At 35.5% G+C, this 124,129-nt stretch overlaps 12 protein-coding genes and 1 non-coding gene across 13 annotated transcripts; 5 read left to right on the forward strand and 8 right to left on the reverse strand.

Annotated features, from left to right (window-relative positions):
• Nucleotides 1–6,846: 6,846 nt before the first annotated feature.
• Nucleotides 6,847–19,711, reverse strand: LOC136806761 (uncharacterized). Its single transcript, XM_067063345.1, has 6 exons — nt 19,576–19,711; nt 18,988–19,060; nt 18,782–18,856; nt 17,747–17,819; nt 16,519–16,656; nt 6,847–6,922 (listed from the first exon to the last, which is right to left on the reverse strand). The coding sequence occupies exons 1-5, from the start codon at nt 19,709–19,711 to the stop codon at nt 16,555–16,557; spliced, it is 459 nt and encodes a 152-aa protein (XP_066919446.1). The 3' UTR covers nt 6,847–6,922; nt 16,519–16,554.
• On the forward strand, nt 7,122–11,221 carry LOC136806737 (metabotropic glutamate receptor 3-like). Its single transcript, XM_067063325.1, has 2 exons — nt 7,122–8,274; nt 9,451–11,221. The coding sequence occupies exons 1-2, from the start codon at nt 7,211–7,213 to the stop codon at nt 10,853–10,855; spliced, it is 2,469 nt and encodes an 822-aa protein (XP_066919426.1). The 5' UTR covers nt 7,122–7,210; the 3' UTR covers nt 10,856–11,221.
• Nucleotides 19,712–19,737: 26 nt separating the features above from the next.
• Nucleotides 19,738–37,033, reverse strand: LOC136806738 (protein FAM227A-like). The gene is made up of 13 exons (XM_067063326.1): nt 36,832–37,033; nt 35,156–35,320; nt 34,185–34,244; nt 33,247–33,293; nt 32,260–32,412; nt 30,962–31,024; nt 30,313–30,348; nt 29,424–29,528; nt 28,408–28,534; nt 28,004–28,105; nt 27,271–27,437; nt 26,632–26,760; nt 19,738–19,943 (listed from the first exon to the last, which is right to left on the reverse strand). The coding sequence occupies exons 1-13, from the start codon at nt 36,962–36,964 to the stop codon at nt 19,770–19,772; spliced, it is 1,461 nt and encodes a 486-aa protein (XP_066919427.1). The 5' UTR covers nt 36,965–37,033; the 3' UTR covers nt 19,738–19,769.
• Nucleotides 20,979–22,182, reverse strand: LOC136806757 (probable caffeoyl-CoA O-methyltransferase 1). Its single transcript, XM_067063344.1, has one exon. It carries the CDS (start codon nt 21,910–21,912, stop codon nt 21,229–21,231), a length of 684 nt encoding a protein of 227 aa, XP_066919445.1. The 5' UTR covers nt 21,913–22,182; the 3' UTR covers nt 20,979–21,228.
• A 4,506-nt stretch (nt 37,034–41,539) lies between the features above and the next one.
• LOC136806763 (cilia- and flagella-associated protein 184-like) lies at nt 41,540–54,834 on the forward strand (the record flags this gene model as incomplete). The annotated part of the gene is made up of 14 exons (XM_067063346.1): nt 41,540–41,641; nt 41,888–42,038; nt 42,601–42,710; nt 44,451–44,534; nt 45,487–45,556; nt 46,819–46,933; nt 47,395–47,473; nt 47,948–48,001; nt 49,505–49,570; nt 50,189–50,281; nt 51,292–51,372; nt 51,751–51,807; nt 52,628–52,759; nt 53,686–54,834. Coding segments are annotated over 14 exons (1,311 nt in total), but the record flags the coding sequence as incomplete, so codon positions are not given.
• Nucleotides 54,835–55,183: 349 nt separating this feature from the next.
• LOC136806764 (uncharacterized) lies at nt 55,184–82,146 on the forward strand. The gene is made up of 4 exons (XM_067063347.1): nt 55,184–55,237; nt 80,331–80,645; nt 81,539–81,735; nt 82,139–82,146. The coding sequence occupies exons 1-4, from the start codon at nt 55,203–55,205 to the stop codon at nt 82,144–82,146; spliced, it is 555 nt and encodes a 184-aa protein (XP_066919448.1). The 5' UTR covers nt 55,184–55,202.
• Nucleotides 55,947–59,626, reverse strand: LOC136806765 (mucin-21-like). Its single transcript, XM_067063348.1, has 5 exons — nt 59,581–59,626; nt 58,995–59,106; nt 58,057–58,232; nt 57,798–57,888; nt 55,947–57,519 (listed from the first exon to the last, which is right to left on the reverse strand). The coding sequence occupies exons 1-5, from the start codon at nt 59,624–59,626 to the stop codon at nt 55,947–55,949; spliced, it is 1,998 nt and encodes a 665-aa protein (XP_066919449.1).
• On the reverse strand, nt 63,999–69,197 carry LOC136806766 (zinc metalloproteinase nas-14-like). Its single transcript, XM_067063350.1, has 7 exons — nt 69,155–69,197; nt 68,394–68,495; nt 67,851–68,018; nt 66,907–67,018; nt 66,129–66,319; nt 65,222–65,315; nt 63,999–64,830 (listed from the first exon to the last, which is right to left on the reverse strand). Exons 1-7 carry the CDS (start codon nt 69,195–69,197, stop codon nt 63,999–64,001), a joined length of 1,542 nt encoding a protein of 513 aa, XP_066919451.1.
• Trnai-aau (transfer RNA isoleucine (anticodon AAU)) lies at nt 71,614–71,687 on the reverse strand. Its single transcript has one exon. It is a non-coding gene; the product is annotated as a tRNA-Ile (tRNA).
• On the forward strand, nt 82,145–84,102 carry LOC136806739 (uncharacterized). The gene is made up of 2 exons (XM_067063327.1): nt 82,145–82,232; nt 82,638–84,102. The coding sequence occupies exons 1-2, from the start codon at nt 82,151–82,153 to the stop codon at nt 84,050–84,052; spliced, it is 1,497 nt and encodes a 498-aa protein (XP_066919428.1). The 5' UTR covers nt 82,145–82,150; the 3' UTR covers nt 84,053–84,102.
• A 2,419-nt stretch (nt 84,103–86,521) lies between these two features.
• Nucleotides 86,522–87,862, reverse strand: LOC136806740 (NADP-dependent oxidoreductase domain-containing protein 1-like). Its single transcript, XM_067063328.1, has one exon. The coding sequence runs from the start codon at nt 87,851–87,853 to the stop codon at nt 86,645–86,647; it is 1,209 nt and encodes a 402-aa protein (XP_066919429.1). The 5' UTR covers nt 87,854–87,862; the 3' UTR covers nt 86,522–86,644.
• A 3,086-nt stretch (nt 87,863–90,948) lies between these two features.
• LOC136806741 (syntaxin-8-like) lies at nt 90,949–104,939 on the forward strand. Its single transcript, XM_067063329.1, has 10 exons — nt 90,949–91,025; nt 95,739–95,841; nt 96,678–96,766; nt 97,153–97,206; nt 97,751–97,816; nt 98,403–98,542; nt 99,435–99,527; nt 100,136–100,237; nt 100,872–101,575; nt 104,730–104,939. The coding sequence occupies exons 1-9, from the start codon at nt 91,009–91,011 to the stop codon at nt 100,934–100,936; spliced, it is 729 nt and encodes a 242-aa protein (XP_066919430.1). The 5' UTR covers nt 90,949–91,008; the 3' UTR covers nt 100,937–101,575; nt 104,730–104,939.
• A 7,731-nt stretch (nt 104,940–112,670) lies between these two features.
• Nucleotides 112,671–116,430, reverse strand: LOC136806752 (uncharacterized protein DDB_G0286299-like). Its single transcript, XM_067063342.1, has 4 exons — nt 116,326–116,430; nt 115,588–115,651; nt 114,830–115,278; nt 112,671–114,244 (listed from the first exon to the last, which is right to left on the reverse strand). The coding sequence occupies exon 4, from the start codon at nt 114,060–114,062 to the stop codon at nt 113,097–113,099; it is 966 nt and encodes a 321-aa protein (XP_066919443.1). The 5' UTR covers nt 114,063–114,244; nt 114,830–115,278; nt 115,588–115,651; nt 116,326–116,430; the 3' UTR covers nt 112,671–113,096.
• Nucleotides 116,431–124,129: the final 7,699 nt, after the last annotated feature.

The raw sequence follows: 124,129 nt of genomic DNA on the forward strand, positions 1-124,129 counted from the left end.
TCCTCCAGTACACTATCTTTTCATAGCATTGTTTCAGTTCGTGAGTTGCTTGATCGCCGTTGAGTTGGCCCCACATGAAATGATGTTGTACCATGGGTTCTTGAGGTGGAGGATCCGGTGGTCTGGGTGGTGGTGGAACTGGAAGTGGTTGAACGGGTCCATTGCAAAATGGAAGATGTTGTAAGACGCCGCGTTGTGAACGAAATCTTTGCTGTCCACACCTTTCGCACGCCACTAAATTGTTCACGTTTGTTCGATTGATTCGGTTTTCAGCATTTTCGGTCGGATCAGCTTCGTTTGGCATTTTGATACATTAAAACCGGCTGCGAAAGAATCTTTACAGAAGACAATCACCTTTTGTTGCAAATTTGGTCTGCTTTTTGTATCTGTTTATCTTCTTTTTTGCTCGGTTTTCTTCAATATTACCGGAGCGCTAAACTTAACGACCGTCCGCCATCTTTTCTTAACGATTAGATTATTCATCTTTGTGCGTGAGTCCATCTTTAGAATATTCTAGAATGTTCTAGAAGAACATGTGAAGCACTATGAACACGAAGAACGAGTGCTGAGTGTTGATTTTTAGCACTACGACCGCAGAAAACCGATTGTAATACTTTCGCTATGCGAAATTAATAAGTGAGCCTAACCTACAAAAGAAATCAAATTCAAAACACAATAAGAATAAACGAGTCCCAACACCAATAACAATCACTATTAAGTGAGCCTAAATTAACAAAGAAAATACACACTTAGCACCCATCCCATAACCCACAAAATTAAAACTGAAAATACCCAACTCATCCCCAACCCCCAACATATCAAAACCGAAAAACCATGAGGAAAATTTCTTTCCGCAACCTGACAAGATTGAACACAGACATGGCAAACATGAACCTTGATATTGGATTTATCGGTAAGAGAGACATCTACACGTTTTTTTTTTAATAAGAACAAACTATATAAGAACATAAGGCTTCGAGGCCCAAAAATTTAAGAACATTCTAAGAACATTCTAAGGCTTTGGAGACTTAAAAACCTGCATTTTCTTAAGAAATTACATCAAAATGCTCAAAAAATGCTGAAAATAAGAACATTTTAAGAACATTTTTAGGCTTCAAATCCAAAAAACTAAGAACATCCGAAGGCTTCGAAAATTTTTGACGTTCTTATAAAAAAAAAAACGTGTACACATTTCTAATGATATATCTAATAAGATTGCCACCAAAACGAGTTATATACCATTGATATCTTAATGTACCAATTGGATAGTGGTTGAGGCACGGAGAATAGACAAAAGCACGTCTATTCTACAGGGTGTCCCTAATAAAAGTATCGAGTTTGAACATGCGATTGAGTAGAAAGTTTTAAGTGTGTATTCACAAAATTGTATTTTAAGCTCTCCCTCTTTTTTCTTTGTCATTACGATTAATTTAACTACCTTTTGTAATAAGCCTGTGTGATGGAGAACGTTCTTATATTTTAGCTATAACACACACAAACTTTTCTACTCAATCGCATGTTCAAACTCGATACTTTAATTAGGGACACCCTGTACAGTAACACAATCCAAAGTACAACACTCGTTAAAACACTAATTACATATAAATCACGATTTAGACTTTTCAACAAGCTACACACCTTTTCAAAATAATACCTTTCTGTGGATCTCAACTAAGACCTACAGAGAATTTTTTAGGAAGTACTCTACCTAAGGTACTAGCCTTTGCAGGACCTTAACCCTAAGAATCATAAATTTTTTTGCCTGATCTTTAAAATCTAACTTTCAAGTCGTGTGACCAAGTAAGGATACATCTTTTTGACTTATCTGCAAAATCTAACTTTCAAGTCATGTGACCATGTAATGAAAATTTATTTGACTAATATGTAAAATCTAACTTTTAAATCACGTGACCCAGCGTGACCATGTAGTGGGAATATAAATGTTTGCAAAATTTTTAAAGAACTCTTACGCAATGCATCATGACCAAGTAAGGATAAATATTTTTGCCTGATCTGCAAAATCTAATTTTCAAGTCATGTGACCATGTAATAAAATTTTTTGAATTAATCTGCAAAGTCTAACTTTTAAATCACGTGACAGTGTCGTGGGAATATAAATTTTTGCGAAATTTTTGAAGAACGCTCCTACAATTCCCCGTGACCAAGTAAGGATAATTTTTTTGACCACACATCAACATTGCACTTTAGAATTTCAATCACGGTTTTTCATCGTGCACTCACTCAACTTCTTAGCTCGCATAATAGCATATGTTACGTCATGTTTAAATGATTAACAATGATCTAGTAGAAACCATGTATATTTAGCTGTTTAATTTTTAAGCATAAATTATGACGTAGAAAAGAAAATAACAATAGGAGACGAAGTAAGGATATGTGACGAAGTAGTGCTATGCACACCCTTTCACTGCTATGTATACCTGATCGGTCCAAAGTCAAAACTTACAATTTTTTAAGAGAAATAATTTGAAACAGTCTGAACGGCAACTTTGCAAAAAGGTCAATTTTCAGCAAAGTATTGAATTCACTTTCATTCTGAAAAATGTTGCCAAATGGCTTTTTCAAATGCACGTTCTTTTGAGTTTCTTAGACTTGGTTCCTCCGAGCTGGGTATGCCCTAATGTGGGGTATTTATAGCTATGGCTAATTGCTAGAGTCTTACAAAATCTTTATACCCCAATAGAAAGATCATCTTTCAAAAAACTTTAGAAACCTGTTTGAAGATGAACTTCTCCAGCATCTTTCGAAAATGACACCCCTGTATTACAGCCCCGGTGAAACTTTTTACCTCAGTGAGGATAAAAATTCCTATTGAAATCCTAATGGGGATAGAAATTCTATTGTTCCAAGGTTAAAAAATCCAGTGAGGATGGTTTTGGAGTGCAATTTTTAAACATTTAATTTCAAGTGGGGATGAAATATAAGTCAATTTCCCAGTGGGGCTACAATTCTAGGGTATTTTACTATCGGGGACGGAATCTTTGCCAGATTTTCCAGTGTGACTGGGGGGTCCCAGCGGGTCTGTAACACAGGGGTGTAAAATGAGAAGATGTGATTTCACCCAGCCCAGTGCAAACCTAAGAGGACGAATGCACTAAATTTTTCATGATGGATAATCTCGGATGTTTTGAAGAAAAAAGAACTAGCAGGAAGGCATCTGGTGGGCATTGAAAGAAAAATCAATAATTCAATAAATCAAATAATTCAAATTGATGTTTTAAATAAGCCACATGTTCAAGTTTACTGAGCTGTTTTTGATAATTTGTTGGTTTTTAATCTTCGAGTAAGCAACTTTAATAAATATTGAAAGGTACATATTGACTATGGTATGCCATGGTGTTTTTCATTTTCAAAATGTAAATAAATAATACAACAAAGATATTTTTTTGATATTTTCATTGCATCAGGAATGGTTTATTTCGGGGTTATTTCATAACTAGTAAGGTATCTGAACGATATAGCGCCGCCTGCTCAAGGTGTTTTAACTGAAATCAGTTATCAAATTTAAAGCTTTAGAAACTTCTTTTTTATTTAAGGTTAATATATATTGATTTCCCAAGCAGTATCAATACGAAACTTTTAGAGAGATTGAATTAATTTTCTGAAACATCTTGAAATACCTGCTAAATGTAATTTTAATTGGAGTATATAAATGCCTTAACTCTTATATGTGAAGATATTTTCTTTTCCATAGCAAGGTGGCACGTTCATTATTACACCCCTGTCTCACAGCCCTGGTGGAACTTCTTTTCACAGTGGGGATGAAAATTTAAAATGAAATCTCAATGTAGATAGAATTTCTATAGTTCATAACTCGAAAAACTCAATGGGTTTGGTATCAGAATGCAATTTATTTTCTTTGAATTTCGAATAGGAATGAAAAGAAAATCAATTTTCTAGTTTTGTTGGCATTGTAGGGTATTTTTCCCCAACGGGGATCAGCCTTTAGCCTCAGGGGTGACACAGGGATGTGTTTATTAAGTACGAATTAAACACCCTCTACAGGATATAAAAATGATTTTGAATTACAGTATTATAAATCTTTTCTTTGGGGGAAAAAGGGGAACAGAAGCCGACGAATCATAAAAATAGACCTCAATTTCTTTATTTTCTTTGTAATGCAATACTAAGGAATATGCAAATTTGTGCTAAGAATCATCTCAAGGCCTCTGGAGGGAACCAAATCTTTATAGGTCAAATTACTACCCCAGTTTTTATTTTCGAGATTTCAAGATTTGAAAACAATATTTTATATTTATATCCCTTATGGATTTTATTTCATCCCACTTGCTAAAAATATTTAAAGAGTCGTCAAGAAAGATGCCCTTTTAGATGGAAGGAAAAAAAACTGCAAAGGAGAGCATGATCTCCACCTAGGACGTTTTCAAGCAAGCCTATCCAAATTTACCAATACTTAAAAAATCTCCATGGAAACAATCGCATCTTATTTGTTTTGTATTCGAATACCTGGCAATAAGGTTTATTTTTTGCTGAAGAACTACTGAAATTAAGATTTAGTTTTTAAGGCTCCGTTACTTGGTCAGGAGGTTGTCTTAAAAAATCTGAAAAATTGTGAAAATTCATAACTTTTCGAGAAAAAGGTAGGCTAATTTATTTATTTATATATGCCTGTAATTTTTACCTAGCTCGCAGAAAACGTTGCCACTGTTTATCTAATGTTCAAGGTCTTTAGACGAATGCTAAAACAACGTTGTGATGGTGTTGAAGTTTGGCGAAGATTAGGGCGGAATTTCGGGAATTAGGTCCACTTTCGGAGACAAAACATCAAACTTCTCATTTCGAAAAGAAAAACAGAATTTTAGCTAATTTTCAGAATTTCAGAATTCACGAAAAATAAAATTCCGGAAGTTTTGACAAAGCCCAGGCCTTGAATTTTAAAGACTTTTCAGTGATGGGATTTAGGTTTTCGTTTAACCCTTTAAGTGCCAATGTCGAGTTTATTGGACATGCCCAGTTTGAGTTAGAAATCATCATTTTTGGTCTAACTCGTAGGAATTGGATTGGGCTTCATGGTCAAGCAAAAAAAAGAAAAATCAGAAGTGAGTCATTCCAGCGAGAAAGCAGTCAAAAAAATACAAAAATTTAACAAAAATCCACTTTTTAAAGATTTTGACCGTTTTTTACCATTTTACGTCAAAGACTGATCTAAAAACTTCCAAATTTGGCCCTGCTTTACTTGATTCTGTCCTCTAGTGAATTAATTTGTAGTTTTACTACTGGGAACCTTTCCATCATTCAGGCAGGTTTTCTTTAAAAACTTAGAAAAAAGGACCGTGGCACTTACTCTTGTCTCCCGAAGAAACTTTAACAAATGAACACGTAAAATAAGAACCAATACTAACCAATACTAACAAAAAGAAAAATTTTAACAAGTTTAAGGTCTATATACACTGTAATATTGAATTATTCGAATGTAATTAACAATTAGCGAGGGGACGTCTATTCGGGAGACAAAAGTAGATTTTTAAAGTGTTTTTATTTTCAAATGTACAAAAAAATCCTTCATTGACCGAAAAACAATTGAAATTTTCTTGGACCAATTTTTTCACTTCTTTAAAGGGCTCGACAGTGAACGTGAGAACTCTGTCTGAGGTTGGGACGAGATCGAGTTTTTACAATCTTATATTTGATCATTTGATTTGGTTGGTCGTTAACCAGTAATAAAACAGTTTTGTTACTTTAAAAAAAAATGACCAATTATTAAATCATCTTACAAAAACTCTCATCTGCTGAGGTTTGCCAATGAATATTGTACAGTATAAATCAATCCATCATTATTTCCAGTACTACTTGAACGTTGTCAAGATATTTGTATTCAAATTTTCTTAGAAATCATCAGGAAGTCACTATGGCAAAACATTTACTTCCACTGCTCGTTCTTCTGTTCCTGGAAGCGATGCTATGTAACGGTGGAGATGTTTTTGGAAATGAAATTGACCAAAGTCTAAAGAAAAGAGTTATCCGAGGTAAATAATAAAGGCCGGTCTCTACTTGCGCGCGCTGCGATCGCACTTTTTGGCTTAAATCCTTTTTGCTTGGAAAAAAGATTACGTCATAAAAATGTAGCACGCGCTCGAAAAAAAAAATGAACACATTTCAACTTTTTTCAACTGCTCAGATCGTCAGATCGTTGCTTCATTTTTTTTTACCAATAGCGTGGAAGTTTTGCTCGAAAAAGTGCGATCGAAGCGCGCGCAAGTGGATACCGACCTTAAAACCACCTTGCTCTTGGGGCCAAAAATCTCTGATCATAGATGGGGTGTATTATCGAAGGGATTTTAACCTGGGTCTAGATATCCAATGATTGCAATAGCCTCTAGCCATTCAGATTTTTAATTCAAATTTAATGAAATGTGAAAGATCGCTTATATAAAACTTTATTGATAAAATTTCGTTTATAAACAATGCACTATATGATACTATATGAAAGAATTTTAGAAGGCACGTACAGTCTATCCATTTCTATGAACGGAATGCTATTGGACTATAATTTGAATAGTTTGAAATTCCAAAATGGACTTTTCCAGGAAAAACCGTATACCCCCTGTTAAGGATGTCCATTTTAAGTTCCAAGATCCTTTCCTTTCCCTGGATTTCTACACTTTCTCTTGGTCGGTCTCTTTAGTTGCTAGGTACCAAGCAAAGAGGCGTCAAGTACCCATTATGAGTCTTTGGTATAACACTCGCCGGTTCGGGGTCGAACCCACAACCTTGAGCTGGAAAACATGCGTTTTTATAAGCATTGGACTTATAAGCAAAGCAAAGCTTAGATATATGGCAAATATTTAAGAATATTCTAAGAATTACCTTGAGACTGCGAAAAATGTATCTTCCTGGTTTTAGTTGTTTTTGGCTGAGGTTTTACGGATTTTTCGAAATTTCTCTAAAATTTTGTTTAGAATAGAATCATCCATCAAGGAATTCTCAGTCTTGTCAATTTCTTGATCTAAGCATTGCTGAGCCAGTTTATGGATTTTTGAATGTTTAATATTAAAAAAGAACATGTACTCTATCTTCATGCTCGGACCCCTCACTCACTTTCTTTTTCCTTTGTTCCCAAATTTCTATTTTTTTTTTTCTGTTCACAGGCCAAGGTGGTTTTGAGGTCATTGGTGTCTTCCCTTTCAATGAAATCAACAAAAGAAGCGAAGTTGATCTTCAAAATGGTGTTATGCTTGCTGAAGCAATGAGATTCGCTATCCAACAAGTCAACAAGCTTGATATACTCCACGGTTATAAATTCAATTTGACCAGTATGTTCAATTGTCTAACCGAATTTTGTGTCCGGGAAAAAATTCGTGATACTTTCTTAACAAAAACTCAATTTCTAATTGGCCCTTACTCGTCCGAGACTTCTTATTATGGCTCTATTCTTACTGATACTTTCCAACTGCCGTCAATCAGTTACAGCGCTACATACAGTGATTTCGGACGTTACGGGCTTATGCAACGATACATGTACCGGACAGTTCCCTCGGACGATTATCGTATTTTGGCCGCTTTACAATTTATCCGACAATCCAACTGGACGTACGTTGGCGTCATTAGTTCCCATGGTTACGATGGAGAACGTGACGCTATTCTGTTTATACGGAAACTTTCAAAATATGGTGCTTGTTTGTCAAGCCAAAGAAAAATTCCGAGATATGAAGACACTGAAAAACATTACGAGAATATTATCGAAGAAATGCTCTCAGAAACCAGGTTAAGTGTTCTTGTTTTATTTACAACCAATAAAGATACAAGAAACATTTTCCGAGTCTTAAAAGCGAAAAAATTAGAATCTAGATTCACAATACTGTGTATGTATGGCTGTACTAACTACTTGGATGTCGTAAATGGAAACCAGGATATATCAAACGGTACTTTGAGTATGTATATCCACAATACTGAAGTTGAAGAATTCAAGTCCTGGTTTTTACGCTTGAAACCTGAAAACCATCCTTTCGGAGATCTGTACTTTAACACATTTTGGGAAAACGTATTTCACTGTCATGTTAATGAATCAGAAAATGTTAAATTGTATGACAAAAAATGCACCATGAATGAGCAACTGGATGTCGGTCAAGGATACTACACGTCTACCCCTGTCCATACTGTTCTCGATGCAGTTTATGGTATGGCTTTGGCAACCAAAAATTTCATTGAAAACACATGTAACGAATTTGAATATCGAAAATTGGAGCTCAACAAAAACGTATCCATTGGAACAGCAAAACGAATTTGTTATATCGGGTATGTATTGCCATAGTCCGTATAAAAAACCCTGGAAGCCTTCCATTGTTTCTTACTTGAGCTTGCGTTGAGAAATTAGTTTGTTTTGCTCAATTTTTGATCATGTGATTAAATCTTAAACCAATCCCAAGGGGAGTACTTGGTAACGTGATCAAAAACTGAGTAAACGGATTTTCATCTAATTTCATCTAAAAGATAATAACAAAGGAAAAAGCTAACAAAAAGTTAAAACAAAAAGCTTCCAGACCAGTGTTTTTTATAAGGACTATGCTATTGCAAAAGTTCAGTTATTCATCAAATAAATAATCTAAGCGATCTGTGGTACATATAACATTGAAAGGAAAGGGGTGGTCATTAAGTAGCTAAAAGTACAATCATGGTCGAATTATTTGAGAAAAAGGGAAATTCACCGGGAAGTTTTGAAACCACAATCGATTTGTAAGTGCTCTAAAGTAGCTTGGAAGGCTTAGAGTTTTAACATGAGACTTTAGAGGGGGGGCGTACCAGTTTGTCGGTGTGTCGGTATTGACCTTTTTTTGCGTCGGTATTTCGGTGATTAACAAAAAATATGTCGGTATTTCGGTGTTTGAGATGCTTTTCGGTGACGGAAAATGTTAAATTTTCAATCGGTGATACGGTAATTTTTCTCGAAACGTCAAAGAAACGGTGTTAAAATCAAGGGTTATTTCTCAGAAATCCCTCCTATGTGATATGTCATATTAGAATTAATTTTGAAAAAAAACATGATAATAAGCAAAATCTTGGAAATACTATTCATCTTTTGTCGACAGCTTGAAAAAAATGTCGGTGTCGGTATTTCGTAAAAAATGTGTCGGTATTGCGGTAATTTTGTGAAAAACTGTCGGTATTTCGGTGTCCAGGACCCTCGTACGCCCCCCACTTTAGACTTAGGACCTTAGGATCTGAGGATCCAAAAGTTCAAAAATGGTCCAATAAGGCTCATGATATAGCCTGGAAGTCTTTAAAACCGAGCCAAATTGAAATATGCGATTAAATTTAGGAGATAGCCCAAAATCAACTTTCTTGCCCGAACTCCAAATTTCGAAAAACGAGGAAATAAGCTTAATTCTCAATAGATTTCGACCATGATTGTAGACTAACTAAAAAAGACTCAAATTCATCATAAAGAATCTTTTTTATTTTTTATTTTCAAAGAGCTCAAAGAATCCACAAGAATAGCAAGCATGTCAGAGATGAACTCCTCAAATTGGTTTACAAAGATGGCACCCTCCGTATCTCTGACCCAGGTAACCCTAACGACGGCAGCCGAAAATCAACCATTCAGTATGATATCAGTCGCTATAGTTACGACAAAACAACAGGGCAGAGTAACATTGAACCAGTTTGGACATGGAAAGTACAAAGAGATGAAAATACAACGTCAGCCGAAGTTGAGAAGAAATTTTTAGCAAAATCTGAATGGTTTATGAGGCGCCATTCTGCTCAAAATGTTGGTGTTTGTAGTATGCCGTGCGGAATTGGTCAATATATGGAACATGATCAAAACTACGTTAGAAATAAATGTTGTTGGACTTGCCGTAAATGTCCCACAGATCACATTGTTGTCAACAACACTTGTATCGAATGTAAAAATACGGAATTTCCGGATGAGCAGCATACCCGGTGTTTATCTTTACCGATCAAAGCCATCACTTGGGGATCGAACGTGATTTCAATCATTTTTGTCCTGTTTTCAGTGGTAGGACTATTCCTAACCATCTGTGTGGCCCTGATATTCTCGAAAAACAATGATAATAGAATTGTCAGAGCATCTGGCCGTGATCTCTGCTACACAATTATGTTTGGTATATGTATGATTTTTGTATGTCCGTTCCTCTTCCTTACTGAAACTAATAAAGCTTCTTGTATCATACGTGGCGCTTTACCCGGCTTCGCATTTCTGACGTGTTACGCTCCTTTGTTTTTAAAAACAAACCGTATCTATCGGATCTTTTTCAGCGCACGTGTTTCCGTATCTCGACCATCATTGGTTAGTTCCCAGTCTCAGTTCGCAGCTTTGTTCGGTGTTTTAGCTGTCCAGATTATCTTGAGTATCGTTTGGTTCACGTCACAGATTCCTATCCCCGAATCGCAGGTTTCAAAGTCCGGAAATTACGTCACCATTCATTGTAGCTCTGATGCCAATCCAGTTCTCATGATCCTGAACCTCTCATTAAGTGTCTTGTTTATGATTTGCTGCACCGTATTAGCCTTCAAGACGCGTCGTTTCCCGAAGAATTACAACGAGGCTAAATACATCGGTCTCACTTTGTATATAACCTGCGTCGTATGGTCACTTTTCCTACCAATCTTCTTCCTAACGCGTTCGGTCGATTATGATTTCCTTCGTGAATACCTAATGTGTATCGTATGTATTTTGATCGGTTTTGTCACGCTTTTCGGAATGTTTGGACCAAAGATCATTATGATATATCATGCGCCGCCACAGGGATCGAGCCAAGGAAGCCTCCCGACATGGTATATAACAAATTCAAGAGACGAAACAGAACATGACCGTGAAAATACCGCTTTCACAACCATAACACCTGAGCGATCTTAATGATATCACATATCACCATAAGATGGGGCTTGGTGTAAAGACAATGAAACAATGACACTAATCATTATTCCCTTGGCAACATTTTGTGTACGTCCATTTAACATTACCATGTGGTCGTTGAGTTGATGTGTTATGCAGGCAGGGATAGCTCTGAGTATTCTGTAAAACATTTTCAAGCGTTACAGTGGCATGTCCAAAGTAAAAGTGAAGCAGTTCCATTCACTTTCGGATTATCAAACATAACCGTGAAAGAAGCGCCTTAAAATGTAGATCAACTTGATAGCTGTATGAAGTTTATGACGTCATAAACATCACGTAACATTACATAATAAAACTCAAAATATATTAGTTATGAATAAAGTACATAAATTACCCGAAAAATTAGAAAATGGCAAGGCCAAGACCTGTGAAAGAAACTCAAAATTGGTCGTAAACTAAAAGTCATATAAACATCAAATTCTGACCAGATTATTATAGATATATTGCGTCGTTATGCATAAGATTCCCTTTCCTGCACTAAGATTCCTTTGCCACTTTTCTACCGCAAGAAAACAAGAACTCCGGGTAGTTGAAAAATGAGCTTGCTTCAGAAATTAGGCTGTTTCGTAAGGGAACAGAAGACTTTCCGTACCTTTATAAGAAAACCCACTCCAATCTCATGCTAGCCCGGGGTCACTTATAGCTTTTTGATAGACTGGATGGCGCTAATAAGTTACTTCACTGGACTCAGCGCCATCCAAAATCATCAGAGAGCAAAGTTCAGTCGGAAGCAGACTTGTCTAATCTCATGCCGGCTATCCCAGGAAAAATAGCGGAAAAATTCCGGAAAAGTTAAGAGAATCTTAGTGCGGGAAAGGGATTCTTATGCAAAACGGTGGAACATGTGGGGGCGGGAACGTTATTGTGAGGAATAATTTATTTACATGAGTTTGAAATGAGAATATATGTATATTTTATCTTTTAATTATTACCATTTGTGAATTCATCAAATCAACCTTCTTCAACCCTCTATTCTGACTTTTAGAAAATGGAACTTCTCCAAAAATTTAGTAAATACAGATAAGATTCGTGTTGTTTTCCAGTTTAGTTTTTTTTGAGAAATTTCAGTGGTAAACTTAGCCTGGAAACCTTGTGACGAAAATATTGACTTTCATGACCTAAGGGCTAGACTCGAGACTCCTGGATGGGAAATGAAGCCACTCAAGTGGCCCATCCGCCCCAGAGAAATCTCAGCAAAACAATTTTTGTCCCCATTACGTAACTTTGCGTAACTTTACAATGAAAAAGTTTTCAGCAACTGTTTCTCACTGTTGATGAATTTTTTGAAACATTTTTTGTTTCAGAAATCGATTTGTATATGTTTTCTTTCCTTCATTTGAGGTGGGGCCACCACTAGCAACTTTTTCAAAGTAAAACTTTTTGCGTGTTGCAAATGTTTTTATTTGATGAAAATTATTCAAGTAAATTAACTGTGCCATTTTATAACTTCGCGATAGGAGTGTGTAGGTGTAACCTGACTCTCTCTGCAGTATCTATAGCGTTTATCTAATTATCATAAACAATTATGAACTCCTGAAAATTTATTCAGGAAACAAAAGAGAAATCAAAAAAAAAAGAAACAAAAAAAACATTTTATTTTTCTAGAACACACGGTGTGAAAAATAACTTAGATTCATCGTACAAATTTGCCATGGAAACGAGACAAGAAAATATCACAAGACAACTCCAGAGAATAAAAGACTCGAAGAGCCTATAATATAAATTGTAGAAAAATTAAAAATATATATTCAGATACATTTGATTCAACCAGCTTATTGCAAAAAAAAGCATAACAATTTATCATTGAAATATAATGTGGTGATTTTTTTTATGGACGGAAAATAAATACCTGGAAGAAAGATTTTGAAGCACTTAAAAGGCAAAGGAATAAACGGAAAAAAAGCAAAGTCATTCCTAACTTTAAAGAAAAGAAGATAGAGTATCCTTGAAATTGAAAGGAAAAACGATTCGTGTAAATATCTTGTAATTTATCTCCAATTCCAACTAAGATGCCAATTACTCCTGAAGACTTTATCTGTTATCTAAGTATTCTTAGCGATGAGATTAATCTTAAAGTTGGAATCCCACAACACTTCAAGGGCGGAATCATCACAGGTACATCAGCTACAGTGGGCGGCTTTTGTGGCGGACCTTTGGGAGTCTTAATGGGCGGTGCTTTCGGAGGAACGTTAGCTGCAATCAGTTGTAAGGACCAACAAAAATATGTTAAAGATGTTTTACTAACATTGAAACGAGATGAAAGATATTGTATTTATGAATATTTCAAGACAAACTTACTGGAACACGAATTTGGAAAATGTAAGAGTTATTCCGAATTGAGCTCTCGATTAGAACGAGATTTGGATTTGAAACATGACGTCATTCGAGTTTTAAAAGAGTTTGTTGTTGGTCAATGGAAAGTGCAGATCATCGATGAACGTTTGGGAAATCATAAATAAACAAATCAAAGTGTGTCTCAATACAGGGCCATTCCATTTTATATCCATACAGAAGGATTAAGCTTTTCCTTGGGCTAATCTGAAGAAGAATTTCCAGGGGGGTCTAACAAAAGTTTTTTTTCTTCTAACGGTTAAAACATTATTTTAAAAGTTCCAGGGATAAAAAATGGTTTTAGTTTACCCTATCTCAATTTTAAGGTACGAAAAAGAATTTTTCTAAGGAATTTTCTGTAAATTTTGCCATTTTCCAGGGGGTATATTCACCACCACCCCTGTATGGATTTTAAATGGAACAACCCAATTTACAGCGGAAACACAAAACGGCTGTAAAATTTGATAGACTACGACGACTATTCCACTTCCGAATACCGCTATATTAGTTGAATTATATCATAAGTTACAGTATGATAAGTAATAGATGATTCAATCAAGATCAGAGCTTTCATAAGATGCTCTCGATTCTAAAAATGAAACTTGAAGTCTATCACGATTTAAATTTTGATATTTTCTTACACCCCTTCTCAATCTCACCAGTCCAGTAAGATTTTTTAAAACAACTGACCAAAACTCGATGGGGATTGATATTTTTTATGGCTGGGAACTTAAATTCCATTGTTTTCGAGTCACAAAACTCAGTGGGGATAGAAAAAAAAGCACAATATTTTGCAGTGAGGATTCGCTCTTCTGATTATTTTCTTCAGAGATAAAAGTTAAAAGTATACTTTTCTATCGGACAATATTTTGGTCAATTTTTCAGGGGTCCCAGTGGGTCTGTGAGAAGGGGGTGCAGTTTTCTTGTACACATTTCAAAAGATACAGCATTTTTCTGTCTCCAATTCAGATTTGTTTGAGACCGACTTTAAGTAATCTGTTTGACATTTATGGAACGACCCCCTGATAACCTGGAGTCTTTCCCATAAACATGTTTTTATTGACTGTTTCTTTTACTAACTGGAATTGAATATTGATAAGAGTCAACTTGCTACTTTTTTCTGGACAAACTGAAACCAAGGAAATAAAAGCACGGAGGGCTAGAAGTTAATCTCTTAGACAGGATTTGAAGCCATTGAATCCTACCAAAGTTGCGCGGCCTAGTGGATTTCACACAACTTACGGATTAAAAGTAAAATTTACCGCCAGATTTTCTAAAATGTACCACTCGAAAACAAAGAAATCGCTAGATTCAATCTATCATAAAAAATACGGTGCACATTTTAAAGGCTTCACTTTTTCCTGCCTGAGAAAGGTTAAAGATTCGCTTCTTGTCCTTTGGGCTTCTATTTCATTAACTACAATTATGGTATTTGATGACGAATATACAGTAAAAAGTTTTTGTTTCAATATCATCAATATCACCAGCATCATACTGGAATTGAAATAATTGAACAAAAAACTAAAATGAAAGATTTTATGTCTACGAAGCATTCTGGTTACACGCTTTTATATAAGAACGCCCAAAATCTTGAAGCCTTCAAATGTAACTTTTCGATTTTAGGCCTAAATTTGTACTTAAAATTGTTCTTATTTTTCAACATTTTGTAAGTATTTTTGTGCAATTTCTTAAGAAATTGGGTGTTTTAGAGTCCGCAGTCTTAAAATGTTCTTAACTTGTTCTTAATATTTTGGTCATCGAAGCCTTATGTTCGTATAATCATATCATACCTAGACTCATACTAAAATGAGAGCTTAAGAAGCATGGTGTACCGACTTCAACGTTGGTAAATCAAAGGCTAGACTATAATAATTAAACTTGAGCTTTCCTAGTAAATTTAAAACCCTTGTAAATAGAAATTTTACATTATCTAACCTAGAGACTTTATATCATAGATTATAACTTTCCATTTCTGCTAAAGCAGGTAACATTTCTTCCCACCCTCCATTTCATAACCATACAACAGGGGGGGGGGGTAGACGAACATTTCCAAGGGGGCCAAAGAAACGTTTCTCATTTTTCCAGGGTGTTAAACATAACTTTTAAGAATTCCAGGGGGTAAAAGATTGATTTTAGTTTGTCCACCCTCACTTTACGGCAAGAAAAGAGAATTTTTTCCAAGGATCCTTTTGCAATTTTTCCATTTTGCAGACATTTCCAAGAAATTTGTTTTGACTTGAAAAGGTTGGCCCACCCCCTGTATGGAAATTTTATGGAACAGCCCAATGTACCCTGGACATTAAACCAAACCGTAGAGTTCAGAGTACCTTAATCTAATTAATTTTCGCCTGGGTATTCGTACACTCTTTAATTTTCGGGTATATTTGAGTGTTTTTTTTATGAAAAAATAGGTAAAAGGTAAATAAGACAAAAAAAAGCAAAAAAAACAAAAAATTTACTAGCTCCCATACTAGCATACTAGCTAGATCTTGCGTGCCAGAGGTCTATTTAACCTAATTAAAAAAGTCATTTCTTAAAAAGAGTGGTAAGATGAGATTTCTACACATTTATTACAATTACAAATTCGCGTACGATTGATTTTTTTGCGCAGCCTATTAGTGCACGAAAATTAATGTGATTAATGTATATAGAAATTAACGACGCTATTATCATTTAGTGAGCGCATGGCATTAAATTAATATTTTAAAAAATTGAAATCATATGTACATATTAAACACGCAATTCTATTTACATTATCATTAAACAATATTGTAAAATTGAAATAGAAAAACTGGCATTACGGACAGTTTAAAAGGTTTTGTTTTTGAATAAGAGTAATATCGTTTGATTACTCGTCAATTTTAATTCACAAGCTTTTTCCCATTGGATTGACACGAATGTAGAGCAAGATTGGTCAAAAAGAGGAAAAAATGAACATTTTTTGCTTATATCAGCATAAAATAACAATAAGCAGACACTGTCCTGATATGAAATATGTGTCTGATATGAAATATGTGTCTGATATGAAACGGGAACACTTAGGTAAAAACAAAACCTTCAAAGTAAAGCCAATTATAAATCGTTAGCTCTGATTTTTAACTAAGATGCATCATTTACAAGTGTCTTACCCAGAATGCTTTTAAATTATATCTTAATAAATGAATCACAGATATCTTATATAAAACACTAGAGAGAGCTACTCTGTCCATAATAATAAACTCAGAGCAAACAAGTGAAAATAAAGTAATTTTGTGAAATATAAATCCAATATTCAAAATATAAAAGAAAAATACCTTGGACTTTAGAAATCCCTGATTCAATACTTTTTTTTACGTTTTTGTTTTTGCAGATTCGTCTTCTTCACCAAACGTCTGTGTCATAACATTACGTAATTTTGCTGCTCGAACCGTCGCTTCTTCAGGAGGTTCTCTCTGTTGTGAAAGAAACGAAATGGCTGTGCTGTTACTGTTACCGTATAACTTCGAATAAACGCTTCTCCTGAAAACCAAAAAAATCAATAAAACGCACGGGCCGTTTAATTCGAAGTAATACAGAGTAATACGGTATATTTAGACCATGTTCAGACGTTACGGTTCCGTTCCGAAACGAAAGGAATCAGTTCCGAAACGAAAGGAATCGGTTCTGAAACAAGTATGAACGTCAAAATTCGAAACGTCGAAAAAGAAGACAAAGCAAACTATATCGAAAAGATTTCGCTCCACTTTTTTCATCGGAACGGAACTGCTCCGTTTTCTTACTTCGAAGCGGTCCGAAACCAATATGAACACACTCTATCCGTAACCAAAATCATACCGGAGCGAAACGGAACAGTAACGTGTAAGGTCTTAAACCCGCACTGTGCACAGAACCAGCGGGGTCTGGACAGCGCTATACATTCCTACTTGAAAAATGAGATATCCCTATTTCGTAAGTACTCTTAGGTTCCAAATAAACGGGAGTGGGGGGATTTTCGAGATTTTAATAAGCGGTGGGGGGGGGGACCTAATTGCCAGGGGGGGTTGGAAATTGTACTTCTGAAAACCCAAAATAAGGTTTTAGAGCAAAATAAGGGACCTTCTCTTTGAAAGCTGAAAACATTCTTAAAAATTAATAAACGGGGGGGGGAGGTGGTCCTAATAAGGGCCGGAGGTTGAAAGATTTTCAAAAAAAATTAACAAGCGGGGGACCCGTTTATTTGGAACCTAAGAGTAGTGAGACCCATTCCCCGATGGGGAGGTCTCTCATAATCATCACAAAAAAAGAAGAAGATATACACAAATTTCTTATTAGCAGATCATGAAAAAATATTCACGTTACAGCGTGGAGTAAAGCTCTGATTGGCTGAAAATTGTACACATAAACATTCCTTTTTCGAAATGTTCAAAGTATGACGTAATCTTTTCATGTCTCATCCAATCAAGCTTCAATCGACGTTTTTTCGTGACTTATATGAATCTGCTGATAGGAAATTCGTGTATTTTCATACGGAAAACGTGTAAAAAATTGAAGAATCCAACTTACGTGATCAGGCGGTCTTAATAATTCACTGAGCATTCGAACTTCTTTAGGATTCGATAACAATGCACCAGAACGTCTGAAAATGCAAGATTAATAAAAATTTGAAAATAAACTTTTTCCAGATAATATTGTGTACAGAGGCGTTTTAAAGGACGAAATTTTGGCGGAAAGTAAATTTGGCGGAATACACCTATTTCCTATTAGCAGATTCATGCAAAAGTCACGAAAAAACGTCGAGTAAACAAACTTTTGATTGGCGGAGGCATGCAAAGATTACCTCATACTCAGGACATTTGGAAAAATATGCTTGTATATGCAATATTTCAGCCAATCAGAGACTTTCTCGACGTTTTTCGTGACTTTTTTACATGAATCCGCTAATAGGAAATACGTGTATTAAGTTCACAACAAAATTTATTGTTGCGCCATTCACCAAATTAAATTTCCGCCAAAATTAATTTTTCATAATATTCACAAAATCCTAATATTTAGTTACGATTTTTGGTAAAAAATATCCTGCATCTAGCCGCCCACCCAACCCCCTCCAAAATTTCTTTATTTGGTCATCCACAAAATCAAATTCCCGCCAAAGTTTCTTCCTTTAAGGTATATCATTGTTTTGAAAACTAACTTAGGACATGCAGATTTTTAGTCACTTAGATGACCATTCACCCCAAACAAGCATTATTCAAGACCATTTAGAACTCTACTAGATCAAGCAACTGATCAAAATTCAATTACAACAGATGGTCTTTGCAATAGTGCTTTGTTGAGAAAATGATTTTCTCATAAAATTTCCTAGTTTTTTTGGTGATATGGTTATCGGTGAGAAGTATTTTGCGGTTCTGATCAACTTTTTCAGCTTTCTAGGCGATTTTATATCCTAGATACCAAAAATATCCCAAAAAAGTTTAAAAAGGTATCACATAATGAAGGCTCATTTAAAATTGGAGAAAGTCTTATGTAACATTTTTTCAGGAAAATTCTAGTGAATTCATCAGCATGATCTAGAAGGAAAAAAGATAGAGATTTTCTTACATTTTGTACTTCAACACATCCAGTGCACGTTTTTGTGAAAACTTTCTTCGCTCACAAGCATTTTTTATAAGTTGCCTGTGAAATAGAATAATAAAATGATTCGATTTAGTGCAAAAATACATTCAAGCCGGTTGTTTAATGTCCTACAGTATGCTATCCACACCTCTGTCTCACAGCCCAGACCCCGGTAGAAGTTTTCCACTTACGTGTCAAACTCGTGTCGATCATCATCCCATTTTCGTTTGGCTGCTTCAATGATATCTTCATATGTTTCACTGTCTGGTGTTTATTTGTCAATGCAATAGAATAGTCAAGGAAAGACTGTTTCTCACTGTGGTAGCTTTATTTTGGTGACCCTACTGAGCTTTAGTATAGGCCCTAGAGGCAGTTTCTTAATCCTCGTCAACCAAAATTCTTTGATTGGAGTGTTTTTGAAAGTGGTACCCTAATGGCAGCACTACTCTATAGCGGTGTAAATACATCGACAGCATCACTAGATCAACTTTTTCTCGAATATCTTTGATTCCCAAATTCTAAGGCTTTCTTACCTACCTACTAGCTAAAAACTGGACACTTTTAATTATCGGAGAAGTCTCACACGCCTCGACCTTTACCGTATATACCCTGGACCAATTTTCTCAATCCCGGCAAAGCAAAATCTTTGACCGTAGTTTTTTGAAAAAAGGTATCTAATGGCGGCACTACTCAATAGTGTGTAAATGCATCGAAAGCGCTAGATCTACTTTCCCTTGAAAACTTTTGATGATGTAGCGCCGTTAGACGTTAATTTTAACAGTGCAAAGGCTTCTTTACGGGTACCAATTCAAAAAGAATTTCGATCAAAGATGGCAGATATAGCTTGATCCAGGGATATATAAAGGTCGGTGGCCTGATGGCAGACTGCCTGATGGAGTGCATTGGATCTGCCATGGAGATAAAGTTAGATGATATAAGTGATCAAATCGAATAAGTGAGTTGACTATCTATATCAATGAAAAGGATATGGAGGTAGCTTGTCTATTTCCGTTCGTTGCACCAGTACAGAAGTACCAACATCTTGTAGCAGGTTATTTGAACTCAGGTAATATGATACCAGTGGACTTCGTCCGTTCATGTTGAAGACAACTTTATTGAAACTCGCTCCAGGTCCCACCTCACATGACTGAAAAAAGAGAGAGAGTAGTAGCAAAACATTGATACACAAAGAGCTAATGAAAACATATAGCTGTAAGAATTTCCAAAGGTTTTGCAGACTATAGATATGCGATTTCTTAGGAAACACCAAAATCAAAATAAGAAAGATCATGGTGGCCAACCATACTCTTGTCTCCCGAATAGACGTCCCCCCCCGCTAATTGTTAAGAGCAAAAAAAAGCCACCCCCCTGCTCTTATTAAGACCCCCCTGCTAATTAAATTTGAATAATTAATTTTTTTATTACAGTGTAGATAGACCTTAAACTTGTTAAAATTTTCCTTTTTGTTAGTATTGGTTCTTATTTTACGTGTTCATTTGTTAAAGTTTCACTTTTGTTGTCGAAATTGATATCAGTTAAAAAAATTATGTCTTCAAATTACCCCCCCCCCCCCCCTCTTATTCCATCCACCCCGCTTATTAGAATTTAGAAAATTTTCCTACCCCCTGCTTATTCGGACCCCCCCCCCCGTCTATTCGGGAGACAAGAGTATTTTAGGACCCATTTCAAGGGTTTCAAGGGTCATTTTGCATCAATTTTCAAGTGTTTCAAGGAAATTTTTAAGGGTACAAAAAAAAAGGCGTTTTCATGGATGTTTCAAGGGTTTCAAGGATTTCAAGGGTCGCTGGCCACCATGAAGATACGGTTAACTCTTGATGATTCAAACTCGAACAGTAGACCTAAATAAGTCCATTTATTTTAGCTACCAGGTGAAAAACCACCCTAAAGAGAGCCTATTTTAACAGGATATCCCCTAGATGGGAGCTAATAATTAGTTCCAAGTTCGAACTGTATGAAGAGATATCAGGATTTCACTATATTTCAAAAAAGAATAAGACTTATAACGCTTATAACCCAAAAAATGTTAGGAATATAACAAACTTTTTAAGATTTCCTTAATGCATCAAGGATGAACATCAAAGAAGGGGAAACAGGGAAACAGACACTCAATCTTTAATAGGTTTTAGGAAGCAGTCGTACATGAAAAGATAAATTCAAGCCCTTGTATGGTGCTTTATAATATGTTTCGTTAAGACTAAAAGTTCAGAAAAATGTATGATACAAAAAATGAGATGGTACCTAAGAAATAAAATCGTAACAAAAGGTTTAAAAAGATAAGATTACTAGACTGGAGTCGTTTATAATGCGTGTAATACAGTAGTATAGGCGTTATATGATAATACGATTAAAAAGATAAGATTACTAAAATTACTAAAACCTATCGTCATAACGATGGCCAGATTGGAAATAATCTAAAGTTTATATAAAAGCGTGACCCCATCATCAACGCTCAACAAAGCCAAGTCAAATCGCTCATCCTTGCCCAGTTTACGGTTCAGCGCATCAAGACAAATGGCACTCTCCTTGTAACGTGGCGTCCAGTCGCCGTGAGGGTCGAGAACGGAGCCCCGTTGGAGGACGTTATCAATAACGATGACGCCACCTTGACGTAAGAGGACGTGCGATCGATCAACGTAGTCTGAATATTCAGGCTTGTGTGCATCGATGTACACAAAATCAAAAGTTCCTGACTGGCCATCTTTAATTAGTTGATCCATCGTGTTTAAAGCTGGTCCGATCTTGATTTTGATTTTGTCTCGGACACCGGCTTTTTCGAAGAACGGGTATCCATGTTTGACGTAGTCCTCATTGATATCCAGAGCTATAACTTCACCGTCGTCCGGAATTGTTATAGCGCAGTTCAAAGCGTTGTACCCAGTGAATGTTCCGACCTCCAAACATTTCTTACACCGGCTCATTTTTAGTAAAATACGGATCAACTGACATGCGGTAATGTCGGAAATCATGACGGATCTTTCGACGTTCTTCATTGTGTATTCGCGTAATTCTTTCAAGATTTCTGGTTCACGTTGTGACGTTTCAGCGACGTATTTCTCGACCGGCGTAAGGCCGTCCTTGTAAGGATCAATAGGCATATTGATGATAGAGGTTGTTGCGTGTACCAAAAAATTGTCTTTATTGTCTTCGAGATGGTCGCAATGCAAAGTCCAACAAGCAACAAATAAACTTTTTCACAAAATTTTATCTTTGTAAATGTAGCAAGTTTATACCACTTCTTTGATCGATAGTGAACCACAAAAACTTATTCTTCTGCAACTCGTGCCAGTCGTGCTTGATGGTGTTTCCTCAACTGAAACTTGATAACAAGCTTTTGAATACTGACTCCTATTTATACTACACGGCTGCATTCGTTTTCTAAACGTTTTTTTTGCACACAAACTCATAAAAAAATGTATTTTTTTGTCCAATTAAGCAACATTTTTGTGCAAAAAAAGGGTTTTGTGGTTTGTGTAATGTTTGTTTTGTAATTGCAAAACGTTTTGAATTCGTTTTTATAGACATCTAAGAAGGAGATAGACATTTAACAAAAAAGGGACGCAATTTGTGCTCCTTCGCAGAGAGAAAACGAATGAAAAACGTTTCTATGTTTGCGAAATGGAGGCCCGGAAAACCCGAGTTACAAAAACTCGAGTTACAAAAACCCGAGTTACAAAAACCCGAGTTACGACGAATGTGACGTCATAAGTCTCAAATTATGACGTCATAAGGGAACTTCTTAACTCGAAAAAGTTTTTTACTGTTGTTTTGTAACTCGAAATATTTTTTTAAAATTTTGTTTTAGAGTTACGTAACTCGAAAAATGAAATTTAAAATTTATTTTCGAGTTACGTAACTCTAAAACAAAATTTTAAAAAAATATTTCGAGTTATGTTGAAGCGCAACCAAGTTGGCCAAAAATTCTAAAAAGCGCTTTTTTTCTTTTAGTTTACGAATGGGGTTTTTGATCTATAAAACTAAAAGAAGAGAAGGAAGGGAATAAAAATGAAAGGGGACAGTAAACAATCTTCTATTTTGTTGATATGAATTTCTGAAGGTTTTGTTGGGTGAAGTAGACTAAAATCTAAAAGATTCGATTACTCGAAATACATTTTGTATTCCACAATCTATCTTTGTTAAATTCAAATTCATTGTCATTTCGCTAAAAACTAAAAACTTCGGTAGAACTTGTAGTTTATTTAGGTTTTTCACACATTTTTTAAGAACAAACCATACGAGAACAGAAGGTTTCGAGGGCTAAAATAGTAACCATAAGTTAAAAAACATTTCTTGACATTTTAAGGCCTTATGGACTCAAAAATTGCAGAAAATACTCACTTAGGCGAGACCAATTTAATTTGTTGTTCTACGGGCAGATCGTTAGCAAAATATGAGTCGGTCGGCCGGTAAAATAAAAAATTTTCATTAATCAAGGAAGGTAATTAGGCTTTAAGTAATATTTTCAAATAATCTTGGTCGAAAATTCATCATTTATCTTTGATGGAGTTTGTAATAAAATCTTTTGTGCATAGAGTTCATGATTCTAGATTATTTTCAACTTTTTTTAAGGGCTTTAAGTGTAATTTTTTTAATTTAAATGATTATAATTAGAAATTTGTGGCACAGGAAATTCAATATTATTATTTTCTTGTTTGCAGAAAATGCTGGGTCGGTCGCGCCCGTAGAACAACAAATTAATGTGGTCTCGCCTTAATGCTAATACCCGGGGGGGGGGGGGCACTCAAGGTAAATGACCTACCAGACGTTCGGCCCTTAAGGGTAGGTTTTTCGTAGTTCAGCTAGTGCACTGTAAGGGTAGGAAATTACAAGACTGCACTGAACTGCACTGTAAGGGTAGGAAATTTTGGTAAAAGGGCAATTTTTTGGTAAAATTATCACAAAATTGGTCAATTTTGGAGGAAAAATTCCACATTTTCTTGGAAAATTGCAAAAATTTTCGCCCTTACGGGCGAGAAATTTCGAAAAAGTGCACTGTAAGGGTATGATTTTTCATGGAAATTCACTGCACTGTAAGGGTCCGATTTTAGAAGCCAAATTTTGGGCCGAACGTATGGTCGATTTCAGATCGAGTGCCCCCCCCGGGTGCTAATAGTGAAAAAGGAACGTTTTAAGAAGATTTTAAGGCTCAACTAAAAAACAAAAGATCTGAAGGCTTCGAATTTTTAGATGTTCTTATAAAAAACACAACACATATTTCTTTGAAAAGATTCTCGATTGCACAATGTACAAAAATGATATAATGTAATCGTTAAGATTTTTCTGATTGTTCAAAATCTTGTTTATGACGTCTGCTCTTTCTCTTATTGTTTTGTAAATTAGATCTTTTGACGCCGTTTCTATAATTTCCAGTTTCTATTCTAATCGGATCTATTAAATCTTCTCGAAAGAAATGGGGTATATTTATTAATAATATGAATTCTAAAATCTTTGGCCAACTTGGTTTCACCTGAAGATAACTCGAAAGTCCAAATAATGTACTACAATTTCAAGTTACGTAACTCGAAAAATGAAATTCAAAATTTATTTTCGAGCTACGTAACTCTAAAACAAAGTTTTAAAAAAATATTTCGAGTTACAAAACAACAGTAAAAAACTTTTTCGAGTTAAAAAGCCCACTTATGACGTCATAATTTGAGACTTGTGACGTCACATTCGTCGTAACTCGGGTTTTTGTAACTCGGGTTTTTGTAACTCGAGTTTTTGTAACTCGGGTTTTCCGGGCCTCTTGCGAAATGACTTGAATTTTTCACGTGAAATATTTTGGATTTTGTACGTTATACTAAAATAGAAATCATATTGCAAACATTTGACTAAGCCATAGTGATAGTTTTTGCACACGCTATTTATACTATGAGTTGCTAGTGACACAGTTTTGTTAACGTAGCAAAAACGGCAATGGCTTCAAAAATTCCAATGAGCTTATTTCATAGGATTCGTGCATCTGTTACATGCTATTTTCTATTTAACTTAAAGGGGCAAAATCAATGAAGTATAAGCCCGAAGGGCTAGCGGGCTAGAAGAGAATCTTTTAACAAGGCAAGAAAAAGTGAAGCCTGAAAATATGCGTCGTATTCTTGACGACGGATTGAATCCAGCGATTCCTTTGTTTTTGAGTGATATTTTTTTTCGAAATTTAGCGATACATTTTAGTTTCAATCTGGCATTTTTTCAAAAACCAGGCGGGCCACGCTAGGTCACGCAGCTTTGGTAGGATCTTTTGGCTTCAAACCCTACCAAGGAGATTCGCTTCTAGCCCTTCGGGATTATACTTCTTGGGAAAAATGCACAAATCTGTGAGTGCAGATTTCCCTTCGAAAAGACGTTTAAAAAATTGATTTCCTGTCATCATTCGATTGACTTGGGAATTCCCCCGGTGTTTTTGCTTTTGTAAAACTTATCTTATCTAAATTCGTTAAAGCATGGAGGTATAAAGAAAAACAGGAGTTGAATGTGTCGGTAATTGGTCGTTAAATTCTTTTGATTTCTTTTATAAACTGTATCAAAAGAAATTCTAAGTTTGCCCCATGAAATAATACTTTTTAGTAGAACTCAAGTTTGCGTTTACGTTTTCTTTTTTACAAGAACATCCAAATTTTTTGAAGCCTTCTGATGTTTTTAAATTTTTAAGTCTTAAGCCTAAAAATGTTCTAAATATGATCTTATTTTCAATATAGGTGTTTTAGGGTCCGAAATGCCTTAAAATGTTCTTAACTTGTTCTTAATAATTTGGCCATCGAAGCCTTATGTTCTTTTATAGTTTGTTCTTATATAAAAACCCTGAGAAAGGGACCCTGGCCAGCAGCACATTTTGTACCTGAAGAATCGGTTTTATGGACAAAGTAGTCTTTGCACGGGCGGAATTTCACTTTAAAAGGGCAGACTGTTGGTGTTTTAGCACCCTTACCCTATTTACATATCACGAACAAAAAATCGAACCTTAAAATTGGGAAAAATGGATTTATTGCGTGTTTAATTCAAATATTTTTGCGAGTTTTAGCACTCCTAAAAAGAAAACGCGGGATGATGTCGTTAAATCCATTAAATCAGGAAAAAATGACCTTTACAATGAATGCATACTGTGCCTGCCTATAGGAGTAATAGTGAATTTCACTTTTGATGAAAGTCGAGTGACGGAAGCGATTTGGAATAACTCACAATTCTGACCCGCAAAATCAAGGAATGTAAAAGTGGTTATTTCCACCGTCTTCAGTCAGTCAGGATGTAGACAAATTAAAACCTAACCGTTCCCGTCACAGAAAAAAAACAAACACTTTGCACATAAAACTCGCTAATCAGGATCTACTGTATTTGAAGATAATAGCGAGTTTATGTATTTGCACTTTTGAGAAAAGTGAAGTGACTGATTTGGAATAACCCGCAGTTTTGACCCGCAAAATCGAGGACGGTAAAAGTGTCGTCTTCAGTCAGTCGGAATTTAGAAAAGTTAGAACATTACCGTCTCCGACACAGAGAAAAACAAACACTTATAAATAAACTCGCTAATCAGGATCTATTTGAAGATACATGTTTGAAGTGAATACAGCCGCTCTCATGTTGTCTTTTGACCAGCCACCAGAACCGTTGGAAAACCAACGGATCCGGCGAGACTCGAACTCACAACCATGCCATTCGCGGGCATTTGCTCTACCATTGAGCTGCGGGTCCATGTGGAACTCGAGGAATCAATTACAACTGGGTAGGAGCTGGAAGTGAATTCTTGTCTACTGACTGGAGAGAGACAGTAAATTGGGAGAAATCTATCCCCACAATAAGGGCAGAATTCATGATTAATATACCTGTTTGTGTTTATTGGATTCTGCCATGGCAAGAACAGATGAAATTTGTTTGACGTGACTTTCCTCTTCGCTAGATTCTTTCTTATCTTTCAATTTCTTTTTCTTACTTTTCTTGTTGTCTTCTTTTGCCTAAAAAAATAAAACAATTCACTTTTTTTAAAAGAATATCCCAAATTTTTGAAGCTTTGGATGTTTTTAGCTTGATTTTCACGCCTAAAAATGTTCTTAAAATGTTCTTAATTTCACTATTTTATGAGTATCCTTCAATTGGGTAATTTTTTAAGAAATTGGGTGTTATTTTTTTGAACTCATAAATCCTTAAAATGTTCTTAACTTGCTCTTATTATTTTGATCGAATTATGTTTTTATATATTTTGTTCTTATACGCAACACATTTTCTTTTTTAGGAGTGAATTGATTATTAAAAAGTCCACGGGATTTTATCGTTTAAGATTCAACACATAATTTTAGTTGTTAAAATAAAAACCAAAAGTATCAATCCGGGGTATCAAAAAATTGAAAATTGTGAAAGTCTTAGGGCGGGTTCACGTTCAAAAGGTCCATCTCTTTATATGTAACAAAACATTTTTTTCTTGAATTATTTTCTACTTAAAAATATAATGCCCATAGAAGTTATACCTCTTTATTGGCTACATCTTTTTCTTTAGTAGCTTCAATCAATGTTTTTAAGGGGATTGTGCCTGAAGATCCTCCCATTATGGCCCGACTCAGTCTTCTAGTATTGCGTCGAGTCATTAAACGACTTTTCTCCTCCATCTGTTTGAGGTCAAAGTCAATCGCTTTGGCTAGAAAAAAACTAAAACGTTTAGAGTTCATCGCAAGATGATAATGGGCTTATAATACCCATAGAGGAGGTCCATCCCTTTGTGGCTGGAACTGCTGTAACCCCCTGGAATTCCAGGCAATTTCAGGTTTAAACCCCTCTGGAATTCTGAATTTTAGTAGGATTTAAAAAGCTACCCCATGGAACTCCAGTTATTTTTGACAGATTCTTGTATCTCCCTATGGAATTCCGCCACATATCAAACCTTGGAACGGAAATGGACTTCCTTAAGCAACGGCAGTTGAAGTAAAATAATCCGCCATCTTTGTTGAAAGTAGACCACAGTTAGGTACCGGTAGTTTGTTTAATCAAAGAAACAACGAGAAGAGAGAAGGCGAGAAAAATAGTATTGATTGGTAAAATTGCCGGCACCGAACTGTGGTCTACTAATTAAAGAATTTACGCCTGATTTTTCATTCTAGAAGCAAAATGGATATACTACGATATACTTAGACTATGCTAATATATTATACGGACAATAGCATCATCTACGATATACTACGACATTATATAAAATGGGAAACTTACTCTTAGCAGCATCTTCTTGAATTCTTTCTCCTTTGCGCATGCCTAGTGGTTCTAAGGCTTCGAAATTCCAATCTTCCCACGTGCGTGGAGGAGGTTTGGTACCTAATGAAAGAAGGTGAAATATAAATAATTATCAAATTGAACAAGTGTTCAGAATCAGACTATTTAGCAATTTTTTAAACGCTTTCTAACATTTTTTTACCGCTCTCGAATTGCTTCTATTGGTATTGATCACTATCGCATTAGCCCTTTTTACGCTGGTCCTTATTGGCGTAATTTTTCGTCGCTGGCATAATAAAGACATAAGGGATCGGAATTAAATTATGGCCGGCTTAAAAATGGAGAGAAAAAATAATGTAATGCGGGGTCTGCACTTCTTGAAACCAAAAAAATCAACGCTTTACCTATAATCCAAAGAGCACATATGGAAATGATTTCATCTCGAAATTCACCATTGAATTGACGATATGATGCAGGAAAAGCGTGACAAAATGTGGCATATACTGCTTGAGATAACAAATCGCCGTAATTCTAGAATAAATAGAAAAGTAAATTTGAGTCTTTATGTTTACATGACATTCATCCTAAGGGCTGAATCTTCCCTTGGTAACCAGACGTTTCCCCGAACGGACATTTCCCGACTATGAATTGACATTTTCCCGAGTGGACATTTCCCCAACAAAAACCTTCTCGACAGACAATTGCCCGACAGACACTTCCCTGACAGACGTGTCTATGACTGCGAATTGACATTTCCCCGAATGGATATTTCCTCGACAGACAGTTACCCGATGGAAATCCCCCCATCCGAACGTTTCCCCGACAGACATTTAACCGACGGATGTTTTCCGTGAAGTCACTTGGTGCGAATAACGATACGAGATATGACTTCGCTGTGATTTGTTTGTTCGGGAACCCAATCCGATCAAAGGGAAGGGGTACAACTCGGACATGAGAAAGAAGATAGAAGAAGTGTTAAGTCGAGTTATTCAGATTCCTAAAAAATAGAGAAGCAAAAAGTCGCAAAGGGTCTCGAAAAAGCCAGAAGAATTCGAGATATTAGAAAGATACAAGCTTTGTATTTCGAAAATCATTAAAAATGCATTGATTTTAACTGCCATTCAAGCTATAATATGAGCCTCTAAGTTTCGAAAGGATAAGAACAGCTGATATCGAGCCAAAATTTGTATAAATGCTTATAAAAGCATATGTACGGTGGAGCCATCTTTAACTCGAACCTCTATAACTCGCATGTCTCCTTAACTCGTAAACATTTTATGGTCCCTTCACTTAACTATGTCTTATCAACCTTACTCCAAAAATCATTCTTTAACTCGAACCAATTTGCGTTCCCCGCGGGTGTTCGAGTTATGGAGAATCCACTGTATTCGGAAAAATCACATTTTTTTTATCGACTCACCTTGAAATATTTATCATGATTTTGTTCTTGACTTTTAGAAAACAAAAGTTTGGTGTAGTTCTTGGCAATACGGTCAAAGAGCTTTTCTTGGCAAACTTCAGAGTGCTGTAAATTAAATATTAGTAAAGAATTTTCTAAATACACTTCCCAAAGAAAATAAAACATTTAGGTTCCTAGACCTTATGAAGTGACAGGTGTGCCCGAGGCATCATCGAAAATAGATTCTTAACCTTATTATTATTATCAGGCTTTTTTGGGGATTACTAAAGTTGAGCCGTAGATATATTGGGGACTTTTTCAATATACCGTGAGAACTTTACAATATATTGATAATAATCATCAATATATTGCCTGGCAATATATTGTATAGTGTATGTAATCCTCAGTAACGCCCAACCGCACCAAATAGGTTGCTACCAGTGTCTCTTGCTATTTTCTTCATTTGAACATTTGCTTAAGTTTGGTTCAGAAAATACGCACGAAAAGAAAGGACTTGGATTCCTTCACTATCTGAGGACCAAGTAAAGGATATAAAAATCAGAAACTCTTAAGGCTTGGGGACACGAGAAGTTTTTTTTCGCGTTGGTGCAATACAATATGCTCTATAGCGAGTCCCATGGTTTCTTTTTTTGTTTCATGAGACAAAAAGTGAGGGAAAGACACGTTGATTTTGTCCCTGGGACAAAAGTGAGATTTCACTTTTATTGGTAGGAAGAAAAATGGGTTGGAGACACGAGAAAGCGTTTCAGGTTGGTGGGATGGAGCATGTTGCATTGCACTAACGCCAACGCGAAAAAACTTCTCGTGTCCCCAAGCCTTTCATGAAATTATTCGGAGGAGCAATGTGTAATTAGGGTCTAACAATAAAAGAAATCTGATAATTTTATACCTGGTATTTATGACAAAAGAACCACCAAAATGTATCCTATGCAGAGAGAAAGAAAGAGTTGTTCCAACGTCCATCTAACGTTATATGGACACCGTGGACATTAGATGCACGTTGAAAGAATGTTGTGTGCTAGCTGGTAAGAAAACAATTTAGATCACAGAAATTTGAGAGATTAAGTCTTACATCTTTGGTATGACTCACCGAAATGGCAGTCAAAGAGATTTGAGCTACAGCATGTTCGGAAAAAACGGAGAATGACTTAAAGTGAAGGGAGAATACGTTTTAAAGTAAGTAAAAATAAGGAAATATAAGTTTATGCTAGTTTTTATGACATAACAATTTGATTAATTTTATTTCCTCGATAAACTACTAAACCAACTCAGTAAAAAGTCCTATCTTAATGATAAAAAGAATTTTTTTTTTATTTCTTCGAAACATAAAACGTTATTTATGATTTATGATTTATGATTTAGGATTCTTATGATTTTATTTGATCTGTTTAAAGGTTCTAATGTACATAAGTATGGTCTGCAAAAAAAAGGTCATGGCCAAACACCCCCCCCTCGACGGGCCAATGTTTATTCAAAATCTAAAGTGCAAGTATCTATGAACGTTTAACAAACTCTTAAAAGACGTAAAGTAAAATCACCTGAAAGACTGTAACGGACGATGGTTGTGTGAAGAATTTGTAGAAAGACTTTTTGAACGTTGCCTAAAATAAAAAAAAAGAATAAATACGACAATCCCTGTCCTTCCCATTACTTTGAATGGCTTCTTAAAAGTGATAACATATTCCTTACTAAAAAGGGATCTAGACTAAAATCCAACAGCTAAAGAACACCCCTGTGTTACAGACCTACTTGGACTATTTCCTCTCTAAAAAATTTGGCAAAAACTTCATCCCTGGTGAAAAAAATACCCTGAAATTTCAGCCCCACTGGGAAATTGACTTTGATTTCATCCCCACTCGAAATTCAATGTTTAAAAATTACACTCCAAAACCACAACCCCACTGATTTTTTAACCTTTGGACAAAAGAATTGCTATCCCCATTGGGATTTCAATAGGAATTTTTACACCCGCTGAGGAAAAAAGTCCCACCGGGGCTGTGAGACAGCCATTACATTCAGTTGCTGTAATAATTTCAAAGTTAATATTGTCATAACGACTTTTGCTTTTAATTCCGGGCCAAGAAACTTAGAATGGAAATCAAACTGAGAAAAATCATCTAATAGTCAACTCCCTTTTTTTAAACCTCTGTTATCCGAATCTTTCTGTAATTCGAACTAAAATCTCTGCCCCTCAGCTGGAAAGTGGTTCAAATTACTCCCTTACATATCTTTCTCTAAATCGATAAAAATTGGTGTCTTGAAGATCGAATAAGAGAGAGTCAACAGTAACACGGAGTTAATTAATGTACAATTGCCTCTCTCTCTATCTCCATCTTCACACGGCGATCTTTAATCGGATTTATCGGATTCAAAAAATGTTTAATTTTGGTCATAAAACAAAATCGATGATGTCTAAAGACATGATTTAAAAAACTAATATCCAGTATGAAAGTTTCAAAGCTCTACTCCTTTCCAATCGGGAATAATTCAAATTCCAATCTTGAGGGAACTCACGCGGGACGTGGCGGGATACCAAGGGAACTGAAATTAAACATTTCCAAAATTATCCGATTTTGAACAACTTTCTTAATTGTACATACTACCAAGCTTTATTGACCCATTTAAGAAACTTTACATCAATAATTACAAAAATTGACTTTCGATTTCCCCGATTTTTAAACATTTCTCTAAAGATGTAGTGTCAAGAGACTAAGAACTTTCTTTAAATTTGAGAAAAGTATAGAGAGCATTTTGAACCACTTTTCAGCTGAGGGGACAAACGTTTTCGACAAAAGTTCGAATTAAAGAGGTTCGAATTAGAGAGAGTTGATTGTACCTTATTTTTGAGATATTTTTGAGCATCCACAACAACTTGGAGCATGAATTCAGCAGTCAATAAAGCAGGTAATGGAGTCAATTCAATGTCGTCATAACCAGGAAAAGAATGCAATTCAACCAACAATGGTTTTTTACTGACATTTGATGTGTCCTAAAAAGAATAATGTAAACTTGAATGTTGAAAAAAAATACAGGATAATTCAAAAGTACGAAAGTACAACCCGCCTACCAGTAGCATGGGCTAAAATTAGGATTTAACTGGAAAGGCAATTTTCGAAAGTTTGTAATATTTGTTTGTAATCAGCGTTGTGTCCTTTCCTCCCCTCATCTTTCAGCCATCACACTACTGCCGCCATGTTGACATCAAATTGCTTTTTGACAACCAGTTATAAAAGATCCTAGGATCCCTGAAATTTTTTGTTTGCTGATGGTGTATAGTCACGGGCGATTTGAAATTCACAATTTGTAAGGTAGATTATGATTGACATCAAATTTGGCTAAATTGTGATGTACCTGACAGAGTTTAGAATCACATACAGTAATTGTGTGTGTTTAATTACAGTTGCAGTGTAAATCTAGACAGAGTCAGAGCCCTTATAACAAAAACACTTTAAAGAGGTATAGAGGAGGAGATACTTCTCAGGTAATTCGGAAAAAAAATTTAAACCTCCTAATTCACTTATTTTGATGACGTCAACACTTTTTCGTAAAAAAAGATTTTATCACCAAGCATAGGCATATTAAATACCGTAGGAAAGGTAAGGAAATTTAATTCAGAACATCTTTGTTTTGCTTACACAAAGTCGCAAAAATATAAAGAGCCTATAAAAGCTACGAGTTCATTCAGTCTTTTTTAAATTCAAATCAGCCAAGGAACAATCCCACCAAACTTCAGACTTTTAATTTTTAGTCATAAGAGCTTAAACTAACAGTGAAAAAATTAAGATTTAAGATCTTTAATTGGGGCGTAATATTACGAACAAACCTTTTTGAATGTTACTTTTGGTTTTGATTTATCTTCTTTGCTTAAAACTGAAAATAAAAGAAGTAAAAATTAATAAGAAAACCTTCACTTTTAGAATTGCGGTAAAAATCCACCCATGGAATAGACCCGCGAAAAGGCTGTTTTGATAGTTAAATTCTCAAAGAAATGCTTCCAAAAAGCAATGACACCAGGCTTAGATAGAGTCGATATTAGTACGTGGATAGCCCAGTACAGTGTAGTGGCTACAAAATAGTAACTCTTACAACAAAGGAGTATTTTTTTGCGAATTAGAGGTAAGTATAACTAGCATTTGTAGTCCCCTAGCATTTTGTAGTCCCTACACTGTAAACAACGACGTTTAGACATTCTTTTGCAAGCTAACAGGCTCGGTTATCTATGAACTGAAGGTAACATAAGAAGGAGCAGGGGTTTTAACTGGTAACCGGTAACCAGTAGCCCCTGGCTTGAGACGCTTACTCTTGGGTACCTAATAGCCGGGGGGTTTGGAATAAGCGGGGGGGTTGGAAAAAATCTCAAAACTTAATAAGCAGGGGAGTTGGAATAAAAATGTCCTGGGTGGAAAACTTTTGAAAAGGAGGCTAATACAGCAGAATTAGGACAAAAGAGGGAACTTTCAAAAACATTTTCCCAAAAATTAATAAGCGGGGGGTTGGAACAAGAATGTCCTGGGTGGAAAATTTTCGAAAAATTAATTAGCGGGGGGACGGCTATTAGGTACCCGAGAGTATGCCTAAGATCACTCGGCAAACAATCCTTAATAAAAGCACTTTCATTATTAGATAAGATTTTTGCACAAGGTGGAGAACCAAAAAAAAGATGATTTTTTTTCCCCAAACATTTGTTATTTTGTCATCCAAAATAATTTGATATTAAATATTTAGAAAACCCTATAAATTTTTCATTGTTTCATGACTTACTTGTTTGTAAAGAATATACTCCTGAAAATTGCTTCAAATCCTTTCTTTCTTTCTCTGTACCTAAAATAAAAAATAAAAAAGTTGATTTTTGCATTTCACCTCGCTACAGAGGGACGAAACAATTAAATATTGTAAATATATAATTTTCAGTTGGTTGGACGTGGAGGCATCTTTGTCGAAAGACGTTTCTCCTGATATTTTCAAGTATCTGCAACAAATTTAATATCTTAAAATGTTGAACCAATCTTTTTTCAATTTCACGAAGATGCACACCAAACACTATTATTACTGCCATCAAAGCAAAAGTTCCAATCTCAAAATAAATGTCTGAAAAACAAGGACTTGAAATACTTTGCTAACTTAAAAATTTGAAATTGACCCTTTTCTTGTAGTGGACAAGTCACTATCTACAAGTTCAAGGGGCAAATCTCAAAATTCTAAATTAGCAAAGTAAAAAAATTCTAAGTCCTCTCAGACACACTTTTGAGATTGGACCTTTTGCTTTGATGACAACATTATGTACATCTATCTCATTACCCTAATCCACTTTCTCTCTCATTGGGAAAGAAAATTGAAATCCTGATGGGTCTGATGGGTATGAAAATTATTGTTTACAGCTCAAAAAAGCAATGGGGATTGTTTTTGGATTACATTTTTTTATTCTTTTTACAATTGGAATAAGTCATGAGGCATGGATTTTTTTAAACAATTTAATTTATTCAATGGGGCAAGGTCTCCACTGAACTTGGTCCATTTTAAACCTTTTCGAGCACTTCAAACTGTAACATTTCATTCATTTGAACAAAAGTTTTAATCTAGAGAGCCAAATTCATTAAATGACCCATTATAAAATTTAAGTTTCTGTTCTTCTCTAAGCAAAAGATTCACTGCTTTAGGAATAGAGTTTGTGAAAATTATGTTCAAAGAAAGACTACTTCAATAGTGCACACGGTGGTTTGATGAAAAGATACCTTTAGACTTGTTGTTTTGAATGGAATTATATTTCGATTTTGATTCTTCTTCTTCTTCATCACTGAAACTATATATTTCTTCATGTCCATAAAACTCATCAAAATGAGTGGAGAGGTTTGCAATTCTTTCGTTCAACTCATCAATAGTACTGATATGGTGAGGTCCTAGAAATTCAATAATAAGGCTTTGCTCACATGCCTTGGTTCTGCTTTGCTTTGAAGTGCATCAACGCCATTCTATTCAGCTATTGGTTAAATTCAACCTTTATGTCACTTCTTTTGTTTGAAGCGAACTCCAGAACCGTTACCTGCAAGGATGGTCTAAATCATGATTCAAGTTTTGGATTCAAAGTGATAAAGTTTGGTTTACAATTCTGCTTGTTTCTAATAAAAAGAAACTGATCCGGTATCAGGTTATTCTGTAGCAAAGGTTATGTAATGTTTTTGGAGTCATGACATAATGTTTTCATTGCTAATTCAAAACCTTCAGTATAAATTGTGATAACACCACATTTCAATGGACCTTTTACTCGGCACTATGTCATGTTGAATAATTTAAAACTCCAACATCATAACGATTACACATGAAGCATGTAGCGTAACTATTACTTATTAACTAAACATATTCTTTTTATTGTTTTGATGTTGAAATTTTTAATTATCCAACATGACATCATGCCTAGCAAAAGGTCTATTCAACAAGTTCGATCGATTGGGGTTTGAACCCCAGGGGGGACTTCAAATTGAGGGTATGAGTATGTCCAGACGATCTCAATCGAACGCAATCGACCAATTGAAATTTGATTGTCGAACACAATCGAATCTCAATAGAATATTACCGCAATTTTCAGATTTGATTGATATATATTCGATTGCGTTTGATTCATGTTCGATTGCGTTTGATTGCGTTCGGATTGTTCATCGCATAATTTCTACGGGAAATCGATTTCATTCAGCTTGTGATGTTTGAGAGCTTGGATGTTGGGAAGCTGCAAGAATAAAGCCAGACAATTTCAATCAAACGGAATCAACGATCGAACCAGTCGAACAACAATCAAACCAATCGAATATTACCCAGAATTTTGACGTTCGATTGAGATTCGATTGCGTTCAACAATCGAATTTCAATCGGTCGATTGCGTTCGATTAGGTTCGATTGGTTTTATCGTCGATTCTGTTCGATTGAGATCGTCTGGGTATGTGCTGTGCCTTTAAGGGTACCTTTTTTGGACTTTTGGAAAAATCAAAAATATGATGTGGGCGGGTGAGAGGAGGACCCTGCCGATGCACCGGACTGTCCGGTGTTGCATAGAGGGAATTTTAAACGCCGGACATTTATGAAACAAAAAATTAAGAAACACCGGACGCACCGGACACGGTGGGAAAAAATATCCTTCTCCGACACCGGACATCGGTGTAGAAATTGTCCGGTGGTAAAAAAAATTCTCATTTTACACCGGACTTTCGCGTGTCCGGTGTTCGTTAAGTCCGGTGCGTCGGCAGGGTCCTGTGAGAAGCAAACAGAACAATATTTTGATATAGCCCCCTTACAGTAAAAATTTGCTGTTTTTAGGGTAAGAGTGAGAGTGATATTGCACTGTTAAAAAGGATTTCGCAGACTGTTTTAATCATTTAACAAGCAAATGACAAAGAAAAACCTCTTGATCAACTATCACCTCTGCCGCTATCTGCTGGATTACTATGCACAAGATCGTCTAGTTGTGTAAACTCTGACAAGCTGTTTCGAAGATATATTTCTTCTGGTTCGTTGAGTTTAGTTTCCAAAGCTTCAGTTGGCTTGTTTGTCATTTTTTCTAGTGTATCTGGTGTCTGGCCCTCCTAGTGCCTGATCATGCTGTTTTTGCTCCACCACTTTGTTTTGATTATTTTCCAAGAATTTTAAAATACCTCGGTTCGAGACTTCTCGCCTTGTAAGGATGGCTGAAAAACAGTCTTTCTCAGCACTTCTTACACAAGCGAACAGTTTTTAAACCATCCTTGGTTGAGATCTCATTCATTCAAGATGGCAGCCCGTTGGAGACCGGGTAAACAACTTTTGATCTTTCCTTCTGCGATTACTCTTTCATTTTTTATGGCTTGTTTTCAATGAGTTTGAACATTTTCTTCATTCCTCATTAGTATTTCCGAATCTAGTAATCTTTTTCCTTCATAAATTTCCTAAAATTATCTTTAGCTAGTACAAACTTTAGACCAGAAAAAGTTTGATTGATAAACTTTGCTGAACCACCAGCACCAGGCAGTGCCAGGCAGGGGATGTCAATATCGAATTTTTTGATTGCCGAATCAATTGAAGTTGATCAAATCTAATCGGATGATTAAGCTTTGATTACTTTAATGGGATAAATTTTCGCGGGGATTAATTTTCGCGGATTTCGCGGATTTGGGTGTCATCCGCGAAAATAAGTCCCATTGGAAATTTGAAAAAGGCCCATCCGCGAAATATTTCTAAACAAAATTCAAAATATGTCAAATAAATACTATTTGAATGGTTACTTGCATCAAAGAAACGCAAATAATGTGTATTTCAACAACCAATATGCATGATTTGACAGTAAAAGTCACTAAATCGAGAAAATAATGCCCCCAATAGTGCCATCCGCGAAAATTAATCCCCGCGAAAATTTATCCCATTAAAGTAGTCGAATCAATCAAACACCAATCGAAGTTACGTTTTTTTCATGCTTGGTTGGATTCAATTGGTATCGATAGACCTTTTTGCCTTTCCCCATCCGCCATCTTGAATTGTATGCAAAAATTGAGGAACGAAAAAGCCGTGGTTGGATTTATTTGGAAAGTATGCAAAACATATGCAAGTTTACACAAAGATTAAAAAGACAACAAAGCATCTTATTATAAATAAATACCTATTATAATCATCCTTAGAACAATAAAATATGGAATTTCTTAATCCAAAAAGAAATATTCAAAGAACAACAAAAGCCTTTTAGAAATTTCTTCTTAAAGACATAGCATATTCTGTTTTCATGCCATTAAGAAATTCCACGAAGACGGAGTACACACATCAAACTTTTAAAACATGCAAACTGAAAAGCAGTAATTATGACGTCACACATTATCAATGTTTTGATTTGATCATTTGGCGGCCCTATTCCCAGGAGAATAATTTACCGTCAGCCGAATAAGGATTATTTTTTACCTTCGCTGATGATTTTTCAGTATGAGTTTATGTCTAATGTTATTGATTTTTTGTTCTAAGAGATGAGCGAATATAATTATTTTTAGTTTTCAAGAGAAGCAAATTTAATCTTTCTTCTACAAGATTACACTTTAATATAATGCCATTATGCATGTAAGTTTTATATTAATACTTTCGTTTTGCATATGTTTTGCATACTTTCTAAGGGAATTTCACCACGGCAATTCGGCCACCATGATTTTTGCATACAATTCAATATGGCGGATGGAAAGGCGAAAAGGTCTATTGGATTCGATTGATGTTTGATTACTTAGATTACACTTCGATTGCAGTTCGATTGAGCTTCGATTATACTTAAATTGGCCAAAGAAGCTTCTTTTCGCAAATCTTTTCAAAGGCTGAAAGGGTTAGCACGCAACGAAAATACATTACTACTACCGTCAAGTGCTCCAACTTGGGACTATCTGACAAAAACATGGGACGGCAATTCGGCCACCATTTCACCGAACCTCCAAAGTCATTTGATTTGAGTTAACGAACTGCATATTAAAAATTACACGATTTCTCTTTCGATTTTACAGTAAGTGAAAATACAGACCAGATATGCAACAGTCCCATGTTTCTTCCGATCGCCCCAAGTTAGAGCAGTTGACGGTACTAATTTAATGATCGAAGTCAATTGTACAACGATCGAAGTCAATTGACTTTACATCTTTTTTACTTTAATCACGATTCAATTGACGTTCGATCAATTTGACCAATCGAATACCATTAATTCGATTGTCTTTAATTACTTTGCCAAATTCGATTGACAATCGAAGTTTGATTTGGTTCAATTGACATCCCCTGGATTGAATTATCAAAACAAACTTATTGTCAAAGAGATTTAAACAGTAAGTGAAAATACAGTCCAGAAATCAAATGATCCCAAGATTTGACCAATTGTCCCAAGTTAAAGCAGTTAACGGTATTCATCAATTGACTTTCAAATGATCGATTGAGCCAAAAACAAAAAACCTATTGTTGAAAAAATTACAAAAATGTTGCTTTCGGGACCTTTTTTCAAAGAGGCCACCCTGTTGAATAATTATGTAGTCCAGCAGAAAAACAATGATAAAACCATGCATAATTATTACAATATGCATGATACAGTAATTATACATGGCTCTATCATTGTTTTTATGGCTGGACTACATACTTATTCAACAGTATATATATAAAATAACCCTCTGGAGGGTTTGCTTTGAAAAATGGCATAAGGTCAGCCCAGGTCTAGGTCCCAGGCAAAGAAATTGGTCCCCCCAAAGATTTAAAAGTTTTTTAAGCAGCCCCAAGTCCTGTACCTAGTATAAAATATTTGTTGATTTGATATCGTTTTTAGGAAAATCACATCTCTATTATTGTGCCATTATCAAAATCTGTAAAAGGGCCTTTTATTTTGTGGGTGAAAATGACTAAAATGCAAAGTAGTATGTGATAAGTATATAGCTTTAAAAATAACGCAAGTGTAGCGAGCACAAAAGTCCTGGGGTGTTTTCTCTATTTTTTGGCCAAAAACCGTCATATGGTGCCCCTTTGAAAAACCTCCGCTCAGGGGCATTTGCCTCCATGCCACCACACTACTGTATAACATTTTATTCAAGATGTTAGACACAAGTGAAAACAAACAGAATTAATAGACTGTAAAATGAAAGATTTTTGGATAAAAATGTGGTGATATAAAGAAAACTATAGAAGAAATACTAAGCCCCAGTTTTGCCATTGAAATTCCACCCCCAAACATATCAGGTCCCCCCAAATATTTGGCTGTATTTTAGCTCCCAGTTTTCATTAACTCCCCCCCTAAAAAAAAGTCAGGGGTGGTTGACGCTATGAATGGTGAGCATGTAAACATTTTAATGGGATTCATTGAACCATTCTAATAAAATTAGTCCTTTTTCTTTTGTCTAAACTTTTACGAGTGCCTCTCTCATTGGCTTATCAAACAAAAATTGATTTATGAATTGGGAAACCTGTGGAACTTTTATTTAACAATTATTTGAAAAACACGCCTGAGAAAAAAACAAAGATCTTGCCATAAGCTGAAGAGAGGAAATATATAAAGTTTTTTATTTTCAAATTGACTGAGTCAGATTTTTGCATCTCGCGCAAATAAGCAAAAGTTACCCACAACTTTTTCATATTCCAGACATCAAAACCTGTCTAAAGTTTTTCATGGGTCACTTAGTATTTTCTAACAAAAATTATTCATTTACATTTATCTTCTTGGTTGGGATTTCCAAAATTGCTATAAATTGCAATTGGATTTTATGAGATAACGTTACACAAAAGTGCTATATAGAAAAGCCTTGATAAATACACATGCTTACCTAGGGAAAAATCAAAATACAATAGCTGCATTCTTTTTCACTGTTCAACATATACATGCTTACTTTTCACAGGAAATGATTTATTAAATCAGAACTATTGAAAGTGGAACCTTGAATGTGAAGTTAAGTAACCTAAGGAGTTATTTTCAATTACAATAACCTACTTGTGAACCTCAATTTGAAATTCTTGTGGCAAAATATTGTTGCAAACAACCTGTGTCTGAAAATGATTCAATAAGCTTTAAAGTGAAAATATCAAATGTTTCTTTCAGTTGCTTATATAAATTTTCATGTCAAGGAAAAAATAATGTATTAAACGAAATAATGTCAGAGAAAGACGAAGACACACCGCAAGAGGTAACTCTTGATGATGCTCCTGCTGCTATTGATCCACCAATCAATGAAGAGCAGCAACCTGATGAAGGTGTGAATGAGGATCAGAAGGATGAATCTGCACCACATAATGAGTCAAATGGTAAAAAAGATTTTTCATATGTTTTAATATTTTCTGCACCAACACATATATAAGAACATCTTTAAAATTTTTGAAGCTTCAATGTTCTTAACTTCTTGAGTTTTAGGCCTAAAAAAATGTGTTCTTAACATATTCTTATTTCACTGTTTTTTGAGTATTATTTTGATCTGATTTTCTATGAAATTGGGTGTTTTAGAATCCGCAAAGCCTTATAAAATGTTCTTATCTTGTTTTTATTAAATTTTGGCCAACAAAATTTAAGAATTATCTGAAGGCTTTAAAGATTTTGAATGTTCTTTCTTTTATAAGAGAAACAGCAAGAAGATGGTCAGCAACAACAAGATGGTCAACAACAACAAGATGGCCAACAGCAACAAGATGGTCAGCAACAACAACAACAACAGGTTGAATTGAAAGAAACTGTGTCTGAGGGAAATGTTGAACAACAAGGAGGAGATCCATCGGTTTGTAATAATTTGATACATGTTTTTTTATATAAGAAAAAACCAATTAAGAACATTGAGGCTTTGATGACCAAGAACATCTTAAGACTTTATGGACCCAATCCCAATTTTTTAGGGAATCGCTCAAATAAAAACATAGTAGTATTATTAAAAATTAAATCAATTAAAAGAATTAGCTGCTTAATTTGACCTGAACGGAATCGTTTTTTCAAGTTTTCACCATTGTTTTCTGTTTTCTTTGTTTAGATAACTGAGCCACTTGTTGAGAAGAGAGAAGAGGAGCGACAAGAAAGTCAGGGAGAAGCTTCTCATGATATTGAAATCCTTGAAACGCCAACAACACCGCCCCCACCACCCAAACATTTAGAGAATGATATCATTATTGAAGTTGACGAAGGTATTGTAATTATAATACTAAGAAATATTAATTTAATCTGAGTAATTATTATTTTTATCTCTGAAAATCATTTATGTTTGTTATTTATTTGCAAACAATTTAAAAAGCACAGCTTAAAGCTGCCCGAACTAATCTCCGAGCAGATTCTGATACTCCGTGCATTACCCGTATTCACTTAAAGGTCATTCATGATTCCGCGAGAGAATCTGTCCAGGTTAGCGCACAGTTGTGTTTTTTTATTCCCAATTTGCTTTCGAGGGCGCTGATTGGTTAATGCAAAACAATCGCACCAAAATCAAAAGCCAATCACAAACATAAAGATTTGAACCCTTTCACTTTTACATTCGTTTTCAAACAAAAAGCAGCGCTCTTTTGAATGTTTTTGCTGAACAACAAGGTCAAATCATCACACTCGCCATATCCCTTTAGAGCATAGCGTGGTATGCGCAGAATGGATGATCTGTTATGAGATTAGAGCCCAAGAGAAAACACTGTTTGTTCCACTTTTTGAACATTTGATTGACATTTAACTGATCTTATTATTCTTTCGTTTCCTTTTCAGAAGAACAAAGTCATAGCTTAGATAGTGGTGATAATTTGGATGAAGAATTGGAGGATGAAGAGACTGGCAGTCTAGTCTTTGATCGTGAACAGTTGCTACAACAATACAAGGTTTGTATTTAATGCTTTTATGCAGTGATAAAGGTTCTTCCATCTCAGACGAGTGGTTAACGAGGGCTATTCTGAGAAATAATGCCCAAGGTCAAGTAGCGACCGAGCTTACGAGATTGATCGATCGTTGCAGTTTAAGCACGTTGTCATGCGAAAAGAAATAATTGTATCGCACAAAAAGCATGTAGCCCGATTGGAGAAAGGGACCGGTTACTCGATAACAAAAGTAGCATTTATTTTGAAGCACCTAGAAGGATACATTTTACCTCTCTCTTTATGGAATCTTAGAACATGTGACCCTGTGAATTGATGATTTTTGAAGTTGGCCGTTTTAATAGAGAATAAAAAACTTAATAAGCTTCTAATGGGCAAACTACACTCCGTCAAATACTTGATTGGTTATATAAACGTTATGTTATAAGATAACAGATTGCTCATCTATCATTTTCACGAGGTAAATCAATGAATTTTCAAAATCGAAATAAAATCATCAAGATCCAGGAGGTTCAATTTATTTTTAAAGGTACTGACGAAATTTGTAAACAAACCGTATGCAGCGGGTACAAAATCAAAACAAAATGTCACATATGTCAAAATAAATAATCAAAACAAATATGGCTGATTTTTGATTGTTTCAATTGTTTCACAAGTTTGTTTTGGACATGATTTTAATTGTTCTCTTTAATGACACGTGGTCCACGCAATGTTTACTACTTTTATGTCCCTTTAAGTGCATGTATCCAGAGACATTGAATCTTTTCATAGAATCTATCAATCCGTCACCTTTTGGTTTAAGAAATTTTAAACTTTTAACCCTTTGTATGAATGAATAAAAATGTTGGAAATGAAAAACCTTTTGAATGGATCATCAGATGGTTTGAAAAAAAAACTGGAGGCTGCTCTCAGCACGCTCTCAGCACCCGTGCTATATATTTTGGTACGAATTCATCGGATCTTGTCAACTGGTTCCACGAATTTGTTAGCTTTTTCAGTTTTGCTCGAAAGGGTCATCTAAAAACCTTTAAGCTTGATACTCTCATTTTTATTAAAAATTGCGTTTAAATTAAATGAGTTTAAGTGCGCCTCAGTGCCAACTACTGTCTCCAGCTTTAAAAATACAAAGCGTCTCAGTGCCACTTTATTGATAAACAAATTTAAGCGCGTTTACATGCACTGATGTTCGCGTAAACGCACTTGGGCACAATTCTTTACACAAGTGAGTTTAACTTATTCATAACATTGGGCTTTTCCAGGACAAATTGAATATGGAAGATATTACAATTTTTAGATATTTACCCCTCCCCGGACATTTGTGACTTTTGGCTCCCGGGCAGCAGGTCTAACCCCTGGGACAAGCATCAGTTGACCACCTGAATATTCAAAATTACCCTCAAACAGAGAAAGTATACCCCCCTGGACTTAGATTTCTCACTATCCCCCCGGATACTTTATCCTTCACCCCCCATGTATGAAAATTTTCTGGCAAAGACCATTAACTAGGAAAATTTATCGATATTTTTAAAAGAAATTTTTCTTCTAGCAGATCCTAGTGATGTTAATAGACGATATCGATTAAATCAAGTTAAAGACCCCTCGAAAGGCATCTGTGCCAAATTTTGTACTCTGGTCACTATTTGTACTAGGGATTCTAATAACAACCGGAGGAGGAGAAAGAGCGATGGCTGGGCTATCCACGTAAAATATCGACTCTATGTTCATTTTCATTTTTGGTAATTTCAGGAAGCATTAGAGGAACGGTCAAGAATACAAGCACTCAATGAACAGTATCAACATAAATTGGCTGAATATTTCAAAAAGAAGAAGGTATGTGTAGTATAATGTTCTTTTTATCAATTATTTTTCACGAGTTCTAAATTGAAGTAGATTTAATTTATCTCTTACCATTTGCTAACACGGCATAGTAGTGTTAGCAAATGGTAAGAGATAGTGGTAGTAGTAGTGTAGTGGTTATCAACCTTGATTCCCGTCTGGGAGGTCGGGGTTCAATTCTCACTCGGTGCTATGATTTACTTGGCAAGTGAACGTACCTTCGCCTGGGTCGACCCATGCCTTGTGAGGGGAACTGGGTACCATCACTCTGACAAAAGAGTATGGGGCTATGTCGGGCATTGCATGTGGTGTGGTGACGATACTCATAGGTTCAACACCTGCGAAGATGTATGTCTTCCCGTGTAGTTCGAGTATCATCGTCTTTACACCAATAACTCTGTCGTGTCGTCGAGCGCAAGGTTAGCAGTGTCTGGTAAGCGTGGTAATTTCCCTATCCTAGGGTAGGTATCTATCCAGGGATAGGGCCCATTCTGGATGATTCGGAGGGTTAACTTCTTCTCTTATTGAAGAAAGTTTGTTTTAGGGGGCTGCCTCTTTGATTGAGCTCCTTTCTTTTAATTTCGCGAGAATTAAATTTCGCGGAATTACAATTTTTAAAAAGGTTCGAAACCTTGAAGTAAAATCTTTCCAGGAAAACGAAGAAACTCTTTTTTTAATAGAATAATGATTCGCGAAATTTAATCCCCTCGAAAATTTATTCCAGCCTGTTCCAGCGTAAAGTAATTATTTGTTAATGGATTTTGTTACTCTTTTTGCAACTTCTATAGATATCCCCGTAGGCATTTATCATGTTTTTCCATAGAATTTTTATCTAGTTACCTGACGATCGCTTAAGCATGCGGCAGCCTGGTTGGTAGTATGTATATTTTTGAAGAAAATAAATTTTGAAATTTTGATATTTGTTATTCATTATCTTTTACTTTAGACTGACGAGCGTGCCCAAGAAATTGAAAAGAACGTCACCGATCAAGAGCAACGATATTTGAAATACATGTGTAGGCAATTTTTTCTATACCTATACACATGTTTTTTATATAAGAACAAACTATGTACCAGGTGTCGCAGAAAAAAGTCCCCCTCTTGGAAATGAAATTTGCTTGAGAAGTAATGTTTTAGCATTCAGGTCATAACTTTTTGATTTAGTTAACCAAATTTGATAAACGACCCCTCAAAATTTAAGTTTATCCTTCTTCTTTCCAATGCAAAAAGATTGATTCTTTAACGGTTCATCAAACTCGAGAAATTTAACTTCAAAGAGGGAGACTTTTTTTCTTGGACACCCGGTTTATTAAGCACAAGGCTTCAATGCGATTCCCAAAATATTAAAGAACAAGCTAGTATTAGAGTATTAACTCCGTATTTTAAGACTTAAGACTTGGGATCTCGAAATCTAACAGCTCAAAAATGGTCCAACAAGACTGAGAATGTAGCCTTGATGCTATTTAACCATATTCATACTTGGCTTTTAGGGGTGGAGGGAGGCTTTTCCTGTACCACCCCTTAACTTTTGATCTAGTGGGTCTTTTTGGATGAAATTTGGCACACAAAATCCTTGTCGTATCGGTAACTTTCTACCAAAAAAAATATTACGGCTGAAACGATATATTTGATATAAAAAATAAATTTGTATTGGAAAACTTTACTGTCAGAAATGTCATCATGGTCAAGGCTGGAAAATTTTTAGGTGTCAAAACTTTTTTTATTTTAAAGCTAAATAAAACTAAAAGTTAGAAATTTACAGAAATTTTATGCCAAAAGTTCTATTATTTCAGAAGATATTAACATTAGTTTTATCCCAGTACGAATAGGGTTGGAACCATTGAGTTTCAAGCCCGAAGGGCTAGAAGCGAAACTTTAACCCTTCTCAGGCAAGAGAAATTGAAGCCACTTATTTCCCATCCAAAACGCGCATAGAACGCGCCGTAATTATGACGACGGATTGTATGTAGCGGTTCCTTTGTAAGAGGAATACATTTTTTGAAATCTATCGATAGATTTTAGTTTCAATCCGGCGTTTGTGTAAAAACTACGCGCGGGCGTTCTGGATGGGAAATAGGTGGTTTCATTTCCCATCCAGGAGTCTCGCCTCTAGCCCTTCGGGCTTGAAACTCAGTGGTTGACACCTCTCAAGTCGAAACTCTAAAGAAACAAAGTGGAAGTACTGAAATTGCAATCCTCGCCCGTTTCTGAAAAACGTTCAAATACCCAACATTGTCAAAACGATGATGATTGATTCGATACATTTTCATTTTTTAAGCCAACTTGGAAGAGTTGCAGTCAGTGGAAGCAAGACAATGCTCGAACCTTGAAACACTACTCGAAGAACTGAAAAATAAATGTGAAGAAAAACAAGACACGGTGGAAGAAATCAGGTTTATTTTTAACAATTTATTAGTACAGCGGAGTCTCCATAAGCCAATACCGAGTTTATGCATGTGTGTTTTTACGCGACGGCGACGGTAAGGTTCTTATTTGGCGCGTCGCCAGGGTTTTGAGTTTATACTATGGGCTTTATTTCTGAGAAAACGTTTCGTTCACGTTTGAATTTGGAAAAATTTTAACTTTTTTCTGAATTGTTATACACCTTTTCGACCGTAGCTGCTGATTGCTGCGTGGGCATTTTTTTGTCCGTTTTACCACCCTAAACTCGATCCAATCCTGTCTATAGGTGCAAAAAAAGACTGGGACGGTTTTAGGGTGGTAAAACGGAAGAAAAAAATGCCCACGCGGCAATTGGCGGCTACGGTCGAAAAGGTGTATTACGGGTCATCCCTCCCATCCCCCTAGTGGACACAAAACTGGACTAATTGAATTATTCTGTGTTCTTCTTTAGCTCAGCCTTCATAAAATTCAAATATGACACAGCAAAAGAATCAATCAGTACAAGAACTGGAAAACCCATTCCAGTCAAAGTTAGTTGGCACTGTTTTTTGTTTTTGTTTTTTTTGCAGTTTTTCTGTTTTTATTTCTTCAGCTGTAAGGATTGAATTAGATGTTCAAAGCACCCTCAAAAGCCTTAGCTTTGGCTTGAGAACTAAGATATAGCTTCTTTTTTTATTTATAAGAAAAGTGTTTTTTTTTTCGCCGAGGGTGAAGTATTCTTAACATATTCTTATTTTTCAAAATATTTTTCACAGAGAAAACACTAGAAAAGGAATCCTCGATAACTACATATTGTTGTTGAGATTGTGAGAGAAAATACTAGAATCTGATTGGATGCGATAAAACGAGCAACAACGAAGAGTAGTTTGCAATCAGGCGTTTGTTTAAATGTAGTGAAAACTTGTTGTGCGGTGGTTATACACGCCTGACACTCTAGCTAGAGAAAATCCAGAATCCATAATGTTGAACATTTCGTGGTACATGTTTTGAATCTACTTTTTCAGGATTTGGAGCAATACCAAATGGCCGAACAGAAAAAGGAGAACGAAGTCATCGCTGTAAGAATTAGGTTTTTTTTCTCGTTTATTAAAGGTTTTATTTTTTAATAAGAGTGATACCGTTTGCTTACTCATCAATTTTAATTTACAAGCTTTTTCACATTGAATTGACACGGATGTGAAGCAAGATTGGTCAGGAAGAGGAAGGAGGCGATCGAAAAAATATATGCAATCTGATTGGTTAAAAAGAGTACAATATAGCTTGTATTTTACATGTACAAAATATAAATTGACAAAAAGATGTTGTTGCATTGTAGCGGTAGAATCAATCTAACGTCACTTTGCTACAAAAGTGCCCTGCGCTTTTTTCCAACACAAAAAGTATTTTTTGGGTCACCGATAAACCAGTTATCGGAAAGTTGTGAGTACAATATGGAAATATTTCACTCGTCCCGGATTTTCCGTATATTTTCCTCGCCTAAAAGGCTCGGAAAATATTGCACGGAAAAATCTCGGAACTCGTTAAATATTTCTCATACTGTACTCACAACTTTCCGATAACTATTACATATCAACACAATATAACAATAGGCAGACACTGTCCTGATATGAAACATGTGTCTGATTTGAAATGGGAACACTTATGCAAAAATAAAACTTTTAACAAAGTATTTTTTTCATATTTTTTAGAACTTTGAAAGTTTTCATGTGAACAATCATTTACTACATACAAAATGATTTAACTTGTTGAAAACAAAATTCAAATTTTTAACTCTTTTGCTTTGCTGCTGTCAGGGGCCGCGACTCCACTTTAAAAGTGGTGGGTCATGGTTTAATGTCTAAGGAGGTGGCACCATGGTTGCCGCCGACGGGAGAAATTTTTGAAAATTGGCCCTTCTAGACTGCTTAAGACAGGTCTTTTTCGAGGTTTTTACTCAGAATTTAACTGAATCAGTAATTTTTTTTTTTGTTTTGAAAAAATGTGGTCGGGCCAAGGCCCGGGTGCCCCCCCCCCACGCTGCCCCGCGGCCCCTGGCTGTCTTTGTAAAACTTGTATCCCAATTTGCAAAATAGTACTTAATCATAAAAAGTTGATTACTGCAACGACGTAGAAATAAATCATATATACTAAAAACAGAAATTTGCAATAGAAACTTTGAAATAGACAGGGATTTTTCTAAGCACTTTGAGCTGGGGGCCGTTTTTGTAAACTTAGTAGATCGAATTTCTAATATGTCTGAAAGGGAAATTGCTTAGCAAAGCTGTGCATTGATAAAACTGTGGGTCTTGTGGGTGTTCAGAGGGCGAAGCTCTCAAAAACTCTTGAATATAATATGTAGATACTAATTAGTTTTTTTTGCTCATAAACAAGAAAAAAGGTTAATTTCGCTAGAAAAAATCTCATTTATTTCGGATTGGGTTTCAAAAACTCAAAAATTTATTGAGTATTGAAGTATTGAAGATTGAGTATTTTGGGGCGGTATACGGACATAAAGAAAGTGCTTAGAAAAATCCCTATTACCCTAGTAATAATATAATTCACTTAAAATTTGTTTTTACAAGGTTCGTTTGGAGAATATCAAATTGAAAAACCGACTGAAGAAACGGGAACAACAGCTCAAAGCTAAGGTAACGAAAGTTTCATAAAGAACAATACTCTGCTACGTGCCCTTTATATTTCTATGAGTCCTTTTGATTAGTCAGGCGAGACGGGATTTCAATCATGCGGTTTATGCAAATTACTGTTTTCCTAAATATCTCTGATTGCTTATAAAGATTTGGCTTTGAAGTTAAAAAATATATAAACAACAATAAAAGAAAAACATCGAGAGAAGAGAAAAATATAAAACTTTCAGTGTAATTTACTTTGCTAACTGGGAAAAAGTAGTGAAACCCATATTGTGCGATTAGCTCGTAATCACATAATGACTCGTACAATACGAAAATTGCACTCGTGATTTTTTTGCTTCGAATTTTCATTGTCCTTTCGGACTCGGAAAATTAACAACAAAAAAACACTCGCGTAATTAATCTCGAGTTGCACTCGTATCACAAGTACATTAGTACGTTACATGTACTAATCCTCAACCATATGACTATTGCCCAAAGCAAAATAGAAACTCTCAGAATAAACGAGTATTTACGAATTCAGCGGTAAAGGTAAGTAGCATTTTGTAGTCCCCTTAAAAAATTGTTAGTGATATTGTTTTTTTTGATACAATATTACTCTTATGAATATATTTTCAGGAAGAACTTGCAGAAGGTTTACACTTGATTGATTTTGAACAATTGAAAATTGAAAATCAAACATATAATGAGAAGATTGAAGAACGTAACGAGGTAATACCATCTATCAACCTTTAGACCATATTCAGACGTTATGGTTTTGTATCGCTCCGGCATAGTTTCGTTACGGATTTAACACAGTGTTTTGGAACGTTTCGTTTTGGAGAGATACGAAACCGTGACGTTCGAACATGGTCTAAAAGCGTGAAGAGGCTGGGTTTACCAGGCGAAGGAAGGATGTCAAAATGTCTGAGAACGTTGCATTGATATTCTCATGGACAATTATTCAGTGGTTCAGTGGCTTCCAGGCTATATTCTCAGTCTTATTATAACATTTTTTAGCGTTCCTGAGATCCTAAGATAATCTAAAGTCTCATGTTAAGACTCAGAGTAAAACATTATGTTCCAGCCGTACTTTAAAGCACTTAAAATCACTGACGGTTTTGAGGTTACTCCCCGTAAGTGCCAAATATTATGGCGGTGATTGTAGCCCTGGTAACGAAAACCCCTTTTCTCAATCTGATCTTTCCGATTTTTCTGATAGGGAAGGCTTTAGCAACGGGTTTGATCACCAGGGAGACATAAGACAGATTTTTGTTCTCGTTTTCTGATAGGTTTAGAAATTGCGATATTGTTTTACACGTAATGACTAGGAATACTGTATACTGTGGATGTCAAAAGACAAAGTTGAAAGTGTTTGTGTCACTTCATAACGTTATGAGAAGGGGTGTGTGGGTGTAATCTGGATTTCTTGCCAAAAGTATAGCACTAAAGAATGAGAGCCAATTTTTTATTGTTTACGAGTTTACAAGATTCAACTGACACTTGACTTTTATCATAACCCTCTATTACCTAGGCACGACGGAAGCTTTTTATATTTAGTACGACGAATGAGGAAATTTAAGCGATTTTATAGCGATTTTCCCGACGAAGAGGAAAATTTCGGTTATTTTGTAAAAATCTAGTATGGCGGCCGCAGTACATGCCGTACCCGTTGCGTCGTGTCTCTTACCCAGTTCCCTTGTGGTTTTTGAGTTGAGAGGAATTCATTATTTCTTTGTTAGGAATTACTGAAACTTCGGAAGAAGATAAATTCAACAGTACAAGTATTGACACATTTAAAAGAAAAACTCCAACATGTTCAGGTTAGAATTGCGCTAGCCTCATTATCCTATACGATTATTACAATCATGGTCGAAATATATTGAGAATTGTGTATTTGTGTATTTCAACTTTTCAAGTGGCTTATTCTTAGCCCTATTGGAACATTTTTTGAGCTTTTTGATCTTGTAAATCTTAAGTCTCATGTTAGAATTCAGAGTTAAAGCTCCGCTTTCCACCCGTACTACACATTAAAATCATTCCCGGTTTTAAAATTTTATTTTGACTTAATTCCCCTCATGTGAAAATATAATGACGCCCATCACTAGTACTAAAATTCAGCAAAGTTGACGTGTTTACAGTATTTCCCATCTACAGTAATTCATTGCACTCAATCGAATCTGTTTTTGTTTTGTATCCAGGGAGAAAACGGTGAACAACGAACGAATTTACGTGATATTGAGGTCACTGTAGCTCATGTAAGTACGAAAGTCTGTCTGTCTGTCTGTCTGTCTGTCTGTCTGTCTGTCTATCTATTTCTCTGACCATGTTTTTCACAGCTTCAAAAGTTTTAAGGTCTTCGGCCGCTAAATCGTAAAAATATGTAAAATCAGGTCTGCGTCCGCTAACAGAAAAAATATTTGTGGGGGCCCTCTTGAAACAGATAGGAATACAAATCCACTCCCAATTTACTCTGTCTAATGAGATCTCTGGCTCGTGAGCTGGGCGGTAGAGAAGGGAGTATGACAAAGTAAGTAATTTTGAGATCGCAGTCGAGGGCAACCCGAAGGCTCCTCTTCCTTTAACTGTCTACCCAAAGGTAGGGGAGGGTGCCACATGAGCACTTTTGGAAGTCATAATTACTCGAGCTTGGAGGTCGTACCCACAACCTTGTGCACCGTAGCTAGATGCTCTACCTTCGTGCTATGGCCGCTTACGAAAAAACATAGCAAAAAGCGGGTAATTGAATAATGGATCCCTGGTTTGTGATCTTCCTCGAACGTTTTAGACCATTTTTAGACGTTAGTGTTTCATATCGCTTCAGTATGATATTTGTTATGAATAGGAACAGTTCATATTGATTTCGAAACGTTTCGGAGTAAGAAAACGGAGGAGTTCCGTTCCTATGAAAATAGTGGAGCGAAACCTTTTCGATCCATTTTGCTTTGTATCGTCTCCTTCTTTGACAATTCGAGTTTCACACAGTGTTTCGGAACCGTTTTGTTTCACGGCGATACAAAACCGTAACTGAATATTGTCTTAATCTATTTTCAATATGTTTCATTTTGTTTTTTACAGAAACGTGACCTGTTGACACGCTTGAAACAAGCACGTGACTCCCTTCGCTTTGATAACACCAAGTTGAAGCATAAAGCTGGTCTCCTTGGAAACAAACCGTTGTTAAGGGATTTCGAGGAACGAAAAGATGAGGTGTGTCCACGTTTTGAAAATTTTTTCAACAATCACACTTTTAACCTTTTTTTAATTTATACATTTGGAGTCTCTATAATTCGTACGCACAGGAGGAGCCCAAACTTTGTTCGAGTTAAGGAAATTTCGAGTTATGAAGTAAGGTTTACGATGAATTTTTAACTGAAGGGACCAGAAAACTTATTTATTACTTATTTGAGATACAAATATGATGGTCCTATGGTTATTATTCAATTCGTATTTACCTGGGACCAAATCTTCGTACGGGATTTTGACTGGTTGGTGTATACACTTATCAACCCTTAGGAACGTGATCGGCTTTTTATTAGGGGACTATGAATTTACAAGGCACAATTGTTTTCAGCGCAAGGCATTTTTAGGCTTACAACTAAATCAAAGCAAGTAAGTTCCCGCCAAAGCTCTAGAGACATTTTCCCTGCGGTAGAGTGAAATCTATGTTTAGCACTTGAATAACTTGAACTATATTGACGTTACTTTTTCACTGGGTATCTTACATTGTTCTTAACCCTTACACTACGAGGGACGCGTATATGTGTCCAAAACAAGCCAAAATACTGAGTCTCAGACTTGAGGCCATAGCTCCTGACCACTTGATTTAAAGGGGTATAAACCGAATGCTTTTAGAAAGAGTATAAAAATAGCTTTCCAATGGTATCAAAACCATCTTCAAAATCAAAAGTTACAAGCTTTTATGGCACTCTAAAGTTTTGAGTTTAAAAAAAAAAGTTTAGAAAAATTTCAACTTTTTCAAAAAAACAGCGCGCACAAAGGGTTAAGAGCACTACACTTGTGTTTACGTTATCTTCATCGAGAAGAATTTTACTTGAACTTTCGTTACCAGTTTCTTCAAAAGCAGTAAGGGTTGAAAGGTGTAGTGAATAGCTTGTTATCACTTTCTTTTTCAGAGTGAGGAATTGAGGAACCGGCTGGCAAATTTGAGACAGAATCACATGGAGTTGAACATTAACTTGACCACTATCAGAAAGAAAATTGATAATGTCAAAACTATTGATATGCAGTAGCAATAATTATTATCGGTTTTTTGTCGTCTTGAGTGTTGTTTCAACGTTCATTGATTTATTTAACGTTAAACGAACGTTGTGGACGTTAGATTGACGTTGTTCGGGCGTCTTCAGACACTGATTTTGAGGTTGGACATCATATCTTTTCTTGATGACAGAAATGTTTTATGAAACTATCCTGCAACGTCCAAACAAAGTCGATCTAACGTCCACAACGTTCGTTTGCCGTTAAATGAACGAAAACTTTGACTTTTATGACAGTGAGTTTGAGATCCTAGGAAGTCTCTGTCGATAGCTAACATGTTACAATTTTATTTATTGTCAAATTTCAATTCAAATTGCCTTTTCGAGCTTGAGTTTTGCAAGGAAAGTAATGGGGTCTGTAAAATATCAGATATCTTAATCTACCCCTTTTTTCACTGTTCAAACCATAGATTTATAAAGCCCGATAGGCTAGATGGCGTACCTTTGCTGAAAAGTGTGCCGTGGCTAGATAAGAAATCCTATCTAAGTCACGTGGCATTACAATAGAATTTCAACGCTTGACCAATAAGAAGCTTTGCGGGTTTTCGAAAACATTTTTTCCGATATTCACTTTTTTTGCCTGCGATGGCTTTAGGCACGACATCTAGCTCTTCGGGCTTTACAAATCTATGGTTTAAACCCGTATACAACATTTATATTATTAAAATCAACAGGGTAACATTATCAAAAGGAAACCGCGACAGAAAAATACACAAATTATAATTCATTTAACTGATAGTTCATGTGAATGCCCCCTAAAGGTAAAACTGGGTAAAAAGCATGAATTGAGATTTTTCATAGTATTGAATAATTAATATCATTTCAAAAAGTGGGTTTGCAGGAAACCTAGAAACTAACCTATTTTCAAAATAAGTTGACAGTTTTTTAATTCATCCAAATGTATATTGAATATATTTCTTTAATTTGTCAATAATATAAAAAAGTGTAAAAATAGATATTCTGATTTTTATTTTTAAAACTTCAAAATAATAATAATCTTTTCAGGAATTAATAATTTTGATTTTCTTGGGTATTCTCAATATTTTAATGTCTAGAATTCATTATTTTGCGTATGAAAATGCAACCTTTTTAAGGAACCTTTCAACTTTTTCAAAGTTTTACTAGTTTTCGTTGTCAAATTTTTCAAATTTTTCAAGGAGTTCAACCAAAATGTCCGCAAAGTGAACTAACATATTATTCAATATATAGATTTTTATCCACAGTTATTTGATATAATCAATATACTAATTTATTCGGCGTTCTTAATGGAATAAATTTTGATGGTTGTATCTTCATGTTATTGGATTTTAACCTTAATGTGATTGATTGATTGAAAATTATTGGATTGGTTGTTGTATTTGCAGCTCTGACACAAAATGACAGATCGTCGGGCGCCATGGAAAAAACAGAGGTATGTGTCTTTTTCATTTAATACAATGTCTCCAGAACTCGAACCTCTATTACTCAAATGCCTGCTCAATTCGAACAACCTGCCCCTTCACCATCACCAGTCAGCAATGTCTTATTAATCGGTCGAAATTTCTATAATTCGAAAAAAAAATTAGTTCCCCGCTGAGTATTCGAGTTATGGAGACTGTTTTTGTTCATTTCTTCCACAAAACATTTATGTTTTGGATTATTTTCGTTTTATCTGTTCGATTACTGATCTTAAATATTAATTGTCTTCTTTCGAGAGATGTAAGAAAAACAGTCACGTCCAATTGGACAATTTCCTCCCTAGGCATTCTATATTTCAAAATAAAAATGTTGTGAATTAAAGTTACAATCTAAATTGTAGAATTACATAGGCGGTTTTAGACCACGTCGAACTTATCAGAAGAAGAGATTTGTAATTGTTAGTAATTTTATTGTCTTTTAACGAGCGTTGTACTCCTTCGCATGTTACCGACGTAGTCACTCTATTGTCTTAAATCCACCAGTGAATTAGGTTATTTATTGGCAGAATTGTAAAGTTAGTTTGTTCATTTAGTATTGTTGATAGGTTGTTCTCCTGTCATTGTTGTTGTGGTTGTTGAGGGCTTTTTAGTTGATGTTGAGGATTCTGGAATTAGTGTTGTTAGTTGTGAGACTATTGCTGATGACTCTTGGAAGGTTGCTGTTCATTCTTTTGAGCTTATTGTCAATGATGAATTTGTTGTTGGTGGCTGTGTATTTGTTATAGATTCTTGTAACTTAGTTGTTGTTGACATTTTCAATTTTGTTGATGATTGTTGTGAAGTTGCTGGTGATTGTCTGGAAATTGTTGTTCGTGGTTTCGTCTTTATTGTTGTAGGTGGAATTGGAGGTGTAGTTGATGGTTGGGAATTCGTTGATGATGTTTGTGAGTTTGTTGTCAGCGGTTGTGAATTTTTTGTTGATTGTTTCAATTGTGTTGCTGTTGGATTTTGTGAAGCTGTTATTGGTGTTTGTGAATTTGTCATTGTTGATTTTAAAGTTATCGTCAGTGGCTCAGAATTTGTTGTCGCCGGTTGTGAAACTCTTGTCGATGGTTGTGATTCTGTTGTTAAAGGTTTTGTTTTTGTCGATAAAATTTGTGGGGTATTTGTTGATGCTTGTGAATTTGTTGTCGATGGTTGTGAATTAGTTGTCGATGGTTGTGAATTTGTTGCCGATACTTTTGAATTTGTTGTCGATGGTTGTGAATTTGTTGTCGATGCTTGTGAATTTGTTGTCGATGGTTGTGAATTCGTTGTCGATGGTTGTGAATTTGTTGTCGATGGTTGTGAATTAGTTGTCGATGCTTGTGAATTTGTTGTCGATACTTTTGAATTTGTTGTCGATGTTGTTGATGTTGTGAATTTGGTGTCGATGCTTGTGAATTTGTTGTCGATGGTTGTGAATTGTAGTTGTCGATGCTTGTTGAATTTGTTTGTCGATGGTTGTGAATTTGTTGTCAATACTTTTGAATTTGTTGTCGATGGTTGTGAATTTGTTGTCGATGCTTGTGAATTTGTTGTCGATGGTTGTGAATTAGTTGTCGATGCTTGTGAATTTGTTGTCGATGGTTGTGAATTTGTTGTCAATACTTTTGAATTTGTTGTCGATGGTTGTGAATTCGTTGTCGATGGTTGTGAATTTGTTGTCGATGGTTGTGAATTAGTTGTCGATGGTTGTGAATTTGTTGTCAATACTTTTGAATTTGTTGTCGATGGTTGTGAATTTGTTGTCGATGCTTGTGAATTTGTTGTCGATGCTTGTGAATTTGTTGTCGATGGTTGTGAATTTGTTGTCAATACTTTTGAATTTGTTGTCGATGGTTGTGAGTTTGTTGTCGATGTTTGTGAATTTGTTGTCGATTGTTGTGAATTTGTTGTCGATGGTTGTGAATTCGTTGTCGATGGTTGTGAATTCGTTGTCGATTGTTGTGAATGCGTTGCTAATGGTTTTAGATTAGTTGTTGATAGCGCTGGTCTTGTCGTCGCTATCCTGCATACATCACAAGTAACAGGGCAATCTTCTCTAAACTTTCGCCACAATGCACAAAGATTCTTATACGCATGCGTACAAATGGTTAATTTATCAAGACAAGTGTTTTGTTTTTGTTGACATTTATATTTATTGTTGAGCTGCAAAATATCAGTTTTCGACATTCCATCAGCGCTACCAAGGAGCTCGTTTGGATCAGTTCGTGAAATGATGGACATGGCGTTTGGATCCTTTGAAGATATCCAGCTAAAAGAATGTTAAAAGCGACTTGGTATAAACAGTATTAAAAGTTCTTCCGTCTTGGTGAAGTAAATAAAGAGGCTTTTCAGTTAAAATATTCTGCATGATTTACCAAAATTGCAAAAAATTGTGCTGATTTGCTTCGTAAAATCATTTTCCGTCTCAGCGAAAAAACCTTGTTTTGACCAACTGTAGTAGCTTTTAAAATGATGTAGTGTGTAGTGTGTTTGTAACCCGATTATTTACTCAAATTTAAGTTAAGGCAGACGAGGTAAGAGACTTACTTATTATACATCATAATAGAATGTTTGTCAAATTCACCACCATAATAATCAGCTTCATCTATATTATATGAACGAAATTGATCGATCCTATCTGAAAGGAATGACAAAGACTGACATTAATTGAATTTTATACACGATGCGTATCCCCTATATCAAAACATCTCAGAGGGGATACGGGTAACCTAAACGCCTAAAAGAGAACGCGAAATTACATTAAAACATAAATAAACAAACAAAATTTGAAATTCATGGTACTAACCTTCTCGGATATTATCCCAATTGATGAAGATATGTTCCAATCTATCCAATCGAGCTTGTTCGTGGTAGAAACCCAATGTGTGCAGAATCTCGTGAATAATGATATCTCTCCACAAGCATTCGAAACTGAGAGATATTGGTTGTCGACCTCCTACACGTCCAATGTTGGAGTAACATCTAAAATTATCGTAAAAGCGGATCTCAATAGTGGTTTGTTAAGTTACGTACCCGGGGGTACCAGGTTTGCGAAATGATGGGGGGTGCCCCCCCCCCCCCCCCCGATATTAGAATGTTGGAAAATTTAGGGTCTAAATTTGAATGGAAAACCGAAATTTTATGAATTTTGGGACTATCGTCTATTAGTCAAGGGGTTCTTTTAGAAACATCTGTTTATGAATATATTTTAAAGATAAAAGATGATGAAAAAAGGACAGTATTTACATGAAAAGTAAAACAAAAAGTAGAACCCATTGTGACAAGGTAGCCAGGGTTGGCCTCAGTAAATTATCATACTGTATGATGGCTAAACCTTCTCTTTCTCAGGGAAATATCCTCTGCCCATATTCTAGGATCTTTCCACTGTTTACAGACATACGGCAAAAATAATATTTTTGCTGCGTACAAATACGTAGACATTACAATGGCCTTGAACAATTTGAAGCTACTTTTGTACTTACTTACCAGGAGTACACGTTTTTTTATAAGAACATCCAAAATATTTGAAGCCCCTTGGATGTTCTTAACTTTTTGAGTTTCAAGTCTAAAAATGTTCTTAACATGTTTATTTAACATTTTCTTATTTTCACCATTTTTGAGCATTTTTGCCCATTTTCCTAAGAAATCGGTTGTTTTAAAGTCTGCTAAGCCTATTGTTCTTAATTTTTTGGATATTCTTATATAGTTTTTTCTTATAAAAAAGGTGTTTATCAATAAACTTACCCACCACCGTGAATAAATTCAACAAAGTCCTTTTCATTCGTTCTCTTGACAAATCGAACACATGAAACACGTTCTATCTCTCCCATTGCATGTTCGACTATGTCTGGTGGATCTGAGGGTTAATAAGTTGTAAGCATTGAGTTTGAAACCCCGAAAAGCTAGAGAGAAATTTTTTGTAATTTCTGTTATGTAATTCTGACTGTAATTTCTCGTCGCCACCCTCCATAAAATTATATTGTAATATTTGTCAGCAAAAGAGGTGCGCATGCTTAGTTTAGTATTAAAGCTATAATTTTATAGATTATTAAAGAAGGCACGATGGATTAATTAATCAATCCCCTTTCCGAAAGGCATTTTTGACCAATAGATAAGTCTTCAGTATAAGTTCAAAGATTTATAACTGCAAGTGACACAGCTAAAAATTGTAAATATGTTAGAAAGTTAGCGACTTTATGGCTTAGATGGAGTTAGTGCTAAGTTATCACAACGAATTTGTTTTCCGCCCTTCCTTTTAGGAAAAAAAGTTTTTTTCTAGAAAGTATATAAGCAGTGTGTATAGCGGTTGATTTGCGAGAAACTAATTTACTGCATGGTTTTATCGCCCATTGCTCCCAGCAGCTTGGGTCGGGCATCTTACTCTCTTAATGGCTGCACGCCAAGCAGAACGATCGTTTGTCAGCTTGATGTTGATATTGAGGGACTTCGTGTCGTCTCAGATATTATTCGATCAGCTCAGAAAAGTTCACTTTCTAAGTATATAGTTTCTCCCCCACAAGGCACTAAGTGATATCGACAATAGGGTACTTAGAGTATGAAAAAGTTAATAGAGAGTTAAAAGGAAAACCAGCAGATATCATTTACTTTTAAAAACTAGATAGGCTGACTGCTCACAGATTTCCCTTGGAAGTGTGTCCAGTTTTGAAGTCAAATAGTTCACAATGTTGTTTTTCAATTTACCTTAGATTCTCGAACGTTTGAATTAAAAAAAATTGAATCGTGCTGTTGACGAGAAGAATTAAAAACAAGATGGCGGACTAGTCTGTTCTAAATTTGGGCACGCTTCCTATATACGGGTAGCCCGATCCAGTCAAGTAGTTAGAGTAGTTAGAAAACCTTCACTAAAAAGTATCTTACGGAAATCATCAGCAAATCTATACGGAACAACACCATTTGTCCAAGTCCGGTCGATCCTAACGTCACGACGTTTTCGGTTATGTATTTCGCCGTCATCTTTTGTGTTCAACACTTTTGCCAGATCACTGTCAAGAATGATATCAGTTTCAAAATATTCTAAAATCAAATAGTAAATTTGAAAGCCTTTGGATATTCTTAAGTGTTAAGTTTTTTGAGTTTTTAGTCTAGAAATGTTCTTAACCATTTGTGCGCGCTGTTTTTTGGACCTACCCCGGTGGGGTAGAGGTCCTATAAATTAACCGATGTCCGTCCGTTCGTTCGTCCGTTCGTCCGTACGTCTGTTACCAGCTTTTCTCAGGATTGGCTCATTAGTTTTTTTTGATTTTTGGCACAATGATGCAAAATGGCAATGCCTAAAATGTGACGGAGCCCGATTTTCGAAAAACATTTTTTTCCGGCCGAAAATGCCGGAAATATGCTGGAAATCGCCGTTTTTCTGGATTTTCATTGGATTTTTTTCTTATAATTGTTTGTTTTTTCATTCAAAAACATTATTGATAGCAATGCCCAACATCAAGCATGTTTCAATTTTTAAAAAAATTGATTTTCGAAGCCGGAACTATTCAAAAATTGCCGGAACAACCTATTTTCGCCGGAAAGACAGTATTTCTTTATTTCTATTTTCCCTACTCCCCTTCCCTCTTCCCCCATCAACAATCAATGATAAAATTTAAAATGTGCTATGCATTCTCGCAAAACGCTATATCATCTGACTGATTGTTTTCATTTTTCTCCTTATTGCCTTATTATCTAGCTTTCATCATCAGGTAGGTCCATTCAGCATGTTGCTTGTTTTTTTTAAGTTGAATTTTTTTTTTGTTGAAACTTCAAAACTTTAAATTGCCATAAAAGTACTCTTTCTAAAAGCATTCGGTTTATTCCCCTTTAAATCAAGTGATCAAGAGCTATGGCCTCAAGTCTGAGACTCGGTATATTAGCAAATTTAGAACGTGTATATGCGTCTCTCGTGGTCTAAGGCTTAACATGTTTCTATTTTTACCATTTTGTAAGTGCTTTTGTCCATTTTCCAAAGAAATCAGCTGTTTTAGAGTCCACGAAGTCTTGAAATGTTCTTAAGTTGTTCTTAATGATTTAGCCATCAAAGTCTTATATTTCCTATAAAAAAACCCGTGTAGTTTGTATATTGAAAACTGTTTACCTCTACCCGTTCATTTCGAATAATCATACCTTGATTGTATTTGCCATTAGCTTTTTCAATTTCATCGAACAGGGTGTGTGGCCTTTGATGGAACTGCTCCGAAAGTTTCACGACTGATCGACCATCACTACCTACATCAAAATATTTCCATCATATTTTATTTCGCAAAATGAAACCTCCCGGTAGGGAGGGTCACTCTCCATAGACTGAATTGAAAAGGAGTACCCTGCTAAGTTGCACAAGGTTTGATCCTATCCGGGTCAAAAATTTCTGCTGATGTTCTTTGCTTAACATTGAAGAATCAAAGAGGAGGCTAATTATCAGGGGAGTAGCGCCCTCCCCCTCCTACCTTCAGTAACACTTTATGTCTAGAACATCCAAATTTAACAGCAATTTATGAGCATTGTTATGACTAGAAATACAGCTCAAGCAAACCTTCTTTAGAAATATTTAAGACTAACCATGCCAAATTAATATCAAAACCATGAAAAATTGCATCTTTGATCTATTGCTTACAAATTTCACAAAACTTCCACTTGAGTTATTCAAGTTTCTTGAGTTATTCGATAGGTGTTTCTTAAAAAACTTTGAATAAATGTCTACTGATTCAATCTGTTATAAATTCATGAAATTTATATGTCGCTACACGTTTTTTTATTAGAACAAACTTTATATGAACATAAGGCTTCGATGATCAAAAAGTTAAGGCTTTGTGGACTTTGAATCGTCCGATTTCTTAGGAAAATTGAAAAAAGTGCTCACAAAATGTTGGAAACAAGAACAAGAAAATGTTAAGAACAATTTTAGGCTCAAAACCCAAAAAGCTAAGACCAGCCAAAGCTTGGCTTCAAACATTTTGGATGCTCTTATAAAAAAAATCATGTAATGCAGCGTCATTCTTCCTCGTCCTTGCTTTTTTTTTATTTCCCTTTAATTTAAGAACATATAGACGGACGGAACTTTTGTATGGTTATGAACTTGTAGATTGAAAAATAGCTGGAAAGATTTGATTAGTAGGCTGTCAGAGGGTTAGGATTCTTTCTATTTGGGAGGTCTTTTATTAAGAATCTTCATTTCAGTAAAGCATTTATACTGTAGTCTTGACTATCCTTGTTCTTATCGTAAATTGGGCGATCGAGGAAAAAAAAGAACTCATAATGAATTAATAACTTAGATTTTTACCCAATTAAGTTGATAACTTTAATTGACTGGGTCAAGCTTTTAATTGAGTTTTCTGGTCGATTGCTAAGAGATATTTATAATATTTATGATATGTTGGCAACATGATTTAAAATGTCAAATCGGCGTCAGTTTGATCAAGGAACTTGTTTTGATAAAAATCCTAGGTTAGTAAATCAGGAAGAAAATAATCTTCAAAAGTCTAGACGACAGGTACAAAAAAACTCTCAGAGCCTTGGATAGTTGAAGTTTAATGAAATACCAATTTTTTTTTTAATTATATGGTCCTTCGAGGCTTCAAACCAGTTTTGCTGGGGATAATTTTCTTTTGATTGAGCATGGAAGGAATTAAAGTCATTTTGGCCTAGAGACCCAATTTTTGAAGTTCCTATCATTGACAAAAAAACTCACTATTTAGGTCACTACTAGTCAATAAATAAGAAATTGCATTCCAATGCAGACAGACAGACAGACAGATGCCTTCCCATGCAAGGGGATAGGCCTCACCAAAAGGTGAGGATCACAGCACCTCCTAAAGCTAAAGTGACCACAAAAAGTATATAACTAAGATGAAAAATGAAACATACTAAAGTAGAAAAAAAAAGGGTAATCTAACTAGAAGAAAAAAAAAAAAAAAATTATATAGACAAATTTCTAATCATTGCATTCCATTCCAAACGATTTCCAGCCATAACAAACCAATTATCAACATTTATACCACATTTAGACATACATTTTCGAATTGAACGACCATACGTCATCTTAGGACATCCCCTGGGTCGTTTCGATACTACCCATGAGGAAAGCATTTTCCGAGGAAGACGATCCCAGTCCATCCTACTCACGTGACCAATCCACCTCAATTGCTGTCTATAAATATACGTTTCGATAGATTCGAGCCCAAATCTTACAATCCTAAAAATATTTAAAATCTTAAATAAATAAAATATGTTTCTTTAAATTAAAAATAATTATCCATTGTTTATATAATTCCTTATGCTCTGTGCGTACGGGAATATCAAATTATGATTTGCACCATTGCAATGTCTTCTAACATTACATCACGGACTAAACAGCTCATTGGTAGCAAGTGACATACTGACTGATTTTACGTCACTTACAACCAATCAGCTGTTGGGTCTTGATTTGATGTCGAAGACATTGCACTGATGCATATCATGAATTCGGCTGTTCCATAAAATTTCCATACAGCAGGGTGGACGAACCTTTTGAAGGCAAAGAAGGATTTTTGGAAAGGTGTGAATACTCCCTGGAAAATGTCAAAATTTGCAAAAGAACTCTTGGAAAAATTATTTTCATATCTTAAAAGTGAGGGTGGAGGAACTAAAATCAGACTTTTACCCCCTGGAAAAATGAAAAAATACTTTTTCTTCTCTGATTACCCCCTGGAAATGTTTGTCCACCCCCCCCCCTGTTTGGATATAAAATGGAAAATGGCCCATTAAGGTATTTCAATCGTGGTGAAGAAATTTGAAATTTGTTGAGGATTTTATTGTGGGAGCTGGTGAAGAAGATTTTGGTGAAGGTGTCGAAGATGTTGATGTTGATGTTGAGCTATCCTCTGTAGTTGGTGGTAGAGTTGATAATGTTGATATAATTGTTGATGATGTAGAAGGTTCTAATGTTTTTGGTGATGAAGTGCTAGTTGATTTTAATGAAGACTTTGCTTTAGTTGAGAGTGTTTTTGTTGTTGTAGTAAGCTTTGAAGTTGATGATGTTGTTGATGTCTTAGTTGTTTTTGGTGTGATGTTTTCTGTTGTACTTATCGCTGTTTCTGTAGTGGTTTTTGATTTTGGTAGAGTGCTCTTTGACGTTTTAGGGGTGGTGGTCGTTGTCTTTGTAGTTTCAGGGGTGGTCGTTGTCGTTTCAGGGGTGGTCGTCGCTGTCGTTGTTTGGATGGTCGTTGTAGTTGTTGGGCTGGTTGTTGTGGTAGTTTGCGTGTTCGTTGTCGTTGTTGGGGTAGTAGTTGTCGTTGTAGGGGTAGTCGTTGTTTTTACTGTTGCTGCTGTTGCTGCTGTTGTGGTCGTTGTAGTAGAATCGCAAATCTTACAAGTTACTGGACAGTTCTTTTTAAACTCGGGCCAACGTGAATCATCACAAAATTTTGGATAAGTTGAACATATGCTGAATTGATCAGTACATATATGTTTGTTGTGGCATTGATATTTGTTATTCAGTTTCAAAATGTCTGTCTCGGACAAACCTTGTCGCTGCCCAAGTCGTTCAGTTGGATTTCGTTTTGAAATGATGGTCATAAAGTCGTTGTCTTTTGCAAAAGCATAGCTGGGAATGGAAAATAAAAAAGGAATCTCTTACAGTCTTTTTTATAAGAATAATCCTGATAAAATTCGCTAAAAAATTAGGGATACAAACTTTTGCAAGTAGGAACTTTGTGATTTTCGCGAATCTATTGTTGGCCTTTTTCGAGAAAGTTAATGTATTTTTTCTAGGCTCAAAGTTAAAGTTTATGATGGAATTAGCCAAGAAATTAGAAGTATGATAAAAATATCATGATTTGAATTTGGTAACAGAACCTATGAATGCCACTTTTAGAGCATTTTTGACTGTAAATTGCCAAATGTCCTAAACTTTCACAAATATCAAAGGGGACAACGTGGACAGGGTGAAAGGTCTTGTAACAGACTACAATTTAATGGTCTACACATGGGCTTACTTTCCATATTGCATCAAAGATTGTGTGTCGTATTGGCTTCCATAGTAATCGGTATAGTCTGTACCATGTTTGAAGAAGTTGTTATTGTTTCGTCCTATAAGAACAAAAATGAAACTTAGATTAGACTTATTTTCTATAAAAACCAGTAATTTTTTTATTTGGCTCAGCTGTTCTTTTTTTTTGGCACTTTGAGTCTTAAATTGTTCTTATCCTGTTCTTATTTATAAGGTTTTTAGGACTTTTACCCAATTTTAACTACTTTGACTCCTAAATTGCTTGAAATTTAACAATTCATGCTCAGCATTGTTCTTAAATTGTTCTTATTTTTTGACAACTTTGAGGCTCATTGTTTTTATAAATTTTTCTTATAAAATAAAAAAGTGTAGTGACTTTTGGTGGTGTTGAATATTGAGCTGGAATTTCTGGAGAAATTTTTGCTAATTTTTATCCAACTTATGACTGACTTTTTGACATTTTTTCATGTGGACTTTGGTTGAATAAAATTTTCACAACATTTTAGATTACGCTAAAATTTCTATACGGACGTATTGAACGTAAGATAGACGTTGAAACAACCAAGATACTGTAAACCCAGCTTCATTTTGAGACAGTGCTATAATTTGAATATTACTAACGTCTTTCGGCAAACGTTATATGGACGTTAGATTAACATTATTACAATACGATAGAAATGTTGAGTTTATATATTTTCACTTTTGAGGACGAGTGAGTGACTGAAGCGATTTGGAAACCCCCGCAGTTGTGACCAACAAAAAAAATCAAGGACGGTATAAGTGCTGATTTACCGTCGTCCCAGTGAGTCAGGAGATGGACAAATTATAAGCTTACAGTCTCCGCCGCAGAAAAACACAGATACATAAACTCGCTCAAAATAAGACACGCATACCTCCTGCAACATTATCCCAATTTATGATAATATGATCTGTGCGATCTGCTCGACTTTGTTCATGATAAAACGAAAGTGCATGGAGGATTTCGTGAACGATAACACCCTGATATTCACAACCATGGTCAATAGAAATCTGTTGTTTTGGGTTGCCAGAGAGTGGACCAATTCTTCCAACACTTGACCAGCAGCTAATAAAGAGAGACAATTATCCGAAATTTAGAAAAGGCCTTAAAACAAGTTTAAGTAGGGTACCTCTTAGATTAGGATAAATTTCTGATATTTTTCTCTTAAGATAGGATGTAGGATTGACAAAATAATTTGTCTCTCGAAATTCTATATCGATTAACTAAAAATCGATTCGCTCGAAAACTGCAGGAGATTTGAGAGGCAATTTTCTTGGCAACGTTTTTCAATAGTTGAACATTCCCAAGTCTATCTTTTTTAATTTTACTGATTGTTGTACACTCATTTTTTTCATAAGCATACGGTAAATTTCGGCTGAAGCTCACTATGCTTACTAAGTAAAGCTCAATTTGAAAAATTACGCACCAACACCATCCCTGCTGGCCTTTTCAAACTACTGGAAACAAAAGATTTTCTATTCCGATTGGGATTCTAATAGAAATTTTCATCCCTACTGAGAGAGATAAAGCTCGAGATAAAGTTCCACCGGGGTTTTGAGACAGGATTGTAACGTCCCCTTTTGTAAAATATGGACCCACTTGAAGCTACCGTTTAAGGCTCCAAGACAAGGGGTGCTTTGATGCATTCTTACCCAGTGCCATGAAAGAAATTGACATAATATTTCTCAGTTGTTCTCTTCACAAACCGAACACATGAAACAGATTCAATCACCCGCATGGCTTCTTCCACTTCCAAAATATACTCTAGAGGGGAAAGTAAATTAGATTATTAACCTATTAGCTTAAAGCACTCAGATTGCTCCGCCATAGTCGTAGAGTTTTAGCTTGGTTACTTTGGAGTGATCTTATTATTTAGTATTCGAACAACAAAATAAATACTTAATCTAGCCTAGAGGAGAAGGAAAATAAGCTTAACAATTTTGCTTTGACTACTCACAGTAATCTGTAATTGTCGTAGAGTGATTTCCTAGCATCATTACTCAACTAACTAAACAATTAATTAATATTTTCTAAGCTACGGAAATTTGAAATTTAAGATTTGTTTGGTTTGTTCGTTTGGCTTAGCATGCTCGCCTAATGTAATTATACTCAGCTTTTGATATTATAGAAGAGAGAAGGTCAACATTGAATGCACCGCAGAGCAATTTTTTTCGGAATATCCTATTACTATTTTGGCCCGTCTGTAGAATATTGAATTTAGCATACAGTAGAGTCCCCATCAATCGAACTCCTATAACTCGAGAATGTCTCCTTATCTCGAGCAAGATTTCCTTGGCTCTCTTGTTACAAGATCTTATGAGAAAATCTTTACAAGTCAAACAAATTTTACAGTTGAGTCTCTATTAGTCGAACGGGAAACACAAATTTGTTTGAATTATGGAAATTTCGAGTTATAGAGTAAGGTTCATAAGGCATTTTTAACTGAAGGGATCAGAAAACTTATTCAAGTCAAAGAAACATTCGAGTTATAGAGGCTAATTATGAAGACTCGAATTATGGAGACCCCGCTGTAGTTCTCCTTGAATGTTAGAATTGTGGATCCATTGTATTTAGCTATTAATTAAGGTTGTCTTACTGAAGTTTTCATCAAAAGTATACGGCATGATTCCGTTTGTCCATTCTAAGATTCTAAAACTAATGACGTTTCTTCGTGTTCGAGTATGTTGTGTTTTCTTTTTCAAGAAAGCTTGTACTTTAGGGTCTATCATAATGTCGCTTTCCACTCTGTTGTTCTTGAATTCATCTGAAAATAAAATAAATTATTGCTGGACTTCGTTTCAAATCAGTATAAATATATCTACAAGATAATGATTTTTAGCGGTCTTTTTTTCAAACTGTTACAGCGAAGGTATAAAGCATCAGTGCTTTACATAATATGGCTAGAAATGTTTTCAATAGCTAGAAATTACAGGGTTTGCCTATAATGACTACTTTAATGTATAACCTATAAACCATAAAGATCGGGTTAACGATTTCAAGTGGATTGGAGTGGCTTGAATATTATAAGTTGAATCGAACAAGGAGCAATTTGAGTGGGACATAATCCGATCTATGACCATTATTTTAAGCCCTGAAACAAACCTGTTAATCATGTCATAGAGGCTGTAAAGAATCTCACCTGTGTATTTCCTGTTGATGATTTCAATTCGATCAAAAACATTATCGTCATCTTTTCGTAAACCCTCCAAAGTATTTGTATTCGTTGGTAATGCCAGAGCTCCTAAGATCAAATGAAAAACTATATATTGAAGTCATGAAGAAATGGTGTATAGAACCTGCACCAGAAAACTTAGTTCCCAGCTTTAACTTCGCTCTCAGTTCTATATTTCTCTTAGCCGAGCCTGCAAGCTGTAGAAAATATTGGAAATCTTGGATTACTAGGCTATTCGACTCCACAACATTGAGTTTCAAGCCCGAAGGACTAGAGGCGAGACTCATGGATGGGAAATGAAACCACTTATTTGATTAAAACTAAAATCTATCGCTAGATTTCAAAAAATGTAGTCCTCCAAAACAAAGGAACCGCTAGATAAAATCCGTCGTCATGATTACGGCGCGTTCTATGCGCGTTTTGGATGGGAAATAAGTTGCTTCAATTTCTCTTGCCTGAGAAGGGTTAAAGTTTCGTCTCTAGCCCTTTGGGCTTGAAACTCAATGCTCCACAATGTCTTTTTCAACAAAAAAATAGTAAAATTTGCTTTAAAGCCCCGAAGCGCCTAAAGTCAAGACTCTTTGATGGAAAATGAAGCCAATTATTTCCCATTCGAAACGCGTGACCCGTGTGGTTTTCACACAAACAGAAAGCGCTAAATTCGTTTTAAAGTTTGAAGATTCCTTTCTTTCCCTTTTCGGGTTTTTAAACTCAATAATTTGACATACCTGTAATCGTAAATGATATCATCAGAAATCCTATAATCTTCATATCTGGTCGAGATTGTTAATTCTGGTCGAATAATGACAATATATTTTACAACAAAAATCTATAATGTTTCCTTTTCTGCCCTCCGTAGCCGTTATACTGTATTCTTATCTTGAATGTCCAAAATTTCTCCTTTTTATACTCGCAAAAATGGTAACCACATCGGCCACACAATCTATATCTGAATCACTGATTTCCCCTTGAATCAACTCGATTTTGCAATGTTTGACGTATTTGCCGTTATGACCAGCCAAACTATTTTCACAAAGTAATTTTCCTTCTTTATTAATTAACGCTGAGAAAAGCATCCAGGGAGCTCCGCCGTAAGCTGATTGCTTCTTACAAATGGTTAAGAATGGTTGAAAAGGGTCACGTTGATTTTTTTACAAGAAAATAACAAAAAGAGGTTGTCCACTGTTCCTTGAAACGGCGGATCATAATTCTAAAGAAAGATATTAATGTTGTTTGGACGCTCAAATACACGTTTTTATATAAGAACAAACTATATAAGAACTGAAGGCTATGATGGAAAAAATATTAAGAACTAGTTAAGAACATTTTAAGGTTTCGCGGACCCATAGTCTAAGGAAATTGCACAAAAATACTCAAAAAATCATTAAAATAAGGACATTTTAAGAACATGACAAGGTTAAAACTCAAAAAGTTAAGAACTTCCGAAGGCTTCAAAAATGTTGGACGTTATTGTCTTGTGTACCGTTTATGGATCGTATATTTTGGTATTTAGCTCCGACTAGGAATCTTTAAAATAACCAATAACAGAAGTGTCTTGTAAAAAGTTCTGAGTGGATTTTATCAAGAAATGTCGGATTGGAATTAACCCGCTAATTAGTTTCGCATCACTTGATTAAATCAATTATCTAATTAGAGGTTTTAATGAAGATTTTCTGCTTAACCAATTTATCTTTCCCAATTCTAATATGATACGCTCTGCAATTATGACGTCCTCCATTGAACATTTGATACAGAGTTGACCCTTTGAAATTCAAACCTCCTTTTTTACCAAGAATTGAAAAATTGGAATCTGAAGCAATATAGCGGCAGAACTTATACTTTGCTAGGATACTTTTATTTAGATTTACACCTTTTCTTGCATCGAATTGTTCTTATTTTTAGATGTCAAGGTCAAATCTTAGGCAAATGGAGGATACGGTATTTGCCGCCCTTAAGGATTTCCAAAGTCCCACTAAGAGTCGAAGAAATAGGAAAATTTCAACTTTCTACCCCCGGAAAGATCGATATTTGGTTAGAATTGGTCAAACTTGTCCCAATAAGGGTCGTAAAATTCAAAAAATGTTCCTTTGTTTTCTCCTTTTTAGACCCTGTAAGGGTTCAACGGTCGAAAGTCGGGCGGCACCACCCCCTCCCTTCAGCTCGCAACCCTAGTACCACCGGAACGCACCCCTGTGAAAGTGCTGCGAAAAATTGCAGCACGGCGGAACTATACAACTTGAAGAACTGATATAAAATTCTTCAGCTTTAACAAATGACATTAACTTCATTCGATTTTCCAAGATTACTCACTTATTACTCAAGACTTAATTAAACTCACGATTTCCTTTTTCATTTTTATGAATGTCCATTAAATTCTTGGCATTTTGCTTGGTTCTTTTAAGTTTCGCATCACTAGATCGAAACCCCATCAAAACAGTGGTTAATTAAAGAACATTGTTTATGATGATATGATTAACCTTAAATGAGTTATGATGATATTGTCTGCTATAATGATTTATCAAGCCTTGTTTACTAAAAAAAAACAAATGTTGAATTTCTCCATCAAATTTTATACCGTTGAAAGGATAATCCAAAGCACTACAATTTTTTAGAACAAATTATTGTAGATATTTTAAGAAAATTTCGTTGCAAATGGATCAAATTTAAATCTCAGTTCATTCGAGTTGATCAAATTCGAGTTGCTGTAAAACCGGTTGATCGAATTCGAGTAAGAGTTTATTGAGTTGAGTTGAGTTTATTCAATGTCTAATAAGGAAGTTCAGCAAATTCCGAAAAGTTTAACCTGCTTGAATCAACTACAAGTTCTAAGAGAAATTAAAACAAGTTTGAAAACCGATCCAATGAAAGGTTTGGTGCCGATCGCCACCATCAAGACCACCGAAACATTTTTTACAAACTTGAAATGGGTTTTTCCAGAAAAACATTTTACCCTCGCTGTTGAGGATATTGATTTTTCGAACTATCGAACCCCCTGGATATCCTACTTTATTAGTAAAGACCTCCCCCTGGATATCCTATCTTAAAAGATGCCTTCCCCCTGGATATCCGCTCCCTTGTAGATATTTAACCCCCTGGATATCCACTTTTGAATAAAAAAATCGTTTATATCCGATAATCCTCAACAGGGGGGGGGCATGGACTATTTCTGGAAAGCCCAATAAATACATGGCCAGTGTGGGGGTCGAACCCACGACATTCGCGTTATTAGCACGACGCTCTAACCGACTGAGCTAACCGGCCGATAGATGGTATAGAACCTCTTAACTTTTTATATTTGTCTTGATGTTTGTCAATCATAAACAGATTTAAAGTTTTTTATACGAACAATAAAAGTACAGTTTGCAATACATTTCTTCGATGTATTGAAGTGTTTGTTCGACCTTTTAATTATCAAACGTGTCTTTGAGAGAGAAGGTTTGTAAGAATGTATGTAGCTCGCGTCAGAGGGGATTGTGTAGTCTGGATATCCAAGCTATAAATTATTTTCATAACCAGGTTAGGTAGGGATTGTTGATGACCTCCTCTCTAATTAATGGGAACCCTTACAGTATCCACTTGTTTTCTGAAGAGTAGAAATATGACTCCTCCTTGCGGGGAGTGTTTGTGTTTGGGTAAAATTACTTACAGACTGATGAAAATAAGAACATGTTAAGAACATTTAAACTCAAAAAGTTAAGAACATTCGAATGCTTCAAAATTTTTTGATGTTTTTTATTAGAAAAAACGTTTAAGTGCGGTTAATTTAATGATTACGTCGTATCGATCGTAAGAAAGATTTACTTTTTTTGGAATTTTATTGTCTTAAGCTGATCTCGAAGACTTAATTGAACTAACAGGTAACATGATCGACATGAACAAATCAGTTCCCAGGGGTTGGCACTCGATTTTAAAACGACCGTACGCGCGGACAAAAATTCAGGATCCTTATAATGCAGAATAAAGTTTAACAAAATTTAAAAAATCGGCAAATTCTTATTTTATCCTTTAGAATGCCCCCCCCCGGGTTAGCTCACCCATCTCTCTGACTCTGGCTTAGAAAACCCCTTTGCGGGTTTGCGGGTCGTTCTTGAGAAGAATTTCACTGCTTGTTGTTAAAGCATCTGCTTCTGATAATTCGATATCCTAGTAAAAACAATTGAAAATCAAATTACAATTCAAGGAACTATATTTTTCTAACTTCATCAAAAAAAAAAAATCTGCCATTTTATACACATTGTTATGTTTGCTGCTATTGGCAACATCAGAACATATTTTCCCAATCTAAAATACTTTCACTAAATCAATGATGTAAAAATACACATTTGCGAATTTTCTAGATTTTCCAATTTTTTTTGCTTAATTTTTATCGTGTTGGTTTAAAAGTTTCATCTTGAACAAAAGTCGTAGGTAAATAGCAGATTTTTTATGAAATACTAAGCTATATGTTATGAATCTTTTATAAGAATCGAACACAAATCAAAATAGCAAGACAATTTGCCTTAGCGGTTTGTGACTAAATGAAATAGGCAAAAAATAACAGTCACCCTAAAAATTTGAAGTTTTACTTTCTTAGATATTCTTAGATTGCTGTCTACTAAAATTGGATGTTGAATCAAAAATTAACCACAAAAAGTTTACAATGTTCTAATGAAAAAGATCAGAATATCAGAGAACACTAAATCTACTTGAGAAGAGCCTCATTCAAGAAATCATTCAAGAAAAAAAGTCGTACTTTGAAGTAGCCCATGTTTGATTTAATGTCTCGAGTTGAGAGGAGAGGGAATTAAAAATATGGATAACAAAAAAATTGGTTTTTTGTCATGGCTGGTTTCTTGTTAGATATTGTATTGTATGGGGAAGATTTCAAACTTTAGATTTTAGTCAGTCTTTTTAATCTCGAACAAGTTTTCCCTTCATTTAACAAAGCCTTATAAACCTTACTCCATATCTCGAAATTTCTTTACATTCGAACAAATTTTTGTTCCTCGTGTGTGGTCAAGGTATGAAGACTTAACTGTATACGGGATCTATATTTTAAGGAAGAACTCGTACTGAGGTGTTTTACAGCCAGATGAGTGTTTTTAGGTCTTCTTTGCATCTTCTTTAAATGATCTTTTGTGGCCCTTATGACTGTGGATACTGTCTTGTCGGCCAACGGGTCCATACCTAAGACTTGAAAAATAAACTCGTGTGAAATTGAGTTTTTGATAAATTTTTGAACAAAAGAATTATTCTGAAATGAGCTTAGATTCCAAATTATTCTCAAAAAATGCTCTTTTTTCCTAATATTTAAAAAAAGTACCCTATCGACCATCTGCCTGGGACCCGCGGATGTCCTGCGACCCATCGATGTACCAGATCCCATATGGCCCAAATTATAATAATCATAAGAATGTTGAAAAAATAAATTTCTCATTGCCCCATATTGACCCCTTATAATTCAAAACGTGGGAATTTTGAAAATGTTTCACTGACTTTTTTTTCAAATGCTAATGAACTGGTGAAAAAGGGGGGATAGAATTATCAGTTTTCAGTTTTCTTGATTTTTATATAGCTGGATTTTTTCTGGACAGGTTGTGAAAACTAAAGCGAAGTTGTTACACATTAACAGAGGAATTTTGAAGAAACTTTTTTGAAAATTCGTTTTTGAATTCTTTTTTTCTGCAAGAACACCCCCTTCTCACAGATTTTTTCAGTCAGTGGGGACAAAAATAACGGTTTATTTGATTTTTTTCAATGGGGACAAAAATTAGAGGATAATTTTCCACCGGGACGATATTTCGGCCAATTTTTCAGTGGGAAGGGGTCCCGCCAGTTGGTCTGTGAGAAGGGGGTGTACAAGAAAATGCTCGTCAATTGTTAAAGATACTATTTTTTTTTGACTGGATTATAAAGGTCAAATTTTACTTCACTGGCCCCGTTATGTCGCAGAATTATACTGGATTTTTAGACTGATCAAATGGGACGTTTTTTATTGCTGTCACAATCATAATATCCCTTTAACTGCCCATGTCGGCATATGCCGACATGAGCATTTTCGATTTCTTTGCCCATGTCGGGATTTGCCGACATGAGCATTTTCGATTTCTTTGCCCATGTCGGGATTTGCCGACATCGGCGCTTTCCATTCCTTTGCCCAAAAATTTAACACTTCTACAAAGATTTTGTATTAGATGGTTTGAAATGAAAAAGGATAATAGTTAAAAGCTTTTCTATGTTGAAAAATAACTATTCAACAATGTTCAACTCAAAATTATAGTCCTTGGCTGATACTTCATATATTATTCAGAAAATGAAGTCAAAATCGCTACCTTTTGACCATGTCGGCAAATGCCGACATCGGGCAAATAGGTCGAACCTTCTTTTCCCGTGGCAAATAGGTCGAACTTTTTTTTTCCCGCGGCAAATAGGTCGAACCTTAAAAAAAACGACGGGCAGTTAAAGGGATATGATACTGTCCATCAGCTGAAATCGACTGCAAACATTTGTAACTTGACCTTTCTTAGAAACACAAAATTTTGTCTTTATCTTATATAGAAAACTATGATTTATCTTAACCCGTCATGAGTGAGGTATCAAAATATGCTTTGGAAAGGACTTTCGCTTTACTGTTTCAGGAGGTTGAATTTACATGTATAGTTGACGCTCTCTAATTCGATCTTCAAGGGGAATTGGATTTTCATCGAATAAGGGAGCGTCGTTTATGAGAGTTTCTTGTTGACTTCTTGATTTCATCGAATAAGGGAGCGTATGATCACATTGTACCGAATAGTAAAAGGTCGAATTAGAGAGCGCCAACTGTATTCTAAAGTCTGAAATTTAAAATATCATTTATTGGCGTGACTTTAGGACCTTTCCATAATACACTCTTATTTGATAAGAACCTATAGTTTTTTTGTGAGACTTGGCTGTTGCATTTTTTGATCTTCGAGCCTTATATTGTACTCATTTCGAGGGAAAACTGAGATATTTTGGGCTTAATACCAAAATTTTACAATTTTGCCCTTGATTTGCAAACTCTACAACCATTTCAGGCTTATCATTAGTGTTCTTATATTATTCTTATTTTTTGATATATTTTTTGAGCCTCGTTGATCTTATGAAATTGTTCTTATACAAAAGCTTGTACATAAAAGGATAAAATGTGTGATATCATGTGCCCTGGATAAGAACTAGCGAATTTAGGCTGACTTGGATTTGTTCTTGGGGACTGCTCCTACTAATCTATATCTTTGACTCTATGAAAAAACTAATGTAAAAGGTGTCTAGGAGTATTGTAAAATAAGTATTATTTGAGTCAACTTTGCCTAACACATTTCTCATTTCTCTTCACCCTTGTCTCGATAATTTTTCAGCGAGAACTGGTGGAATTGATAAGCTGGGTTAAATACCGATTCGATGGAAATTAAGTGGTTTCTCATTGACAATGTTGTATCCAGGACCACTTGCACTTTTAAAATTACATAACTGATGGACGTTGATAACAATACCTTTAAAGAGTGTTATCAGAATTATAAAAAGTTAACTAAGGAACTGGAAACGAGTTTGTCTTATTGATATTTTCATTGTAGTTTTTATTCCCGGGGGGAGGGGGTACTAGCAAGCTGACGGGGGGGGTGCCTCCCGAATTTCGAACTTTGGACCCTTACCGTAACTGAAAAGGAGTGGTTTTCCTATCTTTGTTTCCGACCCTTAGTGGGACTGAAATTTGATTTTCTGATTTTTCCGAACATTAGCGGGACTTTGGAAATCCAAAAAAGGTACCCTTAAGGGCGGCACATACCGTACCCTCTATTTGCCTAAGTACCCCCCCCCCGGGTTTTCATTACAAATGTTGATAAAATTCCATTATTTTATTTTTGGGGATAATTTCATGTTGTTTGTAAGAGTTCAACAATTCAGTTTGTCAACAGATGCACAGACAGGCAGATTAAACAAATCAAACATTTATAATACAATCTATGCTCCAATATTTGAATTACATTCTCTCCAAATAAAGCTAAATTTTAAAATTACCAAAATACAATCTGCTCGAATATTTGATTTTTCAAAACATGTCAAAGTCATCCCTAAGACGGACAGGTAGGCTCGCTAAGAGTCTGAGAAAAAAATTCATTTGCTCAAAAGTGGGGAGGCTGAAGTCTCCTCAGTCTCCCTGCATTCCGCCTGATAACCCTGTACATATGTTCTCTGATATAAGAGCAAACTATATAAGAATATCTTAAGGCTTTGGATGTTCTTATTAAAAAACCTGAACATTTGGAATTTATATTAAACTTGTTGAAGAAAACCAAAGGTACTCAGTTAAGTCAACAAACATCAACAAGTGAGCAATCTCTGAATAATATGTCAATTCAACAGTATTAGAGGATAAATTCAAATAAGTGCTGTGTTTCGTTGTCATGATACTGTAGTTTATCTTTATATGTAAGAGAATTTACTTTTTAAGTTAAATTCTATATGGACTTTTTGCTGTTAGCAGTAGTGTGGTGGCAGGGGAAGCACAGGGCAACTGTCTCTACAGCGATCGATTTTTTTGGCCTTCTTATATTTTTATTTTGGAACCAACCTACATACCGTAAGTTGGTCTAATGTCGACCTCCCTCTTATAATTTCGTCACCCTTTTTAAGAGAATAATAGGAAGGTCGGGATCGCTGATTGAAACTAATTTTCTTTGCTTAGCAATCAGTTGAGGAGTCCATCAGTGACTCCAACCTTCCTATTATTCCTATCCCTAAAGAGGGGTGTCGAATTTAGAAGAAGGATGTCGACATTAGACCAACTTGCGGTATTTCGTATAAAACCACCTCAACAAGTGATAAAAATTCGTCTCTGTTTTACGAAATTTGTGGACGTTAGATGGGCATTTCTTAAACGTTGTTAGTATCAGTTAAAGTGTTTCAGATATTTACAAAATTTCAAATTATAATGACTTTGATTGGAAAATAATTAGGTAATATTTTTAGTGTGTTTTTGTGATCTATCTCATCATTCACGTTTGACAAAATAATTATTTACGGAATTCCTAGCCAGCACAACGTTTTCACCCGGGGAGGGTACTAGGTTTGCGAATTTTGAATATTGGAAATTAAGCGTCTAAAATCAAGGAAAACAACAAAAACTTTGTGAATTTTTGGACTCTTTCCTAAACTTTAATCATTTTAGAGATAAATAGTTTTTTGTTTTTTTTGTAACCCTTGGAGGGAATTTAAAGCAAAAAAGGCACCCTTAAGGGTGGCACATACCCGTACCTTCCATGAGCCTAAGTATCCCCCAGCGGGTCTTCGTAAACTCCATCTTACCTTATATAACATTATATGAACGATGAAAAAATGTTTGGTGCAAGCTGGAAACATTCCAGTTTGGAATTTCATGTAATGTATAAAACAGAAAACTCGTGAGCCCATTTTAAAGGTTGAAACCTTTTCGTTTTGGAATAAATTACTGCTTTTTACAATGTGATGAAAAATCACATGTGGGTATGAACCAAATTCTCTTGGAGATAATATACATAATTTCATTTGATGAAAATCCTAAATAAGTTTCTACTTTGATGTGTGGGAGAGAGGAAGTTATATACGAGAAACCCAAATTTAATATAAAGTTGTGACTTTTTGCTTTATCAGTTATGAAACTTTATTAATTTTGTGAGAGCTTTATCTTTGCTCTTGTGTCTAATTGAGATTGCTAGTTGTTTTGGGTGTAGAGCCATGGTATATTACCCCAGAAAGGTGGTGGTTGTCTGTCGTACATGGTTGTGTCGTGCACGAGCCTTCGATGATTCAAAGGCTTTTATAGGCCGAATTGAAATATTTACTTCGTCTAATGTTTCCCTTTTGAAAGGCACTCGTCGGTCTTAACGGTCATTAAACATTCGTGCCTCATTGAGGCGGCCTTGAGCTAGAATGAATTTGCATCTTTGATTTTGGTATCATTGATGGCGAGGGTCAATATGTCATCATAATTTAAAAATGCCCATAATTTTTCTTTTACTTTTGAGTTAGATTCTTAGATCCCCTATTACTTTTTTTCACTTTCATTTTTTCACATATTTTGGAGGTAATTCAATTTTTCTCACCTGCTAGTATCGTGTATTTTATGGACCGGCCCGAAATTTCTCTGTTTGCTTTAATTAGCTTTTAGATAAAAAAACACATCAAAATCGGACCAATGTATTTCGGTTTAAATACGGGCCGATCTGTAAAATAACAAGCAGGCAGGGTCCATTGAAATTTTCACACTGTCGTAGATGGTAAATATCTATCACTGGCCAGGATCTTCAGTTGTTCTTGAGTTACAGCAGGTGGTTAACCTGTATTTTACAGACCGGTATTTTACGAACCAATCAGTTGATACGTGATTCTAGTTATATTATTGATTATCCGTTGATTATCCATATCTACAACTGATCAAAATTTCAAGGTCATAACACTTGTTAATCTTGAGATTTAAGGGGCCTGGTCCTGGCTTCGCCTAGTACACGTCAAGTACTCTTAAGAAATTGCCAAAGTTGAGGGTGAAATATTCTTAACGTATTCTTACTTTTTTAACTTACAAACATAAAAAATGATCAATTTGAGAGTTTTGGATTTACATTTCTGCCTCAAAGTTTAAATTCAAGTCTAACAAAGGAAGCAGTTTTTTTCTGTTAGCCAAATACAAAATGACTGTATTCTTATCAAATTCTGTGAAACTCACCCTAGAGGGTATTCTTACGATTTGGCCAATTTCACCCTAATATTCTATAGGAGATATTCTTAAAAAAAAAAGCGTGTACTGTAAAAAAATAGGAAGATGCTCGAAGGGTTGAACCCAGCTGGCACAAAACATTGTCTCAACTTGTGAACGTTAGATAAACGTTGAAACAACGTTATGTGCCAGCTGGGAACTTACATAAGTGTTTTATGGGCGTAAAATGGACATTCTTCGGATTTTTTATCAAAATTTTTTAAGTCTAATATATTTGAAACTGAAATCTTCAAACCCTAAATTATTATAATTACCAGTAAATTTTTTTCACAAATGACTGAAAATGTAAACCTTAGAAGAAAATATTTGAAATAGAATTGTGTAATATTTTGATAAGTATTTGTTTAAAAAAACTTCAAAGAAAATTTTCGCGACTGAATAGTGAAAGAACTTGAAACCATTACTCAACTTACGTGAAATAAAATATTTGTGATATAGTTTTCAATTTTCTTCATTTTCCAATTTAATGATGCCTGCCTGCTATGATCTGTAATTTAAGACCAGGTACTATAGCGTAACTTGATAAGTTTTTAATATGTAGTTATTTGAAGGTTTTAGTTGATTTTAGTTGATTCGCATGATTAACAGGAAATGTGTGAAAAAGTTACTTTATCAATCAATTCTGATTTGACTGGGTCACTGACTTATGGCTATTAGTTTTTTCAATGTCAAACTTGTTTCAACGTGCCTAGACAGATGCTATCAATTTTTTTTTAAACCCTTATACCATATATACTGGCTTTAAACTCTCTTCGGCAAAGAAACTATTTGTGAAATTTCTTCGGCTTCAGGCTTATTTCTTAGATTGTGATTTATGTCTCAGAATTTAAATTATAGCTTAGTCTAAAACATTCAAGACCGCGTTGCTTTTTGCTTGAAAACGAAAACGAAAGCGACTGGGCTCTAAACTTTTATGTTTATTATTACGATCTACGCTTGAATTTGGTACAATTGTTTTGCTTTCGGCCAATGGCCACGCTAAAACCTCGTTTGATGTTTATCCCAAATCTGAAAGAAATGATCAAAGCAGTGCATAACCCTGGACAGAATCTCTTACGAATCCCTTTAAATCTAGCATACGTACCAACACAGTGACATCAGAATCTGCTTGGAAATTAGAGAGTTTTAAACCTTCTAGTTTCTTTTCTCTTTAGACCTTCCATTTTTCATGGAAAAAAAGACCGGAAAAATCTTTACCGAAAACAATCATCGGTCAGTTCCATTGAATCAATGATGATGTCATCACCGACACATCACCGACATAACGCGTCAAGGAAAACGTTACTTGGACTATTCATTAGAGCATTATTTCCACGGTTACTCTTCTTAATACATGGCTTATTATGCGTTTATATAATTGTTAAACAAGAGAATGATAATAAGTACTGGTATTTGACCATTTGTCTTGGATTATTGTTTTTGGAAGGCATCTTTAACGTGATTGTGAGACATGGTAAAGAATTCCATTGGTAAGAAATATATTAATTTCGATATTTTTGCCAGCTTGTACACAACTATATTTCCACGTTCCTCTAACTTAAGGGAGTGGTCAGAAAGTATCTACTAAGGTGGGGTGGAGGATATCTTTAAATATTCCAAATTCGCACCCCCCCCTTGATATCCTCAAAAAAAATTTCAAGCCCCCCCCCCCCCTAACCAGTCAAATATTTTTGGTACCCCTCCCAATATAGACCAAATAAATTATTTTTTGACCTCTCAAAACGGATGATTTAAAGCTACAATGATAGATAATATCAGCTGCCAGAATCGTACCCACGAGTTTTCTGTTCGAAAACAGCTTAAAGGAGGCCTTAAAAAGTTCAACAGTAGTCAGAAAAAGGCCATAAAAACTGCAGGCGCCTTCACATTCTATTGGGAAAACTTTGTCCTTTTCGGTCAATTATTTTTGGGGGGTCAATCGCCCTACCTGCAACCACCGCCCCCCTACCGCGGTGGATACGCCACTGTTGCTGGTACATTTGAAATCTATATTGATGAAATAAAATTTTGACCTCCCTAGTAGATACTTTCTGACCATTCCCTTATATGGGCGTTGTGAACATTAGATAAACGTTGAAACGACGTTGATTGTCAGCTTTTTTACGTGGATATCCCAGTAATCTAGGATTTCTAGACAGTTTTTCGATTGTTTGCGTGTGGTTTCGACTTAACTGAACATTGGAAAGAGCGGAGATTTGAATGGCCAGGAACCCCTGTACAGGAGGCTTTTTCGTCTCAAAAAAGTGCATAAGTCAGCAAAATTTCAAGAATATGTGCGATTTTGCTGTGTAAGGTCCATTTTTGTCTCAGAAACAAAAAACCTTGTTATGACCACTGTCAATCATGTTTGCTCTTTTTTCAGGTTTTGTCCCAGTGCTTTTCTATACTGTGCTGTCTTGATTGTCACTTTAACATTATTACGTGAAGCACAAATCAAATGCTTAGATGATAACATGATATGTAATTCCAAAGTTGGTGATGCTCAAACCACATGTCTGGCAGAGAAGGCTTCTTGTGATTCTAAATTACCCGGTTCTGATTTCATCATCAACGTATGTAGTACTGAGATTTCTGTAAAAGCCCGAAGGGCTAGATGTCATGCTTTAAGCTCTTTCAAGCAAAAAAAAGTGAATAATGCAAAAAATATTGCTGCTATTGTATTGTTTTCAAAAACCCGCGAAGCTTCTTCGCTTGACCGCTGAAATTCTATTTTGATGTCAGGTGACTTAGGTAAGATTTCCTACTTAACCTCTGCACACTTTTCAGCCAAATATTCTCAAAAATAAATAAAGGGAGGGTCTCAAAAAAATTTTTTTGGGGAGACGTTTATTCGGGACCTTAGACTACCATCGTTTAGGTTGAGATTAAACTTCCCGGACTAAGATCTAAATCTTTCTTATCCATGCCGTTATTTTGTTTTAACATACGCTGCTTCTTATACTTTTTTCTATATTATTTCTAGTTCTTTAATGGCATGTCATTTTCCAAGCGTGCAGACATGATTGAACAAACTGGTCTTCTGGTTCTTATCGTTGGCAGGTGGCTTCTTCCTCAAGGTAATTAAGTTTTCTTACTCGAGAGCTTCACTATTTTATACATATCAACTGAACTTTAAACTGATGAACTGATGAACCTTAAAAAAGAAAAACTTTCTCTCTACGACGGTATCGGAAACACAAGTTTAGGAGCGCTCTTTTGAAATCCACGGTGCAAGTATTAAATCCTTATTTTTAGAAATTTTGTCTAAATTGAAATTTTAAAACCTTCCTAAAAGCACTTATTACGAATATTTTATTGGATTGTGAGAAAAGCTGTCTGTGACGACGTCTGACGTCTTTGTATAATAGACCCTTGTAGCACTGTGTTTATTTTATTACTACCGCGTCAAATGTTAATACTTCTGGAAGTCGTAGAATTCAAAAAACTTCAAACAAATTTTTCTGTCTGTTTTTTTTTCACAGGGTCCATCTCCAAAGACCAATTTTGTCAAATCCTTCTCATTTACATCGGTACAGCAGCCGACATTGTCGAATTCAGTGAAATTTACAAAGATGATGACGTCATCAATTTAGGTCCTGACACGGTAGACGTCTTACGTTCTTGTTGTTACGTATGGGCGTTCAGTGTTCTACAGTTTTCAATGACCATTGCTCTACCGGAAGACGGCTTGAAAGAAGAAGAAGAAGATGATGAAGAAGAAGAAAACCAATTCGAACAAATGAGTTATTTTCGAACGGCTAAATTACAAAATAAAGTTGCACCGATGTCATACATGCAATATAAATCAATGCTGCGCGAAGGCATGAATAATGGTAGCGATGAGGGTTTCCAACTAACTGCGCGCCGTAATCATCAAAATACAAGGAGTGGAACTTTTCAAGAGAAATACCCGACTCTTGGTGTTGAGAATGCGGCAAATAAGTTCCGCTCAAAACCAGCTGGTTTAACACCACTAGCCTTGGCCTCGACAAGCCCTAGAGGAAAGAGTTCTGAATCGAACGGAGTTAATAACACTCAACAGTCTCAAAGTAATGGTTCTTTGAGTCAAAGGAGTCAGACATGGTCTACACCAAGGCAAAAGAAGATCAGTCTTCCTCGTGGAGGTAGGGTACCTACAAACATAGGAAGCCCGCCACTAACAGAGCGGTCTATCGGCTCTCCTATGAGTGTTCGCTCCAAAAAGACAAGCGTTACTTCTAGACCAGCCATGAACGAGACGGCTCGACCAACTTCAAAAGGGAGCAGTACGGAATCCACAAATAGCGAACCAAAGAACTTTAGTACTGGGTCCAAAAGTCCACCAATCAAAACTTGGGATCGTTTATTAGAGCGTATACCGTGGTCCAATAAACGAAAAAGGCGGGAAAATATGGATTTTCAAGGGCTACAACGGAAAGATTCGACAAAAGAGGATAATAGCCTTGGTATTGGTAAAAAAGAAGTCAAAGGTTGCTTTTATAAATATTTAGACCTGATTGCTATCCTGCTCCCTGTTTGCATGCAGGACGGACCGTTTTTCATTTTACGTTTTGTACTAATTGCGCATTATAACGTTATTACTGGAATGTTGCCGATTTTGTTGACTAAAAACGCTTTGGTGATTATAGTGAATATTTATCGAATCTTAATTCTGTATTGCTCCGAACCACCTAAAGAACAAACTGAACTCGATGACCCAAGCACACGTGTACGTGCTGCAATGGATACAAATCAAAAATTGTCTAATCGAGCCTCACTACGTGCTAAGAGGGCCAGTATAGCTGTTCAAGCCTTAACAAGAATGCAAACTCAACTTCTTGGTAGAGAAGATGCAAGTGTTTTAAGGCAAACGAGACAAGATGAAATTAATAGACAGTATGATGACAGTCCAGCTTAATACACATTTTCAACCGTAGCCGCCAATCGCCGTGCGGGCATTTTTTTGTCCGATTTATTCCACTAAAACCGTCCCAGTCTTTTTTTCGCACCTATAGACAATAGAAAAATGTGTCAAAAAAAGATTGGATCGAGTTTAGGGGGGTAATTAAAAAACTAAGTGGCACGCGCCTGACCGCGTGACTACGGTAGAAAAGGTGTATAAAATGATCAGATGAGATGGAGTTTTTATAAGATACTTTAATAATTGGTAATCATTTGAAGTAATAAAAATGACACGTTCCTTTAGAAAAAATAACAGAATTGTTTTATTACTGGTTAACAACCAACTAAATCAAATAAGAGCTTTTAAAAACTCCATCTCGTCCAAAAGAGAAAGCTATGTTATTGGATTTTAAGAAATTTGCCCACGGGAATTCGCCCTCTAGGAAAGTTGCCTCCGGAATTTTAAATACCATGCTCAGTATGAGACAGGGATGATAACACTTTTTTTCAATATAATGTTTAGGATTAAATTAAAGAATAAGTTTCTCAATTAGAGGTATATATTTTCTCTTTGGCATTTGTATGCTGAATCTCAATGTTGGTCAAAATTAATGGGGGCAATTTTCCCGGGGAGGGAAATTTTCATAGGGGTCAATTCTAAGAGGAAGATCAGAAAGACCATAGGTTGAATTTCCAGGGGCAAATTTCCTGTCACCCTTTTCCCAATATCAAACGGCACTACATCACAAACAAAACTTTTGGTTGACCGGGATTGAGAAACCCTCCAGGGTGGGTTTACACAGTTTGACCAACGCAAATTGAATATCTACATTTATTATATTGTTCGGCCATTTTGAAGAATTCTGCAAGAATCATCCCTTTTTATAGTTGTAGAGTTGTAAACAATAAAAGATATTCAATGCCCGTTAGCATTTAGCTGTGAGGTCTCTTGCATCCCCGGGCTTAGCTAATTCATTTCGTTTCAACTTGGTAAACATTTGTCACTGAGACAGGGTTGTGTGGAGTAGCTTGTTAGGATTTTGGTGGATTTGGCCAAAATTTCGTCCCCAGTGGGGAAAATACCCTACAATTTCAGGCCCACTGGGAAATTGACATCGATTTCATCCCCATTTGAAATTCAATAGAAAGAATGGCACTCGAAAACCATCCTGCTGGAAATTTTGAACCTGGCAACAATATAATTTATATCCCAGCGGTATTTCAATAGAGATTCATATCCTCACTGCGGGAGGAAGTGTTACCGGGGCTGTGAGACAGAGGTGTCTTATAAATACTCCCCGGAGGAGAAAAAGAAAACTAGTCTATAATAAATAAACACATATTGATAAAACTATTGTACAATTATTAAACTTTACATTTTAACTTAAAAACTGCGTTGTGTTTTGCGAATAAAGTATTACCAATAACACTGTAAATAAATTTAAAGAACAAAAATTATTTTAACTATTATATTTGTAGTTTTAGAAAAATGACAAAATTTTGTAAATTCAATTCCATTATGGTATATTCTCTACTTTCCTTTAGTAGCAATGGCACCCCTGATTACATAATGTCGAAAAGATTAAAATTTTCATATCAGGGGGGTTACTAGATCTGCAAAATATCATTAGTGCGGACAAAAGTAAGGGTCTTGAAGCCTTACCCTTACACTGTAAAGAAGATTTATCATTTTCTTGGAATTTGATATTAAGGCAAAAAAAAGATTTTGCCCGAAAAAATAGTTTTTCTCACTTTTTACGTCCTTCAGTAGACTTTCTCTCATTTCACCCCTTAACCGCCTAAGCAAAACCTTAAGTTAATACCGTTAGAAAGGGTGTTGAATTCTTAAGTTTAAGATATTAACCCTTTAAGTGCCAGGGTCCTTTTTTCTAAGTTTTTTTAAAAAAATCGCTAGTTCAAACTTTAAGGGCTTATATCTCCTGATCTAGAAGGAATTAGAAGCTCGTATATAGCTCGTTGGATAGCTTAGAGTCTCTTCTTTTTTTTGGGCGCCTTCGGCGCCGCCCGATTTAGGAAGGGCGTGGTGGGCGGCGGCCAAGGGGGGGGGGGTAGGTTAGGGAATTAAAGCAGTCAGGCCCGCTGCGCGGACCTGACTGAACTGATGAAAAGGTGCCCAGTGGTAAAATTTCAAATCAATTCACTAGAAGACAGAATAAAGTAAAACAGGGCCAAATTTGGAGGTTCTTGGATCACTCGTTGACCAAAAATAGTCAAAAAACGGTCAGAATCTCAAAAAAGTGAATTTTTGTCAATTTTTTGCATTTTTTTGACTTTTTTGCTTAAAATTTCGCTGGAAAGACTCACTTTTGAATTTTTTTTTGCTTGACCATAAAGGACAATCTAATTCCTACGAGTTCGACCAAAAATAACGATTTCTAACTCAAACTGGGCATTACAGGAGGGCTTCGCCCTCCTATATAGCCCATGTCGTATATATACGACATCGGCACTTAAAGGGTTAAATGATTTTGCAATACTTTGGTAACTTGAATTTTTGTAAAGCTAATGAGACGATTTGACCAGAGTCCAAAAAATACATTAAATTGCAACTAATTTCAACATTTCTTTAAAACTCTATATCAAAAGTTCAGTCTTTTGAAAATTCCGTCCAGTCGAGCCATCGATCAAAGATTAATTTATAATGTTTTGCAAAAAGTGTACAAAACTTTCTTGAATCATCTGTTAGTTTCAAAGGACGATGTTCGCCATTATTAAGCATTTCTGTTATCTTGAAATATCCTTCCTTATTCAACGGCAATCTGATTTGCTTCAAGAAGTCATGGGCATAACCTGTTTCACCACGAAACAAAATGTGATTGGCTAATTTGTATCTTTCATTAATTCCCAAAAACTTGTTTGCATAAGTATGGCAAAGATTCAAAGCTTGAATGAAAACAAACTGTATAAGCGTTCTGTCCACTTGAATAACACGAGCTGCTAGATCTTCAAGGGGCACTAAAGGAATCGTCAACTGCTTAAAATCATTGATAGCTAAACAACCAACAATACTAAGACCATAACTCCATTCTTTTTCAATTGCATATTCTTCTTTACAATAAACATAACATGGTTTGAAAACTAAATCGTGCTCGATTAATCCTGATATTCTGCTTGCACTCAACCCAGTTAAAACTGTATAAACGAGGCAACCTGGAGATAAATGACCTTTGATCTCCGTAGCAACTTTCACTATTTGATTTGGCGGGAAAGTGAAAAACAACACATCAACTTCGCTGGCTGCATATTTGTTGTCTTGTTTGCATTTAACCCCGAGGGAAGTAAAATCTTCAACTAATGCACCAGGGCGTTTAGTAGACAGCTTGATATCCTCAGACATTAAGGGTGTATACTCCAAAAGCGATTTAACCAAGTGTATACCAAGCCGCCCACATCCAATAACACCCACCTTGATCCGCCCAACTTTTTGTTGCTTCATTTTCTTTATTTCTTTGTCATTAGAGGGTGGATTTTGTTGAATGTAAAGTTGACGTCGAATTTCGGACAGTATCGAAACTGTGAAGACAGCATGCGCAACATGATTCACCGTTATCATTTGGCTTCGTTTCCGTAAGAAAAGTAATTCACGCTCTCTACCTGAAATGCCGGAATCGAAGCGAAGTGAAGACAAATTATTAATGATTCCTTCTTGTTGGTCTTGGCTGGCTGTAGATGTATTGCTTTCGATTGCTCGTAATGAGATTGTGGTTTGTTTTGAAAGCATGTTTTGACTATCTTTGTCGTTTGGAGATGCTAACGAATTTTGCTGACTCATCACTAATTCAGTTGAAGACGCCATTTTTGAATGGATATACTGTATCTATAAATAACAAAGCAAGAGATATGTACTGATGATGTAAGCTTACACAAGCTAGTCAAAAGCTTCTTGGAATTTGGAATATTTAGAAATTCTTTCCAACAATTTTTTAGATAAATTTTTGTGATAATATATACATTTAGCTTATAAGTCTCCCTGACAGTCATGGTTAGGTCCGAATTTTACAAACTTAGTGCCCCTCTTCCCGGGATTTTTTATTGTAAAAATAAAGTAGATTTTCAAAGTTCTCCAAGTCTGCAATTACTACGTATAGTCTTATTAGTTTATTGCTTCCCATTTGGGTTTCACTGTAATCTGCTAGCTGTAGCAATGAGTACAATCAAATTCAGATGTTTATGTTAATGTCTCATATCGTACCATATAATATGACGATGTGACACCAATGAGAGGAGTAAAACATAATATCAAATTGCAAACAATCTACTTAATTTGGTAACCAAAGCAACATAAACTTTGTATGGATGTTAACTTGCATACCACATTACAAAATGTAACGGTTCAGGTTTCATTAAGCCTATGATTTTTAAAAGAAGCACGCAAAGTTTGTGTAAAAAAGAAAACAGCAATACACCTTTTCGACCGTAGTCGCGCGGTCAGGCGCGTGCCAATTTATTATTTAATTATCCCCCTAAACTCGATCCAATCCTTTTTTTTTACACCTTTTCTATTGTCTATTGTCCAAAAAAATACTGGGGTTTGGGATGGTTTTAGGGTGGTAAAACGGACAAAAAATGCCCGCGCGACAATTGGCGGGTACGGTCGCAAAGGTGCATTAAGCAATGAACAAAATGTTGCTACAGTTGACGCTCTCTCTAATTCGAAGTTCTACTATTCGATACACTCCCTTCTTCGATGAACGTCAACTGTAGGCATCAATCAAAGAAACAACTTTTCCTTTGAACCTTACAGCTGTTGTTGATAAACAGATGCCGTATGTACACAATATATACTTACCAAATTGTTTTTACGATATCACGAAAAAGCCTTTTTCCACTTTTTGAGCTCGTCAACTTCCACGCCCTTTTTGTTTTGAATTCCACAGTGACAAAAAAAGAGTAAATTTGAAGACGTTGCATTGTCTGCGCCATATCCTTTTGTAAACGACGTCATTTCAATTGAGTTCAAAGTCTCGAAGAGTCAAAAGCAAATCTTTAATTTTTCAGACAAGAAAAAAAGGTGTGATTTTGGGATTTTGGGATTTTGGGATCTGTGCCTCAATTATAACGGTGGATTTGAATAAAGCAATATTTTTGTTTTTCGAATACTCCATTAAGGCCCCCATTAATTTCCCGAAGACCTGGCGAAGTAGAATTGACTTCAATTCCACGTCTTTGTACCCTTTTCCAAATAAAACATCTTTACGATAAGTGGTTATCTACAAAATGCGGTGTAATTTGCGAATGTAATTATTTTTCAATCGTAGAGAATAAATTCTGCGCTACCTAGGATGCTCTAAAGACTGTAAAGACTTCGGAGACGTTACCAACCACAAAAGGAAAAGTTTCATCACCCCTGATTATGTTCAATGTGTCGTATTACAGAATATCCAGCAAATATAACTTCTTAAGAATCTGTAATAAGACTTGATTGGGTGGTTGGCTCTGGGTCAACCTTTGATCGTGCTACATGGAAAAGATGATTAGTAAAGTATATAATGTTCAAATGTTTATTTTCTCTCGCTTATACCGCTTTAAAAAAATTGATCTTTTTGTTCGGTCCTTAATTAAGCGTATTTTATAATGAATTTCTATAATTGTTGATTCGTATATTTTGGACCAGTTCCTCTATTAAGATCCCGATAACCATTCTCATTCTCGATGTTTTTAATATAACATAAGAATTAAAATCATTCATATAATTCCACTAATCAAACTTATCTAAGAAAGCTAAACTTTGATACTCAACGATGTCGCATGGTGTGCTATAGAGTGCTTACGGCTATCTTACTAAAATTTTCTCAACCATTTATAAATCGTTTTTCCAAACACTGATTGGTCAACTTGACTCAATTACATCATCGAGATTCGAACAGTCAGATTGATTCAAAATTCCGGATGGGGGTGTACCTAGACAAGTGAAGGGTACGGGTATGTGCCGCTCTTAAAAGGGTGCTAATTTTGCCTGGTAAGCCCCGTAAGGGTTGGGAAAAATCCGGAAATTAAATCTCAGTCCCACTAAGGGTCGGAAAAATACGAAAGTTTCATGTTTTCCCTGATCATATATTTCCTCCTTTATAGTCTTGCTAAGGGTTCTAGGGTCAAAAGTCGGGTGTCAGCCCTAGTATCTCCTACCCTGAGTATCAAAGGCCAAGTTTTCAAAGAGCTGTGATACTCACGGTAAGTATCCGGGTTTTTAAAATGAATGTTGAACGAACTTTTTTAGAAAGATGTAGTCATATATCATTGATTTTATTTAAAGCCCCTTAGAGATGAAACTCTTGGATGGGGAATGAGTACATTCTCCTTTACAAACGCACCACCGTGCGTACCGTACACCAAATTGAAATTAAAATATGACGGCAGCATATTTCGAAAAATTTTCCGTGTAAAATAAAAAAAGCTGGATTAAATTCGTCGTTTTAAGCGAGGTTGTCAATATGCTGCTGATTTTCAAGGCTTCACCTTTTATTTGTTTGAGAGAAAGGTTGAAGATTCCCCTACTCTACGTCGTCTACGGGACTTTAAAAATCAATTACACAGTACATGGATAAATTACATCATGAATTCGTCGAGTCCCGATTTAGAATGTTGATCGGATTTTTGAAATAAAACACAAGATTGTCGGGGGGAGGGGTACTTAGGCAGAATGGGTGCCGGGTTTGTGCGAGCCAAGATAATAAGGGTCCTTTTTTCACTCTCTCGAAAGTCTCTCAAAGGCAAGGGTACAAAAGCCAATACCTAAAAAGCAAATGACAAGACAACAACAAGACAAGACAAGGGTCTATTTTTAGTAGTGGATGTTTAAATACGGTAACCGTCCTGAAACTCTGCGGAACATCTGGTCTTTTTTTATTCATATAGCGGATAGGCAATAGTTGTGATAAAAGCGCTTCATTATGATGTTATTTTAGACCTTTTGGCGCCTCTCAAAATCTGGTTCAAAAAATTATTTTCAAGATGGCGCGTGACAATTGGTAAGAATTTTACAATTTTCTCATTTCTCCTGCTTAACAGAACTCGTGTAACTTATTGCATGTCCAAAAAGGACATGCCATAAGCTACACAAGAACTCAGTTTATAAAATATTTCAACAATCATTTACTTTTCACATATGAAAGATGGAAATAGGAGAGAATGGGGATTGAAAAGTTATACTTTTTATAGTTTTTAAAAGAGTCTAGGCCAGTCTAATCTTAAACTCCTTAATCAGGATTAGAAACTAGGCTAATATTACCTTTTTTATCTTTCCCTTCGCAACAATACAATGCTGACAAGTTGACAAAACACATTGACAAGTTATCCCTGTGAGAAATTTATATATCAAAATCTGCGACAAAAACGAAAGTGGTCTCTACTGTATAGAGTCGGTTCGCCAGTGCACGAACGGCCCCAGTGCACGAACGAGCGTCTTTAAACTTGAAAAAAAACAACCAAAAACAAACTTCTATAAAACTTCCTTTGTGCAGCAGAATCCTCAAACTACCGTAGAGTCGTTTAATATCGACATACGTCTTGTAATCTCGACATAGCTGTAGGCTGGTCTTCGAAATAAAAAATCAAACATAAACAAATACATACCAAAGTTATCAATCAATCACTAAATTGTTCTCTCTCTCTATCCACGTCACAGATTGTTAATATAATATGAGAAATGTGAACTGTTATTACTTATATTTTATTTGAAAAGAACACTTTAAACAATGTAGTAATCACTAAAAGACTAATTAGCATGCTTTCAACGAAGATGCCCAAATCACAACAACATTTTGCACGCGAGGAATTTTTTAGTAGACCTTTTTACCGTGAACCGAATATAATTAAAAGAACCCGGTTTCCTTATGAATTTGAAAAGGGACCGGGTGTGCTAGGTGCGGCGCCTAGAAGTTTAACGCGGCCTCCTAGCGCCTAGAGCGTGTGCTTGCAATAAATAATAAGGAAATGGAAACCAGGTCGACTATGCGCACAAATTATTTTTATCACGTGACTTGAAGCGTAATAAAGTTGTAAAATTTTAATGATGGACACGAGAAAGTTACGAGGAAGTTTGCATGCGTTTCGTTTCGTGTATTGTGTAAAACTGCTTATAATTTGGCTGTTTTTTTAATTGAAAGGATTACAATGTTTACTGAACTTCTAGTTTGATGGATGAACTTGTTCGATAAGAATGATACCAAGAATTTCATTCAAGGTTTGTTTTGATTATTTTACAGATCCGGTGTCGAGATTGCAAGACGTATGTCGAGATTAGACGATCCTACGGTATTCCTTGCAATCTCTTCGAAAATTAAAATAAACGGAGCACTAGAACAACACCAAACCGATTTTGAACGAGGTCAAGTAAAAAAATCACGAAATTCGGGATTTTTGTAAATATGGCTGATTGCGAGAGAAAATGTTTTTTATAAGAAAATTTGCACAAGAAGAGTTCTGAAAATGACTTTCCTCTTTTAAAAACCTTTTATCTTCCAACACACAAAGTTTCATTGAAACATGTAAGCTCATTAATTCAAAATCAATAGAAACATATCACCAGTAGTTGATATAAAAAAGGTTCCAGTCTGCGAACGATCCGAACACCATATTCAAAATGAAGACATTGCAACGTCAAAACATTCGAAAGCGCTGGCGATCTCAATTTAAAAAGAAGACACTACATTGCCGCGCTTTTCGATGAGCAAAACTTGAAAAGGAAAACAAAAAAATGGACGACAAGAAAATATTTACAAAAATAAACAGGTTAGTAAAACACTAAAGTTCTTATAAAAAAGACGCTTTTTTAGTGAAAAAGCGCGTGGTTTTGAAAAGTTCAAATACCCCTGTATCATCTCGGAAGAGAGTTAAAGTATTACCTGCGAGCAGAGCTCTAAATTTTTCTTTCAAAAGATCGTTCGCGAACTGGTTCCTCGTTCGCAGACTGGGTTCGAATAGCGCTCGCTTTAACGACTTATTATTCCAAGAAGAAGCTTTCAAATAAAGTGAAAACAAACTGAAAGAAGGACTTCAAGCTTGTTTACCAGATTGTCAAAAAGGATTTATGTAAAAACCAAAAGTAAGTGAGAAAAGTGAAAAATAAGTTTGCCGTTCGTGCACTGGGCACCCCCCTCTATCTCCTCTACTGATTTTAATTGCTTTTCGCAGCGCTCCTTTGCATACTGTTTATAATTTCCACCAATGAGATTGCAGAATTTTATACAGAATTTTCCCCTCAAATTTTGAAAACCAAACTAATTTTATTTGAAAGTCCTTACATTTTAGAAAAATGAGGGGTCATTTGTTAAAATTGGTTAATTAGTTCCAAAGTTATTCCATTTTCAAACCACAAAAAAAACACCTTTTCAAAGAATCGCCTCCTTACACCACGCCAGCAAGAAATAATTTTCGGAAGCACCAAAATCGCGCCAAAAATGGCGGATGAAATCTAGTCTTCCGTGTGGCGGGGCGTAAGGAGTTTTGCTGGCGCGGTCTGAAAATCAGCCCGATGACTGTTAAACTTTAGCCTATCGCTAATGAGCTGGAAATGATAGCTAAAAACAAATTTTACCAATGAAAAGCTGAAACCCTTAGCTTTCCAACGATATATGGTAGTCCGGAAATGTGTGAGTCTCACTCTCAATGTGTAGAGTTGGCACCTCTGGCTAGACTCCGAGGAGACTCCTGAATCCTGGCAGTCTAATCTTAAACCCCTACCGTGAGTGGTCCTAAATCCGACAGCCCTGCCTAAATCCGATGGGGTCTTTTAAAGATACAAACTAAAATAAAAACAAACCTTTCGCTGTGACGCAATGAAGATACCACCAAAGTTTCAACTAAACTGAGAGATTTGATACACTGAACCAATTGAACCAAATAACAATAATTGCTTCTCATACAAAACATAATTTCTTATTACAAAATTGTTAATGTTTTAAACACGAATAACAGATTCAGAATAATTAGAGGTAATTATTTTTACAACTCACACTTTTGTGATCACATTAATTGACATCTTGGCATTATAGTAATCTTGTTAAGTGTTTTATTTCAAGAGCTCTTGCAATAGTTTATTGTTCAACTTGGAGAGGGAATGTTTGTGAGCATATAATTTCTTTTTCATAGCAGTTATTTGGGGGGTCGGATTTAGGCAGGGCTGTTGGATTTAGGCAGGGCTGTCGGATTTAGGCAGGGCTGTCGGATTTAGGACCACTCACGGTATATCAGGATTAAAACTAGGTTAACAGTCTTACCTCTTATCTTTCCCTTTACAACAATACAATGCTGACAAGTTGACACAACACATTGACAAGTAATCCTTGTAAAAGAAGCTTATATCGAAATCTGCAACAAAAATGAAAGTGGTCTCTTCTACTGATTCCCCTGGGCGCTCCTTCACGGCTGTTTATCAAATTTCCACCAATGAGATTGGCACAATTCACACGGCCCTTCTTTTTGGCACCCGTGGCCTCTCACTGCCTTGCACAACAGGCAGCTGTAAAATCCCACCCTTCATATATTTGTTTCAATTCATGATCCTGAGGCTTAGGTCTTTTCTCATCTTTCAATTTTATACTGAAGAAAGCTGAAATTTGCTGTGAGAGTTAGATTGTCAACAAAGTGCTGTAAAAAATCATTGAACAAAAGAAAAACTTAAAATCTTAAAAATTTTCATTTTGAAGAATTGGAGCAAACAAGTGAAACATGGAAAAGCTTCATTTTTATTGGTTAATCGAAATGTGGGATTTTAAAAACTTTCTATGTTTGTTTTTTTGCACAAACCCCTGTAACTACCGTAAGTTGGTCTAATGTTGACATCTCTCTTCTAATTTCAACACCCTTCTTTAGAGATAGGAACAATAGGAACCGAGGAAGGTCAGAATCGTTGATTGAAACTAATTTTCTTTGATTAGCGATCAGAGAGGAAATAATTCATAGTCTATCAGTGATTCTGACCTTCCTATTATTCCTATCTACAAAGAAGGATGTCGACATTAGACCAAGTTGAGGTATGAGTAAGCACCCCAGTGCTAAGATGTTGGCTTGAAATCGGAAGTGAAACCACTGAAAATGAAAGTAATTGATCGGCCCGCACTCCAAATCCCGTAATCTTGACATAGGAGTTTAGTATAGACTGCCTAGACATGGGAAATGAAACCACTTTTTCCCATCCCAACGTCCACGCGTGGTTTTTCTATTTCTATTTCTTTATTAGCATGAACTTTTTACAAGTTATTTTTGCTAATGCTAATATGAAATAAAAAATAAATAAATGAAAAAATATTTTAAACATACGCCGTATCAAAACTAAAATCTATCACTAGATTTCAAAAACTGCAGCCCCCAAATACAAAGGAACCACTAGATACATTGTCATGATTACGGCGCGTTCTAGGCGCCTTCTGGATGGGATGGGAAATAAGTGGCTTCATTTTTTTTTGTTGCCTGGGAAAGGTTAGAGATTCTACTCTAGCCCTTCGGGCTTTAACCTCAATGTCTCAGTGCCTTGCTTGAACAATGAGGCTCAAAATCGCCGAAAAGTTCTTATTAAAAAAAAGTTTACAATCCTCTCAAATGTTCATTTGTATTGTATGTTTTTTTGGTTTTGTTTTTACACACATCTTTAAGCCAACTTTAGGAGGTGTTGTATCCCAAAACACCAATGATAACTACTAAAATTTGTAAAATAATACAAAATATTGTTTGTTATCATATAGGGGTCAAGATTATCGCGATGTGGAAGAATTCGCTCAAGAGATTATGGAACTCATCAATGAAAGAAATTCTCAATCGAGAATCGGTGGGAGTGGGTCAGCCAAGGTAAGAACTACAGAAGATTCTCTTTCAACTCCAACCTCTATTGTCTCATCCAACTGGAACAAGTTTTATGATCCATTCAGTTAACAATGCCTTAAAAACCTTACTCCATACTCCATTTCAAACCTGTGTTCCTCTTGCCGGTTCGTAGATTCCTTCTATGGTTCTGAGCTAACCTTAATAAAATCCTCACATCTAAATTTTGAAAAATTTTAAAAATCTCGAAAATGGGTTTTTACACGGTCGTAAATTCTTTTCCTTGCTAAAAGTCAAAATTTTGTACAATATGAATATCTTGACTTTGGAAAGTCGAGTCGACCTATCAAACAGAAGCAAAACGATTTACAGGTTTTGCCCAGGATCATTGATACTTACTATGATAGCCTGATCTATGCTATGATTATTTCTTTTATACCAATGGAGAAACGAATAACTTGGTTTGGGGTACGATTTTGAATTTTCCACCTCCAAATGACAGCGAATCAAATTTTGTGATTCTTCTATCAGACTCACTTTCTTAGAAAAACAAAAAAAAACAAACTTAATTTTGATAATGGAGGACAACGCTAAATTCGAAATTTCTAATCTTTTTCAGATTATAAACAAAAACATACAGGACGTGTTTTCTGCCTTGACAAGGTCGAAGGAATCTGCAGGCAGAATATCTCAAACCATTATTTGATTTGCCCCTATTAATTACTCTCATAATTACCATCTAATTCCGACACCCTTCTTTACAGTTGGGAAAAATAGAAAGATTAGAATCTTCTGACCTTCCTGTTCCTATCTCTAAAGAACGATGTCATTATAGCGTGTATGAATTTGCCATATTTTTTCAGATTCAATCGTTGATTCGAACAAAGCTGCAGAATTTTTCACAAGAAATTGAAAAGCTTAAAAAGCAACTGGCAAGATCAAGGAATTCAATGTATGAAATCTTTGAGAATGTTTTTGATATGTTTTTACTTATTATTTAGTATTATAATGAAGCGATTTGACTTTTAACTGCTCTACTTCATAGTTTCAAGTTTTTTAACGTCTATTTGTCTAGATCTGAGGAGAGAGGTTTTAAAACCAAACTATTTCAGAACAATTTTTCTACAAATTCTGAATAAATTATATTTTTAAAATGACATGTGCAGTCTACTTTAAGGTCGAATTATTTTTATAAAGGCTACTACGTAATTTTAAAAAGAACAGCCTTTTGTTAGGGGTACGGCGCTCTTTAGAGGGCAGCTATCAAAGGAGGGCGACACTAAATAGAGGAAATACGTATCAAGATTTTTAGAAAATTTTGATTTCCTTCCATTTTAGAACTCCACAAGAAGCAGATAGAAGACAGCAACAAATCTACAAATTAGTATCTAGGTAAATTTTATCCCCCTACAACGCGGTTGTCTGTACACAGACCCAGTATCTACGGCTAATTTCAAAATTCATTGCCGTAGAGGGTCTGTTGTCATTGTCTTTTCTCATTTGAGATTTTTCAAACCGATCGCTGCGATGGAGTGTTGGTGAAATAGGGGAGACGATGAAAGAAGTGTTGCTATTTATAAGTCATACTTCACCGCAGAGGTCTCCGTACGCGAATTTTTTTATGAAACTGACAATGCGCACAGTACTACGAAGCGATAAACGTGAGATACACTCTGTAACAACGCGGTATTTTAAAGGGATTTCGGTAAAAAAGAAAAAAAAGACCTCGTGATTTCCCGGCTTTGAGTATAAAGTTTGATAAGCACTGGCCCAAATACCAAAAGATCTAGGGGGATTTACTGTGTACACGTTTTTATAAACATATCCAGGCCCAAATATTGAAAACACTTTTAAGCAACGACTAGACTATAAGCATGCTGAGGTTACAAAATCTTAGAAATTGAATTTATAAAAAATTCTATTTATTTTTTTATAGGGAAAAACAATTAAACGAAGCATTCAAACCGCAAGGAGGTGGCTTCGGCGGCAACGATTCTGGAAGGTTTGATATCATTCGTATTTTTTTGATATTTCTCAAAATTACAACAATTTTTAATGTACAATCTATCAAAAAGAAGTTAGAATTTGAACCCGTAAATATTAGTATACTCACTGTATACACCTTTAAGCGCATACTGTGTAATATTTTAGTTTTTTTCAGGTTTACAAACCCTAGGTCAATTTTTTTTGATTTAAAGGGAAAACTTAGTTGAGAAAAAGTGACAAAATCTTTCCTCAACGATTTATCTGTCTAGTCTAATCTCCGAGTAGATTCTGATACTCTGCGCATCACACTTATTCACTCTAAAAGGCCATGGTTCCGTAAGAGAATCTGCCTAGGTTGGCGCAGGTTGATCTTTTTCATCAAGATTTTTAATGAATATTTAGCAGCTTATAAAGGATTTTCATGTTTTGTGAAATTACGTAATTTCTGCTGTTATGATAGCAAACGTTCGATTTGCTTTTTAAGGGATTGCCTCTCTACAGAATTGAACGTTTGCTTATATTATTGGCGGAACATGAAAAACCTCTGTAGGTGTATTATTCTTGGATGTTAATTGATCACTTGTGTCGCTTATATTTTTCAGATCGGGTTTATTAAACGAGGGGTTTGATGTGGAAAGAAATAGCGGCGGTTTTGGTGGCGCCAGTTATGGTGGTAACACCTTTGACGACGAGAACCTTACCCCAGATGGTTACCGGCAACGACAAGACCAAGTGATTAGAGGTAATATAAAAGTTCTTCTGTCTCAGACGTTACGGTTCCGTTCCGAAACGGTTCCGAAACAAGTGTGAACGTCAAAATTCGAGACGTCAAAAAAGAAGACGTTACAAAGTAAAACAGATCGAAACGGTCTCGCTCCACTTTTTTCATCGGAACGGAACTGCTCCGAAACGTTCCGAAACCAATATGAACACACTCGATCCGTAACGAAAATCATACCAGAGCGAAAAGGACAGTATCGTGCGAACATAGTCTCAGAAGCATTTCCGTCTTCCGTTTTCGTGGTACTCCTTTATTACTTATTTATATCTATATTCTCTTTATCAGACTTTTCCATCCAAAATATATGCTATTATGTTGTGTAAAATCTATTTCAGTTTCGCCCTATGTAAAACTTCACTTTGACCACTGTAGTAACTTTTTAAAGGATGATCCAGTTTGTAGTTTTTTGTTTGTTTTTCTTTTGCTTTGGCACTGAGAAGAACCTACTAATATTTTGACCCGATTATTTACTAGAATTGAATTTCTATTAAGGTCAATATATCAATATTTCCATCCACGCGCTATGATTGTTCTGATTTTTTCCGGGATTTTTCCGCTATTTTTCCGGGATAGCCGGCATGAGATTGGAAAAGGTTTGCTTCTAAAGGTACGGAAAATCTTGTGTTTACTTACGCAAAAGCATAACTTTCCACAGCTCATTTTCCAACTACCTGGAGTTCTGCTCTTATTCCGGTAGAAAAGTGGCAGTGGAATCTTAGTGCAGGAAAAGGAATCTTATGCATAACGACGGTAGAAGATAATCTGCCGGTTGAATATAAAACATTCTTTGTTATATTTTTAGTCCTTTCACTGGAATGTTAAATTGAAATTTCCTGTTCTTGTACAATTTTAGAACAAGACAAAGGTTTAGATGCGCTACACGCTGTCATACAGCGACAGAAGCAAATGGGACACGCGATTGGCGATGAAGTGGACCATCAAAACGGTAAATGGAAACTTTTAGCCGTTCAAATATCAATCAACTCTTTCTAGTTCGAACCTCTTTATCTCGAATCTGTCTTCAATTAAAACTAAATTGGCACCTGTGCTGGAAAGTAGTGTAAAATTCTCTCTATAGTTCAAAGAAGAGTCTTTCTTAGTTCCTTGAAAATCGAATAGAGGAGGGGAAACCGTAACTTAAGCTTGTACCATCTCACTCACTCGTTGGCAATTTTTGTATTTTGAAATATCTTTGCCTAGTGTTTGTTTCGGTTAAAGAATGTGTCCCAATTTCTCCCAGTTTTTTTGTTAGACATGTCTAGTAATCTTTAGAATGAGAGAAAACCTATTAACTCAAAGTACGTTTAAAGATTCAATCTTACATGTCGCAAAGATACTTATTATCGTCCCGACTCCGGAACTGGCTGATTTTTGAAATTTTCTGAATAAACTCAATCAAAATTTCGCATTAATACGACTCCCTAAACTTTCAAAACAGATTTTTTCGACCGAAAAACTTTGATCCCTTTTCTAATTCGATTTCTATTTTTCTATTTTGTTGAGTTGCATAAGGCCTCGTTATGTTAATTAAATTTACTATTTTATTTATGTAAGACCTTATCGACGATATCAACGATCACGTGGACAAAACAGATCAGAAATTGATCAGAACTGAAGCTAAACTACAAAAGACAACTAAGAAAGCTGGCACGTGCTGTAAGTTCGATTTTTAACTCCTTTCTTTTACCAGACTTTTTGTTGGCTATACAGGGCTGGAAACACTTACCTTATCGGGGAAAACTTCGTCGGGGAAAAATTCTTTACTTGCTGGTAGTTGGTAAACGCATTAAGGCCGGGGGAAATTTTCGTCACTTGTCCAAAATTTCGTCACTTTTCCCCGACGAAGTTTTCCCCGATAAGGTATCCAATTTAAATGGCTGACAAATCATGGTACATCGAATTCAGATATTGGAGTAAAAACCACAAAAATATCTACGGCTTATATGTCTATATGAAAGTCATGCATTTGTTTTTAAAATTTGAAACCACCCCATTTATAATTGACCGAGGATGCAAAATTTGCCCAATTACTTTTTGCACCTCATAGACAGGCTTTAAACATGTGAAATACCCCTTTGCGTCTTGAACTTGATCAGACTTATCCCAAACAGAGCCACTAACAGCCGTTACAATAATCAGCACCGCCATACCTCAGTCTACAACAAAAATTTTCCAATACCAGCTTCCGCGACCTTGTCTTGTAAAAATCTATTTATTGCATTTTTTCCCCACAATCCCTACCTGTTTAATGTGGCACTTTAAGAGGTCTTTTTCATAATTTTTTTGAAAGGTCTTATGGTTGTTGTGGTGTTGTTATTTATCGCTATCATTGTCGTTGCTGCCGTACCAAAGTGATGACGTCATGTCGGACAGTTTCGGACATCAAAAGGGTCTCGTAGGGAACATAGTGGTAGGTTGTGAAAGCAAATACTCAAGGGATCTTAGGTTGTTTTTTATAAGATGGATAAGTTGACCAAATACACGCTTTTTTTTTTAAATAAGAATAGTGTACTTTGGCTGAGGGTGAGCATAATTCTTATTTTTCTATTTTTCTAAACGATAGACCTATTGTTCTAACTCTGAAATCTCGCCCTGATATTTTTATAGAAGTTATTCTTATAAAAAAAGCGTGTAAGTAATTAATGGTCTGCATTTAATTAAAAAATGACACCTGTCTATTCATGGTATGCACCATTGCAATGTCTTCCACGGACCCGACAGCTGATTGGTTGTAAGTGACGTATTGACTGATTTGACGTCACTTACAACCAATCAGCTAATGAGTCCTTGATGTAATGTCAGAAAACATTGCAAAGGTGCATATCTTGAATTCTTCTTGAGAGTTTTTTCAATGAAGGAATGAGGGTGACTTTTAAGAAGTATGAAATTAAAGGATAACACCAAACCATCAATACCACACTTCATATCATTTTGAACAAGTCACACATCTTTTCACCTATCAATGTAATCAATAATTATACTATAAGATTAGGGGTTCTAGGAAAATTGCCCCCGAGAAAATTGCCCCCCGGAAAACTGCCCCCGGAAAATTGCCCCCGAGAAAATTGCCCCCTAGGAAAATTGCCCCCTAGGAAAATTGCCCCCCAGAAAATTGCCCCCCAGAAATGCCCCCATTGCCCCCTAGGAAAATTGCCCCCCGGAAAATTGCCCCCCCCGCCATCTTTTTTTCCACTTTTTTATAAAATCCAATGAAACTTCAAATGGCCATTGTAGCTGTAAAATTAAGTAGTTTTGAATTACTCTTAGGGTACCTAGTAAACGGGGGTCAGCGGGGGTGGATTGGAAAAAAGGCTAAAACAGCATAATCCGTACAAAAAAGAAGTTTCAGATTCCGAAAAATTGATAAGCGGAGGAGGGGTTGGATCAACAATGTCCTGGGTAGAAAATTTTCGAAAAATAGATTATTTTGGTGGGAACTTTTTTGGGGGAATACTGTAATTAATTTTTTAACTGTGGTTGGATGGAATTAATTTTAGCGAATGACAGCGCAAATCTGTTCTATTTCATCTTATTTTGAGCAACTTTGTTGAATTTCAGGGGTTATTTAGCCAAGAAAGCTGAAATTTTAATTTTGGTGGGAACTTATTTTGGCGAGTTAGTAAAAATTAGTTCCCTTAGCTTAAGATAGCACGAATAGGGCGCTTAGGGTTAAGAAATGGGGAAAGATTTTTTTGAAAGTGATTTTATTACTCGACTATCTTTCTCCACCTCATACAAAACTTGTAAAAGTCGTTTTTGAGGCGTCTTTTTTCTTTAAGAATTAAGAATTTAGAATCTTAATTCATTTGATGATTCAATGTTTTTGTTTTACCGTGCGCGGTCTACAAAATCCGTTTTTTACATGGGAAATTTCAAATCTCCAAAAAGTTTCACAAAGAAATGTTTTTTAGTCCCTTTTTAGTCATTGAAAACATCCAAAAACTTTAACGTTTCGAAAACTTTGAATCAAATCGAGCCGATCGAGCTCCAATGTTTGTTGATTGATTAACCCTTTAAGTGCCGATGTCGTATATATACGACATGGGCTATATAGGAGGGCGAAGCCCTCCTGTAATGCCCAGTTTGATTTAGAAATCGTTATTTTTGGTCGAACTCGTAGGAATTAGATTGTCCTTTATGGTCAAGCAAAAAAAATTTCAAAAGTGAGTCTTTCCAGCGAGATTTTAAGTGAAAAAGTCAAAAAAATGCAAAAAATTGACAAAAATTCACTTTTTTGAGATTCTGACCGTTTTTTGACTATTTTTGGTCAACGAGTGATCCAAGAACCTCCAAATTTGGCCCTGTTTTACTTTATTCTGTCTTCTAGTGAGTCGATTTGAAGTTTTACCACTGGGCACCTTTCCATCAGTTCAGTCAGGTCCGCGCAGCGGGCCTGACTGCTTTAATTCCCTAACCTACCCCCCCCCCTTGGCCGCCGCCCACCACGCCCTTCCTAAATCGGGCGGCGCCGAAGGCGCCCAAAAGAAAGAGGAGACTCTAAGCTATCCAACGAGCTATATACGAGCTTCTAATTCATTCTAGATCAGAAGATATAAGCCCTTAAAGTTTGAACTAGCAATTTTTAAAAAAAAAACTTAGAAAAAAGGACCCTGGCACTCAAAGGGTTAAAGAAAAATTGCAAAAATTATTTTTTTTTCTTAAATTTCTCAATTTTTGGCCTAAAATCACTCAAAAATGCTGAAAAACACCAAAAAATCACATTTTCAAATTTTTTTTTCACTTTGTTTAACCCTTTAAGTGCCGATGTCGTATATATACAACATGGGCTATATAGGAGGGCGAAGCCCTCCTGTAATGCCCAGTTTGATTTAGAAATCGTTATTTTTGGTCGAACTCGTAGGAATTAGATTGTCCTTTATGGTCAAGCAAAAAAAATTTCAAAAGTGAGTCTTTCCAGCGAGATTTTAAGTGAAAAAGTCAAAAAAATGCAAAAAATTGACAAAAATTCACTTTTTTGAGATTCTGACCGTTTTTTGACTATTTTTGGTCAACGAGTGATCCAAGAACCTCCAAATTTGGCCCTGTTTTTACTTTATTCTGTCTTCTTCTAGTGAGTCGACGATTTGAAGTTTTACCACTGGGCACCTTTCCATCAGTTCAGTCAGGTCCGCGCAGCGGGCCTGACTGCTTTAATTCCCTAACCTACCCCCCCCCCTTGGCCGCCGCCCACCACGCCCTTCCTAAATCGGGCGGCGCCGAAGGCGCCCAAAAGAAAGAGGAGACTCTAAGCTATCCAACGAGCTATATACGAGCTTCTAATTCATTCTAGATCAGAAGATATAAGCCCTTAAAGTTTGAACTAGCAATTTTTAAAAAAAAACTTAGAAAAAAGGACCCTGGCACTCAAAGGGTTAAAGAAAGGATATTTTATTTCAAGATTATTGGGAGAAAGAAAAATTCAAGTATTGTCCATTTTCAATGAATAATTTAAAACGATTTTTTTTCAACAGGTTTTTCTTTAAAACGTCATAGAAATCACCAGCGAGCTTTAAACACAAGAAATTTATTTACATTTTAACTTTCTCCGAGTAAAATTTTGCCAAATTTCAGTCTGAATGTTCTTAACTGGGTCCTAATAAAAAAAACTAAAACATGCAAAGCAGATCAATGGTCAGCGTGAGGAATATAGTAAGAATGAAGTTATCCATTCCATATGACCAAGAAATTTTGTAAAACCATAAAGAAAATACTTGAATAGCGAAAGAAATACAGTATAAAACACATTGAAATTGACTATCGCTAAACAGAGAAAACGCTTTCTCTGTATTCCATGGTTAAACCACATTATTCCTTATAAAAAGCGTCAACTTAACGAAAATTACGGCTGCAACCTGCAACCGTTGGACCAAAATATAGCCCCAAAATATTCTAGATCTCTTAATCCGTTAAGACGCGATCACGTAAAATTGCGTAATCCAAAATCTCCCAAATGTTGAGAATTGAGTTTGATTTAGTTTCGAAAAATGGAAAAATAGGGGGCAATTTTCCGGGGGGCAATTTTCCTATGGGGGGCAATTTTTCTGGGGGGCAATTTTCTAGGGGGCAATTTTCCGGGGGGCAATTTTCTGGGGGGCAGTTTTCCGGGGGGCAGTTTTCTCGGGGGCAATTTTCCTGACACCAAGATTAGGTAGTTCCTTTTTTGACTCTTCCAATTATTGAATGAATCAATGAAGCAAAAAATTGGAATTTCAGTTCAGAATAAAATGTTAATTAAAAAAATGATGGTTAAGAATAAAATAAATCTGTAAATAGTAATTAATTATTATGAATTTATACCAAGTATTTTTTTCTTGTTTTTTTTTTCTATCAAAAGATATAAGATAATATCTGAAAAACACTAGTCTAGCAAGCTAGACGACTAATTCATACATAGTAGAAATAAAGCAAAAAGTAATAAAGTGAACAATTTTAGTCGTCTAGAAACCTTTGTGCACTAACTCCAAACAAAAGAAAAGTGTCAATATTTGCAATTATAATTTTTTCCCGCTCAAAATAATTCTTGAGAAAAACATGTATGTGGATTTGTGTATTGAAAGTTTTTCATTTGAGTTGATTTTGTTTTGAGAGTTTGTTATTGCTTGATAAATTGTTTTCTCGCTACGCAAGTTTCTGCGTAGCTAGCCCCTGTATCTATAAGGCTCGAACACCGGATTCTTCCAGTCGTTTATACAAACTAAATCCCGTATTATTATTATTATTATTATTAGTATTGGTATTATTAGTATTACACGCATTATAAACGACTCCAGTCTAGAAAAACACTTAAATGACGTTGATTAACTTTTTAGATTTCCTCACAAAACTATCCAAAGTGTTGATAGGATTGTTTCTTTCAAATCAACATTACCACCATATCTTTGGTACTTATAATTTTCATTTTTGAGATTTTTTTTTCTTTGTCAATAATTTAAAAATTCTCAATAAAAATATTACACAATGCTTTTAAAGGGACATTACAGTAGTAAAATGTAAACATTGCGGGAACCACGTGTCATTAAAGAGAACAATTAAAGTCACATGTTCAAAACAAACTTGTAAAACAATTGAACAATCAAAATTAGCCATATTTGGTTTGATTTTTTATTTTGACATGTGACATTTGTTTTGATTTTGTATCCGCTGCATACAGTTTGTTTACAAATTTCGCAAGTACTGTTATGTCCCTTTAAATAAAAATCTACAAAAAAAATTTGACATTATACATTCCATTTCGAATTTTTCTAATGGAACTTATTCGTCTAAGCAGAAGCAGTACTCGACATATATTTTGTTTTATTTCTAATTTGATTCCTCGGAAATCCCGTTTAAAACAGGTATCTTATTTTTAGTCCTTTCAAATTTTAGAATTCAATTATATCTACTGAATTTAGCTTCAACCTCGTTGGGTTGTTCCAATAAATTTCCATTCCAGGGGGTGGACGAACCTTCTCAAGACAAAAATAGATTTTTAGAAATGCGTGGATACCCCCTGGAAAATTGCAACATTTGCAAAAGAATCGTTGGAAAAATTCTTTTTATACATTAAAAGTGAGAGAGGGTAGACAAACTAAAATCAGTCTTTTAACCCCTGGAAACTTCAGAAAAAACTCCTTTATACCCCCTGGAAATGTTCGTCCACCCCCTTTTATGGCACCCCCCCCCCCCTTTATGGATATAAAATGGAATCTCTCATTCGATTTTCCAAATTTTTTCCTTTTTTTTTCTCTCAGTCCAAATTAACAGAAAATATCATTTTATTCTTTTCAGGCAACACTAAAAATCATTTTCACACGTTTCCATTTTTGCTTTTCACCTTATCATTACAAACGATATTCTATAAGTTGTATTTTATTAGGTTCAATAATTAGCGTCAACCTCTTTCATATATGCATCAATCAATCAATCAATCAATCAATCAATCAATCAATCAATCAATCAATCAATCAATCAATCAATCAATCAACCAATCAATCAATCAATCAATCTACAAGTCTTGTCACCAGTGAACAAGCTTTGTTTCTGATAAATGTAACTGTCATAAAAACCACCTCACGTCATTGTTAGCCATGGAACTTGGTAATCTAGCTCAGTGTAGCCAAACACGCCATCAGTCAGTGTACCACTGTTTAAAATAGCTTAGAATCTAGCCCGGATCTCGCATACAACATTGAATAAAGATTCGATCAAATACACGATTTCTATTACATTGTTGCATTATTTTCAATGCAAGAATGCCCCCTCTGTTGGTGGGGCTCGTGATGTTCCTTGGTGTCTTTTTCATATGCATTTGGTTCATTGTAAAAGGTCTTCCTTGCGCTAGCCACTTTTTCTGGTTCATAATAATAATCGATAAGCTACAATTTGTAGAGTTTTTGAGATCGGCTCCTAGTCTACAACACCTGTGTTTTTTCATATTTGTTTGGTTATTAGTCTTGAAATTCGTAAAGATATTGATATGATTAGTGAGGTTCTGAGCTGGTTGGATATTCGGTCCTTTACCAGTTTGGTTGTTGAAGTACGTGAGTGGATTGGAATCACAGAATGGCAGTTCTATAGCTGAAATGCAAGATGGAGAAAAGGAATTAGTGCCAATACATAAATACCTCCTGGATTTTTTGAGTTGATCCTTTAAAATCAATGAGGCTCAAAAACGTCATGAAATAAGGACAAAGCTGGAATTGGCTGAATTTTAAGCAACTAAATAGTTTAAAGAATGTAGAAATTGGATATAAATCCTAAAATATCTCAATTTTGCCCAAAAAATAACAACAGGATAAGAACAATTTGAGGCTCAAAGTGCCAGCGAGCCTCATCAGATATTTACTGGTTTTCTTATAAAAAAGAGTGGGTCAGCTCAAACAAAGCAAATATTTTGAGCGCCGAAACTTTGTTCTTTGTTGCTCACTTGTTTTAGTTGTTTATTTTTGTAAAGACAGGAGACAAATGAAACAAGTCCTCAACGACTCAACCACAACCTTTTAAAGGATTATACTAAAGTGGAATCTCCATGATTTGAACTTCTGTACCATAAAACTGGAACGTTTCCTTTAAAACTGGAGCATGTTTTTTCCCAATGCCTTATGAATCTTTCTCCATAAATTTCCTTAACTAGAATAAATTTTGTGTACCCCGTCATGGAGACTCCGCTGTATTGCACTTTACCAATATTCTAACCAACGTACAAGCAAGCTGGGCAATATTTCATTATCGAATTACAGTGCCAAAATTATTTCCAACTTCATAAATTTTGTCCCCCCCCCCCAACGTGCTTATTCAAAGAAAAGAAAAACAATAGAAGAAAAGAAGAATACCTTCGAGTGTGATTATAATGATCAATGCATAAAGATTGCAAAAGAATTCCAATCGCATAGTATGGTCGACATTGTTTCAAAAAGTCTTTTGTTTTAAATCTTCAACTCAAACGCACACCGACAATAAATAAAGATAAACTCGTTCTTCTTCTATTTTTGATCTCTCTCTCACTCTCTTTCTTTTTATGTTCAATATTTTCTTCTTTGTATTTTATGAATGAAATACTCTTCATCCTTTTTTTACAAATGATTATGTTGAATATGAGCTTCTACTTATGCAAAAATGTACTAAATATACTCTTTCGTTTGTAGCTTTTGTTTATAAGCACAATAGATGTTTGAAAAGCATAAGAATCACTTAGAGCACTAGATTTACACTATTTTTTATAGAACGTCCAAAATTTTTGGGGGGGGTCGCACATAAAAATTAAAGCATGCTTTATTTTTGGGGGTTTCCTTGGAGCGTTAAAAATTATACGAAAAGTCGGCGACATCACAAGAGTGAATTGTAAATAACAGCGTCTTTTTAAATTTGCCATGGAGGGGGAAAGACTGTTTTTTCTTCTGTGGTGGAATTATAAGAGAAAAAATGCGCAAAGGCGATCAAGAAGAAAATTTTCCAACTTTATCATGATGTATCGTGCTATTACCACAAGACTGCGGTCTAACCTATTACAAATGCAAAACTGTATGTTACTTGGGATTACAAACTCTAATGCTCCACGTTATTGGGCTCAAGACTACGAGCAAAATTGGTTTGATTTGAAACCATGTGGGAAAATAGAAACAATCAGATATTTTCTGAATTCTGGTACAAAGAGTTTCGCATGAGACCTGAGACATTTGAATTTATCGTTGAATTGGTTCGTGCTGAAATGGAAAGGCGTGATACAACTTATCGTCGATCAATCCCTGTAGAAAAGAGGGAGGCTGTTTCCATTTGGCGCCTCTCTAATGGAGCCTCTTACAGAACTGTTTCCAAAACATTTGGGGTGGGAAAAACTACAATTGTTGAAATAAATCAAGCCTTTGTAATTGCACTCCTACGACATACCAGAGAATTCATTCACTTTCCCGAGACAGAACTAGAAACTGTTATCGCAATCGAAAATTCCATGAGAGTGCTATGTAGGTGTGAATTGCCACAGGTAGTCGGAGCTATTGATGGGAACCACATGGAGATTCTCAAACCTGAAATAACTGCACTTCTTCTACACTCTTCTTTCTGTCTTTAAAAAAAACACGAATGAAAGGTCAAAAATATTTTCAATTTGCACACGGCATGTGAGCCAATTCAGTTCAGGTTTATTTACTTTTATCAACAAAAGGTCTATTATCAAACTTCTCTCGGAACAGCCTAAAGCACGCATAAAGAGTGGTTTGAACCACGCTATAATTTTTAAAGCACGAGAACATCAAAAACAATAGAATTAAACAAAGTAAAAAGTGGTCGCACATCAAATTCGTGCTTATGATTTTCATTTCCATGGCAATAGAATAAAGCATGCTATAATTTTTATGTGCGACCCCCCCCCCCCCCTTTGAAGCCTCGGATGTTCTTAACTTTCTTAGTTTTAAGCCTAAAAATGTTCTTAACATGTTCTTATTTTCACCATTTTTTAGCATTTTCGCCCATTTTCCTAAGAAATCAGGTGTTTTAGAGTCTGCCCCGGGGGGGGTACTAGGGCAAGATGGGTGACGGGGATGCTCCGCTGGTCAGGGTACCTTTTCTAACCTCCACGAGTCCCAGGTAGGGTCGCAAAAACGCCAAAATAGAAAAATCAGTCCCTCGTAGGGTGCCTTTTTTTGGAAAATTTGGGGAAAAAGTAGAAAATTTGAGAAAATTTTGGAATTTCAGTCCCATTCAGGGTCACTTTTTTCGCAAATTTCGAGTCCCACGTAGGGTCCATTTTTCGAACCTCAGCGGAGCACCCCCGTCGGTCGACAAGGGTAGTACCCCCCCCCCCCCGGGGAGTCTGCAAAACCTTATAATATTCTTAACTTATTCTTAACATTTTGGCCATCGAAACCTTATGTTCTTATACAAAACGTGTACTCTTAGGTGCCAAATAAACGGCCCCCCCCGCTTGTTATTTTTCAAAATTTTCCAACCCCCCGGACCTTATAAGGACCCCCCCGTTGTTAATTCTTAAGAATTTTTTTGTTCAGTGTGAAAGAGAAGGCCTCTTAATTAGCCGATTTTAGCTATATTTAACTTTTTTTGGGGTTTCAGAAGTACAATGTCCAACCCCCCCGGCAATTAGGTACCCCCCGTTTATTAAACTTTCGAAAATTGCCAACCCCCCCCGTCCCCCCCCCCCCCGTTTAATTTGGCACCTAAGAGTATTGGAGACTTCCAGTTTTGCGATGTTGGATTTCACTTCATGATGTTCTTATAAAACAGAATATCCAATATTTGGGCGTTTGTTTCTATTGTTTGAACTTTTGTTCTGTTATTCAACATTTCGAACTAACAAGTTAATTTGAAACAAATTTAATTTTAATGTTACTGTTTTTAGTTGCATATAATACAGTTTTTGGTTTTGGAGGTGTGTCGCTTTAGATTTTAGCTGTTTTTGATTTTTTGATTTTGGCGAGATGGTTTTTTACTTGTGGTTACACTTTTTTTTTTTTTTTTAGAACACCTGAAATTTGGCTGAGCCTGGATGTGCTTATTTTTTTAGCAATTTTCAGCCTAAAATGTTCTTAAATGCGTTCTTAATTTTTCAGACTACTCTAAATCAACAATATCATGCAAAATAAAGAGCACTTAAATTGTAAAATTTGGACAATATTTGATTCTCGATTTTAGAAAATCCATCCCTAAGTTCGGTTAAAACTGCTTGAAAAACGGAAAAATTGTAGTTTCTTGTAATTTTTTTCCAAACTGAGGCTGGGCGTGTTCTTACGATGTTCTTAATTTTTCGCCGAATTTCTGCCTGAATGTTCTTATAAACTGGATTCTAATAAAAAAAACGTGTATATTGTCACAGTTAACGGCGCGTATGTTTCAGTCGGAGGGGTAGATGATTTTTTTCATTTAAGCCCATTTACCCAAACATTTAATGATGGGCAGGTTTCAATGAGCTTAAATTATTTTTTTGATAAGCTTGTTCCGTGTTACTTTTTAAATCTGTTTTTAATGAGTTAGGATTTTAAACTTTTTATTTACTGACTGCTCTTTTCCTTTTTGATTGAAATTAGCCATCTTTGCCAAACTTTGCAAACTCCGCTTGTCTTTTTGTTGTTTGCCTCTTTGGGCTGAGCCGATGAGACTTCCTTTCTGTTTCTCCGTTCTTACCTGGGGGTGGGGTTTCCGAGTTTGCGAAGGGTCATGCTTGTAATCTTAAGCCCGGGGGGCTGGTTTCCCGCTTTCCCTTTTCCCCCTTGTCCTCTTAATTTCATATCCTTTCACTTTCATTGCCTGACCTTCATATGCCTAGCGAAATTATTTTCCCTTAAAATAGGGCTCAACCATAGTGAATTTTTAATATTTGCCACTACAAAATGTGATTTCTGCCGATTGTAGCGGACAAACTTGACATGGTATAATTTCTGTTAGGCCAACATCCGGCGTCTTGAAAATTTAAAATCACTATGAAAATTGATGAAGAAGAAAATGAAGACTTTTGCGACGAAGAGTATTTCACCCTTTGAAGAGCTTGTTTTCGGTAAGAAAAAATTTTGAAAGGTTTTTGCGTAGATATGTGTCTTTTATCCCTAAATTCATTTTCGAAAATTTTTCAAAAGCCTTATTTGCTTCAAATCTTCAATAGTGCTTTTTGACCAATCCCCTCCCCTTTTTCATAGAAAAACAACCATAACTTTTGTGGATTATTATTTTCGAAAATTTTTCCGAAAATTTACAACATTCATTCTTTGCGGCAGTTGAAAAAAAATCGAAACAAAAAGGTTAATTACCCATTAAAACTTAGCACTTTTTATAAAAGAAGGTGATGCAACATATTATTAACGTCTTTTTAAAGTTCATAACGTCATTTTTGCAATTAAGTTCTTAATTACGCTTAAGGGATTTGATTAAAAAGCAATTTATAAAGGCAATTATTTTTTAAAGGTTTTAAAGAATCTAAAACATAACTTTATGTGCAGATACTAAAATCAATTTTCTGACTATGCAGGGCCGGCGAAACCGGGGGGGCTAGGGGGGCTGTAGCCCCCCCACTTTTTTTCAAAAAAAAAAAAGAGTGAGAGAAAGAAAGAGAGGATGAGAAAAAAGACTTGGCTACGTTCAACAATGAAGCCAAAACGGTTTAACAATCTTTCTTTGCTCCATATCTATAAAAATCTAAACGGATAAACTTTATTTAGATGAAGTTGGTAGAGAGTTTGTGTCGACTCGAGAGCATTGCTTTAATTACTTTGGAAATTTTTAATTTTTATTACTGTATACACTGTTAAAGCATATTCTCAATCTACTTTTACTTATGAATTTTGAACATGTAAAAGTCTATTTACTTAAAGGTTTCATTTTGTTATTTCATGTTGTTTGGTGATCATCAGTATAAAAAACGCCTAACTTTTTCGATTTTTTCATTCCAATAGCAATAACTTCACAAAAATTAAATTTAGACCACTTCTAGGCCAATTTAGAGTACCATAATTTCAAAAATTTTCCGGCCCGTCGGCCCCAACCATGGTGGGGCCTCCTTAGTCACTATATCATTTGGCCCCCTCACTTTTAAAACCGATTCGCCGGCCCTGCGTATGGTCAGAGCCCTTAAGGCCCTGCTTTTCAAATAAGGATGATAAAAATTGAAAAAAGGTCACTAGAATATTTTCTGCATTTCAGCATATGTCACTACATTTACATACATACAGTGAAACACTGTGTTTAAAGCTAATGAAATAAAATTATTGATATCTAGGCTATATACAATTCGTGTGAATGCATTTTTTTGAATTTAAAATCTGTATGTTTAAGGCTATCTATCTTTGCCAGGAGATTTTAAGCCACACATCTTTATATGAACGTAAATGTTTCAATTTTGGCGAAAAACTACAAACAAGTTATATTTCTGAGGTCCACCATAGTCAAAGTCAAAATATCCGTCAAATCTTTCTGATGACCAAAACGAACAACCATTGTTTTTTTGTTTTTTTTTTATAAACGGGGACGAGGTTACGCTATTCTTTTGTTTCTTGTTTTGTATCGAAAACTCCAACTCGGATTTATATAATAATAATCACGTATCCAAATTCAATTCCGATATTAAATCATCAATTTCGGACCCTTTCTTTTTCATTTCATCTTTCTGTTTATGTTTTCCATGATTTTCCAATATATGTTCTTCTAAAGCTTTCATTTTCTCTTCTTCATTTTCAGGACCCTCGGCCATGGCATTCGTCGCTGAATTAGTGGCCGAAATTGGTCTTTTCGCTGAGCCACGTCGACTCTTGGACCCTGTTTTAGGTTCCTCTTTCAAAATGTCATCTATAGTGTTATGAATATCGTCCTCATTTTGACTCGATGTCCTATGTTTCTCTGGTATGTCTAACTGAGACAAATCAGGTGCTTGCGGACCATGCGCAGTACTAATCTTCCGTATCTGTTCATGGAAATCAACAACAGGCCCGTTTTGATAATTCTTATTTTGAGTGGTCTCTTGACTCGGTGTTTTTAAACTGTCTTTTTTCTCTACCTTAGTTTTCGGAGCGGGTTTTTCACTTTGCTTTGGTTTCGGCTTTTCGGTTACTGGTACTTTGGGTTTGACTTCGTTTGTTATTGTCTCTGGTGGTTTTTGTTTCGGATTCTCCTTTTTCGTCGGCTTCTCCTCTGCTTTTGCCGGTGCTGGAGTCTTTGCAATGTCATTATCTTTCGGCTTCCGTGAAGTTATCAAGTCTTCTTCTGACTCTTCAGGAATAACATCTTTCTCCATACTCGCTAATAATCGCGCATGTAAGTCGCCCTCGTCTTCTGAACCACTTTCACTTTCAGAAGTATCTTGATCGTCCCCGAACATATTTTTCATTTCATTTTTTGATAATTTTCTTGATTTTTGTTCCTTTTCTTCTCCTTTTCCTTTAGTAGATTTCTCATTCTTCTTCGTCTTTTTTTGTTTCTTCTTTTTACCTTTGTTTGAGTCACTATCGCTATTGTCACTTTCACTTTCGCTTTCGCTAGAATCATCCTCATCTGTCGAGTATGTCATTTTTAAAGTTTGTTTTCCAGCTGCTTTTCGCTTTTTTCATGAGTGGTGATTCACTAGCCTCAATACAGTTTTTAACGTCTCATCCCATTTATCTTTTTTCTGTATTCCGCCCTCCATTTCGATATCATTGGCGTATTGCATGGCGTAATCCGCCCACTTGTCCTTTTTCTTCTCTTGGAGAACTAAAACGAAAAAAGAGTCAAGAAATGGTCGAAAATAGTCAGTAGTACGTAGAATGAAACCCCCTTTGAACTTAGGGGGGCAAACCATTTTTGCTTGATTGGGGCTGTATTTTCTGACCGCAGGCTGGTGGCCACTTTAGGAATTAAAAGACTAGATGACGTTGTTACTTCACTGCGTCTTCAAAAAATCATAATAGAGCAAAATTTAGCTTGAGAAGACTAAAAGTTTGTCTGTACACAGTCCCTGTATCTACGCTAATTTCAAAATTCATCACCGTAGAGGCAATACTACTTAAAGAGGCTATACTTCGTACTACGAAGCGATAAACGTGAGATAAATACTAAAAGTAGGCTCCCTTTTCATAGCATTGAACTTGAAAGTAGTGAGACGAAACGATTCCTTCCTGGATTCAGAAAATGTTCGATTATCATTGAGCTCCTGTGGTAACTCCCAACTAAGGCTTGAACTCAACACTTGTGTGCCATAACTGAATAAGGCTTAATGTTCTGATTGAAAAGGTGGCGATTCAACTAACTTTCTTCAGGATGGAAACTTTAGAGATTACGAAAATGAAAAACTCTTACCAGCTTCGCTTTTTGATCGTTTTTTCTTTTTCTTTCGTTTCTTTAAAGAAGATGCTGATGTAAGCCGCCCAGGGCGGGCTGACCTACTTAATCGTTGTCGCTACCGCCCATGCTTGCTCTAAATCCACTGAGCTGTCATTTACTTTGATTGTGGGCGTTTGCAGGCTTCGACTACTACCTATAGTCACTGCGGACATTCGCCTGTTTTTACGCCCTTCTTTGGGTATCTTTGGGCTACCAGGGGCGCTTTTAGTCTTCAATGGTGTGCTAATGGCTTGTAATTTGCTTTTCAATGACGCGCCAAACGCGCCGATTTTCGATGGGCTGCTAGGTACTTTCGTTGGTGTCGCAGTTCCACTATTGGGACTGCTTTTGTTTTCGGTAGCCATCTTTGATTTGGAAGGCTGTAGCGTAGCAACGGACTTACTTCTTGGTGTGTCAGGTTCTCTCTACAAAAGATGTTGTGTTTTTGTTATTATTTTAGTAAACAACCTTATTGGTAATGATCTTGTCTACCTATACAGATCCTGGACGGATTGTAAACTTTTGAATTTTTCAATCAGAACCTTTACGTACAATTGTGGAACTTTGTTTTGGTTGGCTTCTACTGCCGATTTTTTTCCATAAACCTCCATTGCGGCAGTAAACTCCGCGCAAGTATATTTTCCGTATTTCTTTAACGAAGGATAGCATCGTCTAACTGAAATCTTGAGCAATAAGATATATTCAGCCAAACATCCACTACAAAATACGCTTACCTTTGTTGTGTTTTCATTTTTATCTTCAACTTTTCGTATGTTAATACTACTCTTTGACATCTCTCTGGAAATGAAAATAAAAATGAAAGTTATTTCTAAGAATTTTTCGCTTCGCTGGTATAGACCTTTTCATAAGTGACGCCATGAGCAACTTTATCTCGTTCTCAAATAGTAATTGATTCCCATCCAGATGGGTTTAAAAGAAGTTTACTTTATTCATGGGATTTAATCACCTTGGTAATGGTCTCAAAACGAGGCATTCGTTGCTCTCAAAATAATTTATGGAAAGGCCTATTTTGAAATATGCCAAGCTCATTTAAGTTACTGGTCTGAGGGGAAGTGGTAGTTTGCCAATAATAGGCACTGCGCATGTGCGGATCATTGAGTGGAATTGAGTGGAATCTTAACCTTTAACAAGCAAGAAAAATGAAGCCTTAATATTTAGAATAACGAAATAATCAAATTGATTTGATGACGGATTAAATGTAAAGGGAAGTGTGTTTTGTTTTCACTCGGTATAATTTTTAGAACCTAGCGATAGATTTTACTTTCAACAATCCGGCGTTTTGTGAAAAGCACGTTGGTCATACATCTTGGATGGAAAATAAGTGGCTTCATTTCCCATCCAAGAATTTCCCTTTGTAGCCCCTTTGGAGCTTGAATGGTGTGGCTTTTACAATTTTTCAGTTAGTTATAAGTTTATGGGGAAAATTGTTGTTTCTCGCCATGACTTCTTACCTTCTTTTGACATCTTGAATTGAAGAATTGGCGTCAAGAAAAGGGGCGGAAGGAATTAATTGGGCGGACGAGGGCGTCGCTAATAGTGTCATTTTTTATTTTTCTGAAATGAGAATTTAGATTAAATGATTTTTTTCAATTATTTGTCTCCGGAAACTCCAATGATTCGGTGGGCATGATCTAAGTAAAATATCAATGCCAGCAAAACTTATCTTTGTGTATACTTAGTTATTTTATACCTAATACTGATAGGTAATAGGCCAACAATCAAACTTCTTCTTCATTATTCATTCTTTTTATTTTCCATTTTCGTATTCTCTCGTTATAATTCGGCCTTGTTTGATTTCATTAGTTCTTCTATTTGGGAATAAGGAAAAAAACACCAAAGATTGAAAATAAGAAAATAATGATCCCGCTACAAAATTAGTCAAAGTTTGCCGAAAATTTAACTTTCAGTCATCTAAATCCCAGCTCAAAATTTGTCCAAAACATCAGCGCGCCCTTCAAAATCAAATAATGTCCGCTAAACCTGTCCGTTAAACAGACTTTCCTCAAAAATTATAATCCAGACAAACATATACACATAATATCATACCATTATTATTTTTGTTATATTCTAAAAAGAAAATCTCGAATGTCATCCTCAATTTCAGTCATATTTTCAGTACATGATAAAAATATACTATCTCCGTTACCAACAAAAATAAATGGATGAGTACGAAATCAGTAAAGGTTTACGAATAGCCTAGATTCATATTATTATTCTCAATTCGTGTTGTTGTCATGTCAACTATACACAAATATGACATTTTTGTCTATTAATTAATTATTAAGAATTTTTTTCTCTTCTTCTCTTTTTATTTTGAAGTACATATTTATATATTTAAATTATTTTATTTTGATTTCGTAATATGTGGATGACCTATTCATAATTGTTTTCTTGTCATAATTGAAATTTTATTATATTAACTCAATTTGTGGATGAAGCATTTTTTGCGTAAAAACACTGGAAAAGCCAAAAATAAGTGCTCTTCTGAATACCTTAAAGGCATGAAATTATATTGGCCATCACCACAAATATTGAAAGATTTTTAATTTCACGAGAGCTACGAATTTTGGAAAAAATAAGTCCGAATCGCCGAATATTTAGTTTTTTTTCGCAGTTTTTCAGTTTTGAAATAAGTTTCTAATGAGCTTGGTTGGACTTGACAGTCCCCGAAAACGAGGGCTAGGGTCCACTGTAAAAACTTTAACGCAGTCTTGACAAATTCCGTAATCATCCTTCATCAGAACTTTAGGAAGAAAACTTCTACATCTAATGGTAGATACCTTATCGGGGAAAACTTCGTCGGGAAAAATTTTCGTCGGTGAAAAATTTCGTTGGGGAAAAATTCTTCACTTGCTGGTAGTTGGTAAACGCATTAAGGCCGGGGAAAATTTTCGTCACTTGTCCAAAATTTCGTCACTTTTCCCCGACGAAGTTTTCCCCGATAAGATAAATTATCAACGAACCCTAGCCCCCCGGGGGTTTTTAATCGATCAAATGAAAAGCCTCTGGCGCTAAGTTTAATGAAATTTGCTATTACATCTATTAGCAATAATATTCCACATTTGGAAACAAGCTCTAAAAATAGAAATATCAAAATAATGACAAAACTTTATATAAATTAATTGAATCAATTTAAAAATTGTAATTCAAACCGCAGGATTCTAAAATAACCTAGCATAAGAAAACCATCGTTCCCCATTGTCCATTTGAATTTGAAAAAAAAACTCTCCGTGAAATTTAAAATGAATACTTTCTTCTGCGAGAAAGAAACACTGGGCGAGATAAGAGATCTCCAATCCTGGAAATATCTTGAAAATATGATATTTCGGTATACATTTCTAAATATCGAAATATGGCTTGTCTATATTTCCAAAAATCTGAAATTCATTGAGACATCATATTTCAAAAATATTTCCAAAATTTTCAAGATACTAGGATTGGAAATCTCTTTTATTCCGCCCAGTGTAAAGAAGTCATAATTATATTCAGTATTGAAAATAATCGAACCACTTTTCTATCATATAATTATCATAGATATTATTGGTCACCATTAATCCTTGACTACCAATCAAAATAAACCACAATCAAATGAGGTCAAATTATTTGAGTTTTTTTATCAATAACTAAAACTTCGAAGATGCGTTATCGGCCCTTTTTATGCCGACCCTGATTCAGCGCTGACCCCTTTTACACCGGCCCTTATTATCCCAAAAATCCAATTTTTTCCATTTTTAGCCCGGTTCATAAATATTTCCGATCCCTTACGTCGGCCTACTCTTATTAAACATTGTATCGGTTCATAGTCATAAGGTGGGGCTAAATTATTTTCTTGCTTTACGGGACAAAGCTTTTTAAATGATAGGGTCGGAACTTGGTGCTCAGCAATTAAAGAGAAGGATCAAGGGTAAGTGGTGTAACCCAGCGGGGAAGAGTGTCACCCTCCCTTGAGAGTCGAAATTCAACTGCGCTTAAAGGCTTATTTACATATACTGGTTTACATTTTTATTTGACACCGAGAATTCGCTAAAGTTGTGCTATGCCTTTATGATGATGACGTTAAATTGACAAAATTATTCTCCCCTAAATTTTAATGTGATTTTCTGAGAATTATGTACTTCCTGCGGCATGAATTTTTGCAACCTTTGAGCTGAAGGAAGTGTTTTTTTAATGATTTTGATAATTGGGTTGGAACGATTTAATGCACTCTTTTTCCAAGATGCTTAATATACACTTTTTTTATAAGAACAATCCAATAACAAAGATGAGCCTGAATAGCTGAATTTCAAGCAACTTAAGGTTCAAAGTGGCAACTACCCTTGCCGAACGACGGGGGTGCTTGAAAATGGACCCTGCGTGGGACTCTTTTTTTCAAAAATTTTGCCGAAATTTGCGAAAAAAGTGACCTGAACGGGACTAAAATTCCAAAACTTTCTCAAAAATTTCTACTTTTTCCCAAATTTTCCAAAAAAAAGGCGTTGGTGTTTTTGCAACCCTCTACCTGGGACTCGTAGATGTTAAAAAAGTTACCCTGACCAGCGGTGCAACCCCGTAACCCATGTTGCCCTAGTACCTCCCCCCCCCCCCCGGGTCAAGAATATTTTAAAGCTTTACAGAATCTAAAACATCTTTTTCCTAATCGATCTAAGGGTTTTCTGAGAATTGTGTACTTCCTGTCCTAAATTTTTGAGCTGAAGGAAGTGCTTTTTAAAATGTATTTGATAACTGTTTGAAATGATGTGGTACGCCCACCATTCCAGAAAATAAATTGATATTTTGTTTGTCACGGAATGTCATATGATGCACTTATCATGAATTTATTTATTTCTTAATTTATCATGCATAAAAACTCATAGAGTATACATTCTTAGAAAAACCAAGGATTTATTATACACTGGATATACAAGTAACAGATTTTTGCCGATTTCTCGTGTACTAGCTATGTCCGCAGTAATGATATTATTGTTCACTCTCCTTCCCTCATTAAATGATTATTCGAAGCATTTTCATTGCATTTCTTATCGAAAATCACTCATCCAATTCCCAAAAGAGACTTAAAACTTTCCTGTGAGAGTCAGATTCTTCCACTTAATTGCTAATTATAAGTCGTTATGACGTTTCAAGCTGTGAGAAAGATGCAAAAGACGTGTTGTGTATAAAAAATTTAATGTTGACACCGGAAATTTTCAAACTTCAACCTCAAAAAAACCACCTTGCCACCACGTGCCTCCAAAGGATTTTCATACCACAGTGGAGCCAAGACACTCAAGTCTTATGTATGCTAATTTCAGCTCTTCTAGAGACAGTCTTGGAAATATATTTCCAATTGAAAATTTCGTGTCACTATAAGCATTGTGTCTGAATTTCTTGTCTAATAATGTTTTTCTCACATTAGATTTCACAAATGTATCCAGCTTGGAATGCTAGCCTTACTTTCAAACTTTTTTTTCTGCAAATGTACAAAAATAAAGAGCTAGAGAACTTTTTATAAATAAGACTGATAAACATTTTTAAAAATCAGACATCTTCGAGCCGCCATGACAGTTGTCCTTTGCGGACAAAGCTAGAACATTAATTGTTTTCTGAAACAATGATAATACAATGATCGCTCTCCATCGCTTTATGAGTCGTTTATCCAGTGTATAATAAATCTTTGGAAAAACTTCTACAATCATTGACAAAGCCTATGGCACAAAACTCAAAAATGAGTTCTCTCCCCCTCTCCCCCCCCCCCCAAACGATGTTGTGGGAGTCGACTAAAGTTCGGAGGGGAGGGGAGGCTAAATTTTACGGTCAGAAATGTGCCACAATATATTGGCAACGATTGTAGAAAAGTTTTCTGGACTTCCCTCAGAGGTTATTAAAGGACTAAGACATTTTGGTATCTTAAGGTTAAACATAATTTGTGCTCTTAAGCTTGTCATTTTCATTTAAGTGTTGACGAATTTTATTATATGTGACGCTGTGGAACCAAAATTATATTCGAATCGGATATGTAATAATAAGTCTGTCATTATGAACGAAAGAAAGCTGTGCGAATTGGAGGATTATTTGTAAAGGAAATGATGTTATGTGCCTGACGATTTGTCTGCTTTACATAAAGAATATTTACAATGCACTTAGCATGAATTTGTTACCGTGAAAAGCACAGGTCGAAATCATATATCGACGCCCTGCCGACCAATCAAGATTCTATTCAGCGCGCGATCAACGAAGACAAAAGTAACCATGCGACCATCCAAGATCTTGGATGAAGTTCAAAGTTGATATTTTTATTCCCGTCGTTGAAAACACGACTAAAAAGTATCATCAATGCTTTTTAAAAATGTCTATTATCTCGATTCAATTAAAAGTGATATTTCCATAATTAAAAGTTTAGTACAGTTGACGCTCTCTAATTCGATCTTCAAGGGTAATTGGATTTTCATCGAATAAGGGAGCTTATCGAATAAGGGAGCGTCGTTTATGAGAGTTTCTTGTTGACGATGACTTTAAATTTCATCGAATAAAGGAGCCAATCGAATAGTAGAACGTCGAATTAGAGAGCGTCAACTGTAATTACTGTTTTACATTTGGGGATCCTGTAAAAGATTTCTTTTGAAAGAAACTCACTTCGATTACACTTTGAGGTTTCTGGGGAATTCGTAAATAGTAAACTGCATACTGATACAGTCTGCTAGACATTAATGTGGTAATATTTGCTCTTCATCTTTGATTCTTTCTACAGTGATTAGATTGACACATGCGCGATAAAATTTATATTTTTGGTCTTCAGAGGTTAATATATTCTTTGAAAACTTAACCTCTGATACTCAGGGTATGAATTTGTTCCTTAATTTATCATAAATAAAAACATAGAGGACAGAGTACATTCTTAGAAAAACTTCTAGCAAAGATTTCTGGACTTCCCTCAGAGGTTATTAAAGGACTAAGACATTTTGGTATCTTAAGGTTGAAACATAATTTGTGCTCTTAAGCTTGTCATTTTCCTTTAAGTGTTGACGAATTTTATTATATGTGACGCTGTGGAACCAAAATTATATTCGAATCGGATATGTAATAATAAGTCTGTCATTATGATGTTTTTCTTGATGTAAACAAGAAGGAAAAAAGCATACACATTTTTTATTAGGAACACGTTTAAATAAGGAACTGTCTAGGCTCAAAATAAGAAATCAAGTTAAGGAACAGTAATAAGAATCAAACTTGAACTTGCATTTATTTACAATTTGTAACAAAAATCCAATCAAAAAGATGATAAAATATTGCTGAAAAGACATTGAATGAGCGTAAAAAAGAGAAAAAATACAGATACAAAAGTTGCATACTTAACAAATAAGAAACTCGATAAGGAACTTTAACTCCAGGCTCGGAGCAAAGTTAAGGTTCCTTATAAAAAAACGTATACCGAAGGAAAGCTGTGCAAAATGAAGCATTAAAAAGTTGTAAAGGAAATGATGTTATGTGCCTGACGATTTGTCTGCTTTACATAAAGAATATTTAAATCAGAAACTGTTGATAGGGGTGGTCTTTTTCTTTCTTCAATATCCTGGATATTTTGCTTGTATGACGTTTTACAATTGCATTTGATTACGCTCCATTTTTGTTTCAATTTTCTTCATTTGCCATAAACTGACTTTGCATCAATTTTCAGTCAGTTATTTTTATACCTACTGGCTTAAATCTTCTGGGTCCGTGAGAAGGGGGTGTTTTGGTAAATTTGGACCGAGACCACTAACTACTTATTTAATACCTATAGAAAATAGAGAAAATGAAGCGCCCAGCAATACCAGATGATGTTGATTGTCCTAATATTTTTATTTGGCAGTTCTTAACCTTTCCTGAGCGCAACATTTTTTGAAAAAATGTTAAAATTTCTAACTTTCTTTTGAAATTTTCAAACTAGCATAAAAGGTTGTAGCTAGAGAGAATGGTTAGATCGGTATTTCTTTACTTTCCAAAAAGCATTCAATTTTTGCCCTTTTAAATTAAATCGCCTGGGGTTAAAGCCTTAAGTCTGGGACTTGGTATATTGGCAAATTTAGACTGTGTATACAGGTCTCCCGGGTTTGAAGGGTGAAGATCTTTTAAGTGATACTAATACAGGGCTCGCACCATCGAAAGGGATGTACGAGGAGGTACATTTTGGGTACTAACTTTTTTCTCTAGGTAGTTTCAAGTTTCAGGATTTACACTTTCAAAAACCTCAAGAAAAAGCACTCTACTAGTCCGGTAGAATTAGGTAAAACTTCACCAAAACCTGGACAAAATTCCCAACAAGCTGAAATTTGGCACGATGATCCCCAACAGGTCTTAAGCTGACTCTACAGGACTATACTGAAAAAGATTGATCGCGCCTCCTAATCAACTTTTTAGTAAACAAAATTGTGTCCTGTCTGTCACACATTTTCAGTTATACACGTTTTTTTTTAAGAAACACACTTTTAAGAAACATGGGGCTCAGAATACCTAAAAACTAAGAAACATCTAAGAAACACGCTGAGGCTGAGAATGAGAAAATAGCATTTTTTAATTCGTTTTTTTAAGAACCTTCCAATCAAGGTTCCAGAAATATACATACATAACAGTTAGAAACACTTGAGAAAGTCAGAAAATCAATATAGAAGATAGGAAAGTACCGTATATTAGTCAATTAGACTATTGTATTATCGACATGCGTCCTTTAAACTTGACAAAGTTTAGAAACATGTAAGAAACATTTAAGGCTCAAAAGACCGATTTCTTAAGAAACATTGAGGCTGCTTGAGAAAACTAGTTTCTTAAAAAAAAAAAAACGTGTAACACAAATTTGGCTCAAGAAAATAGCTTGAAATTTTCAAATCATATACTTCTAGGGTACTTATAGAGTAATACTTTTACATAAAATTTACAAGAATTTATAAAGCCTAATTTAAGACCGAGTGTATTAAAGACAGGCATATGCGTCAAAGACGAAACAAAGTATCAAAAATGACTTAGTCCTGACTAATACCTTGTGCCACAGTGCCACAGTACAAAATCCACAAAATATTCAAGTTCTAATACCTAACACATAGCTACTTCTATGGCAATTTGAAGACAGTTTGTCTTCTTTACAAACCCATAGTACAGATTTTGTGCAATTAACCCTATTTGGAGAAAATATTTTCACGATTTTGTGCCTTTTTACTGCCAAACCATGCATATTGAAAATAATGAGCACTTCTTTGGTGTCAGTAAACTTTTAAAGGGTAGTTTTTTGGACGTTTTGGATAAGGC

This window comes from Clytia hemisphaerica, unplaced genomic scaffold (assembly GCF_902728285.1).
Source record: "Clytia hemisphaerica strain Z4C2 unplaced genomic scaffold, Clytia hemisphaerica genome assembly, whole genome shotgun sequence".
Lineage (NCBI taxonomy): Eukaryota > Metazoa > Cnidaria > Hydrozoa > Leptothecata > Clytiidae > Clytia > Clytia hemisphaerica.

Excerpts from the sequence above, each read along its gene's own strand:
- LOC136806737 (XM_067063325.1), top strand. The coding sequence starts at position 7,211 with ATGCTTGCTGAAGCAATGAGATTCGCTATCCAACAAGTCAACAAGCTT. Across the intron at positions 8,275-9,450 it reads AAACGAATTTGTTATATCGG|AGCTCAAAGAATCCACAAGA; the intron begins GTATGTATTGCC and ends TTATTTTCAAAG.
- LOC136806761 (XM_067063345.1), bottom strand. The coding sequence starts at position 19,711 with ATGGCAGATCCAATGCACTCCATCAGGCAGTCTGCCATCAGGCCACCG. Across the intron at positions 19,061-19,575 it reads CGTAAAGAAGCCTTTGCACT|ACAGTGAAACATATGAAGAT; the intron begins GTTAAAATTAAC and ends AATAAACACCAG. Across the intron at positions 17,820-18,781 it reads GATGTGTTGAAGTACAAAAT|ACGTTCTGGTGCATTGTTAT; the intron begins GTAAGAAAATCT and ends TTGCATTTTCAG.
- LOC136806757 (XM_067063344.1), bottom strand. The coding sequence starts at position 21,912 with ATGCCTATTGATCCTTACAAGGACGGCCTTACGCCGGTCGAGAAATAC.
- LOC136806738 (XM_067063326.1), bottom strand. The coding sequence starts at position 36,964 with ATGACAAACAAGCCAACTGAAGCTTTGGAAACTAAACTCAACGAACCA. Across the intron at positions 32,413-33,246 it reads CAAAAGTAACATTCAAAAAG|GACACATCAAATGTCAGTAA; the intron begins GTTTGTTCGTAA and ends TATTCTTTTTAG. Across the intron at positions 31,025-32,259 it reads AAAAATATCTCAAAAATAAG|GCAACGTTCAAAAAGTCTTT; the intron begins GTACAATCAACT and ends TTTTTATTTTAG.
- LOC136806764 (XM_067063347.1), top strand. The coding sequence starts at position 55,203 with ATGACAGATCGTCGGGCGCCATGGAAAAAACAGAG. Across the intron at positions 55,238-80,330 it reads GCGCCATGGAAAAAACAGAG|ACCTTCCATTTTTCATGGAA; the intron begins GTATGTGTCTTT and ends TTTTCTCTTTAG. Across the intron at positions 80,646-81,538 it reads CATGGTAAAGAATTCCATTG|GTTTTGTCCCAGTGCTTTTC; the intron begins GTAAGAAATATA and ends CTCTTTTTTCAG.
- LOC136806765 (XM_067063348.1), bottom strand. The coding sequence starts at position 59,626 with ATGCCCGACCCAAGCTGCTGGGAGCAATGGGCGATAAAACCATGCA. Across the intron at positions 58,233-58,994 it reads GAATTTATTCACGGTGGTGG|ATGTTACTCCAACATTGGAC; the intron begins GTAAGTTTATTG and ends CGATAATTTTAG. Across the intron at positions 57,520-57,797 it reads TCTATTATGATGTATAATAA|CTGGATATCTTCAAAGGATC; the intron begins GTAAGTCTCTTA and ends ACATTCTTTTAG.
- LOC136806766 (XM_067063350.1), bottom strand. The coding sequence starts at position 69,197 with ATGAAGATTATAGGATTTCTGATGATATCATTTACGATTACAG. Across the intron at positions 66,320-66,906 it reads AATTTCTTTCATGGCACTGG|CTGCTGGTCAAGTGTTGGAA; the intron begins GTAAGAATGCAT and ends TCTCTTTATTAG. Across the intron at positions 65,316-66,128 it reads TTGGGATAATGTTGCAGGAG|GACGAAACAATAACAACTTC; the intron begins GTATGCGTGTCT and ends TTGTTCTTATAG.
- LOC136806739 (XM_067063327.1), top strand. The coding sequence starts at position 82,151 with ATGTCATTTTCCAAGCGTGCAGACATGATTGAACAAACTGGTCTTCTG. Across the intron at positions 82,233-82,637 it reads CAGGTGGCTTCTTCCTCAAG|GGTCCATCTCCAAAGACCAA; the intron begins GTAATTAAGTTT and ends TTTTTTTCACAG.
- LOC136806740 (XM_067063328.1), bottom strand. The coding sequence starts at position 87,853 with ATGGCGTCTTCAACTGAATTAGTGATGAGTCAGCAAAATTCGTTAGCA.
- LOC136806741 (XM_067063329.1), top strand. Across the intron at positions 97,817-98,402 it reads GGCGGCAACGATTCTGGAAG|ATCGGGTTTATTAAACGAGG; the intron begins GTTTGATATCAT and ends TATATTTTTCAG. Across the intron at positions 99,528-100,135 it reads TGAAGTGGACCATCAAAACG|ACCTTATCGACGATATCAAC; the intron begins GTAAATGGAAAC and ends TATTTATGTAAG.
- LOC136806752 (XM_067063342.1), bottom strand. The coding sequence starts at position 114,062 with ATGACATACTCGACAGATGAGGATGATTCTAGCGAAAGCGAAAGTGAA.